Raw genomic sequence first — 144179 nt, 5'->3', positions numbered from 1 at the left:
CTGCTGTCATTAGGATCCAGCATTAACAGGCATTTCCGCATCAGCCAGCTCTCTGGCGCTCCCCTTCCCGCGGGACAAGGGCTTCTCCCCGCCGCAGAAGCGCTGCCCCATCGGCACCACGGGGCTGCCGGGCCGAGGCGGGACAGGCGACCTGAACTCACCCTGCTGCTGGGCAGGCTTTTTGGCTGACGCTCCAGGGTGGAGATGGCCGGTACTTAAAAGAAAATATCGGTGCATGCTGAGCAGGGAAGAGTCCCGCGGCAGGAGGGAGGTCTCCTGCGCGCCGTGTCTTGGCTGGAGCCGGGGAGCACGCGAGGGCAGGCTGCTCCGAGTCGCAGTGAAGTGCCTGGAAGGGGCAGAGCTGGGGGACGCGCGCCGGGAAGGAGCAGGACCGGCGGCAGCAGACGCGCTGCGCGGCTCCCCGGCCCCGTGCCCCGTTTAACCCGCTGACGAGGAGCCCGCACACCTCCCAGAGCTGCGGCTAATGGCCTTACCCCAGCGCTGCTGCAAGCTGCCACAAACCGCCCCACTGACTTCGGGGCACCAGAGACCAAGCATTAACACACTGCACACCGCTCGCTCGGGGAGTAACTCGTTACCCAAGATTTTGATAACGCTGCTGAGCATTAGAGGCAGGAGCACAATTATCCTCCAACAGGTATTTACCCAGCACTTTTGTCCCCTTGCCTAACTTTGAAGCATAATGAGCTCTAAAGGAGCACTTTCCTGTTTAAGATCATTGGTACCTTCTGGAGACAGAAAACACGAGGGCAAAGAAGAGTTCTTACCTTGTACTTCACCTACTGGGTCTTAGTTAATTTAACAGGTCCCTACATTCATACAACAAATTATCCCTCCAGAAAACCGAGCCGGTGCCAGGACATAACTGTTTCATTTAATATACCCACTGTGTAATGACAGCCTATCTCTTTATATGTGCTGTCTTGTACTTTACATTAACAGAAGTTCTTATGCATATCAGTGCTCTTTTTTCCTCCAAGTAATGTGTCATTCCAAGCAGACAGTTACGAAGAAAATACAAATGCAGCCTCAAAAAGTGCACTTTCATCTAGCGAAACGCTGTCTTCCCAGCCGGCTAAGGATAGCGGGAGTGCTCAGATTTACCACGGGGTCAGCTGGCGAGCAGCAGTGCCCCGCTCCCGGCTCCCCGCACCGAGGAGAGCTGCCGGCACCGGGCAGAGCGAGCGCGGGCACCGCTGCGGCCGCTGCCCCAGCTCCTGGGGCCCAGCCCCACTGCAGCAGGGCCCCAGCAGAGCCCCGGGCTCCGCGGGGCCGGGCCAGGCGCGGGAGCCCCCTCGCTAGCCACGGCCAGCGGCTCGCAGAGCCCGGCCGGCCCTGGCCCCGCACCGCGGGATGCAGAGAGCAGAGCACCGCACAGCACCGGGCCCGCTGCAGCATCACCCCCCCCACCGAGATGTCCATCTGTCCGTCCCTCTGCCCCCCTCGCAGCCAGCAGCCCCCTCTCCCCAGCGGACTGTGGTGCCGGGCTGGGGCAGGGACCCCCCGGCACGCACCGCCCGGGCCGCGGCCCCTCCGCGCCCCCACCCTCTGAAAAGCCATCCCCACGCTGGCTTTAACCTTCCCAATTCCACCTGCTTTCAGGAATCAGTGCAGACCACCGAGCTGTGTCCAAGCAAAAAGCTCAGCCCTACTTTAATTTTTCTCTTTTGCATAATGCATTTAGGAGTGTATCTATTTTTTATTGCAGAATAATATGCCTAGTTTATATACTGGCATCTTTTGATTCTGTGCAAATTCACTGTTCATCACGGGGAAAGCCAAAAAAACAAATACCACCATGGCCCTATTCACAATCACAACTGTAATCTTTTCCAGGTACTACTTGCTTCATTATCTGAGTGAACAGCTTTATCTTGCCCACAAGGCAGACCTCCTGAATTCACAGTTGGGCAGATATAACCTTGGTTATTTAACTCAGGCTGAATGGTACTCTAACATTCCCCTTAACTGCTGCTCTTAAACAGTTTCCCCCTATAGTTGTTAATCACATTAAAAGGTATCGGATATTTAATTTCCTTTAATTATGTGAAAATATTGGTTGCTTCCTTTCTTTGGAGCGTTATGTAGAGAACAGCAATGATTAATGCCAAGAGTTCCAGAAGGTAGTCAGAGAAAGCTCATAATTGTTGATTCATGCCTTAATTGGAAGACACCTGCCTTCTTCTTCCCCTTTTGATTTTTACTTTCCGTTTGAGTCCGAAATTATTCTGCATGTGTCATCATTACATTAATCAATACATGTTTTGTCTTCCACAAATCTGCCTAATTGCTTTTCTCATTTAGACAACCCTGGAGTCATTTGCTAATGAACATCGTCACGCACTAATATGGCATGGAGGATTTACACGTGGCACTGTAAGCAGATTTAGGAGGAGAAGGGGGAGACATCGAGCTCATCGTGACAGGTACTGGCACCTTCCTGAGCCGCTGGTGCGCAAGAGCCGTCGGGTCGGCTCCAACCCTCTCCTGCGAGCAGCCTTGCTGCTTCCCACGCGCCCACGCCAGGCCCCCCTTACGCGAGGGTTTGGACACCCGGCAACATTCCCCAAACCACAGCTCGGAGCCACGGGTCCAGCGTGAACACTTCTCACCTCCTGCTCATCTCCAGCCTCGCGCTCGGAGAGACGAACGCTTTCAGCTTATCGACGTTTAACGCGGCAAGCCCAGCTCTGACAGAAGAGCCGGGGACGGGCGGCGCACGGAGCTGGAGCACCAGATGTCCCGGCAGCGGCTGCCAGCGACTGAGGGAAAGCTGGTGCTGCACGAGTGGGATCTGCTCCCCCCTCTCCACTGGCAGCAGGGGAAGCAGACGTGTTTCCTTGGGCTCTGAGCCCAAAAGGAGCGCGGCTCGGTGCCGCGCACGGGAGGACAATGCGGGGCTGTGCCACGGGGAGCAGCAACAGGGGAAACGTCCCCTCCGTCACGGGACAGAGGGCTTGCCCGGGAGGGGACAGAGCACGGGCCCGTCCCATCCTGGGGCTGGCTCTGGGAGCAGGCACGGCAGGTGAAGAGCTGCCTGCGGTGCCCGTGACACCCGCCGTGCCCCTGGCTCCTGTGGTGCCTGTGACACCCACCGTGCCCATGACACCCGCCGTGCCCGTGACACCCACTGTGCCCGTGACACCCGCCGTGCCCGTGACACCCACCGTGCCCGTGACACCCGCTGTGCCTGTGACACCCGCCGTGCCCGTGACACCCGCCGTGCCCGTGACACCCGCCGTGCCCGTGACACCCACTGTGCCCGTGGTTCCTGCGGTGCCTGTGACACCCGCTGTGCCTGTGACAACCCACCGTGCCCGTGACACCTGCCGTGCCTGTGACACCCACCGTGCCCGTGACACCTGCCGTGCCCCTGGCTCCTGTGGTGCCCGTGACACCCACCGTGCCTGTGACACCCGCCGTGCCCGTGACACCCACTGTGCCCGTGGCTCCTGCGGTGCCTGTGACACCCGCTGTGCCTGTGACACCCACCGTGCCCGTGACACCCACTGTGCCCGTGGCTCCTGTGGTGCCTGTGACACCCGCTGTGCCTGTGACACCCACCGTGCCCGTGACACCCACCGTGCCCCCGGCTCCTGCGGCCGCAGCCGAGGCCCGTCCGCGGCACCGTGAGCTCTCCTCCCGCCCGCACGCCCACGGGGCAGGGGGCAGAAGGGACAAAGCTCTGCCTCCGCCAAATCAACCTTTTTTGAGAGAAGATGAAAGTTGAGAATATTTAATCTCCCTCTGACTCTGGGCTTCTGTTCTCATATTGTCACAGCATATTTAAAACTCTGCCAATCCTCAAGAATTTGCAAATATTCCACGTCTTTCCTTCACACCAGCAGGTCCCTCCGAGATCACTGCAACACATGTCAACCTCTACTAATAGTTGGCACGAAATATACAGTATAAAAGATTTCACACCAAAATACCACCGATTCTGTTGGAAACTGAAATGCTTTCTGACTCCAAGCAGGGCACTCACTCTGCCCACGTTCACGTCCAGCTGACAAGCTGAATTCAGGGGACCTTTGACTGAGAAAATACCACCGGCTACAAGGCAGGGGCTCATTCAAACCCACACGCCAGAAGGGCGACACAAGGATCCGGAGAGATGCGACAAATAACTGAGACTCTCTAACAATTTCCTCTGATTTCCCCGCATTGCCTTCCCCACCAGCCTGCAGCAAAGGTAAAAGAGGGCGGAAAAACCTGAGTGCTGTCCCCAGGGCAGCCCAGGCTCTCACAGCCGCCTTGCTGTGAGCCCTCCGGCAACCCAGATCCTGCCCCGGGAGATAAACACAATGGGCAAAACCCAAATTTGTAGTGTGGTCAGAAAAAAAAGAAAACAAAGTGGTTCAAAAATACATAATCTTAAATACAGAGTTGAGATTTTCTGCACCCAATACATAAACATGTGCTTGTGCTTTCCCACCATGGCTCCAGAGTCCTTATTTTTTTTGGAGGCCACAAATGTTACTGAGCCTTATAAGATACTGTAATAGGAAGAGCCTGAAATGACAAATTAAGAGAAAGAGTGTTTGTGACAGTGATAAAGGGAAAGTTTAAGGCTTGTATTTAGATAAATTGGCTGGAAAATTTGATCCACACAGTCTTTCAAATACGATTATACAAACATAATTTGCATAAATATTATAATTAAAATTCTGCCTATGGCATAATAAAAAAGGGAAAATAGTATTAAATGATCAAGGCATTCGAATGTTTGAAATATCACTGTGTGATGTTTCATGCTATCCATTAAATAAGTAATTTATTGCAAAACCTATCAAAGCAAAGGGAAATTAAGTCAGATAAGGCTGGCTTTTTATTTTGCAGGTTTTTTTTGGCAGAGGATGCCGTTACTTTCAGAGCACGTTTGATTTTTCCAAGGCACTACCTCTGAGTAATTAGCAGACTGGATCTGCTTTCCAGCCGCGACCCTCCGGGCGCAGCTGACGAGCAGCTCTGGCCCGTGGCCGGCGACCGCTGTCCCGGGGCAGCAGCCCCGTCCCGGAGCCCCCGTCCCGCCGCGGCCGCACGGAGCCGGGCGCGTTCCCCGCGGGCGGGGGGCACAGCCCGGCAGCTGAGCTCGCTCATCGCTCATCGCTCATCGCTGGGGGGGCCCTGCCGCCCCTCCGCGTCCCCTCGCAACCAAAGCTGGTGTAACCACCCCGGCTTACACCACTGCTGCCTATGGCCCGCTTGGCATCACCGCCAGCTTTCTGCAGCTGTGAAAGATCACGAGAACGGATCAGGCCGTGGAGCCAGCTCCGACTACCGTTAGCCCCTCCAAAGCCCTTCAGCCGAACCCGACACAGAGCCATGGGCCGTACTCATTTCTCCACTGTGTTTCGATTTACCCTGGCCATAAACGGCACTCCTCTTCACGGGTGACACATCCTCGTCCCGCGAGGCCCCCGCCACGGACCGGCGAGAGCACGAGCCGTCCCGGACCGGCACAGACACCGCCAGCCCCGCAGGGAGAGGTCTCTCAGCAGCCAGACCGCGGGATGCTGGGGCTCGGGGGGATCTCCGTCCCGCGCTGGGCACAGACCGACACCTCAAAGGCGCTGGGTTTGGCAGGGTCAGCCTGGCTTCCGATGGAGCGGGGAAATGGCACGCTTCCACTGAAACACAGACGGCTCTATGCCACTGGGAGTTGTCTATCTGAGCTAGGTATTCTTCCTTGTGCTTGGGTCAAAAAAAAAAGAAAGAAAAAGATCAAAAAATCTCAGAGGAACATGGAGAGGCAGCATCTGCAGAACACCAACAGGACATGGTGCCCTGTCCCAGAGGGCTGGCTGCGACGTGCATGGTGTGCAGACCCGGGGAGAGCTTGTGCAAGGTGCCAGCACCCTTTCTCACCAGATGTTTCTCCGTGCTGGAGCACTGTTATTTTTCAAGTGCCTTTTTCAGGCAGGCTCTCCCACCCTGCCTTACACTCACACATTTTTATACAAACAACAGATTGCACTGCTGCTAAGCTTTTCTGGAATTGGAAGAAACAGACAGAGGCTGCTGCATCTCTCTTTTCAGTCGCTGTTTTCTTCTGCCCACACTGACTCCCACTGCCCCCCGCTACCTCCACTTTCCTTCCCAGTGCTCCCCGTGAGCGCCCTGGGCACGATCCTCCCTTTGCTCTTGGCAGCAGCCTCTTCACACTGCCGTGCTCCGCGCTGCAGGCTCTCGTTACCGGAGGTTAACGAGGGCTGGGCAGGCGATGGCGGCTCATCTGTGCGACAGACAGGGGTGTGCTGTGCTCTAGGCAGCGACGTGGCTCGCAGGCAGGACGGCTCTCGGCACCACACCGAGCGGGTGGGCTACGCGGCAACTGACGGGCAGCGTAAGGCGCTGGACAAGCGTGTGCTTCTTGTTCACTCCCCATCTGCTCCCAGAGCGTTGCAGAGACCGGGCAGCGCGAGCGGGGCCCGTCCCCTGGGGCAGCCCGCGTGTGCCGCAGCGGTGGCGCGGCCGAGGCTCCGAGCGTCGCCTGGGGAAGCGGGTGGTCCGGGAGGGTCCTTCACCACAGCACCCTCCGCAGGTGCCTCCTCGGGCACGCTCCTGATTACACCCCCGTCCTCCCACGGGTGCCCCCCCGAAACGCACTCAAACGGCCCCCCAAAAGCAGGGGAGCACCCTGGCCCCCCGCGCAGGCTCAGCCCCGAGCATGTCCCGGCACCTGGGGCGAGGGGGGCCCGGACCCCTGGCAGCCGCCCCATGGCCTCTGCCAGGGACGGGGACCCGCGCTCATGGCACGAACCCTCCCTTCTGGGTTTTGCTGGTTATTTATTCGGTCTGTTTCCTCAACCTCACAGAGGCCGAAGGATGAAAGGGCGAGTAGAAAACGCACTTGGAGATGCACTGGGAAACAACCTTACCAGCCACTGTTTTGCGCCTGCCTCTGCAAAGACCTCTTTAAGTAAACCAGAAAGAAAAATAAGATAATAAAGGAAAGAAAACTTAGGAACAGTTTACTGAAGCATTTAGACTAAACTGCTGCAAGGTATGTTGACCCTTTGATAAAGCAGCCCCAATAAATCCTTTGCCTTTTCCACCTCAGGCCTACAAACAATGCAGGCTCGCTCCTAATGTCGCTTCCACTGCAGAAAATTTGTGACATCAATAAAATCCTGGTTTGTCAGTACAAATGGAATTTTAAATTGAATTCTTATCAAATTAGCCTTTCATCAAGGTCATGCAATATTGTGTGAATAACCTTTTCAGAAGCTGTGTACATGGCTGCTGCCGGAGGTGAAAACGAGACAAATTCTAATGAGATTACTCAGCTGGAGCACTCAATAACATGCGATGGAGTAGACGGGGTGACATTAGGTTTAGCGATAATTTAAGTAAATGGATATACCGATGCTCGAAGCACAATGCTTCACCCCCCTCCACTCGGGTACGAACACGTGCACTCGCAGCACCTATCTCATGGTTATTCAGCACCCAGCGAGAACCGTCACGTCTCCAGCAAGCCAGACCCTATAACATATTTTCTGGAGGGAACTGGGATGAATTGTAAATGTATCCCCTCTGCTGGCTCCCGGTTGCAATAAAATTTCTCTTAATTTCAGGCAAGTAGTGTTTTGCAACATTAGCAGCTGGAGGGATTTTCCATCAGCCTTGTACCTAATCACCAAACTTGTGGGAGAAAACTGCATTTCAGCATTATCAGCTGTGCCACCAGGGGCTGAGCACTAGCTCAGAGGGGTTTAAGACATACGCACGCGCTTTGAAGCAAGGGCAGCCCCACTCACTAATCACGGGCCTGACTCTAAGCAGAGCCCCAGGACCCGTGTGGGGCCCCGCACCCCGCAGGGCAGAGCCCCAGGACCTGCACAGGACCCTGCACCCCGCGTCACCCAGCCCACAGGGACGAGCAGAACACCGGGAGGGAGGAAATGCCACCCCCGGGAGCCAGGCAGCGCCGGTCTGTAGGAGCCATCTGAGGAATCTGCTCTTGCCATAATGGAATAATCCTAATAAACAAGCGTGAGCTGCTGCTGCTGCTATCCTTTCGGATAACATCATCTTGCAATCAAATACGTAGATCAAATTACATGATCGAGAAACAAAATATACAGCTGTCTAAAGACTCCTTCCCAAATAACAAAATAGATGCATATTTGACAACTCCAAAAAATATTTCAGCAAACATAATAGAGAAGATAATGATAATTAGACTAGCATTTTATGCCATAATGCTCTTGAATGCCTACAAAAATACAATATTTTCAGCAAAAGATAATTGAAAAGATTATTTGGCTTATCTAAAATAAGTTTTCCCAAGCCTCAGCACATCTGTTACAAGAATTCATGCAGACATATGGCATAATGCTGTAGGCTCAACGTACTCTTTATTACTTTGAGAAGGAGGTAGGTAATAATACAGAGGTTTTTGGTTGTGACAGGGTCCCTTTGGCAGGAAATGGACATAATCACTTTTTATCAGACCCATGGAAAAGTGGAACCGACTGAACGAGTCCAGGAAAACAGCAGCCACCAAAGTTCCAGGCACTGGAGGCTCACGGGCCGCAGGAGACAGCCCACGCCGGCCGCGGGCGCGGGCGGGCAGGAGGGCCCAGCTGGGCAGACCGGGGTATCTGCTCACACAGGTACGAGCTGATCGGAAGACCGAGCTCTGACATCCCACTGCAAACCCTCGCAATTTGCTCTTTGTTGCTAAGTTACATGTTTATCTGGCTCCTGGGGGGATGCCTCCAACAAGTACGTTAGGGCATTTTTTGCAGTCAGGTACAGACTTCTGTATTCGCTTTCAGTGACTACTCAAGATGAGCATTTCTTTTCAGTACGCGTTCTTGCTATTAAGATCTGTGGATTGAACCTTTGCAAGGAAGACAGGTCTAATTGAAAACCACTTTGTCTGCAGTGGGTGTTTGTAGGGAAATTCCAGGCTTGGTCACAACAGCAATACGGATGCTGAGTGAGCCTGTGGTACCCACGGGCTGTGGACACCGCCGAGGGAAAGGCAACATTTCTGAGAATATTCTGAGATTTCAAAATCGAGCATTTCAAATCAGAATGAAATCTGAAGGTCCACGAATTCCCTGTCTTTACCCTTCCCTGCTTGTGCCCCTCCCCACGTGCTCCAGCTCCGGGCAGACCGAGCGGCACCTTTTGCTTTCCACTGGGTCTGTGCCGTGCTATGGTGCTTACACCCGGGGTCCCTCCAGCTGACAAGGGAGAGGGAGAACCAGCCTCACGCCGTGTTTGGGGGTGCCTCGGTTCTCTCTCTCCTGGGGATGTGTCCTACCACCCCAGCCATCTGGGCTGCACTCACCTCACCCAGGCTCCTCCTGGTGACCGCCCTTGGCTTCCAGGGACCTACTGTGCTTCTCTTAAAGCTGCTTTGTGAGGCAGGGGGTTTTTAATTCTCAGTATTTCTAAAAATATTTACTCCCGTTCAACCAGTAATTGCAGCTGATTGAGTAGAATCTGGAAAATGAAAGGGCTTTACACTGGCCCTCGGTACATTTAATCTGTGTTGTTGCTGTAAGAGACAGCTGTTTACAAACCAGAAGGGCTGTTAATATTTGCTTTATAAGGCATATGAGCATAGACCACACAAAGTCAAAATGTCCAGTACTGCAACTCTTCTTCACATGCAAAGTGAAGCAGCATCTTATTATTCAAATGCAGAAGCCTAGAGCTGCATTTCCTCGGCAGAATTTCACCCAGAAGCTGCTCTGCTGGTAGCAACGGGAGTTCTGGCATGAACCAGGTTCATCCAGTGTGCTGAAGGGCCCGTCCTTTGGGTTCAATATTCAAAACACACTAAGCACAATGTCTGTGAAAAGTGTCAAATGCAATAATATATCCTTGTGTTTAACTTCAGGCTACCCCCTCACCAACCACGCCGAAAAGTGTTAGAATTGGACAAGATTTCCCAGGAGTAAAAGAAATCCATGTTCATATGCTTATAAAGGCTGACAGGTGAACAAACTCTTCTACAGGGACTGCAGCTGCTCTAAGTGACATTTTAAATTCTTAAGATTTTTCCATTTGTGGATAAAAGTTGCCTTGCAAAATTACAAGCAAACCAAGCAGACTTCCCAGAAACTGGCAATTTCTGTTGTCTTTTGTTTTATTTTCCATGAGAGAAAAAAATGATCAGTGGTCAGGGGAAAAAAAGCCCTTTCAGAAATGGATTTTTGCATCTATCCCTTTTTAATCATTTATGGAGGAAGAGTAATAGGCCAGATACAGCACTAATTTTTTTTGTAAACTATTCTGGGAACATATTTTGCTCAGAGCCATTAGCAGAGAAAGCAGATTAACTGGAAAAGCTAATGGTATAGTGCAGTACAAATATTTACATAAACGTTTGGCTAAATCCTTTGTTAACAGGTCAAATTTTCTCCACATTTTTCACCTTTCGTTATGAGATTTTTAATGGGTTGACACCTTTCCAGGGTGTAAAACCTCCCCGAGGGCGGAGGAGGTGGCCCCCCCAGGGTCCCGGCTCTCGCTGCTGTGCCGTTTCCATCACGTTGGCATTTACGAGGGAGAACCCCCCAACTCCCGTGCCCCCGAGCGGGTCGGCAGTGCCTGGGGGGGCGAGAGCTGCCGCCCCGGCTGCCCCCGGCGGGGAGGGGCAGGACGCGGTGCCGCTGCCCACCCCGGTCGGTCGCCGGCACAGCACCGGAGCTTGCGGCAGGCGCCGGGCTCTCACCACGACCATCGCTCTTCTCTTCTGGCAGGGCCAACACACCCACTTCTCCCTCCTCCCTTTTGAGCCTCACTTCTCCCCCTACATAATTCTGAGGTTAATAATGGTCATTAAACACACCGAAGATCAATACCTTCCAAAAATGTCTGAAAACATCAGTTTTAGTTCAAGAAACTGGAGGTTGCTCTGGGGTTCTATTATAGTTTTACAGCCGTGAATTTACTGGCGAGGATTTCAAGTCAAACTATGCACTCAGACATTAGAGAATGAAGGTCTGGGCAAACGCAATACATCAACTATATTGTCAAGTGGATCTAGCATTCTGCGCAGAAGCAGGCTTAAAAAAATGTGGTTTAGACTCAATTTTCCATTCCGTCCATCCAGTAAAAAAGTAACAATTTCCCGTCATCTTCTCTTACAGGTCACTTATGAATTTCCCATTTAACACAGCTTTGATTAACATCCCAGACCCTCCTGGTGTCACGACTAATGCAGCCAAACCCGCCGGCCACACTGGCACCCGATTAGCGCCGTGGGCAGGGGGACCACGGGCTGCCAGAGCCACGGCAAGAGCGGGGCCAGCCCCCCCCGAGCCACCAGCCCCCCCCGAGCCACCAGCTCCTCCCTGAGCCACCAGCCCCCCCGAGCCACCAGCCCCCCCCCGAGCCACCAGCCCCCCCCGAGCCACCAGCTCCCCCCTGAGCCACCAGCCCCCCCGAGCCACCAGCCCCCCCCCGAGCCACCAGCCCCCCCTGAGCCACCAGCCCCCCCCGAGCCACCAGCCCCCCCTGAGCCACCAGCCCCCCCGAGCCACCAGCCCCCCCTGAGACACCAGCCCCCCTGAGCCACCAGCCCCCCCCACATCACAGGTAGGAGTTTGTTTGGTTGTTTTTTTTTTTTTTTTGTAGGGGTTTCCTGGTGTGGTCAGCTGGTCTTCTGAGAATGACACTTTACGTGCACATAAATACAGACAGACGGACGGACAGACGGACGGACAGACAGACGCTTCTCTCCCCCAGCCGTTACCTCAAAGACCGATCTGAGTTACGAGCACTGGGACTGACTATTCATTACTCCACGTTGGTGCATTTCACTGCTGCTCCTTAAGAAAAACCTCAGATTATCGTTCGTAAGAAAGGATTTCTGAGCCACTCTGTCCTCACCTCCACAAACAAGTATCTCACATTTAGTGAAAAAAGCTCTGTGTTTCTGCTCATTGAAGGCACCAACTCTGCCAGCCTCCTGCAACCAAAGTGGCAGTCCTGCTCAAGCATGAGGCGGTCTAACAAGCTTCCAAGGGCGGCAACGTGAAATGAAGAAAGAAAATGGCAGTCAGGACAAAAAAAGGGCACAAAAAGTGTCCCACGTCCCTCCAAAAGGAGGATTTTTAAATGGCTTTATCTGATGCTTGAGCCGCCGGCGCTGCTGCCGGAGCAGGCAGTAGACACACGAAAGGACAGCAGAGTGCCGGCCCTGCGTGAAGAAACTGCGCAGTGAAAATAAGAGGAAACAGTAAAAACCCTGTAGCACCCACCAGCACCATCGCCACGGTCAGAGCAGGACAGCCTGCGAGCTGCTGCACCACAGCCCGCCTCGCGGGGTAAGCACGAGGGGCGTTCTTCAGGTCACACATTTTTGCTGTGTTTTGCCACACATTCACCACTTCGACCAGCTGCTTGTTTTGTATGTATGCATCATGAAAAAGAAGTTTGAAAGTGTTTTAAAAAAAGAAAAAAATCATGAAACTATTACAAGAAGCTACAATGAATTTTCTAATTCTAATATTCATTTTACAAATTACCCATTCTTACATCCTATGAAGGAAAAAAATTCCTTACATTGTTCCTTGCTGGATAATCATTAATTCTGCCTGATGCTAAAAGAGGTCTTTGATATTTCATTCATGCCGGGATGATAATAGGTTAGGACTCAAACTCATTTGAAGGTCAGCAAGATGATGACTAGTGTTGAGATCTGGTTTATCTCCATCAGGGGATTTTTACCCTCCATAATACCAATTTGCTAAGCTAATATAACAATGTCTATCTTTCTGATTAACTAAATTACAGTTGGTCATAATGCATACATTTTTGATGGGAACCTTAATGTCTACAAATCAATCACACACACACGAACGAGATTAGTAAGTCACACAGATTTAGTTCCCCAGAAGATGAGTAAGCAAGCTAAACCCCTAAATATTAATTTTATAAAAGAAAAAAGGTGAAGCATAAACTACGGCAGAAGTATGGAGTATGGCAAAGTCTATCTGCAGCGAGGCAAGAGGGCTGGGTTTTGCCTTGAAGAACGGGAGGGAGGTAGCCAGCACACCTCGTCCAGGAAGGGAGCTGGGGCAAACGCCCTCCTCAGCACCGCCAGCGACGCTCCGCGGGCGGCTCCCACCCCCCCGCTGCCCGCATCCTTCCCGAGGCTGAGGAGGTGCTGCTCCTCCACCCAGAGCAGGGCAGCGACGCTGGCTCGCCCCAGCTACAGCTCCTACCCTGCAAATGCTGAAAGAGCCTATCTCATGGTTCTCCAGTCATGCAGATAATTTTGCTCTTAATTAAACAAATGCCACAATGACAGCTGGGAATTAGCAGCTGTAGTTCGACCAACTAAGTATGATACCTCCTTTAATTAAAAGAAAAACCCTCAAAATTTCCCTAATGAAATTTCCACTCTGATAAGATGGAACAGTCGTGAATTTGCAAAGCAAGAAATAACTGAGAAGCACAGCAATTCAGTCAATGTAATTTTCTTGCAGAAAAATACTTAAACTAACAAGAAAAGAAAAAAAGCAGTAGAAGTTGCAAAAGGTCAACTTCCCAATTGATTTTCAGCTTGACTTTGTAGAGCATCATTCCTAAGTAATGAGTAGGAAAATGTATAGCATCCAAATTACATACAGGAGCATGACACTAGAGGTATTGAACTTAGATTTAACTGTGATAGCTTTAAGTATATTACACAATGTATTTTATTTCATAAGGAGGCAGAGACCTCAAAAGAGGATATGAAGCAGCCAGAGATTCAAATCTTTGGCTTTTTAAAAATACCGTCTCTTTTGCCAGCCTCAGAGCTACCCAGCATATCAAAGTTATTTACATATTCTTACACATCAGACTTTCTCTCTTGATACATAAAATATGTAATGCTATTTAAAGATGGAGAATCTCTCTCTGGATTTTTTTCCTAAATAACATCAGATATGTAACGAGACACCCACTGGAATAAGATCTGCTCTTTCTCATTTGACTCTTAACGTCACTCCTCCGGACCCAGCCGCCGAAACGCCGTTCGTGCTGGGCCAGGGAGCATCGTGGGCTGGGCTCCCGCCTCTCCTGAGCCGGATCTGCCCGCTGTGGCCGTGGGACAGGGGCAGGACTGGGGCACCACGTACCTGGCACAGCACGGCACCGCCAGCCCGCGCGCCACGCGCCGAGCGCAAACGGAAGCGTCTCCTCCGGTTTTTCCCCTGCAAACTAACAACGCGATCAGACATGCCGCGACTATTAGCAAGCGATTCAGAAAAACTACAGGAGCAGAAACCATTAGGAGCTCATGCAAAGAGTAGCCAAAGAAAGCAATTATTTCAGAGTCGAGGTTGCTGCCGTCGGAAACAGGGATTTGCTCAGCATTTCGTAGTCTTTGTGGAAATTATCATTTGCCTCCAGACAATCATTTCACGACGAATTTGGGAGAGGATATGCACCATCTTTGATGTCTTGTGGACTCTGGGTTTTGCCATAGGGAGAAAACACACAGAGAGTGGAAACTAGGTCAGGTCACTAAGGGCTAGTCCAAAAACACAAGACAAATGTACAAGGACAAACCCACAAAAGCCAAGAAACCAGGGGAGATATATTAACAGCAGAAATCCAGGCTAACCAAATCTTTCCATTGTACCCTTACCAAGAGAAAGCCTGGATGGCTGAATTTATACCTGCAAAAAGGGGACAACTGCCCCGTCAAAAAAAAAGGCGCAGGGGGGACGGGGTCTCTGGGGAGCTTCTCCAAGAAATCCGCCCGAGGCCAGCTCAGAGCCGCGCTCGCAGCGGCGTCGGGGAAGGAGGTGCCAGCCTGGCCGTGGGCACCCCCGGGGCTGCTCCGAGGGGTGCCGCCAGCGGGGAAACCAGGCAGTCTGTTGAAATGGGTTTTCTGCAGAAAACAGACTCTGCAGAAAATAACCTGCAACAGATTATGACCTTCATTTTATTTTAGATGAGCAGTGTATATTCAACGGCAATTATTTGGTTTCTGGCAGTAGCACAATCACGTAACATTTCTTCAACAGAAAGTCTATTAGCCTGTATTTGCCTAGACAAAAAGCCAGTGGGTCAGATAGTCAGCTGGTACGAACTGATTTTGTTCCATGAACTCTGAGCACCACAAATCACTGCAAAAGCAATGAATATAATGGCAAAACTCCCAGCCCTTGCTGGTATGGCAGACAGCTTCATGTGACAAACACAGGACAATGACTGTCCAGAGTATATCGCATTTATAGGTGTTTCCAAGAAGAGGGACCACAGACGTTTCCAGAAGCAGGGACGTATGGTCCTCTGTTCACTGCACATACCTATGTATTAATGGTACCTGGGTTCTGCCTGGAAGAATAACTCTTTTTTGTAACAGCATATTACTCGCCAGTCCAGAAGGTATTTCCGTGCATTTGCAGCGTGGACGCCCTCAGTGCCCCGTTTCGCCTCGGGTCTGCATTGTGGTTTTCCACATTAATCCGGCTCCCCGAGCCTCTGCTCTGAGGCACCGCGCATGTTCCTGTCCTCTTTACAAAGCACTTGGAGGTCCAGGGTAGCAAAGTGCTGTTTGATAACAGAATTGCCTTTTGATCATCAAAGCATACATTAAAAAAAAGATCAGTAGGATTACTGCATGGGCAAAATGAGAACTCCCCAGCGCTCGGCATCCTGGCTCCAGGATATAATCCTCTGCCCTTTTGTCTTCTCACCAAAGGCAAGGATAGAAAAAGAGAACCCACAATCAAGCCTGCTCCGCTGCAGAAAACGTCAGCCTTCCCCACTGCTGTGCTCTGAAAGGCTCCGGCTGGTGCCCCCCGTGCCCCCCCTTTGTACTGAAAGGAGGGCAGTCCCATTTAACGGGAATATCTCTTTTGCTAAAGCAAACCGTTCTGGCATCAGTCTTTTCCAACAAATGACAAGGTTTGCCCTGCAATAACAAACTCTGGGGTCGAGGACTGGGTTGCACTTGTCTGACTGTGATTTGCTGGTAAACAATAAATCAGCTAAGTATTTTCTGGGGAAGCACAGGACTTAGCTATGAGCATAAGAGGAGGTGGACTCCCTGAAAGATCATTTGCAACAGCCCGTTTTCTTCCGAATTCCCTGGCTCAACACAAGCACCCGCTCCCTGGGAACAGCGGGGCCCTCCGCCCGCCGCGGCAGGGCCCCAGGACTGGCGTCTGTTCGGCCAGGACCGGATAAAACGGACGGGATTGTCCTAATGCCATCTCCTTTTTCTTTTCTCTTTCCTTAGTTTATTTGTTTGTCGTTTCAGTGGTTTGTTGCTTCAAAATGACCTACTTTTCCTCACGGAGGAGCTGTGGTTGGACTCCCCTCTAATGCTATTTTCCTCCTTCCCTCACATCTGAGTTGACTGAACCCATGACCACGGGCTCGCTCAGGGCTTAGCTTTTGTTATTTACTTTTGCGGTGATTGGTACAACGGGGCTGTGAGACCTGACGAGGCTTTTTCCAATTTTACTGAGGCAAAAGTAAAAGGAAGGAGTTTTGTCTCCTAAAGCAAACGGCAGTGCCGGCAGTGCCCAGGACCCAGCAGATTCAGCTGGGCTGGGGCCTGAACCTAGAACTCAGGGGGGGCCAGGGGGGGCCAGGGGGGGTCAGGGGGGGCCAGGGGGGGCGCCCCGCTCCGAGCTGTGCCCGCGCGGTGCCATCAGCCGGCCCTAAAGTCCAGGGGCAGCTCCCCGGGGGTGAGGACCAAACTTCACTACCATAATTAATAAGCTGTGGTGGATTTCTGCATTGCTCTCCACGGCGTATACAGGCTCAAAGTGATGTATTATTTATGAGAAATAAATATTAATCAATATCAATAAATACTTATGCATGCACAACAAGAGAACAGCAACAGATAATGGGCAGTGAGTGGTAGTGTATGTCCTTGCACTCGGGGAACTTGGCAAACGGTATAAATACATCAACCAGACATACAAATATAATCTGTCTCTGGGGCCCAAATATAATACCAAGTGTAAACATTCAGTGTTAATATCAGCTACATAACAACGTTTTTTTTCAGAACCACAGCAGAATAAAGCCTAGAGATTCGGGCAGCCGTTGAGCCCAATGCGGTATCAAACCACCTCTTACCCCTAAGGGGGACTGGGCTTAGGGGACGCTGCTGACCAAACACCAGAGAAACACCCTCTGGAGCGGGACTGTCCGTCAGTCCGGCCGCGCTCGCCCGCCCAAGGGCTGCGGGGCACCCCTGGGCCACTGCCCTCAGGGTGGGTTTTGGCCAGAGTTTGCAAGAGACCCGCAGTGCAATTCCTCATGTGCTTTTGCCTGCTGTTGCCTTCCTATGGAAAATATTTACTTGTGTATAACCTCCTGGTCTTTGTTTGCCGCAATTCAAAATTAGCTAAGCAGCTGGAGCCCCAGAGGAGCTGCCTCTAGCCATCACTGCCCAATTATTGAGGACTGGTGCAAGTTCAGGGGGTTCAGAGCACCCTCTTTGCACAACGTGGTGCCCCAGTTTGGGCAGGACAGCACCCAGAATAACCCAGCTAAACCTGGCTGAAGCCTCTGGACCATTAACAGAGCAGCAACACAACACTTGCTCCTGCACTGGAGGAATCCAATCCATTGATGGGACTTTTTTCTTACTAATTGCTGAGGAGTTCTGTTAGACTTGCACGGCACAGCATCAAGATAAAATGCCACGGGGAACAAGGAACAGTACATTAAAATTTTGTCCACCTCTACAAAAATCAATCAGCTAAATGAGTCCAGCCCTTTTGAACTGAGTTATAAACAATGGAATTTTTGGCCTCTTTACCAGCACGGAGGAATGATTTCTGAGGCTCAAACAGTCCAAACTTTGCCCTCCAGAGCTGCCAGGCGCTGCTGGCCGTGCCCCCGGGAGCAGTCAGTCCACTGCCCTCTTGTCTGGCCAGAGCAGCAGAGCCCCCAGCAGCCCCCGCAGCCGGACGCTGCTCTGGGCCCCCGTCCCCATCCCCGTCCCCTCCCCAGCCAGACCCCCAGCACCCCCCCCCCCCCGTCGGCCGCTCGAAGGCAGAGCCACCTACCAGCAGCACGGCAGCCCCTTCGCCCGCCGCAGGCACCGCGCCATCTCTCGTCAAACTCCCGGGCAGGGTGATATAAAAATCGCTTTTGAACACTTCCAGACTTGCTCTTGGTGGGGAAAGCAGCAGTTTCGGTCCTTGCTTGACAGGAGCAGCCAGTGCTGCTGCTGGGGAGAGGGGGTGCGTGCCACCCGTCCCAAAACACCGCGGCGCGGCACGGCACGCGGGAGGTGGACAGGGTGGCACAGCCACCCCAGCGCCTGGAGTCAGTCACCGTGTAAACAACAACTAAAAACGTACTCAGTAAATTCCCAGAATATTGTTAATACTTCCAGCAATAATGACAGCATGCCCAGTCACTAGTCAAACGCTGACCCAGCTGGGCCAGGAGGAATGCATGCAGACCGTGCGCGGTGGTCTCTGCTGAAATATCTTCTGTATTCTTCTGAAGCAAATAAATCACCCTCCACCTCATATAAGCACTTTTACTCATCATGGCTGTTACTTAAAGCTACGTTCAAGGGTTGCTTTCACCTTTCCTTTCCTTGCTCTCAAAGTAATGTCCAAGGGCACCAGCCCTCCTCCACACTGCTGGCGATAATCTCACTAAGAAGTTCACCTTTTGCACTTTCAATTCACCAAACCTCCAACTTTAAGGTTTTTTTCATCACAATTTCTCTATCCTTGAATACCTTTCAGTTCCTTGCTTCTGCAAAGCCCCTGTGCATTGTGGAGAAGGCAGTAATCTGAACCTACTCCCCACACCTCCCATTGCCTCCCATGACCTGCTCCTCATCTCACAAATAAGCATGGACACAAGAAAGAAGTCATCTCCATGCCGCTCATATTTCCTCCAAGTGCAGCACTTCTTAGGCTATAAAAATAGAAAAAAACCCCAAACCTTATTGAGTGAAAACATTGAGAAAGGTGGATGGGAAACAACAGGCAACAGTCTTTATTTATGCAATGTCATGTTGATTCCCTGTCAGAAGAGATTTACTAAAGGAAGGGGTGATAACCAACCAAGTTGAGAATACTTAGAAAAGCTGAAAGTCAAAGAAAAATTAGGGCTCAACCGCAGTAGGAGCTGTTGGTAATCAGTATGTGCCACCATATGCTTTAATAATTTCAGATTTCTCGCATGTCTCAAGGGAACCTCAGAGGGGTTTTCATGCTCTTCACTCAGTTTTCAAACTTATGGCTGTTCTCATCAATAAAAGATTTGGTTTACTCACTGTGGCAACCGTATAATGAAAACCAGGTGCAGCTATGTAATATTTCTCTTTAATTACTATTTGTGGAGCGAAAAAGAAGAATTAATTATTTTGCATTGTTAGAAGAGGATGAACCACCTACTAATTACAATCTTGATTTTAATTCAGGTGATGTTGCACAACACTCTATTAGTTCAAGTAAATACTAACACTAGTTTTAATAATTTTTTTTCTTCCTCCCTGCATGAAACATCTACCTGATAGGGACAGACACACGTAAGAGTTATGGCTTTTTCCTTACAAACATCCAGTCCAGAAACATAAAACATAGGGTTTTTTTCCTTATAATGAAAGAAGAGTTGCCTTCTCCCCCGAGCTATTTTCTCTAGCATCAAGTTTGTTTTTATGACTTATGGGTGAATAGTGTGAATTCAAGGAAAACTTAGTCTTTCATTATTTATTCATACTATCCTTCAGAGTCAACCCACTCAAGAATTCACAAACATTTCTTTATTTTAAATGTGTGCATGTATGAATAGATGCATCTGTTAAACGTTAGTCCTCCTAACAAGCTTCCTGACGGCCAATTTTTAATTCCTTGCAGGGGTCTGATGTCCAAATCTTAGCAAAAAAGAAGAAACGCACAGAAACCTCTATCCACAAAGGACTTGTGTTAGCACTTACTGAATGCAAGTTTGTGATGAGACGTGCAGAAGGCTCCAGCTTTACTAAATTATGCATGGTTGTGCACTCCGCAGATCCTTTGCTTTATGTGCAAGAGTTTCACTTGCCAGAGCACTCTAGGGAAGGAGGGGAGGCTCTTGTCAGAACGAATACCGTCAACCACAGAGAGAGGCTTTCACCAATTAATGATAAACTTTCCTTATTCTTCCCTTCCTGCTCTTTCTCCCTGCTCCCCAGCCCCTGTCGCGCCGGGCTGCGGGGCAGCCGGCTGGGTTTGCGGCAGCGATGCCGTTCACCGGGGGAAGCGCGGGGCCGTACGTCCCCTCCTCGGCGGTTGGCACCCGCAGCACCGATGAGACGCGTGTGTCCGCGGTGCCCCCGCGGCCCCGGGAGGAGCCCGCCCGGGCCTCCTCTGCCCCGCGCCCCAGAGCTCCAGCCTCTGCCCACCACACCACGGCGCTGGGGCTGGGGGCGCGCCAGGCATCGCTGCCACGCGCCGCCACGGGCACGGGCACAGCCACAGCCACAGGCACAGCCACAGCCACGGGCACAGCCACGGGCACAGCCACGGGCACGGCCACAGGCACGGCCACGGGCACGGCCACGGCCACGGGCACAGCCACAGCCACGGCCACGGGCACGGCCACGGGCACGGCCACGGGCACGGCCACGGCCACGGGCACGGCCACGGGCACGGGCACAGCCACAGCCACGGGCACGGGCACAGCCACGGCCACGGGCACGGCCACGGCCACGGGCACGGCCACGGGCACGGCCACGGGCACGGCCACGGCCGCCTCGGCACGCGGCACCGGGGCCAGCGCTGCCCGGCTCCAGGCTGCCGATGGAGCCGGCGCCGGAGGAGGCAAGCTACAGCTGATTGCAAGCATGCAAAGCAATGCTTTTCTGCTGGAAAAGGATGCCTTCTGGAAACAAAACTCTCTGCTGCCCGGGCTAGTGCTGATTAAAAAAAATGCGTTTTGGAAAAAGCCCTGGAAATACAGTACCTTGAATCTGTCAAATTGTTCTGCTTTGACTTTACTGGAGAGAAGAACTGGAGGGGGCTGGCTTTGAAACAGTTTCTTATTTTGAAGTCAATTGTGCTGTTAGTTATTAAAATCATTAGAGAACACAAGATGGTACAAAATAATACTATGTGCTGTACAGATATCAATATTCATGTAAAATACAATTGAATGAAGCACTGATTTACTTGAACAGTTGCACCAAAGCAAAATCATTTAAAAACATTAATAGCTCATTAAATCTGGGGGGTTTTTGTTGTTTTGTTCCAGACTGGCACAAAATTTCAAGGCTACTAAGCTCCCACAAAACCAACTCTGTTTAAGCTGTTTGTTTAAACATTTTTCAAAAGTTAATTGAGTTCCCAGTCACATCCTGAAATTACTGTCAATCAATCCAGTCACTCCAGCATATTCATCAGCTATATGGGATACTAATCCAGGCTGTTCAAGGAAATAACTAGCTGTTAAAAATCATTTAGAAACCTCTCCACAGTCCTAAACTAATCTTCCTGATTATTAAGAATAGAGTCATAACCTGGCTGCCTCTTTTTGACATCGTTAGACTTGAAAGAGCAAAAAAAACCAACCTATTTGACCGACCCAGAAGCGCTGCAGAGGGCAGTTAGAAACCAAAGCTTTATCTTCCTTTCCTCGCCCCGCACCAGCACCAGCAGGCAGGATGGTGCTGGCCGTGCCCCAGCCCAGCACAGCTCCCCGCGGTGCTGCCCGTGCCAGCGCTGGCAGCCGCGGTGCCGCCGGGCGCGGGGGCTTTCTCGCACGCCCTCCCGAGAGCAAGGAGCTGCCGGCAGGGCCCAGAGGGTCTCTCGAGATGTTAGCAGGCAACAAAATGTCAGGCCGCTGCCTGGGTGGTTTTTGATGCCTACAGCGTTTTAAAAAAAAAAAAAAAATTCCCAGACCTGGGGTAGGTGGGAATACGCAGACCTCCCCAAGGAGCAGGGAAGCGCGTCTCCTCTCCCAGCTCTGCCCAGCACAGGCAGAAAAGCCAAGTCTCCCCGATTTTCACTTCCCATCTATTCACCTTCCAGTTTCAGCTGCTCTGCCTCCCTTCAAAGCAGGCACTGTTGTTTCAGGCTGCGTGTTCCCCGGGATCTCGGCCAGGGGTGATCCTAGTGCCCCAGGTTCACACCTCGCAGCAGGATTCTTAGTTTTTCTCTCCCAGTTCCACATTCCAATCCCATTTCATGGGCAGCCCTACGTGACTTGCTGTGCTCCATCTCCTCCCGCCACACAGGTATTAGGGCTCCAGTTTCTCAGCAGCCATCAGCGGTTCATAACACCCTGCTTTTTTTGATCCGAATGTGGTAAATCTTGAATGGACTTTCCTGGGGCTCCAAGCCCGTCTCACACGGAACCCGGCAACTCCCTTGCCAGCCCTGAAGGTCCCTTCCCAAAGTCAGGCTCCTGCGTGTCAGCCAGGGCTCCCGACTCAGCCCCCAGGGTCCCCTGCACCCCAGCCCACGGGGCGGGCGGCCGCCGGCACAGACGGAGCTGAGCTGGATCCAGTTCAGCCGCCCGCCCTCCCCGCGCCTGGCAGACGCGGTTCGTTACGGCTGACTAAGATAAATGCCCAGAGTCGTGGAAGTCTCCTAAGCACGGTACCCACGGCAGCGCCGACCAGATAAGATGCTTGTACACGATGCATTACAGCGTGTCCTGTCGGCTCTGCCAGCCCCTCGCCGGCGATTCAGAAGACTGAGCTGAAAACAATTAAAAATGTAATGGCACGGCTCTCTTACCTGGGAATTGACCCAGAAAGGAGATTAGAATAAGGCAATGGGAGAAAGCCCGCGGTAGTTTACAGCTTCAGTGTTCTCCATCTGAACGAAGCGTGCAAGGAATAGGTGATAAGCCTCAGCCCGATCGCGCTCCTACCACTGTAAAGCACCAGTGAGTCGCCAAAGCCAACAGAGCAAAATCCCTTGGGTGCAGGGCTTTTTTGCCTTTTTTTTTTTTATTTTATTTTTTTTATTAAATAAAGACAGAAAGAAAATCACCAGCAAGGGAATTCAACTAACTTTCATTTCATAACAAGATTTATGAAACCCTTTGACAGCAACAGGTCAGGGGTTGGTTTTTAGGGTGGTTTTTTGTTGTGTCAGGTTTTTTGGTTTTTTTTTTGTTTGTTTGTTTGTTTTTCTTTTAAAAACACACACACACATGCTCTACGCTGCACGGAAGCGGCTAACCCGTAGTGACCAATCCTACCGGCCTTGCCTGCTCTACCATGACTATTCTTGAAACAAGTGACCTGACTTTGGCCTCAAAGTCAGCTCATCCTGCGTAGCACAGCTGTGTGGAAACAGATGGAAGAAAGGGGAAGCCACCAGTTATTTCTTTGCCATTGCTTCTTTCCTTTGCCTCGATTCCTAGTACAGATGTTTACGTACAAGGAACTCTAAGAAATACCAATAAAGTAGGGGGAAAACCCAAGTGCTCACTCTGATGGTTTGAAGCACAGTATAGATTAATTGCAGCTCTCCAGTGCTGGAAACTCTAACCTATGAATACATAATCATCATAGATAACTGCTGAACAAAACAGCTGTTCAGGCACCCCATTACATATATTTATAGTGGTGGCAATTTAGAAAAAAAGATACTGCTTTACAGAGAGAGTTAAAAAGTGATGCAATTTGCAACACATGCACATGCATTAAACAACCATAAAGCTCCCCCACTGCACTGGCACAGTATTGTAATATATGTTGGCATTATGTCAGGAAAAGCAGTTCCCTAGATTCAGCCACATTAATGTTCATCCTAATGAAGTCTCTGGAGAAACTGTCATAAATGACAGAATATCATAAAAGAGCTTTGCTTCCAATAAAGGCCAGAGATAGCATACACTGTGATTATATTCAAGGGACGAGCCCTGATCTGTGATGTTTCGAGGCAGGGCAGTGATATTTCTGGTTTATCAGTTATTCATTGGGTTAAGCTTGTTCCTTTCATCTCTGCGGTAGCATTTGAAGTAGGATTCGTGGAAAAGAACTTTAAAGATGTCCTCCGAAGTTATTAGAGATAATAATTGAAATAGTTCTTTTGGCTGACAATAAAGTCAATGGCTAAAATTACTCAAGCTTTTAAAAATCAGATAATAAACTAAGTTTCTTCCTACTGATAGTCAGCTCATTTGGTTGCAAAGATCTTCTTAATAAATATAGCTTGATTAAATCCAGTCTAGTTACAGAAGGTTATTCAGTGCTGTGTTGTTTATTTTTGGTGGGTTTTCTGTTGTTTGGTTGGGTTTTTTAATTGTATAGGGACTAGAGAGGAGGAAGAGTCCTGGGACCACGTTTTCGTCTGCGGGCAGCTGGCATGCCTGCTTTGAATTCAGTTAGGCGTTCCTAAATCGCTAGAACGAAGGAAATGGGAGAGGAAGGTTGTCGCCCCTCTGGCTTCCTCCGGCAGCGAGTTGCTGCGAACGATTTTGCTGAGAGACAACAACATCTCGGGGGAGCAGGAGAGGCCAGAGCGGGGCCCCCCTGCCCGAGGCCGTCCCGGGTGTCCCCGCACGCCCAAGCGAGGGGCGAGGCCCGGCCCGGCCCGGGGGGTCCCTCCACAGGAGCCACCGCTGCTCCCCCCCGGGCACGGGGGCTGGGGCGAGCCGCGTCTGCTGGGAGAGAACTGCAGGTAACTCGTCTGGAAACCGCGCCGGATTCAAGGAAACAACACGGGGAAGGTTCGGCGCACACCGAGCCTGAGCTGCTTTTATCTGGGTGACAAGACCATCCACCGAGGCACCGCGCTCTCGCGCGCCCCTGCTCAGCCCGGCCCGGCACATCCCGAGCGCCAGCAGTTTACCCGCGCGGGAAGCCTGAGCTGCGCCCTGCTGACCCACGGCTCGTGCGGAGTGACACTGGAAAGAGAGACCATGCCTTCTGAAGAGGGCATTACCAAGGAATGGCACACCTTTGGGAAAAGCAGCGTTTCTCAGCTCTGTGGGAGTGACTGCTGGGCTAATTACATCCGCAGAGTATTACAGCAGTGTGGATTTACCTCGACATGGAACATTTCTCTCTGTTCAGTCGCTACTATTACGCCACTCAGGGAAGTTCACTCACAAGAAAGCATTTACCTTACAAAATGCAGACAGATCTCAGGAGCAGTGACCATCCCTAAGTGAATGGTCTGCAAAGCAACTCTTGCCTGGTGACAGAAGAAGTTTCTCTCTTCCAGCACGCCTTTTCTACACGCTAGCACTGCAATCGTGCCTTACATGTTTACAAGCAAATTACATCTCTTACTACAATCCTTTGTGCGGTGACATCCAACAGGATAACTTAATTCAGCAAGCACCTAATAAACGTAACAAACCACCAATAGCTCACAGACTACTTCCTACCTCATTTTGGGAATGTAGGTGTACGCCTTCCCATTCACAATGAATGTTATCTGAGGACAGCTGCATTTACCATCTTGGTTGCTCCTCACACAGATCTCTCCCCTTCTCCTGTTTTGCTTCACTCCTTTTTCAGTGCCTTCCTACCTAATTTCTGCTCCTTTTGATATTTTCTGCCTCCTTCCCCTTCTACCTCCCCAGCTGATAACAAATGGAGTACATGGGATTTCAAGTCACGGTATCACACCAAAGATATTTGAACGACTCTGTAATTCGTCCAAACCAGTTCCATCATTTCTTTTTGAAAAGAACAATTTTGTATAAATTGCAACTGCAACCTACTTTCCAGAGAAACACATACTCAAGTTTAGGATCCAAATTCCAGCCCCCATGCTGCAGCCCTCTTCTCCCTTGGTGCAGGATGTAAGCCCACATAAAAGAGTACAGGAGAAAGCAGCCTGACACAGAATAACTTCTTCATCATTCCATGGCCAGCAAGGGATAAGACACCAGATGTGTCGTGCCACACACACACCAAAGCTACTAACAATCCTCTGGAACCAGCGTGTGCTGGGATCAATTAAATCCACCTCCTGCCTCCTCTCTGACCAGCACTGTGCCAGCAGCGCGGGCAAAGCGAGGTGCGATTCCCACCTTCCTTCCCGGGCTCTGCCACAGCTTTTCAGGAAAACAATGATGCATTTTTAAAGTTCCCCTCCATGCTCTTTGTTTCTTTGCTTTCTCCTCTAAACCCTACAAATGGGTGGCCAATATGAGCTAATACAGCCTCCTGTGAGATTAAAGCAATTTAGCAAGTAGAAGACGTCCTCATTTAATAACCTCACCATCTCCATCATCTCGACAGCATGTCTTCAGCAAGCCATTAAAGTCTAAAATTTAGTGGGGAAAGGAGAGAGGAAGGCCTGTCACACTCACCAGTGAGCTGGTTCCACAGCTTACTTGTCAGCTGCAATCAAGCGTCAAGAAACTCCTCTGCTGCAGGTTTAAAAAAAAAAAAAAAAAAAAAAATCAATCACCATCATCCTGATGTGAGAAAATCCCCAGTGCTCCAGACATGCCAGGTAACTCATCACTTCCTCATAACATATATCAGTCCCTTGCTTCTAATCAAAAATAAAACAACCAAGAATTGAACATATGGAAGGCAGTCCTGCCTCTGTGGAGCACTTCCAACCCCTTTACCCCCACTCCCCCCCCCAGAAACCCCGAATAATAGCTATTATAAAGCAGTCCACCCCAGGGAGTCAAGTATGTTTCAGTCTTTAAAAGAATATAAGCTGGAGCGATAACATAGTCATTAAAGCAAGTCTCCTCCTGGGGTTAGGAGCAAGAAAGCTCTGGAGACAGCCCAGAGCTGAGTCTTCAGAAGCGCTGTAAATGGTGCCAGCCCAGCCCACCCCCTCCCACCCCCCCACCATGAAGCAGAGCCCCTGCATCCAGAGAGAAGCCAGTTTTCAGTTGCAGTTACCCAAATCTCTCACGTGGGCTCAGCCAGCTGCAGAAACTCAGGACCCGCGTGGACAGAGGCTGAGGGCGAGTCACCTCCCTGCCCCTCTGCACCCACCCCCGGGGTGACGAGCCCACCCGAGCCGAGCCTGGCTCTTCCTCTGCCACGCAAGGAGCCCAAGCCACGGCGTGAGCACCTGGCTGCCTTCGGGGCCGAGGGCCCGTGGGAGGAACCCCCAGAAGGATGCACTGGCAGGGGGGCTCAGATCCACAGCAGGATACACATCAGATCCCAGACCACATCAGCTGCACCTGTGCTGCACTGCAGGCTCATTAAATCACCCTATCGGCACCTGTAATTGAGAAGCAGAGCTGGGTCTCCAATTTTGAAAAGCAGGCTTTTATTTTCCCAGGCTCCCTAAACAGCAGAAATACAAATTCAGGCAAAGAAAACGTAAACACTGCCCTGCCTTCCTCATGGCTTGTTTCAAAAAAATAAACCAAAGATTCCTTTAAAACTGTGTCCTGAATCCATGTGTTTCTAGCTTCTACTCACTGCTTGAACAAATGCCATCCTCCCAGAATACCCTCCCATCTGCTAAATACTTGCAGGAATGTTGGTTTGCTTTTCATTTACCATCTTAATGAATTGCCCTGAAGCTTACCTTTCACTTCTCACCTTTTACTTGTTTATCAACTCTTTCTTGCCACATTTGCTAATTATTGCAGGCATTTTTGTTTAAGGAAGATTTGCTCCTTTCCTGCCAATCTTCCCTTTCTACTTGATCCTGCAGTAAAGTTGCTTATCAAAGTAAACACAATCTGCCTGGTTTGCATATGTAAGAACAAAGACAGTAAGTAGGAAACCAATGGGCAATGTTACAATAGATGGTGTTCCTGCTCTGCAAGTTCTCCACCTCTACCTTACTAGGAGGAAGGAGTATTTTGTTAGAGGAGAGCACAAAGTACGCTCCCTGCCTCCTCAGCTGCCCCACGTTGCACATAATTAATGACTTGGATAGGGGACACCATTATGTAAAGAAGCAGAGGTGGAATAAGAGCACTGTTTATTTAAAGCAGCAGATGGTGGAATTACATAATCTGAAATGTTATATATGTGTACATATATTATTTATGTATCAATTCCACTGAGGCTATAGGAAATTACATCTCAGGGACAATGCCTATTGCTAGCCGTGGTGTGGGTCTATAACTGTGTAAGAAATTGAATGTATTTTTGGCTGCTATGTCTCAAGAACAAAAAATTTAGGTGCAGATTTCCATCTCAAACCTTACCCCAGCGGAAACAAAAAGGAAAGAATCTGTGCTAAAACCCATCAGTGAGAAAGTAAAGAAATGATCCTCACTTGGTTTCACAAAGTGTTGGCCAGGTCGATATCCTGCAGCCACGGCTCCAGCCTCCTGCCTCACCGCGACTTGCCCGGGAAGGGCCCCCCAGGCCCGGGGCCCCCCGCTCCGGAGGGGTTTGGGACGGGTGCAGGGGGGCCCTCGCTGCCGCAGAGCTTTGCTCGCCCGCCGTCGCATCCCCTTGCCTTTCCCCGGGTCTGCACGAGCCGACCGGGGCTGTAACCGGCCAGCAAACCCGGCGGCGCGGAGAGCCGGCGTGCCGCACGGTTAATTCCCCACTGCTGGAGGGGACGGCAGAATTACAGCAGAGAGTGGCCCCGGAGTACACCAAGGCAATTCTCCTCAGCTGCTCCTGTGCTCTTAAAGGGTCTCCGTAGCGCTGGAGCCACAAACCATACGAGAGCAAAACTTCCCAGCACTGACTCCGCTGTTGATATAAAAGTCTGTAACACAGCTGGTTAAGTCTAAATGCCACTCAAAGGAATTAATGTGAAGAAATGCTTTGTCTGACCTTCCTTTTTAGAGAACTTCAGGCTTTCAAAGCAGCACGGGAAGAGAAGTTGCCCCTGCCTCTCCTCCCTGCCACCAAGACTAAGAGGAGAAATTCTGCCTGGCCTGGATGCAGACAGCTATTCACAATATATAAATAAAGCTTACACAGGAAGGGATCTCGAAGGCACTTAGGATAATCCTAGTGGTAAGTACCAAACTGTCTGCTGAGTGTTTGCCAGACTGGGCTTTAAAATAGCATTTGTTTAATTTGTAAGTGTATAGCATGCTTTGATGAGTAACTGTCTGGGGTCAGACATAAGGAGCAGCTGCTGAGTTCAGCTCCCATGAAAGCAGCGATATAAATAGACAAATCTGTAAAAGAACATGAAATACCAGGTATGCGCTGCATGCTGAAATCCTTTGAAAATCTGGCCAAATCTGATGAATGCTGACGACGCTCTGAAAACCCAGCGTGGCAATGCACCACTGCTGTCTCGGTAAGAGCCCACGACCTGTTGGCTATGGCCGGGACATGAGATACGCGCTGCCCGAGGACTGCTGCTGCTGCTCTGTGCCCTCGCCGCACCGTGCCGGATCCGTGCCGGCTCCGTGCCCTCGCTGTGCCCTCGCCGTGCCGGTGCCGTGCCATCTCTGTGCCCTTGCTGTGCTGGTGCCGTGCCGGCTCCGTGCCCTCGCCATGCCCTCACCATGCCGGTGCCGTGCCAGCTCTGTGCCCTCGCCGTGCCGGTGCTGTGCCAGCTCCGTGCCCTCGCCGTGCCGGTGCTGTGCCGGCTCTGTGCCCTCGCCGTGCCGGTGCTGTGCCCTTGCTGTGCCGGTGCTGTGCCAGCTCTGTGCCCTCGCCGTGCCGGTGCTGTGCCAGCTCCGTGCCCTCGCCATGCCGGCGCTGTGCCAGCTCCGTGCCCTCGCCGTGCCGGCTCCGTGCCGGCTCCGTGCCCTCGCCGTGCCGGTGCTGTGCCAGCTCTGTGCCCTTGCCATGCCCTCACCATGCCGGTGCCGTGCCAGCTCTGTGCCCTCGCCGTGCCAGTGCTGTGCCGGCTCCGTGCCCTCGCTGTGCCCTCGCCGTGCCGGTGCCGTGCCATCTCTGTGCCCTTGCTGTGCTGGTGCCGTGCCGGCTCCGTGCCCTCGCTGTGCCCTCGCCGTGCCGGTGCCGTGCCATCTCTGTGCCCTTGCTGTGCTGGTGCCGTGCCGGCTCCGTGCCCTCGCCATGCCCTCACCATGCCGGTGCCGTGCCAACTCTGTGCCCTCGCCGTGCCGGTGCTGTGCCCTTGCTGTGCAGGTGCTGTGCCAGCTCTGTGCCCTCGCTGTGACGGTGCTGTGCCAGCTCCGTGCCCTCGCCGTGCCGGTGCTGTGCCGGCTCTGTGCCCTCGCCGTGCCGGTGCTGTGCCCTTGCTGTGCCGGTGCTGTGCCGGCTCCGTGCCCTCGCCGTGCCGGTGCTGTGCCAGCTCTGTGCCCTTGCCATGCCCTCACCATGCCGGTGCCGTGCCAGCTCTGTGCCCTCGCCGTGCCGGTGCCGTGCCAGCTCTGTGCCCTCGCCGTGCCGGTGCTGTGCCGGGCCCTCGCCACGGACGCAGCTCCGGGCGTCCCTTGTCGCTCGCTGCTGGCACGCAGGAGCGATACAAGGCTGTGCGAATCCCAGGCGTCCGTGTGGAAACGGCCGTGGCACGCAGGGCTCCCCGCTGGAAGCAACTGCCTTCACCCACACAGAAGAACAAAACATGTTGAGCCACATTTTCAGAAAAACGGCACGCTTCTAATGCTGATGTTTGACCCGTCCCCCTAAACAGAGCAAGCGGAACATCTCCACCAAAGTCCCTACATTGCAATGCCCGTAATAGCTGAAGATTTGCTGAAGAGCTGGACCACGTTCCTCCAAAGCCACAGTCCCAGGGGCTCCCCAGCCCCCCGCGGCTGCAGCCACGGGCCTCTTGCGACGTTTCGCTCCCTTCGCGGTACGGTTAGCGTTCTCCGGCTCAGCGGGGCGGTGTGCCGCAGGGCTGGCCGCTCCCCGTCCCGGGGAGGGCAGCCACCCCGCGACACCGGGGTGCGCGGGGTCCCGCACGGCCCGCCCGCGGGCGCGGGAGCTGGGCCGGCGCCTTGCCTCGCATCGCCGGCACCGCCAGCGCCGCGCTGCCCGGCCGCCCCGGCGCGCCAGCAGCCGCCACCACCCGCCGCCCGGCGCTAAGTCCCCATTTCGAGGGAGGGTGGTAGGGACGCCGGCTCTGGAAGCTGGCACCGTGCTGGAAAACGGCTGTTGGCCTTTGAATGCAGAAAGAAACAAGAGCAGGCTGTGAGCGCACATTAATTTAAAATGTAATTTTCATCCCCTGCCTAGGACTCATGTGGGATTTATGCTATTAAATATTAAATACCAAGACCTTTATGCAATGAGGCAGCTTTATTGAATAAAATTATATCAAACAGTGAAATCACAAGCTTTGCCGTTATTAACCATATAATAGGCTTCAGAAGGTATTTCAGGGTACGGACCCAGAGGAGAAGCAGCGTCGTTCAGCCAGTGACTCACCTGGAGGACGCGGGGCCGGGGGCGAGCAGCCCGGGCCGGGGGCTCGGTGCGGCCGCCACCCTGCGCCGGTGCCTACCGCTCTCCAGGCAGGCGAGACTTTCACACTGAGTACAACAAGATGTTTCTGAAGTTCAGCTCATTTTTCAATTTCTGTCAAGTCCAACGGCAAATGACAATTTCTTTTTTTTTCTTTCTTTTTAATTATTTCTTTTTTTTTTCTTTCTTATTTTTTCTTTCTTTTTTTCCTTTCTTTTTTTTTTATTTTTTTTTTTCTTACATTGCACTCTAGGGAATTATTTTGTATATTCTGCATGAGAATAGTGACTACTTCATTGAGACTGGCTGTCGGAGTGACATGGTGCTGATTTCATTCCATGTCTGGATGGGAATACAAGCACTTCTTGAGCAATTACCAAAATTGACTTCTAATTAACACTGGTGCCACTAAATCTCAATTCTCCAGGGCTTGCAAATAAACAAGCACAACAGAGCCCCAAATATAGACAAGATAAATATGCTAGACTAAACAAATATTCACCAATTTTATTACGTTTATAATCTTTGGGAGGGAAGACAAAATGCTTTCCAAGTCTTGGTGGCTTCACTTCAAGGAATTTAGTTTTCCTTCTCCTTGGTCTTGGTCCTGGCCCCTCAGCTTCTCAAAACCTAGGCATTTCCAAATTCAGATTGCAGAGGACTATACAGCAGAACACCATCGAATTAAAAAAAAAAAGGGAGGAGAGGGGCAGACAGCCTCACTCTGTTTATGATGCCATTCTGCATTTGATTTTGTCACATTCGAGAATAATCTAAATAACAGATGTAAATTATAATTTTGATATATTTAAAATATTTTATATGCTTTTTGAAGTAAACAATCTTCTTAAGTAATTTATATTTCAGTAAAAACTTCCAGTTTTGATAAATGTCAAAAACTGCTTTTGAAAACACTCTGTTAAGAAAATTATGATTGCTATTATTATTTTAGATAACAAAGAGTTTAAGTGTAAGTAACCAAAATTCCTCCGCACTCCAGTACCATCGATGGAAAGGCGTTACTTTGATGAAAATCCTTGACGGTTACAAGCATTTTGGCTGCTCCACCATACGATTGATAACATTGACCTTTCTTTTCACGCAAAGCAGCACTCGACCGCTTCTGCCAGTCGCGTCAGCCTGCCTCGCCCGGGATGCCAGTGCCGCTCCGAGGCGCTTCCCCCCGCTGCGCCCGAGGCAGAGGCGCCTTCGGTATTTCCTGCAGAGACACTGAGGCCTTTCTGGTGCGAGAGCAGCAGCAGTGCCAGGATGCCTCGCTTTGCTCTCCTGCTGCAAATCCCTTTCCCTCGCCTGGCCCTCCTGGAACTGCCTCACCACCCCGACCTCCCGCCCTTCCAGCTGGCGAGGAAATGGGAAAAGGCGCGCAGCGTGGGAAGTCATTATTAATGGACTTTTCCAAAACAATCTCAGAACAATCAGGTAGTGAAAATAATCTCTCTGACATTAGTTCTTGCTCTCCAGTTGATGGGAAGGAGAGAGCTGATAACGATAAGGTTCGCTCTTCAATCTTAAATGTTCGTTATTGATTCTATGGTACACTTTTTCACTTGAAGTTTCCCAAATTTAATGGATATTCAGTAATGTGTTTTACCCTTAGCTCCTCTCAGGGCTTAAAACAGTGGAATGTAATGGTTATTATCCTACTTCACAGCCTGACTGATACCCAAACGTAATACCAGTTAACTCACCCCTACAGCTACAGAAGATCCAGGGACTAGTAATGCTGATGAAAAGAACTTCATTGATTTAAATGGACCATATCTGATCTGTTAGCCTTGGTTTCAGAAAACCTGCTTAAATGTAGTCTGGAATACAGTTCAGCATAGGCACAGGTTAAGTAGCTCCCCAAGATGAGGCACTTCTCACTACATCTGAGGTTCATGTATTTAAATATTTTCCTAACCCAGAACATTCAAGTTTCCTGTTACAGGAGCAAGTTTCCAAATCACAAACTGGGAGCAGGTAAAAGCACCTTGCTATTAGAGCAGAAGAGGCTGGTCCTATTTTTGACCAATTCGCTGGGGTTTTCTTAGCGGAGAGAGGTTTGGGAAAGCTCTTTACTGAACACACTCATCTTACAAAAATAGAACAAGAGGGAAAAAACTCCCAAGTTCTCAAAATGGACTCAGTGTTCAGAGAGAAATTTTTAGAAAGGAAGACTAATGTGATGAAAAGTAATTGGAAACCTGTTAGAACCGCTTTAAAAAGATCGTCTTGGGGGAAAACATCCATTTAAGAGGAAATAAAGAAGCGTAGGAGCCTGGGGGCTAAGCAACCTTCCACGAAGCGTCCGGCTGGCTTCCGCCGCCCCGGCAGCGCCCGTGCCACGGCGCGGGCTCCGACTGCCCGGTTCGTCGCGACACGGCCATTCTCCCACCTCGGGAGAGACGCTGCCTGTTTATTTCAGGGCTGCACAAGCCTGGGTGCTCGGTGGCACCCCACACGAGGCTTTCCGTGCTGTATTTGCAGACAAAACTTGCAGGGTTGGTAATGCTCCAAGGCCATCCTCTCTACAGTGATTGGGTAGTCATTTACACACAATTTTAATACTGCTGACACTTCTACTACTACACATGCTCAGGAGAAGGGTCTTCGCCTGGGCAAGGGTTTTTTGACCTGTAGGCATGATTTTTAGTATTATAATGAGGGTAGTTCAGCTAAGGATACAAGGACCTTGAGTTTGCTTGCCAAGCTGGCAATGTACCCCCTTCAAGGTCTAATGGCTCCAGGATGTTCTTGCTCAAAGGTTATCTACATGTTCTGCTGATTAGGGTTGCCCTTGGCTTTAACGTACACAAAGAACATCTTTCTTGACCTAAGCATAATACTGTTCCAAAAGTTTAACCTTCAGCAGTAGTGCTCCCACCCTCCCGCTCCAGCCCAGCCTTCTGCTCACACACGGGAATACCCCGTCCATCCCGGATACCCTGAAAGAATCCCACTGAGAAGCTCAGGCAGCAGAAACGCCAGTACCATGCAAAGCCATAAACACAGACATTTGTACCATTTCTGTTAGAACAAGTGGCCGGAGGAATTTCTGTGGTACCACTTGCAGTTCCAAGTTTAACCTACGTCAGAAGAAGGAGATTTCAAAGCACCAGTGTTCCCACGTGCCGCGGAAGAACGCTGTGTACCTTTGGGATTAGCTGCCCCCACCTTTTCTGTCGCATGCGCTTACAGCCCAGCAACCTGCAAAGGAGACAGCTCGCCAAAGCAGCAATAAAAATAATTTACAAGGTCAAAGGAGTGCATCATGCTTCGGGCATTAGAAGTCTCAGCTTTGCTCTAAGCTGCGTTGATAATTGTCACCAGAGACAGCAGGGAGGGCTTTACATCATGGTGTTACGCTGCTCTGTGTCCATATGGCTCAGTGATACTTTGCTCGTTTTTATTTCACAGTTGGAGAGATCGGAGTTTTCCTTGAAGAGCTGGCTGGCAGAGCAGACAAAATCCCCGCCGGATTCTCCTGTTCTGGCCGCTGGCTGCAGGGATTGTCCCCGAAGGGCTCTGGCGGGGGAGAGCGCTCTGGAGCAGCCGCGACGGGCCGGGACGCAGAGCTCGTGTGCGGGGCTCCGAGCAAACTCCTCGAGGAACTGCTGGGCTAGCGGGCAGGAATCTCGCCGGAGAGCCAGCCCTGGGAACCGGAGCCCGGCAAAACGTCCCCGGCAAACTCGTCTGCGCCCGTCCCTGCAGAGCGGCACCCGCGCCAGCGCCGACGGCGAGAGGGGCCGATCCGGTGCCTCAAACACAAGCGAGGGTCCCTCCGAATGCCAGGGGGGACGTGCCGCCAGGCCTCTGGCACAGGGGATTAGAACACACATCATTTCCCAGATTAGTTTATTCATTACTGGCTCCCTCCTGGTACTTTATGAGCACCATTTCTGAAACCAGATTTAAAAAAAAAAAAAAAAAAAAAAAAAAAAGCAGGCTTAGACATTTTGAAAGCTTGGCATTCTCCTGGGCACTGAGCCACCCTGCGAGCATGACCCAGATCGCAGGGCCCTGAAAAGCCATGCCTTACAGCCTGGTCAAATGTATAATTATGCACTTCTTCAGCAACTATGTTTAATAGTGACTGTTTGAGGAGGACGATCATTTTACAAGCGCTTTTTAAGAGAAGTTAAAAGTCAAAACCATTTGATTGCTCAGTATAAATGACTTTCCCATCCTTCTATCCCCATGTTTCATTGTCTGCAGACCTCTAAAGTGAAGAATTACAGCAATTTTCTGAAAGGAATAACAAAGCAACATTTTAAAGGCAACAAAATAGCTTGAAACAGATCAGAATGAAATCCCGAACACAGAGATGTTTCCAAAGGAGCCCCTGGAGAGGCGCCGTGCAGGCGGGTTCAGTCGGAGAGAAGGCAGGAGGGCCGGGTTTGGGGGGGCCCTGCGCGAGCCCCGGCCAGGTCCCCAGGAGCGCCGGCGCACAGGAGGGTCCCGCCGCGGCACCCCCGCTCGGGCGAGATCCCCCTCCCGGGGCGGGAGACGGGGGGAAGAGAGCTGCCACCCTCCTCCCCTCCCACCCCGGATCATTGCGCAGTAATTGCACTCCGGGTTGTTAGGATGGAAATGGCTTGTGCTTTCAGGTGAGTTGCAGAAGGCCTTTGCTTTTTAATACGACCACGAACAACTACCTAAAACTTTGGTGACGCTGCGTTGTAGGCATGCCTCTGTTAGAGAAAATAATGGTATCAAAGCAATTTCCTCCTCGGTTGATAGACAGTGTTAGCTGTCTTCCATGGAAGTCACTTATGACAATCACCATGTCGGCCTTGCTTTAATATAACGATTGCACAGACAGAGGCGTCGCTGTGAGCAGCACCAGCAGCGCCGGAGCGATTCCACAAGCAGCGGCGGCAGCACCGGGGCCGCCGGTTAAACGGCGCACACGGGGACTTTGTGTCTCGTGCAGTCACTGTACGTGAGGAGAATCGTTTGCCGCACCTTGCAAAGGCCTGAACACGTTTTTCTCCCCACCTGTACTCCCTGCAGGGGCTCTAAGAACTGCCGGCGGGCTGGAAGGTGGCAGGTGCCGCGGGAGGTGAATCCACGGGGCCGCAGGGCCGGGACAGCCCCGCGGCGGGGCGCGACCCCCCGCTTCCCAGCGGCTGCTCTGCTCTACAGCCAAACGCCGGGGTTCCCCCCGCCCCCGCCAGACCCGGCAGGGCCACCGCGCCGCCGGGGCTGACGGACAGACGGACAAAGCACCGCGGCCCCGGTGGAACGCGGGAGGCCTCGTCCAGGCCGTCACCCCCGGGCAGCGCGGAGCGGGCGCCGGCTGTGCCGGTGCTTCCGAGGGCCTCGGGAGAGGACGAACGGGTGATGAAATTGCAGCCTCTTTTCCCTCAGAACTACAGCTGGGCCCCAGACTTGCTACTTTTCCCCCCAGCTCCCCTATTTCTGATACCTCTGCCCACACCTCCTTCGCACACTGATTATACAGAAAAATATTTTTTTCAGATGTTTGCCTTGTCCTCAGCGAAAAGGAGTGGTTGAGCAGACAGACAAGGCGTCTTGGAAAACCCCGGAAAACCTCACGTCCCCAAAGCTGCGTGAGGGTATCGGGGAGGTTCGGATTGACGCTCGCCTCTCCCGGGGCTGCCCCGGCAGCGGCACGGCGGGACCGGCGCTGCATCCTGCAGAAATCACTGCGTGACCGTCGCCACCTCTCTGCCTCGGCATCTCGTTCTGATACCACTTCCAAACGCACACAAACCTCTTAACACCAAGAGAAGCCAGCAAGGTAGATGTGGCCTGGGGAGCATTAGGATACATAGAGAAGATGTACAAGTAAATACTGTCACATAAATAATGACAGCTTGACACTATGGCTACTATTTTTCTATCGATATTTTGATGTTTTTACTTATGGTCATTATAAATTACTTATTCCTCTCCCTAAACACCAATCTGAGACGCCATTAGTAATACTCTGAACACAGGCAGGTGCAATAAAATTGATCAAGTTGTTGACACTTAAAGACACACGTGAATGAACATGATAAACTGCCATGAATCATGAGCAAGAAACACAGTGTTCTTTCTTTGTAAAATCGCACTTGGCAGGGATGGTTATTTTGACTTTGTGTTTGTGTAGACAATAGCTTTCCAAATAACCCAGGAAAACCACTTGGCCTCTCACAGCAGAACGGGTCACAAAATGGAGATGCATGTGGGCTCAAGGGGTATATATCCAGCTGTCCCAAATTAATAAACGCATGTGCCGCTCCTAGTAAAATCCTCTCCACATCTCCCTCCCGCCCATTTGTATTTCAGTTTTAACTAAACTGTGTATTATATGTCAACAAGATTATTGTGTTTGTATACCTAGTCAATATGAAAGAACCGACAGATATTTCCAAGTTCATTTCCCAGTCATTAACTCAGAGTACTGCAAAGAGGGTCTGTAAAATCATGGATCCCTCCCTGTTCTTTTTTTCCTTACAGCAGCCGCGGGTTCCGCAGGTTCCTCTGCAGCTGTGGGCCCTCCTCCCAGGGCTCCCACAGTCGCCTCGCCTCGCTTCCCTGGATGGGGTCGAGCAACGGGGCGAGGCAGTGCCTCGACGGGGAGAGCAGCCGGGGGGGCACCGTCCCCCGAACCCGGGAACATGCAGTGGGCTCCTGGGGACATCACTCAAGTCTTTGCAGTGCTGTAATGCCTCTGTGCGGGTGAAGCCTGCGTTCGGTGAGGTGAACGGCTTCGGGCGGGTTCATGTTCACGCCCCGGCTGCCGCCGCTCCGTTTTCGGAGGGGCCGGGCGTCACACCAGCCGGGGCCAGGCTGCGGACGGGGGACCCCCAGCACACGACCTGGAGCACACACAGCCGTCTGGCCCCTGAAATCCCACTGCTTCGCTCCACATCCACCTGGAGCTGAAAGCTTCATGACGTGCCACGTATTGCGGCTAAATCTCAGCCCCCCCAGCCTCGAGGAGACACAGAAGTTGCACTTTCCTCTCGGCCCGGCCAGACGGGGAGGCGTGCAGCAGCCACATCCCCTCTTCTCCATCAGGAGCACCTGGAGGACTGCGAGCAACAGTCCCTGCCCCACTTTGTTTTAGTGGAGGATAATTAGTTTTCCCTCCCTTCTAGCTTTTGTTTTACAACATCCACACCTGCCAAATAAAATATGTATATTATTTTAAGCTTCTGCTACTTAAAAAATAAACAAATAGAGAGCAGTAGAATGAAAGCATCACTGTGCAGGAACAAACCCAGGAAGCACAACAGACACACGGGGCCCCGAAGCCAGCGAAGGGTGTTCCCCAAATACACTTTGGGAAGAGGAGGGAGACGCGCCGCGTTAAACCGCGCAGGATTTTGTAACGCCTGCCTTTCCCTCGGTGGAGCTGGAGGCCCCCGGCTCGGGCTGGCGGGAAGGCTCCCGAGCCCGCAGAGGGGAGCGCGGGGGCCACAGGCCGGGGCTCGGGGCCACCGGCCACCTCCCCCCCCGCCCCGGCTCCCTGCTCGTCTCCGGAGACAGCACGGCGGCGTGCCTCACCCCGGCTGAGGGGGTCACAGGGCTGCGGAGGCGGTGGTCTCCTGGTCCTTTCTCTGTTTTATAGAGAGCTCCCACCTCTCAGGGCAGCCTTAGCTTTGCACTACGGGAAATGAGGAAGGAGCTGTTGCCGAGTAACATTTTTCCTATCAAGCCAGTGTGGCAAATTCTCCGGAGAAGTGAAAAATTCTAATGGGCAGTGCAGAATAATGGATTACACCAAGAGAGGTGGCTTGACAGCAACTGTTTGATTTGAATTCAAAGAGAAAAAAAAAAAAAATGCCTGGGCCTAAACAAGACTGTTGACCATGAAGTAGACTTCGCTGTAACTGAAGTGAAAAGGCTAATTCATCAAGCTGTAATGAGAATCTCATTGTCATTCATCTTTTATGTGAACATTTGCAGGTAGGAGTCTGGATGTCAGGGGAAAGCCCCGTAATTAATTTATCTCTGTTGTGTAAAAGGTAACAGATCTGAACGATGGGTTCTGTCCCAGCACAGCTGCCTCACATAAAAATCAAGCAGATCATTTAGGTCTGATTTCTACTTTCTTTCAAAGGAAAAATAAATAGCTTCAGAAGAATCAGGACCATGAAAAGTACATCGTTTGGAAGAAGGAAAGAAGCAGAAGTCTACCTCCAAGAAATCACATCGGCAAGAATGACTGAAACCCTCAGGGGAGAAGGAAAAAACATTTCATTTGTTTGCAATGGGAGAATTTTATCACCTAGCCTAAGGCATCGAGTTAGGATTAAGACCAAATAACAGAGGCAGTGATCAAAGTAACTTGCATGGATAATTTGCCCTCAACATATTCAGAAGACAATGTCAAGGCTCCCTACAATTACCAAGTCCTGGGTCACTCTCTGTTGTCATTGCGTTAATCAAGGTCCTTAATATTTTTGAAAGCACAAGAGGCACTGGAGGGCCTGACACCCACTGAAAGTCAGCAAAATCTGTGCGCTTAACCGCAACTTCTCCTCGCAGGCCAGCCCCTCCCCGGGCTCCCGCACCAAGGCACGAGCTCGTGCTGAAGCCGCTCCCGCGGCGCTTACAAGGGGGGACCCCCGCGGCATTCGGGGACCCCCCACCTCCCGCTGCCGCGGGGCAGCCACCAGCAGACATCCCGCGGGACGGAGCCGGGGGGCGAGCTGAGCTGAGGGGGGGCCGCAGGAACAGCCCCCACGGCCCACGCGGAGCCTCCTGCCCCCCCGTCCCGCGCCCCGCTGCAGCTCTGCGCCGGCCGCCGGCTGCGTGTGCTTTGGTGGGTTGGGGGAGTGTTCAGCAGTATCTTGGGCTGCTGCAGGATCAAAACCATGCAGACACCTTTTAGAAAATGTGGTGGACTGCAGAACTGCATTATATAGTTACAACTACCTCCTATGGCAGACCAACCAGATGGATCAGTTCTAAGCACAGACAGCACACTGAGGGATGCAATACTGATAGGGATGCCCAGGCAATGGCGCTCTCCCGTAAGACAAAGATACCTCCAATTAACAAGGACGGTACAGTGCACTCCATATATCCTACATCAGTGAAATGGAAGAGCCCTTTGGAGAACTGCTGTTAAGAAATGTCAACAACACTCTCGGGAAAGCCAGAAGACACAGAGGGAAGAAAAAAGTCTACTTTCTGGTAAAGGTTAGTGATGTCTCTGCTGTGTCACATTCGTGCAGGCCTCCTCAACTCCCACAGACACTCGAGGTCTGATCTGGGACAGCTTTGCCAGCGCTGGGGAGGAAGAAACCCCTCACCCGTGCAGATCAGCGTGGGCTGGAAGACAGGGTTAACAGAGACTTGACCTTCTCACTGCCCGAGCATCAACCCCGACTGTCAGCTCAGCGTTGAAAGCAACAGCTCGTTTAGCTCCACTAAACACCACTTTCACTCCCTCCTCTTGTGCATTTGTGATTACTTTCTCCTTTCACCTTTGAAGAAGCAGAACAAGGGGAGCTGGGTATCTAACTCCAGGCTCCTTTGAAACCCCAGACTAATGGTTTCTCTGGCGAGAATTGTGTCCATACTCTAAGAGAAACCCAGCGATACAAAGCCCAGTGTTGCCTCCCCTCTGCGAAGCCCCGGAGGCGGCAGGTTTCCCTTCCTGGGGTGCCCCGTCCTGCAAGGGCAGAGGGCCCCCCTGAAACGCCGGCGCGGCACCGCTCCACCCCAGCGCCAGCCACACGAACCTCCCGACGCGGCAGCGCCCAAGAGGTCAGGATTCCCCGGTTACCTCGACGGGAGTGTGGGGGGCACTTTGCTGGGGGCACTGTCCCTGCTTGCCCATCGCGGCTCAGCGGCAGGCAGCACCCTGGACAGGAGTGGAGGTGACTGGAGCATGCTGGTGCTGTTGCGTCTGTGCAGAGACCTCTCAACTTGCCGTTAGCTACGCTTACCAGCAGAAAGCAAAAGTCAGATGCGCCCATTATTATTTATCATGCGGCATTTCATCACGTTTGTTCACCAAGGCTGTATTTCAAGGTAAAGCAGCCCTAGCAAGCGAGACCCTGCAGTCCCAGCTCGCAGCAGGGCTCCAGCTCTGCCTGGCACGGGGAGGCACGCCGGCGCCGCGGGCACCCATTTTCCCTGGAAGGGGACCCTGGGAATCCCAAAGGCTTACACACCCCCCCTTCACCGGGGGGGCTGCACGCCGCTGTTTCTTAAAGCAGTGCCCTGTGGCTTAAGGAACTCCTCCCTGCTCGCCCGGGGCTCGCCGCAGACAGAGCACTGCAGCTCACTTTATCATCATTTATCACCGCAAGACAAACGCAGCCATCGGAGGATTAACAAGTCACATTAGGCTCAGTGAGTTAAACTGCTCACCCGGCAGGACGGTGAGCCTTTCCTTTCGGATAACACCAGATACTCTCCTGCAAGCAGACGTACGAGATGTTCAGCTCTGGTGATGAAGCAGGAGTGGTGGGCTGGTGCCTGCTTCAGCATCACCGATTTCAGCAGTTACTCCTCTTTGACCGGGAGAAGGATCCGTCCCTCTGCCTAAACAACTGCACTCCACACACAGGCTCTTCAAAACCCCTCCATGCCAGGCAAGACAATTCCTCCCCCAGCTATCGAGCAGGACACGCACACTACAGCAGCCCTGTTCTGTATTCCAGCCCCATGTAACCCACATTTGCCTCAAGGGTATCATAATGCTGTGGCTGAAGTCAACAGCAAAATTTTCATTCACTTCAGTGCTCCTGGACAATTGCCATGAAAGAAAACTGTCCAAATAAAGTGAAATAAAAATGAAAAAATAAACTTCCCAGAGTTAGTGAATTTAAACATGAATTTAAGAATTTAATACATGAAAATAAAATTAAAAAAAAAAAAATCTAATAAATTTCTGCAAGCTTTTCTCACTTCTTCACACCCGGTTTTACAAACAGGATTAGGATTTGCAGTTAAGTACCATCACGCAGCCGAGATCAGGTACTACAGCGGCCAGGCACCTGAGGGTGACAGTGGGCTTGGAGTGCCTTGTGCCTGCAGTGATAAAATACGCACCACGTGTTTAAGGAAAAATGTAGATTAGACCTAGCAAATGAGACCTGTGGTCTCCAGTTGTGGCAGAGCCGTGGAGACACAAAATCAGAGCAGAACAGGTAAACATCTGGGGAGCAAGGAGGTAATTAAGCAGAGCCTACGAGGGTTGTGTGGAGGGAGAACATCCCTGAGAACAGCCTATGGGAAAAAGGCCTCCGGGCTCTCGCTCAGTGGTGGGTTCACACGTTCTGTGGGTTCACACGTTCTGACCTGGGAGGTGACACGGAGCACCTCTGCCAACATCTGCACGGTGTGAGGAGGCCAGCAACACTCAGAGGAATTCACGTGACATCTGCTGATGATTAGCACAAACCAGACTGCCTTAAACTGGTAGCTGCCCATAAAGAGAATCAACTACACGGTGGCACGAGAGAGACAGACAAGAGTTCGACATGATTTCATTTGTTTGCAGTGGCAATAAATCTGAGTGCAAATTGCTGAGTGCCTGCTGATCGCCACATCCAGGCAGGGTCAAGGCTTCCCAAGAAACAACTAAATAATGATCATTTAATAGCAATCCTGCAGGAGCACCAGAAGACTCGGAAGAGTGACAGAGACTTGACTGAACCACCTTTTGTACAAATTAATGCCACAGACACAGTTCTTGCCCTTAGGCAACTTCTGATCCAGAGATGTACTCGTATGGGGTCTAGGTCCAGCCCAACATGTATTTTGTGGCGAGCACGGGAAGGTAGCCCTGCTGTCAGAGGGCTTCCCATCTGCAGTACCGAACCTCAGGTGGATAAACAAGCAAGTGAGTAGAAAGGCAAGGGAGCAGGACAGCTGGGTCTGCATAAATTAGTAGTCAGAGCGTTTTCAATATGTGAAAAGAAGAAAGAGCAGACTGGGTCGCTGTTTGCAGCCAATGCATTAGGTGAGCTAATTAAAGAGACAAGAAGGAAATTACAGTCAGTGGAAAATGAGGTAGCTGATGTCTGGAAAATGAAAAAACATCCTGCTGACCGTGACAGACCTGCCAGGCAGCTCTCCGTGGCCACTGCTGTGCTCTGCACGGGGATCACCCGCGGCCAAGAGGCAGAACCGTGTTTTAGAAGGAAGAAAGCACAGCCAGGCAGACAGAAAAGGCAGAGAAACACTGATGAGCTCTGAAAAACAAAAATAGGAGCAATTTGGGTATGTTCCTACAGTTGGGAATCTTACTTTTTTTCTACTTCACATCATCATGAAACTCTTCAGACTAAAACCACCAGAGCGCTAGCCAATACTCTGATATAATCCATGAAGATGTAGGTCTCTAGTAATTTCTTTTTATTTTTTTTTTTTTCCCCTCCATTTGCTGGTGTGTTTGGAAGTCAGCCTGTAAGGATGTTCTTGCCAGCTGGGAAATCCCAGAGGACGTGTTCCTTCCTCTGTTTTGCTGGCAACCATGAAGAAAAATTATAATGAATGACCTCTTCTCTTTTTTCTTTCTGCACCAGCTGGCTCCGATACTCTTTCCCAACCTCCACTTGCATCATCTACCAAAACAGAATCTCATTTCCTAGATAAACAGCCTTCTTTGGGCTTCTCAAGATAATGCTTAATGAAAAAAATAGTACAATGGATGGGCTTCCCTCTTTTAAATGCACTCACTTTTTTTACTTGGAGAGCTATTGGAATAAGTAATTTTCCTCTCTTCTGTTAATCCCAGCTCTCCACACATCAAGACACATCTTTCTAAACTGGCCACACTGAAATTCATTAGATAACCTTCAAATGGCAGAAATGGAGCTCTCTGGGATTTCTCTGACAGAATAGTTTGCCAGAAGAAAAACACTGAATTGGTCGTCTTCAAAAGTGTGCAGAAAACATAAAAAAAAAAAAAAAAAAAAAAGAAAGAAAATAAGATTATTTTTTCTTTAACTATTTCTTCGTGATTCTTTATTCCAAGAGAATTTCAACGGCGCGGAACACGGCCCTTCCTGCCAGCGCTGGGGCGGCGAGATGAGCGCGGTGGCTGCGGAGTGGCCCCAGCTCAGCCCTGCACCGGGCACCGCGCGGTCCGGGCCACCTCCGGGCCACCTCCGGGCCACCTTCGGGCCACCTCCGGGCCACCTCCGGGCCACCAAGCCCACGGGCCAGCACCCGGGGCTGGCAGGAACACGCCGGCCCTCGGCCGGGAGATCCGGCGGCTGCGGGGGCCGAAGCCGAGCGCTCGGAGGTGGCACCACCGCGGCGGTGGCTGAACGTTCCTGACGTGAAAACTGCCTGAACTGAGAAATTGGTTTGACCTCTTGAGACTCAGGCTCTTACCGACTCACACTGCAAGCAGAAAAGCCTTGGAGGTGTCACCCATGCAGCACAATGAACTTCACGGGTTACACCGGCTTCGTTTTTCTTTATGACGATTACCTTGTGAATAGCGAGTGGCAGGAGATTGGAATACAACACACAGCCAACAAACAGCTCTGCTACAAATCTCGCCCGTGAGCCCTCTGCAGCAGCGCTGCCCACGATTCGCACCCGGCACAGAGAAGGAGAGGCTCACGTCTCGGGCAGGAGAGCTTAGAACTGGAGACCAGACAGAAAGGGAACATTTTAAAAAGGAAGATCTCAGCCTTCAGCTGAGCTGAGAGGATGGTTCTGCAGAAACTGGTAGTTGTCTGACATTTCCCCCCCCCCCCTTAATATTTCCTTTTTCACTTTAAGTTTTCTCCACTTTCAGTAGTTCTGGTTCGAGTCCAGTTTGCTCTGTGGGGATGATAGGTTACTTAGCAACTGAAATTAAAGTTCGATTATTGTATTAATATTGATGCTATCACTGCATGAATCATGATTCCAAGTAGGAGGAATAATTTAAGTTTCTTTAAAATATTGATTTTGGAAAGATGCCGAAGTACAGGCATGTGGGGCTGAATTCCTGCTGTCACAGCAGCTCAAGGATGAGCATCACTGGCCACGCTAGGGTGGGACGGAAATCTGAGAAAGCAGAGGGAAATTCCAGGCTAGCATCTTACTAGAGCTACCCTCAGCTCAGTGCACAAATTCAGAAGAGCACAAATATGTTTTCACATTTGAAGGAGTTGATGTTCTCCTCGTGTACAGGAATATTTGACGACAGAGACCTATCAAGCTGTCACTTGCATATATCACCGTAACTCACTCAATAAACAGGCTCACCTTTCAACCTTGCGAATGTTTTCAAAGGTAAATTCAGGAAATTAAGTCCCAGAATTCTCTTTTTTTCCACCTTTTTCTTCCTTTGCTAAAGTGTCACACATTTAAAAGTTAAAATGTTTCAAATCAACTTCTCAACTTTCACAAGAGTTTCACAAACTCGTTCATTTAGCTAAAAAATAACATAAAAGCTCTCCACCAACCAAACTAATTTTTTATCAGCTCTTCATTGCCACTAAGCATGCTGACCTCTTTCTTGGAGCTTTCTGGGCTTCACTGGGACCAATTCTGGAGACACAAGCTCCCAGCATGTATCAGGCAATGAAAATGTAATTTTTCTGTTATTGCGGAACTTGAGCACAGGCTAATGGGCCAAAGTGGCCCCTGTCAGGCAAGTAACACTAGTGACAGCACCTGGCCAGAACTGCTGAGTTAAAAATCTGAAATTAGAGACAAGGAAATCTGCCTGTTTTCACATATTCATCTCCCAGTAGGGCTCTACACATCATCCATCTTCTGCCCGAGAGAGACAGCAATTCAGTGTGTACTCAAACACGCACTCTACTTAAAAACTCGCAAGAAACTATGATGGAGTTGCATCTTTTTTCAAAGTTCAAATGCCTGTAGCTGGGCACATACTTAATAATACTAATAACCTCCCTGAACATTAACCACAGCCGTTGCCTTTTGATAACCTGCAGTTGTTCCCCTGTAAAAGCAATGGAAAATACACGGCAACTCTTCTAGAAGACCCCTGCAAGGCACATGTGGCAGATCACTGCTAGAGACGAGAGACGGAGCATGCCTTCAAAACTGGGGGGCACGGTGGCGTTCAGTCGCAGGGGTGACATACCCACTACCACTGAGTGTCAAAGGACAACCAAAGGGGGTCTGCGTCCTGTCTGCACTGAGAACGAATGACTTTGGGATTTCAACTAGCTGTGTCTGCTGCCATGCTGGTTTAGCAGCACGGAGATCCTGCTTCCCAGGAGATGGACGCAAAACTTCACTTGTACTAAGCCAAACGCAGCCCAGCTTTACAGGCCAACGTGAAGAACGCTCCCAGGTCAAGTCAGGTGGGTCTGCAGGGGCTCAGCACGGTCAGCAGCTCGGATATCCGTCCCCTTCCACATTTAGAAACAGTGAATTCCCTTAGGAAAATACTCCCAACCCCATGCCCAGCTCCTGCAGCATCTCCATTCCCAGGTTCCCACCTCGTTAGTGTTTCTACAAGCAAGCCCTTAGTTCTTGTGCAGTACATACCACTAGACCTCCAGATGGCCATCCTCCTCCCTTCTTTCTCATACACTTCCCAGCCAGCCCCCTGCTACACTGGAGGCGTTTTCTTACGGGCCTGTGACCTCCAAGCCATGCTTCTTTAGGAGTCACCCCACACGTGTATTTTTAATGTAATGGGTGCTCTAATGGGACCCCTCTCAAAGAGCTGTCTAACCCTTCCCATGGGAATTTAATATCCCCTTCTGTGTTTATAGTTGGCACTTGCAGCTTTTTTTAAAATTTAGTTTTAAATTATACAAGAGAGGTTTCATTTTTTCCCTTGGCAAAATAATGCTGTACATCCTCACATAAAAATTGTCCAACGCTTGCTCCTCGGAGGTGCGCAGCAGTTTAGGTGAGTCCATCTCACCTGGAGGCCAACTCAACCACACCGCAGGGACCGCCGGGGAGATTTCCAAGCCTATGAATACGAGTGCTGGAAACCTTACCTGGACTTTCTAGAATAAGGTCCGAAACAGAAAGTAGTCATGAATGTGGATTTCTGTTAAGACTCACAATACTTGCCACATAAACCATAAAAAACGGGTTATATAAATAACATTATGTGAAAAAGTCTTTAACGGTTGTGCTTTGACACATCTTTAAGATCATAAACTTCACTCTTTTTAATGTTTTTGGTAAGACTTGTAACGAGCAAAGACAATTCTGAAGTCCTGACATTAATAAGTCTATTGTAAAAAGGTCACCTTCCCCTAAGAATGTTTTATTATCAGTGGAGCTGAATAGCTCTGAATATGTAATGACTTTTATCTGATGATTGCCCTGTATTTTTTTCTAAAGAAAGAAGGCTTCAGACGTTGATAATTTACCTATAAGCGTTGAAGTGTTTGACAGCAGAAAAACAAACTGGTTCAGAGAAATTAATTATAAAGCAGCTATGGAAGAGGCATGAAAATTAACTTCCAATCTTCGTGTGTCAAAAAGCACCACAGGACTGACTGTCCGCTGGGACACTACTGTACATCATTTAGCTGAAGTAAAACACACGCAGTGGAGACTCACTTTCTGTATAAATCATTGTAAAGACTGTTTCTAGTTTGCATTTGGATTTTCAAACTTTGGTGTAGAAACTCCACCACTTGCATTTAGCAAGGCGTAAAGGATTAGGAGGTGCACAGAGAGGATCTGTATTAATGTCAGCGACAACGGGAGCTCAGGTTAACAAATAGCACCAAGAAACAAAGGTGCCTGAAGGTCACTGTCCCCAGTAACCTCACAGAACAGGGAAGACAAATGTGGAAGGGCATGGTCGGGACCAACCCGACGCAGACGGGCCAGGAGAGCCTGTCCAGCCCCGGGGGGCTGCGAGCACAGCACGAGGGGGGTTTGCATGGCGGGGGGACAGCACCAGCTCCGCACGGAGCAGAAACGCCCGGGCAGCCCAGAGCCGCTCCGCCCGCCCGGCACGGCACGGCAGAGAGGCAACGCCTGGCAGCCGTGCATGGTTTGCACTCATGTCAAATTAGAAGGTTTCCCCAGGAGAACTGCACGTTCACAAATAGCGATGCCAAAGCTTGCTTGTTGTTTTGAGTCATTAAATTACATTGCACTTAATTACTCCCAATCTACCACCAGCTAAGGTTTTGCAACAAAAGCTGCATCCGTTAAGAAACCATTTTTATATACTAATGATCTTATCTCAAGCATGCTCTTCAAAGAGCATTTAAACAACATCACGCTCCATTTGCCAGGGGGACACACAGTGGAAAGTAAGTATAATTTTAAAATCATTTTTTCAAGAAAAAATGTTTTTCTAAGACTGCTATCTAGGACAAAGGTTCTGCCTTACTGGGAAGGCCATTTATCTGGGGACCAATTAGCTGCTGAACTTCATCCGTGAGACAACACTGTGCCAATTCATCAGTATTTCAAAGGAAAGGCCATGGCTACATTAACAGAGGACGGTACTTTGCTGAAAGCCAATGGCTCCTGACTCCACATTAAGAATCATTTCGTGATTCTGCAGGGGGACGGGAACACAGGTATGGTTGGATTTTGGAGGGTTTGCTTCCTTTCATCCCAGCACCTGGAAATAACCAATGTACAGTTAGCAGTACCAGCTTAAGGACATATCCCCTGCACATTTCTGTTTATCCCAGGAATATGCATTTCCAACCTGGCTCAAAGATTAAGAGCCCAGCAATGCAATTCTTTGCTGAGGGAGGTTATAGCATCTCCAAAAATCAGGTCCTTCAGGAAAGTTAATACAAGCATCCAGAAAGAAACATCTTTAAGTGGCCTGGCATAAGGAGAAGGGCACGGCACGCTTTGGATGCCCATGAGTTTTCAGCAGTGTGCCACCTCTCGTAACAGCGTCGAGTTCTTTCCACGTGCCAGGACGAACAGAAACACTTTTGAGGGATAAGTGAGAGACTGAGAAAGGAGAGGGAGAATCAGAGGAGTGAGGGCAGGACAGGCAGCAATGAAGATTGTCCATTTTATCAAGAAGCTGGTGAGATCTGAACTGGAAGTGGGACTTGGCTAAACAAGGGGAAGCAAGGACAAAGACAATTTAGCCTGCACTAAAAGCGTGAGGATATGTGACCCTCCCGCAGTTCTCTGTGAGTCAGATCAGCTGAAGTTAAACTCGTGAGGTGCTCCCAAGCATGTCCTGTGTCATTTGCACCAATTACAGGGCTGCCGTCCAGCCTGCCCTCCAGTTTGGAGCTTAATGTGAAACAGGAGGAGCCTTAATATCTCTGTATCAGGAAATGAGTATTTAACCTAATTTTTCCAAATCCTAATTGCATCCTTATTCTTCCTAATACTGAGCTAATAAATGAGGCATTTCAGATTTCTGCCTGGCATTTCAGCATGCCATTAAAAAAACAAAACAAAAAAAAACAAAACAAAACAAAAAAAAACAAACCAAACCAAACCAAAAAAACCAGCAAACCCACAACAGATTAAGCAACCATTAGATATATTGTTTTTTCTCAGCCAATGCAACTCAAATGTCACATTTCACAGATGTGTTTAGCAATTGATGTTCTGTGCGGGCAAGAGCAGCAGGGTGGGCTGATTAAACCAGAGTAACAACATAATTTGGGGATGCTTCTTCTGTTTTATTGTAATAAGTTTGAGTTAGTTTGAGCTTTCTCCCTTCTGACACTAATGCATCTCTTCAAAAGGAAGAAATCTCCTGTTACAGCACCTGCATCCCCAGAACAGAGTTAACTCGTGGGTGAAGCGCTGACATTTAAGGCCGTGAGCACTGGGGTGTTTGTGTTGAACTATGCTCTCTCATGTCACCATTAAAGAATGAACCACTGATAGATAAAAATATTTATGGTTTTCATAAAGCTTGCTTCATTTGTCATCCTGTCATGGATGAAACACTTTCTTAATGTCTTTTACATCAAATAAATAATTTCTTTATGTGGTATCATCCAATCTGCTTTCCATTCCCAATCTCCATTCCCTTAGAAAGCTGAACACTAATTGGTATTCAGTGAATAAATTGTCATTAGTTTTATTAATTATATCACATTGTCCAACACCCTAGATAAGGGAATTACTGTTCTCAATACCAGAGATGCTGTTCCTGTCAGGAAAGAGGCTGAGGGGAATAAGTAAACAAAGTCCAGAGGTAATGCTTCACCCGTTAAAGGTGCCTTTTGTAAGCACTTCTGAGCTCTGACCTCTGCTTCCCGCCCTGGCAATAAAAGAACACATTCCCACCAGGGGAAGTAAAGCCGCCTCCGCAGGAACCCCTCCTGAACTGACATTCCCCCGTTGTGTACCCACACACTCATCACTGCCACGTCAGCGCACACAGCGCTGCTTCCCCGTCTCTGAAGTCGCCACTGAGTTTTAAAAATTCACAGATAGGAGCTCACAAAGCTAAAGTTGATCTGGATGTTGGTGTCTGATTCGGGAAAGCTTCAGCTCATGCACAGGTGGAATTTATCCAAACCCAACTAGGAGTCGGCACAGCTACCCTGGCTGTAATCTTCAGACTAGAGCTAGCGTAGGAAAAGCAACAAGCCTAGGATGACACTTTGCTTTGCAAGGACTGCGATATCCCAGCCTCTCCCTGCAGATCTGGAAGCTCCAGCAGCTGCCGGGGAGCGTGAGAAACCCCAGCACGCGTAGGAGCAAAATGAAAACTAAACAGAACTGACCTCTCATTGCAGCTAATCACACTTCAGTTCCCACTACCCATTTCTAAAGAACCACTGAAAAATAGCCAATTTAATGAAGTCTGATCTACCTCTACTCGTTTGGTCCCCAAATATCACAGATTGTATAATCCACATAACTGTAAAGTGGCCTGGGACCTTCTCTGCAGCTACAGGAAGAAGTGGGGCAGAGATACCCACACCCTCACCCGGGCTGGAGGTTTGCATGTCGCAAGCATTGAGTTTGGGAGGGATGGCTAGCAGCAACACAGCCTGGAGACTGGAGAAAACTGAAGTGGGGGGGGAGAGAACTTGTGGGGTTCTTGGATCTTCTTTTTTTTCTTAAAAGGAGTAGACTTGGAGAAGGACATAAATGCACAGCCCAATTCCCAATTGCACATTTCAGTTTTGAGCCCAGAGATGAACAGGCTGCAATGGTGTGAATTGTTACAATAACATTAAAAATTCAGCAGAACTCATTATCCTAAATTTAATCGCTCCCTCTGAAATTCTGTCAGACTCATTATGTTGGTTCCCTTTTCGACATGGTTTAAGCTCCTCCAGAGAGCAGCTGTACAATAGCAATAATAATGATTAAATTGCTGTCTAAAGCTTCACTGGACATCAAAAATAAGTAGAATAAATTCACGCTTACAGCCACTTTTTAAAGAAAATTATCATCATACCGAAATGGTAGAGCTTATGATATGTCCTTATGGAGTTAGCCAAACACAAGCTCACAGAGAAAATGCAGTATGAGCCTTACTAATGCAGGCCTCTGCGGGGTCTGGGCCACATCACTGGTGGGAGGCTAGGCTACAGACATGAGCAAAACTTGTATTTTGACAAATATAAACCATCTGAAAAAGATGTTAAAGAAAAGCTGAACTATTCACAAATCCACACTAACGGCAGAAAGTATTTTTACTCCAAGAGATGAAGATGGGAGTGTTTTTTAAACAGTCATACAGCAGAGCAAGTGCACAAAGACTTGCAACCACGGCCCGCGCTGTCCGAGGGCACTCAGCACCCCAAGAGCGGTGTGCCGTCAGGTGAGAGTTTGTACAGTGCTCGGGAGTTACCTGGCTCTTCTCTCTCACAGGGAGCTTCTTCCCTGGGACCAGAAAGGCTGGAACCACTGCAATTGTCTTTCTGCATTTCTTGGTGCTGGGGAGGAAGAAGATTGAGGGAACTGACACAGACTGAGCAGACTGGTCCCAAGATGGATCCTCTCTGCTCTGTGAGACAACAGAGGCTTTCGCAGAGGAAAGAAAGTGCCCGACATTTTTTTCAGGAAAGCAGAAAGTTGACATTTCATTGAAAAGTGTTACAATCTCTGCAGGTTCCTGCCATGGCCGGGCTTGTGCCTCGGGGTGCCACGTGCCACCCAGGCACCCTGTGCCCGCTGGCCCCCGTGGCCACCCAGCTCCAGCCCCCCCGTTCTGCAGCACGGGTGAACCACACAGGGCTGCTCAGGGAGAGACCTGCTGCTCCCAGGAGGCTTTCCTGCACAGAGGGAGGCTTTTCAAGTCATTACATGTTTCAGACTAGGGGGAGTGGAATTCATTCACGTTTTTTGCAAGTCATATTTGACTAGGATTCTTGTATTTCTCAGAGGATTGTACTGTCAGGCAACGCACAAATGTTATGCATTTAAACAGTCTGCTTTGCAATAACATACCCATTCAAGTTGGCTTTATTACACTTCAATGCATTGTACGTATTCAGCTCGATTTTCTTCTCACGAGGTTTCATAAATACAGAACCCAATTATTGCAGATCTTATTCCTATTGCCCGAGCACTAGGTGGGAGCGGCCATCTAAGCAGAACTCCTCTGGTACAAACGTTTTCCTTACACAACAGCACGGAAAGCACGGCTCTGCACGACGAAGGCGCTGCCTTCACTGAGCCCCAGACCCAACGTGAAGGTGCAGGTCCCACTGCAGAGCAGATTTCTCAGGCAGGCACAGCCCATCGGCACCCCCAGCTCCACCAGCAAAGGCCCCTCCGTGCCCAGTTCTGCCCTTGTGCTCAGGTGTATCTGCCCCTACCCCTTCGGCACGTACCCGTCCCTCAGAGCCCGCGCCCCCCTGCCCCCGTCCCGTGGGTGGGAGCCGGTTACCTCCTGCGGCAGGACCCCGGAGCTCTGCCCGGGCACCGCAGGAGAGCTCGGAGCCCCTGACCCGAGGGTCCTGCTCCAGGGCCGGGACACAGGGACACACGCAGAGGGTCCCGCTCCAGGGGCTGGCTGTCCCCAGCCGGCACTGCTCACTGCCACTCCCCAGGTCCCTTTGGGAAACAGCATCTGCCATTGCCAAAGGTCTGACCGCCGCCAAGGTCTAAGCTGGGTTTCCAGAGAGCAAGGGGCTCTGTCCTCTCCCTGTCCCTCCTCTGCTGATACACCAGCCACAGCCAAGCCCGGCCTGCCCTCCCTGTACATCACATTTTGCCTCCCTGACTTGTGAGCCAACAGCCAACAAATAGCAGGTTGCAGAAAACACAGTGTTGTACCACCCCCCCCCCCCCCACATGCATTCTGATGGTTACCAGACTTCATTTTATCAAACAATGGCAATCCTGGACTTATTTCACCTTAGTATTACAAAAAACCAAACCAAACCAAAACAAAACAAAAACCCAGACATCTGAGGAAATACTTACATCGACCATTCACTGAGCCGCAGGACTGCTCTGTACAACTACTTTACCAGAACGCACTGACTCAGAAAGACCCTGTAGGTTGATGCGTTATTGAGAGGAAATCAGGCTCTGACCTGACAGGTGCCATTATCTTGAGGGGTTCCTGAGGAACTCCCCCCACGCCCAGGCCAGGGATACTGTGTGTGCATGAGCAACAGCCAGCAGGAAGGACATAAACCAGAAGTTTTACAACAAGCTGTCACTGTCTTCCACGAGGCGCCCCGATGCCATCAGCCAGGAGCAGGGACACAGCCCCCCGCCCTGCCCCAAGAGACCGCAGGGAATTTCCGTGCAAAGCATCAGCAGGAAGATGTAACCACCCCTATCGCTGCTGCGCCTCAAGGAAAACGCATCCCCACCTGGGAGACGAGGCAATAACGCAAGCCAAGGCTCCCCGCCCCGGGGCAGGGGCTCTGCAGCCACTGCGGCGAGCTCAGAGCCTTCTGCACGAGATGCAGCCCTGCCCCACGCCCCCGCCAGCCACCCCCCCACGGAGGGGCTGGCCCGGCCGCCCCCAGCCCCCTGCGCGTGGCCGGGGGTCCCTCCCGGGCCCCAGGTGCCCCCGCCTGGGAGCCAGAGGCCTCGGCAGTGGGACCGGGGAGAGGGTGCTTGAGCCCCGGCAGGCAAATGCAATTAGCTGGAAAGCCTCAGCAGAGCCTTCTCACAGCACCTAAAATGAAATTCCGTTGGGTGCATCCAAGGTCCTGCTTCAGCTCCGGAGGGACTGGAGCTCCCCAAAACCATCTGCATTTACCAGCTGTACCAGCAGGCCAAAAAGAAACCGGTTTCCCCCTTCCCCATGTTTCTGATCCGACACAGTTACTTCAAAAGCATCACTGTACATAGACAGTCACACTTAAAAATATACCTTAAAGCACATCTAAAGACAATACCTCTTTCATTAAAGGACCCCACGGAGATCAGTAAGATTTAATCATGCACTCTAAATTAAAACACAGGTCAGAGTTTTCGTGAGAACAAGTAGTGTAAGCACATGCTTACATTTTGGAGGGGAGAGGTTTAAATAAAACTAGATATAGGTCAACATCGTCAACAAAACTTGTAATTAATTCCAGCAACCCATTAACTGTAGGAGTGAAATCACCGGAGCTTCACTAGTTTATGAGATCTACGGATGTGTGTCCATTTATTTACTGAAGTCTGTAAATCATGCCATGGTTTTATTAGGTAGTATAATGACTAACGTAGAGACACTGTCCCTCAGAATTGCAAAGAACCAGAACAGCATTTTAAGTGAAATTCCAGTTTAGTACCCAGGAGTTAAGTGGGACAGGAACAATAAATAAACCTTGTGCTAATTTCTCCTTAATTTATCAATATTTCCACTGAGAACCAGTAAAACTGCCCTTCAGCTGCCCTGGTAAGTCACAGTTAAAAGTCTACTGAACCTGAGCTACGTCTGGTCCATGCAGTGCACTTGGCGCTTTGAAGCATGCTGGTTATGTCCCAGCGTGCATCACTAAATAAACCAAAACCAAACCGAAAAGTTACTTTGAATTATTATTAACAAGCACTACTCTATTTTAATTGGCCCCCTGATGAATACTGGCCTAAAAACCGGGACAATAAATTGCCTTGCTGTGTGAAATTTCTCTTTTGAATCCAACAGTAAAAAAAAGCCCCCCAAAATCACAAAACCCACCAAAATGCGTAATATCCTCTCAGAGCACGTGTGGAGAGCTGACAGCAGCAGGTCTGTCAAGAGCTCTTCAGACGCCTGCCAGCCACACCGATGCCAAACTCGGGCAGCCTGCACAGCTCACAGAGTGAAATGAAGTCTTTCATCCTTTTCCATTTGAAAGGAAGAGTTTGATGAGCAAGGTGTAATTAATTCAAGTGTTTCTGAGAGCCTCCGTTTAGATGAAGATGTTCAGCTTCAAATTTCACCAAAAAAAAACCCAAACCAAACCAAACCAAAACCCCCTCTAATGCTGTCTAACTTCTGTGCCACCACCACAGCCGCGTTTACTTTCTGGCCCGGGTGAGCCGGAGGGGGCTGATCCACGCCGGCAGCGCTGCCTGTCCTCCCGCGCGTCCCGGCACTCGGAGCAGGCGCTGAGCTGCACCAGAACCCGGCCACCCGCGCTCTGCACCGCAATCACACCCGCGTCAGCCGAGCACGTCCTGCTACTGGGAGGCAAAAAGGCTGTTTGCCAGCGTCGCCCTCGGGTGTCCAGGGGCAGGGAAGAGGGGCAAGGGGAGAGTATTGGGGTGGCTTCCAGGACAGAGTGGCGTGAATCCACGTCACGCACCCGGGCCACCGGCTTGGCAAAACGCTGCCTGAAATCCGCAGATAAGGAACATCGGCAACAGAAGAAACTGAATCAAAACCATCAGGGACTAAGTTGGCGAGAGATGTGTGAATGCAGCGATACTGGGAGTCTGCTGCAGTAAGAGCCGTACTGGAAGGCAGAGAGAGAGCAAGAGCCACAATGCTATTAAAGGAAAAAAATGCTATTGGAAATTGTATAATTCCAAGAGACAAAATCTCTGATCCTGACTGCTAAAATGCTACCGGTAGGTGTACAGCCAAGTATCCCTGGATGCAGTGGGTAGCTGGAGCTGAATCGGGATGAGGAGATGCTGTCCTCGAGTCAGTTTTTGAGGTCACTAAACTGGCTTTGACAAAATTGAGTTTCGGGCTGAAAGAACTATTTGACCAAAGGAGACTGAATTCTGGCTGGTTCAGTTTCCGGATTAGGTTAGAAAACAGAAGAAAACATTTTTTGTAGTTGATCCCAAATATTCCTATCCCAGATTTGATCTGCAACAAACGCTAATTCATATTTTGGAACTGAAAGAAAGCTCGGCTTTGCATACAAGTCATTAACACGCCGGTTAGGGACTGTCTGAGTTTTGTCAGCTCTCTGAATACACAGCCTCATGCAGGCAACTCTGCTGCATTGCCCTTACGGCTATTTTAAACGTTGGGAACGTTTCCCCAGCAGTAACTGGAGTCCAGGCTGTGTCCTGGTGCGGCACCAAGACCCGGGCATTAACCAAACCCGGTTTGTTTATGCTGCAGTGTGAGTTTTCCCCACTGGTAGCTGTACTAACCCCTTTGTGGTTACCAGACGGCTGCAGTCACGCCCTGCTCAAGCAAAAGCTGCTCACAGAAGTGCTCAGGCCAAGCACAGGACAGCCCTGGCCCCAGTCTCACTTATTCTTCTTGGGTCTCCAACTTAACCATGCTTGCAGCACCTGGCCTTAGGGTCGATCCACATTCTGCACTCCCTGCTGCACTCACCCAACAAACTGCACTTAAGAAGAAGCTGTAACTGAAGAAGATTGAAATTTATCTAGATCAAAGTTCATAGGCATCACCTAAACATAGAAACCCCAACAGAACCTAAGCGAATTGTTCTTAGAGTGTAAAAACTGTAGGAAAATAAATGCTGCTGAATTATTTACTTTTCAACTGTGGTCCACATAGCTGCCAATCTATGCTCTACTCAGCTGCCACTGCGTTCCAGCACTGCTAACTAAACTCATGAGTCTGAGGTATCAGTGAAGTGAATGCCATCAAAATGTGTGATACTGCGATAACAGCGTAATTCCATCAAAGGTGCTTAATCTACACCAAAATCCGCCGTCTGCTGATGGCGGTTCTGTGGCAGTGCCATGGATGATGAATCAGCCTGCACAGCGGTGACTCAACTTGTGCTACAACAATCCATATCTGCAGGGCAGCTCCTCATTAAGAGTCAGAACATTATTATGACAAATCAATATTACTATTTTTGATCTCTGTAAGATTTTCGTCTCTTAAATTTTACATTAGCCCAGTTCTGCACACTAGTTCTAGATCTTCCTCGCACTTTTACTTCTGGAGCTGCATCCACTGAGCTGTAGAACTACCGTCCTCTTTACCCACATCAGCGTTCGAGAACAGGCACAGGACACGTGCCTCCTGTACGGCAGTAAAATATCCATGGGGAGGTCAAGTACCCCGAGGGGTACAGTCCCTACGGCGCTGCTGTGTGCCTCCCAGCCTTGCTAACGGAGGTGAGGCCGGCTGACGGGTCTCTGTAGTCCACAGCGGGGGTTCAGGACACAGACACAGTCTGACTTTTCACATGCAGGTATGTTAATACTTTCCTCTCTTACACCTTTTGCAGTGCTGGTGCAGTTACTGCAGGGTTGTATTTTCTATGCAATTTCATTCTTCTGATACGAGGCAGAACTCACCTTCCTCTGATCAGTGCGAAGGGGAGCTACCCTAGATCTGCCAGGAAAATCTGCACCACCTCCACAACTCAGAATTAACTTAAATCATTGAATATTTAGCAAAGGCATAGGGAAAATAGGATCCATCCTTTAAAGTCAACTGTGTGTCTAGATAGCACTGGTAACTGCCACACAGTGGTGAGCAGGCAATCCCAAGTGGCCTCAGCAGTCAAAAAAAGCAGTAGCATCAAGTATTTGAGCTGAAGACTAAAGTAGTCCAGTTGTTTTGTATCAGCAATTTTTGGAAACGACATTACTTTAACTCCTACAAAGGCCGTTTCTTTGCTGGCGGCAGGGTTAGAGCATCCTGCAGGAAAGCACCAGGCTGCTGCACGAGCCGCATGATGAGAGGATACGCGGCCAGCATGGACCAGCAGCAATCCACCCCAGCCAGCCAACGGCGCCGTGCCTGCTGATACCAGCAAAGGAACCAGCGCCGTAACTGCAACAAAAACTGAACTTCACTTGGTTGTGTAATAGCTCTTGCTTTCCCTCACTGACAACAGGGTCAAAACCTGTGCTGCAGCTACACAAAGGAACAGAGCCGTAAGTCACGTGAATACCCTCAGCAGCAAAAGGATGTTCAGTGTGTTTTTCATTTTAAGGACAAAGCACATTCCCAATTAGTGCTTAAAAGGAAGCTCGAGTCCTTGATTCATCAACTGAAACAAATTGGAGGACTTCTGAAGAAAAAAGCCACATCCTAGAATAACATAATACCCAGGGTTAAAAGTAGGGAGAGGGGAAAAAACAATAAAGGAAAATAGGGTAGAATAATACAGCACAGAGCAATTATGGTCCCAGTGGAACTGCATCTGTTGATAAAGTTAAGAATATACATAAAGATGTTCAGGAGGGTAATGAAGACACAGGACAGTCATATCCCAGGAGCCTAACACATGTAAGGACAACAAGATTAATTTCTTAATAAGGGCTTCTTTTTATTTGGGATTAGGAAATGGTTCTGCATAAGTCATTTATACTTTCAGATCATATTAATTTTCAAGGGGAAGACTTTTCAACTGCCTAATCACCATCTTGCTGTTCTAAGATGATACTGTAGTACTTTCTGTCTTTTTCCCCATTTTAATCCTTCTTTTATTCCCTATGTCCCTTAAACACATGGAACGAAATCCCCTGAGTTTTAAAATCCCCAGAATTCTGAAATAATCTTGTCTTAAAGTACGAGGATGCTTGCATGTCTATTCCATCCAGAACTGAATCATTCTGAGTTTCAGTTAATGCCTGTATTACCATGCTCAGCACTTTCACCTCACCGCCAGCTGTGGCTCCGGAGAGATCCCCCCGGGAGGGGCCCGGCCCCCCGGGTCACACACACACACGTGTGCTCGTGCCTCACCCCCGCGGAATCTCAGGTCGGGCGCCCTTCCCAGTACTGCCGCGCCAGGGGCTGCGGGGCTCCCAAAGCGGCCACAGCAGTGTGAACACTCAGGCTCCCCTTCTGTTTCGTTCCGGTTTGCTTTGGTTTGGAACAACACGTTGTTGCCCTACGTCGGGCGCTAATCTCAGCTCTGGGGCCTCCAGCTGCCTGCAGGGAAGGGCTGGGACACGGGGGGCACGAGCTGCTGCTCGGGGGTCTCCCCTGCGCTGGAACCAGCCCGCTGCCCCACGGAGCAGCTGCTCGGGGGTCTCCCCTGCGCAGGAACCAGCCCGCTGCCCCACGGAGCTGCTGCTCGGGGGTCTCCCCTGCGCAGGAACCAGCCCGCTGCCCCACGGAGCTGCTGCTCGGGGGTCTCCCCTGCGCTGGAACCAGCCCGCTGCCCCACGGAGCTGCTGCTCGGGGGTCTCCCCTGCGCTGGAACCAGCCCGCTGCCCCACGGAGCTGCTGCTCGGGGGTCTCCCCTGCGCAGGAACCAGCCCGCTGCCCCATAGAGCTGCTGCTCGGGGGTCTCCCCTGCGCTGGAACCAGCCCGCTGCCCCACGGAGCAGCTGCTCGGGGGTCTCCCCTGCGCAGGAACCAGCCCGCTGCCCCACGGAGCTGCTGCTCGGGGGTCTCCCCTGCGCTGGAACCAGCCCGCTGCCCCACGGAGCTGCTGCTCGGGGGTCTCCCCTGCGCTGGAACCAGCCCGCTGCCCCACGGAGCTGCTGCTCGGGGGTCTCCCCTGCGCTGGAACCAGCCCGCTGCCCCACGGAGCTGCTGCTCGGGGGTCTCCCCTGCGCTGGAACCAGCCCGCTGCCCCAGGGGCTCCAGGAGGTTCCTGGGGTCACATCCTGTCCACGTTGCCAAGTCCCTTTTCCTGGGGCAAATTACAGTTATAACTGATGGTCTTTTAACCTGACACCTGTCAGGTGCTTTGGCTACACGTACCCCCGTGCCTGCCCCACAAGCCATGCTCTAGAAATGACGGACTGCGAACTTCCACCACCGCTCTAGGCGTCCCTGGTCAGGATCAGAGTCCCAGCGGAATAACCAGCAGGCAAACAAGGCGGCTCTGATGGAGCAGAGCCAAGAGGTGGAGCGGCCTGCCCCGTGCCACCCCACGGGCAGGGAGGGGAGATGCTTCCTGCCGCAACATTTCCACCTTTTGCACAGAACTGGTCCTACACACACTGCACAAATTCTTCACATTTCAAATGTGGAAGCAAACCTCACCCAGGGCTGAAAACTGTGTTAAATTCTCATGACAGCTCTATTGTGATCCCTTCTTTTAATTAGTGGTCTGATGACAATAAAAATGCAGAAATGCTTTTGTCTAGAAAGGAAGTTTTTGTGTGTTACCATAGTTACTCTCAGGGTTATCACTGCCCATTGCATCATTTAAAATATTCAGGGTAGACAATAAATTTATTGTCACAATACCAGTATGTGCTATTCTATCTCTAGACATATTCAGACATGTTTTCGGTTTGTGTATTTATTTACAGCATACACTTGAGGGTATCTTTGCAGGCAGAGTTTGGTTTAAAAATAAACATATTTCACCTGGTCTCTTACAGTGTAGAAGAGCTTCTAAATTTTGGGCAGCACATAGGGGAGACATTTATCTCTTTGCAGAGAGCCAACAGAAGATCTCATTACCCCTTTAAATCCATGTCTTCCCTAAACAGAGGGTTTCAGGTATATACATGGCCTCGGGGAATTGTTCTGTATCACCATGGCTTTGGGAATTCTGCCTTGGAAAATCAAGCTTACAGGTCTCCAAATAATGTATTATCTTTTAGAATTCGTCCTAAGTTGCAGCCTTTTTTCTTTGTTAGGAGAGGTGGTTACAGCTGAAGTAGCCAACTGCACATGGAACAGTTCTTTCCAGCTCTTTCCTCCTGCAACATGACTTACTTATTATGAATTCCTGTTAGCTGGTACGTCAGTATTATTTCATTCAGGTAAGGAAGAGCAAATAGTTCATCGGTTCCCATTGCCCTGCTAAATACTTCAGAATCGTCAAGCCAAGCAAAATTCCAGTCATCTCAACCTTGCTGGTAATCAACATCTGAGAAAGGGGTCTCACAGCCGTACTGGGGTCCAACCCAGATTACTTGTATGAAAGCATTTGCCAGGTATAACCTGTGACTCAGGGCTTCCACGTTACAGAAGGCATGAAATTTTTTGGTATCATAAATCAGTCTAAACGTACACTGAAACCAAAGATTTGTTAATTTGTTGTGTGCTGATTCTTGCCTTAGAACTGAGGTTATGTACCGCCATTCTTGGATGAAAATTACCTTTTTTCCTCACTCCTTTGGGACAAAGACCTCTCTTTACATCAAGCATATTCAAGCAGTGCTTCTTCCCAAATACCTGGTTATAGGAGACTAGTTGGAGGAGAGCCTATGCCAAGGAGAAGTACTGACTGGATGCACTCAGTCTGAGACTCCTGGGGGATTCTGCAGAGCCCCACTCGATGTACTGCACCTTCTGCTCCATCTGGGTTTTCCAGCATCACTTGGAAGTCAATGCAGCACAAAAAAAGTCAAGTCCTCCCAAATAAAGCAATAATGGAGCCAAACCAACCTCCAAGTAAGCTCCATCAGTGCTGTTGCCACCCCCTATTCATCAGAAACAATGAGTGCAGGCATTGAGATTCCATGCTGGTTTTATAAACAGAGTGCTGCCTTTTTAGTATGTCACATTTAGGCAGGAGAACAGATTCTGGCTGTAAAAAAGTACCCTTGGAACCTGCTTTTATAGTTCTTACTTGAAATATTTCTAAACAGTCCTCTCATCACATGCATTTAAACAACTCCAGCCTCAGGAGCATAAGAACCTGTAGCAGATACACTGACTTTCCCAGAGCATAAATGCAAGTCTGACATGCAGGTCACAATGTAATGAGTTCACAGACAACAAAGCCCCCGTATGAAAGGGGAATCAATGCTAATTATGATGGGGAATCCCAGTGTCTCTAGGGCATCTGTAGCGATACTCACCTCCAACCACCAACTTTTCACATATTGATTTTAAGGTTAGCATCAGTCACGGCGCCTCGACATGAAATGTGTCCTGAAGCCCTCAGATTTGCACTGACAGAGATGAGACAGCCAATAATTGGGAGGGGGGGGAAACATCCCAGACTCCCCATGCACAACTGGAACAAAAGAAAAAACAGATTCATGAATATTTAGCAAGTTTTCACACTCTTATTCATAACAGATGTATCTCATTTAAAAGAATGTCAAAACCATTCACTGCAACTCTCTTGTGCAATTAGAGCAGTCCCTTTCCTAGGAGCAGTCAGTTTTGTGGCTCCATCCCACGCCCACTTCCTGAGGATTAGTTTGGGGTTGGAACTGTTCAGAGAGGAAGATGGTATCCAAACAGACATCTTTTATTTAGACACTTTTCAATTACATTTATCCTTGGTCTTTGAGGTTGTTTACATCTGCTAGATATATGTCACGAGTTCAAGTATTTCTTAAACACTGCTCCCGTTACTTCTTTAAAGGAACTACCAAGACAAAAGAATTGTATGCAACCAAAACCACCACCTAAGGAAGAAGAATATCAGTTTCTGTGACCAGAGAGTTCCAGCCCAGGCCGAGCCCTGCTGGCATCCAGCCCAGGCTGGCTATGGAAGGAGCGTGGAGCGGCACGGCACGCTGCCCTGTGCCACAGCTAGACACGCGACCCACGGGCACACAAGGCGGGGAGTGCCTGGCTTGCCAACACGGGGGGGTCGGGACCCTCGGCCCCCAATGTCCCGGCACCTCGGCTCTGCCAGCAGCAAGTGCCGAGGTGTCCCCGGCCGGGAGGGAGCCAGCCAGGGGCTCGTCCCCTTCCCCACAGGGCTGCGTGGAGCAGGAGGGTCCCAGGTGGAACAAGAGGGTCCTGAGTGGAGCAAGAGGGTCCTGGGCAGAGCAGGAGGGTCCCAGGTGGAACAGGAGGGTCCCGGGCAGAGCAGGAGGGTCCTGGGAAGAGCAGGAGGGTCCCAGGTGGAACAGGAGGGTCCCAGGTGGAACAGGAGGGTCCCAGGCAGAGCAGGAGGGTCCTGGGCAGAGCAGGAGGGTCCCAGGTGGAACAAGAGGGTCCCAGGTGGAACAGGAGGGTCCCGGGCGGAGCAGGAGGGTCCCAAGTGGAACAGGAGAGTCCTGGGAGGAACAGGAGGGTCCCAGGTGGAACAGGAGGGTCCCAAGTGGAACAGGAGGGTCCCGGGCAGAGCAGGAGAGTCCCGGGAGGAACAGGAGGGTCCTGGGTGGAACAGGAGGGTCCCAGGTGGAACAAGAGGGTCCTGAGTGGAGCAAGAGGGTCCCGGGCAGAGCAGGAGGGTCCCGGGTGGAGCAGGAGGGTCCCGGGCAGAGCAGGAGGGTCCCGGGCAGAACAAGAGTGTGTGGGCTCTGTCCCCCGGCCGCCCGGGCTGCCCGTGGCACAAGGCACCCCCCGCAGGGAAGGGGCTCTCGGGGCAGCCCCCCTCGCGGGGGAGCCCGCCTTCACCCCTCACGGGGGGACACGCGGCTGGAGCCGCCGCAAGAGCCCTGCAAGGGACAGAGGCATATAAAATGCTCCGTTAGTGAATTTAATGCCTAGTGATAAAACGTTTTATCCATTCTGGAGGACAATATTTAAACAGATGCTATTAGCGGTTGTATTTCAAAAGTCAATGGGGCTAAATAAATCTAACATTTACTTCTACTAAAAATGTTATGAGGCCATGCTCTTTTTTTTCTTTAGGTGTTCAATTAAGCAAAAATACATAGATCTCCCGCAGAATTTAAGACTGCCATGAACAGGAAAGCTTTTTGGTTAAGCTTTCATCTCCTCATGTAAAGACCTAAATTGATGATTTTTAAATAATTTACATCCCAGAAGTAGTATTAAAAAAATGTCCCAAATGGAGCTAAAAGCATCGTAAATATAATTTTCTGTCAGATTATGTGAAATACTCTGATGAATGAACAGTTCCTAAAAGGACACTAAGTGTGGACTTGCAAGATCAGACTCTGGTTTTCTGAAAATGACGGCTTTGAGTAGTGTGCCATTTGACTTCATTTTTCCTTGCCTTGAGCAAGCCCTCTAAGACACACGAGTGTGCACCTTTTTTTTTCTTTTTCCTTTCTTTCTCTGATTTATTACATCAATGCTTGTGTTTTGAAGAGCCTTATCTACCTGAGAAGCAAAGGGAAACAAGTCAGCAACCCAGAACTTGGGGAAGGGTAGGGAATCATGACTGTTTACAGGAGGGATAAATATCCTTTCGAGCACATCACTAGCCTGGCAATGAATGCAAATGTCTTTTTTTCCTTCAGTGTGAGTGTGTGTGGGAGGGGGAGGAGACAGAGGAGGAGTCAGTGTTATCTCTGCTGTTATAATGCTGAATTAAGACAACCACGTGCCCATCAACTACTTCTAAATCCTTTTTGCTTTTCAAAGATGACTGACATTTCACAGCCTCCTGTTGCTCATCTCACTAAAATGTTAATGCATCCAAGGGGTCAGATGGCTGCAGCCATCCAGAACAGAGAATCGGAAATTAAAAGCAAACAGGCAGAACAAAACCTGGTAATGAACGCTTGGTTCTGAACTTGCCGTTAAGAGGAGGGGAGCATGCATCCAGCTTGAGATGTGAGTGATCCTTTTTTGTTATTAATGCAATATTTATTAGCACTGACTCCTCTTCATGTGATTTCTGCCAGCTCTGTTTTCACACCGTGTTCATCATCACAGATTTCGGTCCCTGTGCACAGCCACCGCAGTGCCCAGCCAGCCCAGCTTGCCCAGCCACCTCTCTACTCTTTCTGCGCCATGTCCTCTCACTGTGTAAACAGCCTGCTTCTCTGGAAGTTTTTAATTGCTAGTCCGAAAATAAGATGGGCAATTTTCTTGTCTCATTCTTCTTAAACATGCTGAATATTTGGTTGCCTTGACTGAGGACGCCGGCAATACGTGACTAATACAGACTAAGATTTTTCCTTCCATACCCAACAGACCATGGTTAATATTTATATGAACAAAAGGTAACCACAAAGTGTGAACTATGAGCAGATGCCCTGAATACCTGCTCTGGAAGAGATGTTAATTGGTGTGAAAATATGACTCAGTAATGGTGCCAAGGGTACAGAGATCTTCAATTCTTTTGTCCTATGGTTGTGGTTTAACCCCAGCTGGCAACTAAGCACCACACAGCTGCTCACTCACTCCCCCCAGCCAGTGGGATGGGGAAGAGAATCAAAAAAAAAGTAAAACTTGTGGGCTGAAATAATAGATCAGAAAAGGAAGAAAATAATGACTATAATTTGACAATTATAATAATAATAAAATAATTAGAATATACAAAACATCAGCGTGTTATCAACATTATTCTCATATTAAATCCAAAACACAGCGCTGTACCAGCTACCGGGGAGAGAATTAACTCTGTCCCAGCCAAAACCAGGACACCCATCCTGTAGCATAAAACCAAGTGAGGGTACCTAAATGATAATAATGATCACGATTATTATCAAGAATAATAATCTCATGGATGGGTGTGGTGCTGCCTGGGGCATAAATAAAGACCACCTCTGCCTCAGGAATCATGGCCCAGCCGGGTCTGACGGAGAGCCACCGAGGGCCGGTGCCGCAGGGGCGCGGGGACTTCAGCGGGAGCTGAAGGGGAGGCAGGAGAACAGTCGCAGATGAAGAAACATCTGGTAGGTCTACAGGGTGTTAATCGCAGGTCCTGGCACCGGGGGAGACCGAGTGAGTACTCCTTCCTCCAGCCCAATTCCCACCACAGCATTACAGCACAAGATGGTATTTGCTATAAGCATTTTTTTTTTTTTTTTTTTAATATACACAGTTGTGAAAATTAGGATAAATGGATAAATCCAGTAAAGAGATTGTGCTGGATGTCACCTTCCCTTGACTCAGGAAATAATTCTGACATATGTTTATAAATGTGGAAGTAGTGCTTACTTCTGTAATGCGGCACTACCTTCTGAAAGAATATTGATGTTGCTCAAATTATACCTGTTTTTAATTGTGTTATGGAACAGTGTTCTTGTTCTATGTATTGGCATTTTTTTGATGCATAGAGACTCTTTATAGATTTGTTGTTCATCACAGTGAAAATTAAAAAAAAAAAAAAGAAACTACCAAGGAAGGAAATGTTTATTGTCCTACAACTTATTCTAGAAAATCTCTTTTCTCTCATTCCACTTCACCTTCTTTAAGAGTTTGAGGCGGATTTCACGAGCAAATGCATTAGGAAAGCATCTCCTCTGAGGGGAACAGGGCAAAGGAAAGGCAATAAACAGAAAATAGGTTACTGCCCACTAACTCTACAGAAACCTGATCTACCACGATTCAGCCAAATACCAGAGCGCTGCGCCTGGCACTTCCAAAGGGAGGCCACAATCCTGCAGAACAGCGGGGTCAGGGCGCGCTCTCTCACCCCTCACCCCTGAAATGGTCCCCACAGGGCCAGGACAGCTCCGGGCACCTGGAGGAGCCCACGGGCAGTCCCGAGCCATGACAGACATCCTTCGGGACCTGCCCCGGCGCTCAGACCCAGAAGGCACAGAGCCCCTGAAGTCGGCCCTCTCCCCGGTTCCAGCAGCGGGCTGAACCCACAAAGCGAGGCATCCCTGGCTCCAGCGCCAAATTCGTCTTGGTGCCCAGCCTGTTGCATTTGCTATGGCACCACAAATGTGGGATGTGGCTCAGAGGTGCGTTCCCTGCACTGCTGGCCTCCTCTGCTTTTGCAGCTGTGTGCGTTTCTAGGTGCTGGGACAGCAGTGGTGAAATAAAAGGTGACAGTCCGCGTCAAGTGTTGTTAAGACACTGTCATTTCAATTTTTGATTAGACGGAGCTGGCGCGAATTGAATGGAGCTCCTCAGACGCACAAAACAGCTTTAGCACGATTGGTGGAACTGACCTCTGAGCCCCGGGAGCAGCTCTGCTGTTTAAAACACAAGGGATGGCCCACGGCTTCAGAGCACGGCCGCTGCCAGTCAGTCGGCGAGCCGGGCACGGCCGGAAAGGCGCCGTGCGGCTGCGCTCAGGAGCCCTCTCAGATGCACAGCACCGGCACCGGGGCCGCTGCTGCTCGCACATCCCGGCAAGGTGCTTGGGCCTGCAGACAAGGAATGACCTCGGGCTCTTCCACCAGCCTCTTCAGATCACCAGTCACCCGCCACCGGATCTGCATGAAGAACCCGACCTGTCCCCACCCCTACCTGGGCTCAGTCACTGATGTTGAAGAGTCTACAGCAACAAAGACCAAGGCAAAACTGTCCTGATGTCCTACACCACACGACTGCACAGCGAATACCTTCATCACAGAGTACTGCAACAACCTGCAGGTCAGCAGGATGCTTACAACCTGCTCTGTCTCTCTCTCGATTTGGCCATGATAATTAAACATAATTCTGCTAGCGGCATAGAAATATACCTCACTGCTGCTTTCTTTTGCTGCTGTTGAGGCTGGCCTTCTCATCTGCTGCTCTGTGACACCCTGTTCTAGAGGCTGGACTGAAATTCAAAACAACAGCAATGGCGTTTGATGTTTTCAGAGGTAGGAAGAGTGCCATTTGGACAGCCAAGGAACATTACAGCTTGTGGAACTATCATTAAAACCTGAAAAACCTGCCTTGGCATGAAAGTACCAAGCAGACCTTCTCACTGCTCTCATGATAAAGACTTGCGTTTCATTACACCGGTGAACTCTGATTATTTTGCAGAGCCACTTCTCCATCCCCAGCAATTTAATGGGTGTGAGAATTTGCGCCCTTGTGTGTACGATTTGGAAAGTTTCTAATTGCTAATCAAGGGATCAGGATAGAGTGAACATCTTCCCGGTATTTATTACCAGCACTGTAAAAGTAATTACGTGGAAGATGTCCTGATATTGATGCCATACAGAAACTTAAGATCGGGTAGAAATAAATTACTGACAGCAGTTCTGTGCCGTGTCTGTGGGGCTAACTGCAGCGTGAGTGACGTACAGTGGCTGCTCGGCTCCCCACGAGGTCGAGGCACTCGCACCGTCCGTCACAGAGGTGCTGCCTGGGCAGGAACGCGGCGATCACGCCGGCCGGCCGCGCCCGCGGAGGCTCCCACGCCGTGCGGCTGGCACCGGCACCGGCACCGGCACCGGCACCGCGGCGGCGGCGGAGGAACGGCAGCCGTCCCGCTTCAGCGCCCGGGAGGAACACCCAGCAAAGCAGGACGAGAGCCGAGCACAGGCACTGAACGCCCCGACGGCGCCGGTCCCACCCGCCACACCGACCCACCGCCCAAGGAGGGCGAAATAAATAATCTCTGAAGAGGAAAACTGTGCTCAGTGAAGAGTAGACGCAAGACAAATGCGGACGTTATGGGAAGCACTTGCAGTTCCCTTCCTCTCAGACTGAAATTCAGAAATGGCAACGGCTGAACCCTGAGGAGAGGAGGATGAAAGGGCTTCGCTCCCGGCCATGTGACTCTGCTCCCCTTTGTGGGACCAGATGCGAGGGAAGAAGAGCAGAGAAGAAAAGCAAAGCTGGAGCTGAAAGACTCTTCCCCCCCAACCCCCCCCCCCCTTTTTTTTTTTTTAAAGAAAGAACAAAATGAAAATGATCCTGAAAGAACAACCGTTCCTTTCAAAGCCATTAGTTTGGGAAGCTGGCTGTAAAAGGGTACATTTTTGAAATGTGGCTGCGGTTACCAAGCAACAGCTGAGCCCCTGCTCCGCTGCCAGCATCGCCTCCGAATTCGGGGTGGGGAGGGCAGGGGCAGAGCCCACAGCGGTGCCCCCCGTGCTGGGCAGGGCGCCAGGGCAGCCGGAGAGCCGGGGTGCTCCACGGGCAGCGGCGGCCCCCGCCCCAGGAACAAACCGCGCGGCCGAAGCCGTGGGGATGGAAACCCGACTGCTGCGTTTCACTTGACAGGGGCTGACGGAGGAACAGGGAGAAGAGGAGAATCTGAAATGAACCCAGCAACTGCGGCAGAGGAGCTCTAGTTTTATGTGGGTGTAACTATAAGCATTATCGGGTGTATGTTACTAAAACTAAGGGGAACAGCAGACAAAACTCTAAATTAAAGTTAGCAGTTCTCACACACGCTAGGCATCTTGAAGTGTTTTGCAGGATTTTGTATGGCTCAGGGATCTAGCAATGGAAAGAAGAAAACAAATCCTCCTGGGACCTAACGTTCCAAGGTGGTTCTGTGAGCAGCTGAAAATCCACAACTCTGGCTGGGTCCAGAGCTCCACAGTGTTTCATCCCAGGAACTCCAGACAAGGATATCGTTACACATATATAATCCATGAGCTGTTTTGTTACCTCTATTACTGGCCTAAATGAGAATTAGGCACAACATGTGCTTAATTTAGGCTACGAGTTGAGCTGGCAAAAATCTAAGCTTGTATCGAAGCTGTACAAAGAACCGAGGGGTTTTATTTCCATCCATTTGTTGAAGAGAACTGGCCCCGAAACTTCACAGCCTCACACGGTCTCAAACACCTCCCCGGCAGCATGCATCCCCAAGCACCCGAGCTGCCTGGACCCGAGGTCCAGGTTCAAACGTCTCAACTTGAAACATCAGCAGAAGGGCAGAGATTAAATGTCGCTCGAGATGGCTGAGGATGCCAATACCAGAAAGGTCCATCTACATCTCCTCTGTTCATCCTGTGAAAAATTAGGTCTGGGAACATAAACCAGTTGTCCACACAATTCAGCATCCCGTCACTGATGCTGACTACCTGAACATACTTTGTGAGTGCACAGGAAAATTGTTTTGTGGATAACTGAGAAAAGAAAGGGTTTGCCGTACTCCTCTATTTCATCCTGTTAACAATCACTAATAGGACTGCTATCAGTTCCTTACATAAATATACCTCACTCTCTTTGCATGCCGCCAGGCAACTTGTGCAGTTTTTTAAGTCTTGAAACTCACTCTGAGCGTTGCTGAACATCTACTTGTTCCGCTGTTACAAGAGAAATGAACTTAGCACCTCCAGTTCACTATTTCCTTATCATTCATCTTCCTATATTTCCTTGTCATGTTGTCCTTCTCCTTCCTTTGTGATCCCTGACTCTTTGGATGCACCTCTGACGGTTTCAGGGTTTGCCATGTTTGTTTTTTGTGATGCACTTAAAACTGGAGGGAGGGGGCAGCTTTAGCCATAGAAAACCTAATTGGCCAACTTGATAGTGCTGCCAGACAATAACCTAATTCATGGGCACTGGAAGACAGCAGACTAATTGCCATGACTCAACTATTTCTCCTTTCAAAGCTGGGAAAAGGTGGTGAATGTTAACTGCAAGGCCAGCTTGCAGAGAGCGCTGTATCCTGACTCATTTAAACCCTGAATCGGTGAGATCTTTGCTGTGCTGGGTGTTCAGGGCTCGCTAATTGCTGCTGAGATGAATGAATGAGCCAGCATGGGCCAAACCCCCTGATTCCATGCTCTAACAACCTCACTTTTCTTGACAGAATCTGACAGGGAGGCTGTGAAGGTTTCTGAGAGGTACTGGTCCTGCTATTTTATGAAACGGGCAGACGTTGGAGACATTCAAATGTTTATGGCTCAGGTGACTTACTATCTACTCAGGTTTCTTATGGTCCACTAGAAATAAAGAACAAGACATTACCTGCACTTGTCAAAAGACCAAGCCTTCAAGCAGAAAACAAAAGCAGACTTATTTCATTGAAGCCTTTAGCTGGTGTTGCATTGTGGTCATTGCAGTGCAAGGTCTTCACACAGTCTGGCTGAGCAGCTCCAAAAAAGTCCCCTTTGAAATCCAGCTCTGGATCCGAACGGGAGAGGGGGGGGCAACATCTCAAGAGTTTGGTGTGGTGCAGGACCCGCTGCACACCTAACTAAGACAGCACTGACACAGGTGCTGGTGAAACTGCTGGTACATTGGCCTTTCTTCTCTCCAACACACAGCTGCATTTAAAAGATAGTACCAGTCAAGAACATCAAAAGGCACCACTCAGAAAAATACCAGTACTTCAAGCTAAATGTGTTTTCTGAGGCTGAAAAACACTCGAATGGGAAGGACAAAGATAGGAAGCTGCTTTGGCCAAGGCCTGTCCATCTCCCTGGAGCTCAGCACACAGGGATCCCACAGTCAGACACACCACACCGGGAAGCACTCCCCACTCGCGTTGCGGCTGCGGGCACTCGAACGACAGGGAGCGCGTTACTTCGTGCGGCGTGACTGCAAAGGCGCTGCTGTCTCCTCGCCGGCGTGCCGTCACAGCCCCCCGCGCTCAGGCCCCCGAGAGCAGGATGCTCCGCGTGCTGCCGCTGCTCCCTGGCTCCGCCGCGGGGCCGGCCGGGGGGACGCGCACGGCCGGGCCAGGCACGCACGGCGGGGCAGCGGCGCGTCCCGCGGGGCTCGGGCACGGCCGGCGCGGCGGGAGAAACGTCCCCGAACAAAGCGGGCGCACCCCCAGCTCCCCGACACGTGGCCATCCCTTAGGGTAAAGTGCTGCTCCCGGGGCAAAGGAAGGCGGACATCACGAGCCAGCAGAAACACGTGGGCGAACAGGGAGGGCTACAGGGGACGCGACCACAAGTGTTGCACAGCTCTTGAGGCCAAGAAGGATGAAGACCACTTACTCCAGCTTCCTACAGAATACAGACCATTACAGGCCCAGTAAATTGCCTCTACACCGGAGACCACCTCTTATGCCTAAGGTTGTTAGTCCCCAGATCATAATCATATCACCTCAAGGATTACAAGTATATAAATCCACTTTTTGCACACATATTGCAATATGCTGCAACACATTACCGATGAGAAGAACTACTGTGTTCTTTGGGTCTGAATCTTTGAGTGGTGCTTTTAGCAAATTTACCTTTAACAGCCACTTAGAAACAATTTCTTTGCAACACCATCATTTCTTAACGGTCAGGTCAAATGACACCCTCAATTTAGTTGCTTGTGCATGAAGTTGCAAGCACAAAGACCAGCAGATCAGCAAAACGTCCTTTTTTACTGCAAAACTAACAATAAATTCTGCCCCAGAACTCATGTTCAAATCCTTATCTATTCTGCTCAGTGCCTGCAGCTGACTCCCTTGAATCCTATTCAGTCCACTGACAACACCTAGCCCTCTGATTCCTTGTCAACAGTACAGAAAAGCCATGTCGTCATCCAATTTTTGTTCCACCAGTTGCACTTCTTTTCCCAGGGATGCTAACCACACCACCAATACTTTCATGTGCAGCACTATGTGCAATTGCCATCTGTGTAGTTGGCTCTTCTTCAAAAAATATTTAAATATCTGTGGAACTTATAAGAGTGTAAATTAAACATGACAAAAACCGTAACACACATAATGTATGCCTGAAGTAAGGGAGCATCAACAAGTTCACAGTGTTTGAAATGGGAAAAAAACCCACAAGTGCTACACAAGCCCCCTCTCCCACCAGCTTGCTAGAACCCCCCTCCACACCCACTCGCTTCAAAGCAAGCCTGTTCCCAAAATACGTACACGGTAGCTACTTTACACAAACCTTTTTCATTTTCAGTTGAATCAAACCGGTCCCACATTTCTGTGCTAGCTAGGTGATGATTACTGAAGCAGTAAGGAGCTGCACACCTTAATTACATGCGGTGCAAAGAGCAGCCAGCACTTTTTGTTATTTTGAAGCTTCCTCTCACCATTTTATGTGATGCTATGTTAAAGGTGAGAAAGAAAATCTTAATGACCTCTAGGCCAGCAACATCCTGACCAAAACTCATCATATTTACCTGTTCCTTTTTCACAGTATCCTTCAGTCGTTAATAAACTGGAAGTTGAGTAATAGGAACATAACCAGTTACAGCAATCCTTATTTATGCTGAAAGTCTACCTTCACCTTTCAAATCCCTCCTGAATTTGGAAATTAACTTGGCTTTCCTTTATCACATCTCTTATATTTTTGAATGCTATTTCACCTCCACTGAGACACTAGGAATGTGCTTGAGACCCTCATCTATGTTATCCTTTTTGCTTTGTTCATTTATCTTTTAAGGTGCTGTTTCTTCAAGCACTCGTTATGGGAACAGCATCTACCCTTTCGTGCAAAATGGTATCAGCTGCTTCCAAAACGATGACCCACCTTAGCAGCAATGTTAGTGGGAAAGAGGAAACTGGAACTGGGGGGCTCCAGACCCAGATGGGCTGATTTGTGCTGCACCTTCCAGCACCTCTTCCCACCGTTCTGAACCATCTCCATCGTATCTGAATCAGACGCAGCAGCGTAATGCCCGGTGCTGCAGCGTCACTTGTCATGAATCGCACACTGTTGCTACACAGATTAGCACCACTTGAGCATTTGCCTTTCTTTCCACAGCTGAAGCAAATTCTGAGAAATGTCTTAGGAATGTAAGATTCTTCACTGATCTGCACAATCTTCAACAAATGCTCTGTGCGTGGCATTTGACATATTGGGTACTCTGAAATCATTGGGAGTTTTGTCAAGAATTGTATTAGACCTGATAGTTCTCCCTACATTACGCAGAATATGGCGTTCGTGTTATGAAACCAGTCATTCTGGAAAAAGAATGACGTTGTCAACCACTGCACTAAACAGCTGTTTTGCTCAGTCATTTCATGAAATAACTGAAAATTGTAGGTAGGCATTACATGGAATGCCTAATCCCTGAGTATTTAGGATGATTAAATAAAAAGGACCAGAAAACTATTTGCTACATTACATCCATTTATGAAACCACACAGTCTTTCAGATGTTTCTTCTTGAAACCACACTAGCAAAACCTGTCACTTTTCTCAACTGATACTTACTTTTACAATTGAGCCTATTTTCTGAAGTGACTGAAAGTTTGAGTCATTTAGCACAAGAACTGCTCCCACAACAGGATTCTAAAAGTAATGCCACTCATTTCATAATTTTTGTGCTGTATTTTGTGCAACAACCAAGCAGAACCATCAAGCAGAGAAAAAACATGCTTAGGATTTTACTCAGATGCAGAATGCTTCCAGCTGCCACTCATTCCATCAAATGCCTGATTTTACAACATGACCATAATGCATACATGCTTTATTTTCCTAGTTCTGCCCTTTTTCTCTTAATGTCATTAGGTATAATTTTTCCTTGTCTGCAACCTGCTCAGCTTTTTACCTAGTTTTCCTTTTCTTTGCTCATTCTTACACTACTTTTGCCATGGAAAACATCAGATCATCCTTTGCACTTACAATCTGATCCATTTCCCTCTTAATTTAATGGGAACTGCAACGGGCACTTCCACGGGTCTTGTCGAGGTCCCACTTCTCTGCAGACAGTGGGATGACAAAGACGAGAAAACAGAGCAAGTAAAACAAGAACAGTGTCCTATAGGTCTGAGTCTGAAAACGTGTGAAACAATCTCACACATCATTCTTCATAATCAACACCACTCGTGCCTCTTCCCATACAGCGCATCATACTTTTAACTTCTTCCAAAGAGCAGGACCCCTCAGCAGCCCCATCTGAGGGAGCGGAAGGTGGTGGCACAAAGGCTGATGCAGATGGATGCTGAAGGCCCATTATTCACAATCACCTTAAAGCTTTTCGGGTAGACTTTTCAGCACTTGCCCTCTGGAGTGATGACTTTGCCTCGCCATACTCAAGACTGTGTTAGCACTTCAAACAGAGAACAGATATTTCTCTTTAAGGCACTTAAACTGCAACTGTGAACAAAATATTAAAACAACCACCCCCTCTAGTCAGGCTGGATTAAACAGAGGTGATCATCCCACAGCTTTGAGGCAGAGTGCACATTGCAAGATCAACCTCTGCTCCTTGCCAGGGATGGAAAAAATATGTAGGGAATGGGAGAAAAATAGCATTATTAACCAGACAGAAAATTAGGGAGCAGAGAGATTATGCCTGGGACTGTGAAGGGTATTTAGGCTTCCATCTCTCTTTGAAATCTGTAAAAGGCACCAGAAGTCTCCCTGCCAAGGCTTTTAGACCTCCCCATATCTTAAGATCACATGGTGAGTGGATGGCAAAGCTAGGAACTCAGCCCAGGTCCCTCAAGTTACTGGCCACCGTCTTAGACAAAATGCCGCATTTCTCTTTTTCATCCACATTTGAGAGTAGAATTTGGCACAACCAACAACAGGGACGGGCCCTACCTCAGTCAGCTGCCTTGTCAAAATTCAAATGTTTTTCCTTTCTACAGTTATTTTTCTCTGGTCAGAGCTCTGTTCCCAGTCCTAGAAAGTCCTCTTTTATTTTTTATTGAAGTCATATAAAATAAAGTATTAGACTAGGTATGCTGGCAAGATGCTAAAAACAGTACTGCTTCTTAGGATTTACCTGAAATCCAGATGTTGGTGAATTGGTATAATGGCATAATCTTGGATTAGAACAAACAAGGTGCTGTTGATAAGCATTTGCAAAAGACCTTTGGATTCCTACAACCACCCCCACTTTTCACCTCACAGTTTCCATACAGAGGTTGATTATTTCAGCTGTCTTTCCATTTATCAAAAAATGCAGCATTTTCACAGAAGCCCAGCCCCACGTGGTATTTTGTACACAAAACCCTGGAAACAAGCTGGTGTTAAAGAGGGCTCTGTGCAGCGGGGCTGACGTTCTCTAAAACCCGCTGTTCATCTGGGCTTTGCCTGAATTCAGAGATCAAGGCAGAGCAGCTGCAAGACCCCCGAATGATAGCGGTGGTTTCCATGTCAAACCCATGAAAACAGAGAGTACGCCAAAGCGACAGCACGTCCCCGGGACACCCCCCCTGTGCCACACGGGCCTCGCCGGCGCCTCCAGCAGCGTGCCAGGGCTGCGCAGACCCACGCAGGCGCCCAGCCTCGCCGCCAAGGTCCCGCGGGGCCATCGCCACCCGTGGGCCCCCCCAGACCCACCCCTGGGACCCCCAGAAACCTGCACCGGTGCCCAGCCTCGCCGCCAAGGTCCCGCGGGGCCATCGCCACCCGTGGGCCCCCCCAGACCCACCCCTGGGACCCCCAGAAACCTGCACCGGTGCCCAGCCTCGCCGCCAAGGTCCCGCGGGGCCATCGCCACCCGTGGGCCCCCCAGACCCACCCCTGGGACCCCCCGAGCGCACTTCCCAGCGCAGCCCCGGCCCCGCCAGCCCCCCCGCCCGGTGTCCCCCCGGGGACCGGGCTTCGCTTTCGCGGCTCCGGCGCCGAACCACGCAACGGCACGGCTGCACGTGGCGCGCTGCTCGCACGTGGTCGTGCAAATTGGGACTTTGGTACATTTTCAGCATCATCTTTCTCGCTGATAATGCTGAACTTCATTTCCTGCCTCTGCTTCACCTGGGCAGATTCCTGTAATTCTATTGATTTAGGCCCCAACCCAGCATAACGTTTAAAAATGTCATTACATTAAACATCTGATTAATTTAACTTCAGTAAAATTAAATTAATTTCAAACTTTTGCAGCCTTAAAGCTGTACACACACACAAAGGTTGGACGGGTTGCAATCTAACAGATGCACAACTTCTCGGGGTGAGAACACATTTCCAGACATCAGTATTCTAAAATTTCAACATTACATTGCTGAGTCTCAGGGTTCTCCGATAATCGAAATTCACAAAATCACTGAACAATCGCAGCCCTATCAATACATTAAATCCCAGAAAACATTTGGTAAGATCAAAAACATTTTAGCTGTTCATTTTCACATCTTACCAAGACTGAAGTATCGTCAGAATTATCTGAATGCTGTAACAGCTTGAAACTCTTTATAATTCCTTCCTGGTTTTCTGTACATGAAAACTATTTGCAACTATTGCAAAATTGTTCATAGAAGGATCTTCTGCCAGCAACCGCAATTTTTTTCTCATAGACAACGATATCTTGTGGCTAAATGGATTTGCAGTTGTCACTATGATTTCATATTTTTAAGTTCTACCACGAGACCCAAAGGACGAGCTCGCAGCACTGCGGCGCGGTTGGATGCAGCAAGGGAGGCAAAGAGCAGGCTGAGGCGCAGGGGGCTGGAGGCTCGGAGCTTGCCCACGGCCGCGGGCACCCCGGGGGCAGAGCTGGAAGGAGACCCCCCCCGTCCCCCCGCGCCCTCTGCGGAGGCACGGCACCCAGGCTGGCCGCCGCGGCAAGGGGCTCTGCCGCCCACCCAAAGCTGCTGCAAGAGAGTTCTGGGGAGCTCGAGCATCTGGCCCTTGGCTGACAGTGAGCAGAAGTGCAAAGTCCTTTTTGGTCTCCCATGACTGCAAATTAATTCCCACGTTCTAGCCAAAAACCAGGAGTTCCTGCATTTCTTTGCTTTTAAAGCAAAACACAAAAACAAAATAACCTTTAAAAAAGGGAAGAAGGAAACTGACAATCTCCAGTAGCCAGGCACAGCACCATTTGCTTACTTAGCTCTAAAACAAGAAATACACATGTCATGAACGCAATGCAAACACAGAAGTGGCAAAATTCATCCCTTGATGCTGGTGCCAACTGAAAACCGAACCTTTCCAGCATCACTGCGCTATTCTTTGCAAGTTGGTGAACAAGTGAGATAAGTCTATTGCTCCCATCTTTGCCGTCTATAGCTCCTGTCTTTGGGTGCATTTCTAATCCAGGTCTGCTTCACACCTACAGAATTTTGAAATTAGCTGGCATGTCTGCAGAGATTTGAAACAAACAACCAGGTTCCTCTTCTCCTAAACTGTTCAGAGAGGGGAAAGCTAAGTATATCATAGAATAGAATCACAGGCAGGTTTGGGTGGGAAGGGACCTCGAAGCTCCCCCAGTGCCCCCCCCTGCCCCGGGCAGGGCCCCCTTCCCCCAGCCCAGGGGGCTCCCAGCCCCGTCCAACCTGGCCTTGAACCCTTCCAGGGAGGGGGCACCCACAGCTGCTCTGGGCACCCCGGGCCAGCGCCTCACCCCCCGCACAGGGAACAATTTCTGCCTTAGATCTCACCTAAACCTCCCCTCTGTCAGTTTAAAACTGTTACCCCTCGTCCTACCCCCACCCCCTGACCCAGAGTCCCCCCCCCTCCTTTCCTGCCCCCCCTTTAAGCCCTGGGAGGCCGCTCTCAGGGTCCCCCCGGAGCCTTCTCTTCTCCAGGCTGAACCCCCCCAACTCTCTCAGCCCGGCCCCCCAGGGGAGCTGCTCCAGCCCCCCCAGCATCTCCGTGGCCTCCTCTGGCCCCGCTCGAGCAGCTCCGGGTCCTTCTGCTGTTGGGGGCCCCCGAGCTGGCCCCAGCACTGCAGGGGGGTCTCCCCAGAGCGGAGCAGAGGGGGACAATCCCCTCCCTGGCCCTGCTGCCCCCCCTGCTCTGGCTGCAGCCCAGGGCACGGGTGGGTTCTGGGCTGCGAGCGCACGGGGCTGCCTCACGGGCAGTTTTCCCCCCACCAACCCCCCCAGCCCCTCTCCTCAGGGCTGCTCTCCAGCCACCCCTCGAGGGCCCAGCCTGGGTTTGTGCTGGGGGTTGCCCCGACCCACGGGCAGGACCTTGCCCTTGGCCGTGTTGAACCCCACGAGGTTTGCATGTGCAATTTAAGTAGTGTTAGCATAACACTGGCAGGTTCGGATCCCATTCGTAGGGCATGCTGTACGGAGAGAGATCCACACGTGCAGCATCACTGAAACCCGCAGGGCCGGTCAGAGTGGGAAGTACTGTGCAGCACAGAGAAGGGAAACAGGATCAGTCCCCACGTGGCATCCAAATTCCCTCTTTCAGATCCCAGAAAAGCCCCGAGTGCTGCTTTCTCACAGCCAGACAGGTGTTGGGTCTGACGTTAATGACCCGCACCCCTCAGCACAGGGAGTAAATGAGGGTCCCCATAACTGCAACTGATTTTGGCTCCAAGAGACTAATCTCCATGTTTCATTTAAATATGCAAAGACTGTGGTGTGCTTCAAAACCACATGCAGTTACAAGTGTGCAGCCTACTCCCATTTAAACACAGATGCGTTAAGAATAATTATAATTTTATCAATCTCCATGTGAACCAGTAGCAGAGAGGCGTCTGTATGTGCAGTGAAGCCAGCAGAGCGGAGCAGGCAGTCCTAAGGACAGGGAGCAAACTGCCTTTCAGCTCTCACATGTATAAATAATTTACTTCTATCCACCTGTGCCCAGAATAACAATTTGCTGCCTGAAATCTCAGAGCTGGTGCTGGGAGGCTGCCAGGGACTCGCTTTCCCGGGACCCCCTGGACCTGTTGGGAAGGGGTCTGGGTCTCCAGAGGGATCTGCCCCTAGTGGGAAGAGGCTCCGCGAAGCAAACACAGGAGCATCCGTTCGGCTGATCGCATTAGGTCCTCACGCTGCCGCCGCCGCCACTTCGATATCTGCCTATGCAGCCATCCGTGCGTTTGGACAACCTATAGACAGGGAGAGTGCATGGGTAGGTCTGGAAACGTCTGTAGCTGCGGAAGGCTGCAGAGCTCCTCTGTGAAGCAGCCGTAGAGGAGAGGCTCTGTCTCCCCGAGCAGGGGGAGCGTTACGAAACACGAGTGGACCGGCTGGGGCTGAGGACCTCGGCCAGCAGCACCGAGGCTGCTGCCAGCCTGCCCGGCGGTGCGGGAGGCCATGGAGCGTTTGCCTCCCGCCAGCCCCTGCCCGGCGCAGGACCCCGGCCCCCCGGCCCCGTGAGCCGCAGGGACCCCGGCGAGCAGGGAGCGAGGGCTGGGCGGCCGGGTGAGCCGCCGGCAGAAGGAGCCGGAGCAGCGGGCACCGCGGCCGGAGGCAGAGCGCGGAGGGTGCGCGGGAGGATTACGGCCGGAGTGGGCAGCAGGAGGAGGATTAGTGGGGAGGGCAGAGGGAGCAGGATTTACCAGCTTTTCAGATAGGCGTTACGGCTTTTTACAGTATTTCACTGGATTGTCCAGGACTTTGCCTGCCTACAACAGGAGTTCCTCAACCATAAAAGAAAGGTGAGCTTTTTTTCCTCTTTTTCTTATACAGTTGTCATTATCTGCTTCTGCAGGCTGTTTGTCAGCTGGCCTTGACACAAGTAATAACCAGACAACTTTTTGCAGAGGCTGAGATATTAACATTCATTGCAGTCTGAAGGGCTGTTTGATTTATTAAATTTATCCATGGCATCTAAGTACATGAGGCTCAGCTGCATTATTTATAAAGATTGCAGTTTTCTCTCGAGATGCCCTTCTCCGAGCATCCACAAAACATTATACTTGAAAAGTAGGCATGGATAATGTGAGTGTGTGTTTGTCTCACACAGCCTGGTGAGGCAGACTAGAATGCTCGGCTTCTCTAAACAGTTTCTGAAGCATCATTGTGCTAAATAAATAGACTCCAATAATTTCTAGTAGGTGGGTGTTGCAGGAATTTTGATATTGAGGGGTTTATGAAAGACACTTTTTAAATACCTATGATTAAGGGACAGATCTGCATGGTATTTTAATTCCAGTAGATTTCCTTGCAGACAGGAAAAGATCTCATCTCTAGCAACTGTGGGCTGAGGCAAAAATCAATGTATGGTACATTTTTTACAACAATCTCTTGCAAAACTTCAGCCTAGAGCCAAAGAACCATATTGGGGTTTTTTGAAATTGCAGACAAAGAATCATTTGCTGTGTGTTTGAGTTCCTACTATCAAAGGGGATGTACATTATGCATGAATGGCTTATTATTGATCAAAACACTTTCTAGGTTCAAGAATACTGTCTGCCGAGAGGTCTGTTTGTCAGTGACTGGTGACAGCAGATTGCATGTTATCTTTTGAGTACACATCCCTCTACGTACACACATATGTACGTATGTGTGTACATAGAAAATGTAGGTATGTATATGTCTGCATCTATTCCATACTGGCACGGAATCAGCCCTCCCGATTATAACTTTATCACCAAGCTGGGCAGAAAGTACGGGATTAATGGCACAACCACCCTCTGGCCATGGTGTGCTTTCTGCTCCAAGCTGCCACGGGCACATTTCCCAAGCCAGCGCTCGGTCTCACAACCAGCCTCCCTGGCCCAGCTCCTCCTGCAGGCTCGTCCGCATCCCTCGCCATACCAACAGCGTTACTGCCTAGATTTGCACCTATCTATGCTAGAAAATTGGTCTCCAAAAAGTGGAATATCTAGGGAAAGAGCTGCTGTGACCAAATTTGCACAAGTTAGTGCTAACTCTCTAGCCGCAGGCTGTAGCTCTGTTCTGTGACATTGCTTTTCACTTCCAAAGCTGAATTATCTGTCAACTGTAAAACACCTCCCATATTGCATACAGTGGATATCATGTATATTTTTAACTCATGTATTTTCAACTTGCTTTGACTATTTTAGGGACTATAGAGTTTTTCTTCATCTTTCTGTTACCTCCGCAGAAGGATTTATTTTCTGCTTTATCACAGTTCATCATTATTTAACAGTTTTAACATAATATCAGCATCAAAGATAACTTTGCAATCTGATTACATCTTGGAGCAAGCACGCTTGCAGCAAGCGATGGTAAACTTGCTAGAAAGCTCTCAAGCTGCAACGTTCGCCACTAGAGCATGTGGAGGAATTGTGATGCTTCTACCTCATTTCTGGTTTGTTGGCAGACCTTACGTTGTGCTTAAAGTAACACTCGAAGCAGCACTGTGTCAGGAAAGAGTTGCTCAGGAGGGGGCATGTGCGTGGAGTCAGCACAGATCCATCCTCTAGCAAGGAAAACTTTGTAAGTTGGAAGAAGTGCTTATTGCTTCTGAAAGCCCAGAGAGCAAAGGCCAGCTCTGCTGGTAGGGAAGCTGGTGTGGCACACCGGAGCTTCGGTGCTCAGGACAGGCCGAAGGTCCCCTCGCTTATGTCCCATCGGTCACCTCATGACTTGACTGAAAATCCCTAGGTGATAAGCTTCATTTTGATGGGAAAGGGGTGGGAGAGTTAGTTTCTAGAAACATTTAAAAGCCAGATTATTCTCCAAATCAAACAATTAGAGGTGACTCGGGAAGGGATGGGGAAGAAACCCTTTTATTGTATTTAAACACAAATCCTCAGCAAGTTCTGCAACGGCAGAACTGAATGACGTGCCGTGTTTCACACGGCGGGTGATGCAGAATGTGCACGGGCAAAGCACAGGCGCTCATCATCCCCGGCCTCGCCTGCCCGAGCGAGGCATCCTGCCTGGGGAGCTGGAAGGGAAGCCCCTCGGGTTTCCCACTCGCCTTGCGGGAAGGGCAGAGGCTCGAGCCGTGCGCCCGCGCTGCCGGGACGGCGCAAAGGCCTCGCCGGCGGGGCTGTCGGGGGAGCGTGGGGCACGCCGGCCCGGGGGCAGCGTGGGGGGTGAGCCTCTCCCTCCGAGGCCGGGTGCGTGGGGAAGGCCGGGTTGGTGGGTCCTCGGTGGGTCCTGCCCGAGCACTGCCTTGTGACTGCCAGAGAAGTCAGCCATCAGGTTACATGCCACAGACATTATCTCACAGAAAACTGCACGTTCAGGCTGGTGAAGGAAATGAATATTATAGCAACTCTTCATGAGAGATTTCCTTTCTTTCTGGTGGAGGAGAATCCTAGGAAAGGTAACGGAATTGCAAAATAATCTTTTTCTTTCCTTTGCATAAATTCCTAAATTACATTGTTAAGTTAGTGAGATGATTCCACATGATGCTTTCCTAAGGAGCTAGAAAAAGTAACAATGGACCTGAGCCAAAACCCATCAGCATCAAACTATATCTTGATGTGAGTGAATTTTGGCCTGAGACAGTAGAGTAACAGGATGTTTCTTCTAAGCTTTACTTTCAGCATGTGCTGCTTTCCACGCAAATGTGATCCGTGGTTTCCTTTTTCTCTTTTTTCCTATGATTTAGAAACTGGGATCACGTGGAATTTCTCTGTAGATCCCCCTCAAGGTATGAGGGGAGAACTCAGACAGCTCACCTTTCTCATCTTTTTAAACCCCTTCAAAACTCAAGAGATGGCTCTGGCCACGTATGAAAGCACGGCTGCGAGAAGCACTTGCTGTCGGCCGTCTCGGGACTGGCACCGGCAGACACTCTGGGTTACTCAGGGTACTTTTAGCTATCAGAATAAAGAGAACTGCAAATCTTTGACAGGATCCCAACATTGAAATTGTGGCTTCTCAAGAGTTTTTCTTCCTATGGGCATTCATGCAGTATGATGTTGGCCTTGACTTTCCAAACAGCCTCAAGGAAATGGCAGCGTGTATCCAAATGAAAGACTGCCAGACAAATCCTTCAGTTAGGTCCTAACTGACTACATTTGTCCTCAAAGAAAGCTGACAAGAGAGAGGAGAAATGTGGAAGAGGGATGGATTTTTCTAAAAATAGTGTTCATGAGCCCAATCCCCTTCAGTTTACAATAGAAAACAGCCTTGCTTCTGTGCCAAGAACTCTGAATTTGCAAAATCCTGCTGGTCTTTAGACAAGATCAACTATTGATGAGCTGCAGCCCTCGATGCAGTATTGACCTAAGTTTCCGCACTGAAGAACCTATTGAAGGACAGCTCTCAACTGAGCAACTCTTAACCTGCAAGTCTGGGGTTGTTCTTCAGTGTCTTAAGCCTTTGCCAGCTCTCACAGCATCACTAAAATTATTCAGTTGTCCCTTAAAAATTCTGTAACTGTTCCTTTAGCCAGGAGAGTAGAATTGACAAGAACTTTACAATTTTTTCTTCTATTTCTCTTTACAAATATACTAATGCAGCTGCCTACTGTGACATCTTCTGTCACACTTTGTGAGATCGTTTCGGAAGCAAGGTATTGACCTGCTTTTCCTTATAGCAACTTTTTAATGGCAGAAAAATAAGGATTAAAAGAAAACCAGCACTTAAAATTAGAAATGCCTCGGGTCTGGTGCTTGGCCCCATCAGCACACCCTGAGATGCAACGTGCTGAGTTCACAGTCTGTGCTCTGGCATTTCCCAACACTGTGCATAACCTCGCAGCGTTGCAAAGACACCAGGGGACGGCTACATTCCCAGTGTGGCCTGAAACGATCAGCACACGCAGACAACTCCCTTCTCTGCCTCCTTCCAAAAAGAGCTCCCTACAGTCCTGTCAGTGGTGCAGGTGTTCCCTTACCTGCTAACTACATCGTTCTCATGACATACTGATAGAGCTCTAGAGAGATGCATCGCCCTTCACCCGGCACAGTGGCTGCTCCCAGCGTCTGCAGTGAGTCCAAGGTGGGGGCTCACATCCCCTGGGGAGGACACGCTCAGAGGAGCTGGGCGCTGCGTGGCTGCCAGAGGGCATTTCTGGGGTACCACCAAAGTCCCCTCGAGGGCTGCTGCCTCTGCCGCCCCACTCTTCTGGGCAACGGCAAGACCCCACCGGCGCAGGCTCTGAGCAATGCAGCCTGCAGGAAGGTTGCAGAAGAGAAAACCAGCCTCTCTGCGGGTGCTTGTCCCAGGATTGCAGATTCGTGCGAACCTCTGGGAGAGCATCTCTTCCAGCTGGCACCCAGCACCCCGTGCTCGGAAGCCTGACGGCACCTGAATAAACAAATAACCCACAACAGCGCTCGGGAGGATTCCCCGGCACGGGGACAGTGGTCTGAACACTTGGCCACCAGCCAGCAAATCCACTGGTGACCAAGCCATGCCCCAGATTCAGAGGGATTTTTCTTTTAAAATGTTGCCTTCCCAGGGACAGTGAGAAGAACAGCAGCATTGCCCAATTTAGGAAACAGATCAGAACAGATTCATATTCTGATTCTGAGATTTCAGGTAAGATGCATTTTTCAGCTCTGCATTCAGTCCTGCTGGTATATATAGAGGTCCTATAGAAAAAAAAACAAAACAAAACAAAAACAAAAACAAACTATTTCTTCTAATGACATTTCCAGACAAAAAAATTCAGGCACCGACAGAAAAAAATGCTGTTCAAACAACTGACAGGTTATCTGAGTTCTGAACAGTTGAAAATTCACCTGTCACTAGCAAAGTGAATAAATTCGTATTTTATAAAATAAGATCAACTCAATGCTTTTCTGAACCCCATCAAACTCTTGCCTCAGTAACCAGATAATTACCTATTTTATAAAAACACAGCCACCAGACACACCACTTTTTTAATGGTGTGAGAGATCCTTTCCTCGCTGAAGACCTAGCACCCAGCGGATCTTCTGTGCTAGCACTCACCATCTCCAAAGCTGATCCTGGCCAGTGCTAATTATCTTCCTTTTTTTTGTTGCAGTGTTAACCCTTTGATTGTTCTCTTCACCTAGAGGTCTTCTCTGCTGTTTAACCGTTCTCATTGCCCATCTCAAAGTCCTTTCCATTATTGTTTTATGATTTCACTAACTCAACTCTCAAATAATACTGTCCTAAAACACCTTTGGCTCTAAGAACTGATAAATAGGAACGGAAGACTCTACTTTTATTCCATTTCACTTCATTCATTTTAAGTGAAACATGTACGAAAAAGAAAAATTATACATTTTCTATTACCAGATACTAGTTCATATCCTCCTTACTCTTTCCTTTTTAATATCATCATCAAAAGTGATGCACTTCAATTCTTTTAGGCATACTTTGATGATATTGCAATATGCAGTTTATGGAAAAATCAAATGACATTTTTTTATGTCAGCAGCAGTCTCTGCTGTTTCCCCACTAAAAAGCAACATTTAATTTTTGAGTCGCACATTTGCAGCAGTTGCTGTGGGCGGAGAGTCTGCTTATTTATTTGGTTGCTTTTTACTACAATGTACTGTCATGGCAACTGTACCGAGGGCGAGTGCATCTGGAGGTAATTTATATACGTCGTATTGACTGCAGTAGAATCGGCTTGCACCATTTAAACTTTTTCAACCACTGGGCAAAGGCAACGTTAGCCTTCGGAGGCCCAGCAGCAGCTCCTCCTTAGCGACGAATAACGCGGGCAAAGCGCCGTTTCTTGGCGTTCGGGCGCAGGGCTTGCTGCGCCCTCGCGCTGGGTGCGGGAGCCTGGGCCGGGGCCTCGGCTCTGCGGGCGCACAGCGGGAGCCCCCCCGCGCCGTCGCCCCTGGCAGGGGGGCATCGCCGGGCGCTGCCCAGGCCGGGCTGAGCCCCCCGCCGCGGGGGTGCCGCGGCACAGCCGCTGCGCTGTCAGTCGCCGCCAACATGGAGAGACTGGGCTGGCGCCTGCTGAAAGGTGCGGCGCGCAGCGGCGCTGGAAGGGGCAGGCCCGGGCCGGCGGTGCGCGGCCGAGCACCCCTCGGCCGGCCGCAGCCCCCCGGCCTGGGGGTCCCGCTCGGCCGGCACTGCCCTCCCGGCGCGCGGCACTCGGGCCGGGGCGTTTCCTGGTGCTGCAACTCGATCGCTCCGGGAGCAAAGCGGGAGAGCTGTGAAAGCCCGAGTGACGGCTGGGCAACGATGACTGCCAGTCTGACAAATTCATCTAGCCTCACCATGCTGCCAGGGAGACACAAAAAAACCCAAAACAAAACAATAATAATCTCAAAGCTTCTGAATACCTGTGTGATGGCAGCCGTTGCCGCCTCACCAACGAGGCCCGCAGCAGCAGTGTCTGAAGGCCCGTCCCTTTGCCGTATCGGTGGCGGTTGGAGCCGCGTGCTGCCTGCTCAGCCCCCAGCACCGCGGGGCGCGGCGGCCAAGCCTCACCCAAAGCACGCTGTGCCGCGAGGGGCACGGCAGGTTCCCACTCAGGATCCCCAACGGCTAATACACGCACACGGCTTGCTTCCAGATCAGAGACAGCCTCTCCTGGGAACAGCTCAAGTTTCCAGCAGCCCTATGTTAGGAACAACTAGTGAATCAGATCGTACCTATACTGATAGACAGTATTTCTTCAGATAAATTAGCACAGTAACAATCTGCGGTATCTAATTATGGCTAATTTCCTCTTCATCTGTCTAGGTACTTCTGACCCTTTTACTGTAATTCTTGAGCACTCACAACATTGATCAGAGATTTTCGATAATTTAACTTTAAGGGTCAGCTCTTTAGCTGGTGTAAATCAATGCATCCTCTTTGGTTTTGGAGCTGACGAGAAGGGAGGTGTGTTAAATTTTACAGTGGAGAAAGCGGCCTTAATTTACAAGATCATGCTACAGCCTTGTAGCCCTTTGCACCTGCTTGCTCTCCCAAGTTCTTGGAGAAAGTATAAACACATAGAATATTTTTGGATATTACTCAGCCCTCCACAATGGAGACCAGCATGTATGAACTTTAACAAAAAAAAAAATAAATATTAAAAAGAGCACCTAAATCAGGTCCTCAAGAGCACCCGACTTTTAAAATTTGAAGACAGGAACTCCTGCCTTGAACCAACCCTATTTGGCGATCGCGGCCAAATGAATTCAGGCTCAACTAGCAAAATTTTGGCCAAGAAGTTTCTGAGCTTTGCTTTTGGTTGCTGCTTAGGATAGAAAGAAGTTGCACCACTGAATGAAAAAAGGAATGGGTGGAGACTTAATTGGTAGCATCTATTTAAGAAAGAGGCCTAAGTGAACATCCACAAAACTTTAAATCAGATACTGAAACAAGAAATACAGTGAACAGATGTTTCTTTGCCAGGACTGTGGATTTCAAGAGTGTGTCCCAATTGCAAGTTAAGCAAAAGCCATAATATTTTCTTTTCTGGAAGACACTTCATGTTTTCTCAGTGCTTGCCTGGCTCCACAGAGAAGTGAATGACTGGGAAAACGGGAACTTATGGGGAGATGCCAGCTTTTATTTGCTACAGGAGGTTAAAGGTTCCCTAGAGCACAAAGGAGCTTTTCTTGCCCAGACAATCCCATCACGGTATACATCAGCACAACTAAAGCCTACAAATCTCAGACGCAGTCAAGAGATATCTGGTGAAATTTAGAATTATTTTTTTTTCAAACATTCACTAGTTTTTATGCATGCATATCCACACATCAATATTTGGCAATAGAAATCTACTAATAAAATAGCAGGATCTCTGCTTTCCTTTAAAGCGACATGCACAGCAGCTCACGGTGCTTTGTCTGTAAGTACAGAATCCCCACGTACCCTTCCAGCATAAAGCCTGACTTTATTGTGCTGCAAAGAGATTAATAATTATTATCTATTGTGAGTTGATGCAATTTCTTTTTTTGCCCCACACACCCACACTGCTGTTTCCTTCTGATCTGCATCTGTAGCTTAGCTACTGTTTAGCTGAAAGCAAGGAATTTGATAATACCTTCCTAAAAAGATGCCTGTACCGTGGCTGCCTGTTCCAGCCAGTGACAAAGAATGGAGATGTTGGCCACTGACAAAAGAAAATTAAGAACTTTTTTTCCAAACATGCCAAGAGAAATAACCTCATCCTAAAGGTATTTCTTGTGCATTCCAAGTTAAAAGAAAGAAGGAAAAGAAAAAAAGTAAGGCTGGAGATCTGAAAGTAGTTTCTGCTTAATCAATCATTCTCACCGGCTTAGAGTTTTTAAAGTGCTTAATTATAAACAACAGATGGAGAAATGCTCAACCAGGGAAAAAAAAAAAAAAAAAAAAAAAGCGGTGTGTGGGGGAAAGTCACCCTGCTGACGGGTATTTTGTGTTCGGGTGCCAACCTTCCCCCCTTGGTATTGCAGGTGTCGGCGCTGGCTGCGGGCAGCGCCTGCGGGTGGCAGCGCCCCGGGGGCGCGCGGAGCCCCGGGGGCGCGCGGAGCCCCGCGCCCGCCCCGCCAGGAGGCACCGAAGGGATGGGCTGAACCCACGGGAGGAACCAGCGCCCCGCCAGACAGAGATTCGGGGGCCCGTCGGGAGGCGTGAAGGGCCCAGCTTCAGTAAGGGCATGGCCAAAGCTTTCTTCAGGCTGCAGAAGTTTCTCCGCCGGACCCAGTTCCTGCTCTTCTTCCTCACAGCAGCTTACCTGATGGCTGGCAGCCTCCTGCTGCTACAGCGGACGCGCCTGGTTATCCAGCAAGGCTCGCACGGGACCTCCGCTACCCAGGCCCTGCCGGGGCCGGGCGGCGAGGCCGGGGCTGGGATGGCAGAGCCCGGGGCGCTGCACAGCCCCCGGCCCGGCCCCGGGCTGCCGGCCGGCCGGGACGCGCTGCAGGAGCCGGCGCTGGGCCAGGCGCACGGCCCGCGGTGGCTGGCGTCCCGCAACTCCGAGCTCAGGCAGCTGCGGAGGAGGTGGCTTCACAGGTTCGTCAGCGACCAGGAGCCCGTGCGAGCAGCGGGATTCAGAGCGATGAAGCACGCCGCTGAGCACAAAGGTAAGGGACATACCCCCCTGCCCCCCTGCAACCCACAAACTGCACCGCCTGCTGGGACTGTCCCAGCCAGAGACTGGCGAGCACCGAAGTGTCCCTGCAGAAGTGCCTTCCTCCTGGCTCATCGCCACTTTCAAACCAGTTTGCAAGCGCATGTTCAGGCCAAAGTACGATCCTGACATCCCTGGTCATGCTGAAGTGCAACTCGCTCCAACAAAGTATTCTTATTTATTGAATGGAAGTCCAGATAGGGAAATATGCTTCCCTCATTTAAGTTATTTTCTCTTCAAGCAGGCAGAGATGAATACTGTTTAATTCATTTTCTTTCTCAGAACAGGGGATGCTTTAAAAGTGGGTTTTATGAAATTAACTATCCAAAACCACACAGTACCTCAGGTCTAGAAGTGCCTCTTTGCTGCTAAAGCTGTCTAGCATATACTAAATCCTGCTTTGGAAACACGTTCAGTGATCCTGACCTGCCCTCTGTGAACATCTCCGCACTGTCCTTAGGGGGACAGATGTGGGCCATACAACCCTCCTGAATCGGAGGCAGACTCCTGGTGCTTTGTGAGTTTGCTGGCAATTTGCAACAGGCTAAAGGGAACGCAAGGGGGAATCCACACTGCTGCGTGGGTGCAGTGCATCAGCGACCGGAGCACAGGGTACAAAGCTATATATTTTCCAATCCAAATGGAGAGCCATTCAGGTTTGACAGAAATGTGAGTTCCCTTCACTGTGAGCCTGATCCTGCTGCTCTAAGTGCTGCTGATAAGTACAGGCATGGGCTGCTTTGGTTTGTTCAGTAGGAAAGCTTTTAGGAAACTATTATCCAGAGCAAGCAAAGCAGGAGTCCCTAGATGTCCATGCTTCCTGCGGGGTTGACACCCTTACGACCCGCCCCAGGGAGTTCAGCACAGCACCCCCTCGCCGGCCCGCGAGGCGCTGCGGGGCGCTGCACGAGGCTGGTGCCCACGGCCTGGGGCTGTTACAGGGCTGAGCTGCACCCCCAACTCCGCGGTCACTTCCGTGGGCTGAGCGTCCCCAGGGAGCAGACAACCCCCCTCGAGGGGCCCAGCACAGAAAAAGCATCAGCACTCGGGCTGGGTGACTGACCGTGCTCTCCACACTGCAGCGTCAAATCAGGCGTTTGCAATCTTTGGTCCATTGCCTTTTAGAAGAGCTAGCCGTTCTTGGAGATGTTTCACTGGTAATAGAAAAAGGAATGGGATCTGGATGGCTAGACACCACATTACTAAACACCACATTACTAAACTGCTCTTTAGTTTGTTGAATACATTTACCCAAACAAAGGGGCACCTTCTGCAAAAATCCCACAAAAAGGGTGCCACCTCCTGACTCCTACTGAGTGAATTGTCAGAAATGGGAACAGGAAGGTGACAGTGATGGTGTATGGGAGATGAGTCACACAGCATGAATCAGGTAAACTGTAACCGCTGGAGTTACCTGAAGCACCAAGCTGGAGCTTCCAAGAGTGCTCCACAGTCACTTTGTAACACCTTCCCATTAGCAAGTTTTGGTGGCAGAGAAGAGAGGCTGCAAAGCATGGGTGTCTTCCAGAGAACCCCACCGCGTTTTTTGATGTGACCCAAGCATATAGCCCAGGTGCTCAGAGCCTAAAGACAACCCCCGGGCTAGCATGAAACATGAGGTTGCAACTCCACCATCCCACACACTGGGATGAAGCCTGGTGGAGGGGAGCAGAAAGCTCTGGGGAGGTGCCCTGTCCCCGTTGGGAAGGGCTGGACGCAGACACCACTGACTCTCGGAGGGAGGAAGACACACCTTCACCTTCAGCAAATACATCTTTTGCTGACTTCGATCACCACCTACTTTAATAAGCTTTTTGTGGACAGATGCAGAAAAGAACCACGTGAGCCTCCAGGCTACCACTTTTGTACCTGCACCTCATAAAACCAGTATTGAATATTCACAAAGTGTTACTTTTTCACTCTTCTGCAAGCAGCAGACACCCTGGTCTCAGCTGCTCAGTAGAAGCTGGGAATTTAACAAGGAGGGGCTCAGGCATGGTGCTGCCTGGGCAGGCTTGCTGCTCCACGCCGGGGGATCCCAGGGGCCGGGGCAGGAGAGAAAGCAATACAATAAGATTTGTTCCCTTGCTCCAGATGCCCTGTGGTTTATACCTCCACACTGCACGTGCTCTGGCAGCGTGGGTATTTTCGGTGGGTTCAGTGATGTGAGCCTGGCTTGCTGGATCCAGCGAGTGCCCACGAGTCCTTTGGCTTTGCTGGTCCCGGCTGTGCTCAGACAGCACACGCCAGGGTCTCCCTTCACGGTCTGTACCTGCTTGGGCTGCTCCAGTCCCCCTTGTGTTTGGCAATTTTTTTTCCGCCCGATGAACAAAAGAATAAATAAAAAGTAGAGGCACATGGTGAGTCTTTATGAGCTACTCTAATACCAGTCAGAGTACGAACCTGTTCTTTAAAAACTTTAATTAAAACAAAAAATGTTAGCTTTGAAAACCATCCATAAAGTTAGTTAAGGTTAGTGCCTGTATCAGCCATTAAGTTAGTGCCTCGATCGGGTTCTAACTGTTGACTGAGAGGAGCCAGAAGGACTATTTAGTGCTACATCCCACTGAACTATGTTGATTCCAACACGCATCATTTGAATATCTGACTGAACATGAAGTGATATTATTAACAACAGTATTGGTAACAAGCCTTGGAAATTATGAATTAAAAACATAACTACCTATGTAGAGAGCATGATATCTCCCCCACCCCGTGGCCCCCCCGTTTAGTAAACTTCCAGGCCTGTTATTTCATATGGATCCCTTCCACGATATGGTGAACTCCTCCGTGGTTATAATGCTTACTGAAGTTCGGGCGGCGCGGTGCCTGGCCGCGGTGTTTGCGCGCTCCTCCGCAGTGCCGCCCCGAGAGCGCCCGAGCCCCGCCGCTCTGCCCCTGCGCGCGGGGGGATGCCAGCCAGCCCTCCGCGGGCAGACCCCGAGCCCCAGCCAAAAACGACGGCAGCTGCTCCAGCACGGCGTGAGCGCCCCGGGCTCAACCTGCCTTGCTCTGTGTCCACCCGGCACCACGCGGCCTTGGGCGAGAAAATTCAAGTCCTTTTTTTTTTTTCTCCACGTCAAGCTATCTTGCATGCTTGCACTGCGAGAGGCTCAGGGTAGGAACCACACCTTATCCTGCCAGGGAGACTGGCAAATAGTATTAGAGCAACAAATAAAACCAGGAATTTGTTAGGTAAAAAATGAAAATTTTCTGCTACAAACACTTCCAGCGGACGGGGTGTTTCACACCGTCTCCCCTGGCCTGGCGGTGCCGTTGCCCAGGTGCAGAGGTGACAGGGACCAGCTCACTGATGTGACGTTCTGCTCGAGGCGCGCGGAGTCTCCCCGTGCCCCGGTCGGACACGAAGGGGCCGGTGCTGCCGGGCTGCAGGAGGGAGGTGGGGGCCTGCCCGTGCCTCCCCACTCCGGACCTTTGGTCCCACATGTGGAGTTTTCTGCTGCTACTGGTTTGAATCGAAGCACTCAAACCATAAGTCTATAGTAAAATGTAGAACATCCTTATTGCAGGTGTGTGACTCCCGTCTCGTTAACAGTGTACTGTGGGTGTCCATTCACAGCTTGTGAATTTCCTAATTGCATGCTTGCAAATTACCAGTGTGCAGGTCTTTGAATCTACTGTTGTAATATTTAAATGTTTGATTTATTATTCCTAGCTCGAAAATCTCTGTTAGAGTGGCTTGAACTTTCTTTTTCTTGCGGATTATTTTATTGTTAATATAACACTTTTTAGTTTCGCTTTTCATCATATATTCTCTTCCTGTCCACAGCTCATGTTATTTAATTTCCCTGTGTTATCATCTCAATAGTGCTACTTCCAAAATCAAATTTCATTTTTTCCTTTGTATTTTAATGATAAAATGTACTTATGTACACACAATTGATGCATAATAGTGGGACTCCACATCATCCTTCCAATCATATATTAAAAAATGGGCTGGATTTTTATAGTATTTTGTTCATGACAACAAAAGAGGCTTAACATAGGACACAGTCTAAGAGAAATATTTATCTTTCATATGCTAAGTAAAGCAAGACATATTTTAAGAGATTCATTTGCACCAGAGATAGTTCGACTCGATAGCTAGACAGTGCTGCCTAGTTAAGGCTGAATTTATCTTTCCATTATAGCTTTAATATAACTCTATGTACCCAAAGAAAATTGATTTTCTTAATATTTCTCTTGTACCATCTTATCAACCAGAGATTTTCAAGAAAACTCGGGAGAAATCCAACAAGATTTCCCAAAGTTTATGCCATTTTGATGACTACCTTCTCCTTTACTTTAGAAGTTTGCCATGCTCTGCCACCGCCGGGAGGGAAGGGGGCAGGCAGCAGCTGCCCGTGGGAGCCGTGGCTCCGGGGCGGTCGCAGACGCCGGGTCTGCAAAGGCAGGCCTGTTGGAGGTAACCTGGGTCAGGGAAAAGTCTAATTTCCCTTCTGCTCCTGTCCTTCAGACTTGCAAGCTTACCCCTTCAGTAGCACCTGCAAAGGTTCGGTACCAGCAGACAAGTCTGCAGAGCAGGATGCTGGACAGGTTGGCGCTCGCTCGAATACAGCCCTGCTTGCAACGTGCGGCGCTGGGTCGCTGCTGGCTGCCTCCCCCTTCTCCCCCATCTCCGTTCCGGGCACTCTGCCTAACTCTGGTCTTGCATGCACACAGGCACCTACATGGGATGCTTCAGCGATGATTCGAGGGAGAGGACACTGAAGGGAGCTGTGTTTTACGATTTAAGGAAAATGACAGTATCGCACTGTCAGGAAGCTTGTGCTGAGAGGTTAGTGGTATTTTTTCACTGCAAATTTTCTCTTTTCTGACAATAAGCGGAACTGAATTTGAAATGGGAAAAGCACGCATGTGTTAAACATATAGCATCTGTGAAAACTGATTATCTGATATCTTCAGGCATGGCATCGCTCTGCTACATTACTCAAAGTAGATTATTTCACTGCTGCCTATTCTCTTTATTATAGCATGGCTACTTACAATATGTTTTCTGTTGTCCTGGTCAAAAATTACTGTTTCGCTAGATAGTCTTTGTTAGATATTTGTTAGATATTGCCCTCTAGCCCAAATCTTTGATCTAAAATATTAAAAAAAAAAAAAAGCTATGAACAAACTAGCACCCCCAAAAAAGGGAGAGATCGAGACAAGCGGGTGTGTGGCAGGGAGCAGGGCGTTCCCAGTGCCGCCCGGGGAGCTGCCGGTCACCTGGGAGCAGGCAGGGATGGGCTCCTGCCACCGCTCTGCCTGCCCTGCTCAGCCAAGGCAGGGCGCGGGCTGGGGATGACGCACCTGGGGCAGGACTGTGTGAAAACATTCACGGAAAAGACTTCTCGTTGCTCCCAAGCACGAGAGAAAGCAGAAGACCAATGCAATCTTAGAGCTATTCCTGCCAACCTTTCTGCCCTTGGTCTGTAGGGCGACGCAGCGCACGTGGTGTCTGAGCTGCAGCTTAACCTCATCCTGCTGGCGTTCAGTCCCCGGTCCCAGCCCAGTCCCCCCGCAGCCACGCAAAGACGCTCCGCTCCAGGCAGGGCTGTCCCTCGGGCGAAGGAGACCGCTCTTCTCTCGGAGGGACAGGCTGTCAGGCCCCGGCAGATGCGTTTTGGAGGCCATGGAGCCGGGCCCCGGCTGGGCGCTGCCAGCGGAGGGACCTTCACCTGCCCCACGGGAGCGCCTCGCCTGCAAGGGGGACCCGGGGGCGCGGGCACCTCGGAGAGGCAGCCAGCCTCGGGCCTGCCGTTGGAGCAACGGCCTCGCCCTGGGCTGAGCGCCTGAACACAGCCCGGCTGGATCCCAAACGCTCAGCTTTAAATGCCAGTTAACAGAACCTCCGAAAGGGGCTTTTCTCCCCTGTCACTCCGAACCCTCCCAAACGTTTCTGCTCAACACCTGCCGTGGCAGCTCTGGGCGGGGGCGGCGTCACCCCCAGCCACGGGGCCGTCACGTCCGCAGCGCAGGGTGGGAGCGGGGCCAGCCGTGCTCCCACGGGGACGACACAAGCACGGCCGTGCAGCTGGACACGAGGCCGCGGCTCAGACCCCCACACCAGAGGCAAAGCCCACCTCGTCCTCCCGGGACCCCGCCGGGCCCAGGCAGGCCGTGCCGGGCGGCCGCCCCGGCCCCTGCCATCGCCGCGCTGGTCCCGGGGCCGGCTGCATCTCCGGAGCAGGGCAGCAGAAGCGTACACCGTACCCGGGGCCAGGCTCCTGCCTGCATTACATACTGACTCGGGAACAGACGGGGTGCCTGTCCCAACAGCACCTGGTTTTGCTCCCCACAGGGCTTACACCTACGCAGGCCTGGCGTACGGAGCAGAGTGCTACTGCGGGAACAAGCTCCCTGCCACCGCCTCGAAGCCCGAGGAGTGCAACAGCGAGTGCAAGGGGGAGAAGGGCTCTGCCTGCGGAGGGGTGAACCGGCTCTCTGTCTACAGGGTGGAGGAGCTGCGGGCAGGAGCGAGGCGACGTAAGTGGATGCGCGACCGGGGAGAGGAGGCCGCTGCCCCCAGGAGCGACGCTCACCCCACGGGGGGAGACGCCGGGGCCAGGCCGAGCACGCGGGCTGGCCCCAGTGCTCATCTTGCTGCGTTTGTCACCACAGCCAAGGACGAAGCTGCCCGTGGGGCACAGTGTCCATTTGCTGCTGGTCTGGTCCTGGGCTCCCTCCCCAAAACGGCAGCGCTGCTCGCTGCCGCGGAGCGGTGAGATGCCCCTGGCGCAGCTGCCTCGGGACTGCCACGTAGGACGTTAGTGTCACCAGGGAAGAAACAGAATGCAGAGCAGAGCAATTGCAACAGCAGCAGAATTTCAGCTGAAAAACTACTCCCTTTTGCGTCCATTGCAGAGCAACAAACCCACACGTGTTTAAGAAACAACCTTGGAAGTGGGTGCCTTATAATGGAAGGGCAGAAGAGCACTTGTATCAATGCCACCCTAGGCTCAGAAATGATCCTAAACAAAGTAAGTGCTATGTGACCGCAGCAGGAGAATGAGTAGAGGCCAGAGAGGCACAGCAATCTCTTTCCTAAGTGAGAGAAATGAGACCACAGAGTTTTGCTCTTCCAAGGACTTCTGTTCTAGCAGTGGTTGGGATTTTTATTTCATCTTCAGATGACAACACTTACTCTACTTGTCATTCAATTAGCTACCATGGGAGATAAAATAGATAAAGCTTTGGGCCAACACAAAGCACATAAAATATCTAAACAGCTGAGCAGTCTTTACTTCTGGCAAGCTCACAAAACCTTACAGATGTTATTTGCTGAGAAGAAGCACCAAGACCTTAGGTTGTGCCGCTATTGATGGTACTTCATTTCTTCTTAAAGACAAGTCAAGGTTTGTACAATAACCCACCCAGCTACATATAAATTATATATCAAAGGTACATAGACCTAAATTGCTAGTGTCAGGCTGACAGGCACATTGGCAGGTTTCCCAGGACATGCATCAGTGTTTAAATTTTCAGCATAAAATATATATACATATTTCACAGGAAAAGGCAGCAGGGTTTTTTTCTTAGGTATTAATGAATTAGTCATCAAATTAGTCTAGCCTGGAGCTGGATTTGTATTTTTTCTTGCCCTTAGTAATACCTGATATTCGACTGTGTGAAGAATCCCACTGACACAAACTAGCTGAGGGGCCAACAGAAGTATTAATCATGATGAACGAGTATATTGGAAAGTAACTCTGAAATGGTAACAGCATCCGTGATTTACACTATGCAATATAGAGAACAGACCTTGCATAAGGCTTCTACTTCGGCAGAGCAGACCCAGTGGCATCTCTCTTTAAGCCTTCCCAGCCCTGGGGTTTGCTGGGTCCCCTCTCTGTCCCTCGCCTCCCTGGGCACCACGATGCTGTGCAGCTCCTGCGCCGCAGGACTCGTGCCCCCACATCACGTTCAATGCAATGAAGCTCAAAGTCTGCAGCTATTGCAGGCCGGGGATCGCTGTGGCACAGAGCGCCGTCCCCCTTCCCCAGAGGGCAGGCAGGCAGTGTAAATACAGCACAGCACGTTCCCAGTGTGACCCGTGGGTTCTCTGCAAACCCTGCTCCCTCCCCGGCGCCCGTGTGGGCAGTTCCAGTTTTCTTCCTGACCCACTGAGACAACTCTAAACATGTTCACAAACATTTCGTTTCAGGATTTAAATATTAGTGTGAGATTTAGTAGAAAGTCTTTCAAGAGCATGGTGAGAAGCCAAACAACTTCTGTTCCTTTATTCTTTGGTGCCGTGCTTGCAGTGATCTCAGGGAGACTCCTGTTTCCCCCCAAGCTACACTGAGTACTTTTATTTTCCCATCTCCTGAGTGATCCCAAAGATATTGCATTCTAGTAACTGGTTTGAACAATTATTAGAACAATATTTAAGCAGCTTCTCCATAGACTACTCTTGGCTCATGCAAACCATATTTTCCCTTCAGAACTGCACTGCATCTCTCCCGTCATCCGACACATTTCCCACATCTCTTCTGGTGACTATTGCTTAAGGTAGCCAGTGGGTGTGGACCAGGACTCAAGACCCAAATTAATTCCCAAATCCACCTTCCTGCCTGTTGAGTCATGCTAGGCAAATTCTGTCAAGAGAGTTAGTACAGAGCAATGAAGTAAAGGCATTAGTAAAGCCCACAAAATCCTGTGATTATAGGAGTGTCATACAACATGCAGACGTGTTTGTTTTTTTTTTTTTTTAAACCAGCCACACAACGTTATTCACTTCGTTACCATTAGTTCATCTGTGCAAATGCATGGCCTCACCCAGAGTAGTGAGTATCCATGGCAGCTTTGGGTTTTCATTTGGTTCTGTCAGTGGACATTTCTCTCTTAAGCAGGAGGGAAAACTGTATTGCTGCTTGTAACAAGTATTGGGGCCAAATGCTGATTTCAATCAGTGGTGCAAAAAAATGGAGCAATTCTGCCAAGTTCTGTGGCATTGATAGAGGAGCAGGTGAGATCAGAGGCTGATACTAAAGACTTGAAGAAAGCTGTTCTCCCTGAGCAGCTTACAAAAGCCTAGTTTAGATTTTGAAGGCTGCAGCAAACTCCCTTGGCCTGAAAAGAAAGCGAGGGGGAAGAGGAGAGGAATAGCTCAGCAGCTGAGCAGATGTGCAGGAAGGTGGGTCCCTGTGGGGGCTTTCAGGACTCATTTAAATTCCTTTCCTTTTCTGGTGCAGATCATGGGAAGCTTTGTAGATTTTTATCGGGGCTTTTAAGTCTTTCAGGGGAAAGCCTGTCTTCAAAAGAAAACTGGGACTTGCAAACAATAGCAATGCCCTCCACTGGTGGAATTTAATTTAAACCCTTTGCTGCAGCCCTACTTTCACTGGTTTGTACAAAGCTAAAAGCATGTGCTCCTTTCAATACTACAGGATTTGCAACACATTTTTCTAGGTTATATCATGGTTTCTCTTATTTCTACAGCATTTGCAATATAAAATTTATTTTATTATTTTTAGCTTCTGAACCTAATATTGTTCTTTGTGAAAGAGGCAGGATACTACGGACATTGTTTTCTCAAGAGAAACCTATTTCATATCCCTGCAGGGAGGAATGTTATCTATCGAGGATGTTTTAGAGCTCCAGAAAATTTAACAGACACCTTTCCAGCCTCTTTGATACAGCCCAATTTGACGGTGGAGATGTGCTCTGAATTTTGCTCCAAGAAAGTAAGAACAGTTCTCATTTCACATCCTTTCTTCTTTTCTGTTATTTTAAATTTTAATCTACTAAGGGAATAGCAGAGATTAGTGCCTTAGAGCTTTGAATTTGTAAATGAGTTTCCAAAGGACAGAACTCATCAGAGTAAATACCCAGTGATGCATCTGGTCCGAGTGCTCTCTCAAGTGGGGACAGCGGGAGGGAAAGCCATCGGAATGATGCCACTAAATACGATGCAGAGGAAAGCTGCTCCAAGTGACGGGGCACTGACCGTGGGGGAAGGGATAACCGCCTCCGTGTCCCGTTCAAACCAAGCCCAGAGCCGGATCCCACCCCTGGGGAAGGGCTCGGTGCCTGCGGCTCATGGGTGGCTGCGGGCTGGCAGCCCCCGCAACGCGGCTCCAGCTCCCGGCGGGGACACGGTCCCTGCGGGGCTCGGGGGGAGCCGGTCCCTGCGGGGCTCGGGGGGAGCCGGTCCCTGCGGGGCTCCGGGGCTCCGGGGGAGCCGGTCCCTGCGGGGCTCGGGGGGAGCCGGTCCCTGCGGGGCTTCGGGGCTCGGGGGGAGCCGGTCCCTGCGGGGCTCGGGGGGAGCCGGTCCCTGCGGGGCTCCGGGGCTCCGGGGCAGCCGGTCCCTGCGGGGCTTCGGGGCTCCGGGGGAGCCGGTCCCTGCGGGGCTCCGGGGGAGCCGGTCCCTGCGGGGCTCGGGGGGAGCCGGTCCCTGCGGGGCTCCGGGGGAGCCGGGGGAGCCGGTCCCTGCGGGGCTCGGGGGGACCCCCAGCGCCCTCCCCCTTGCCAGCCCTGCGTGCTCCCCTCGGCGGCGCAGCAGCACGCACTGCCACCGCCAAAGAGCTTTAACGCAGAGGTATCTACACACAACTTCTACACCAGCGTATAACTGTGTGTGCCAGGAACGTGATACAATCTTAAATGTAAAAAAAAAGAAAAAGCTGCCAGAGAAAAATTTCAGCAGATAAGCACACTGGAAGCAGGTGAACTTTCCTGGTACTTACATACAAGCGTGTCTCTCTCCACACCAGAAGAATTTATACCACTTTCACAGTAACCTCTAATTTAAATCTAAATTTAAATTTATTATTAATAATTAATATTTAATAAATAATAATAATTATATTATTTTAAAATAGAATCATTGTATAAATTTGTGACGATATCTAAGACTACAGGAAAGGTCAGTTGTGTGCTTATTGGGTTTTGGACAGAAGGTGAGAAGGGACATGCTAACGTCTGCCGTCCTTGTGCACACTCTTGGCCTGAAGCATCACCTTTGCTCATCCTCCACACTCATTGCAGAGTAAGACCATGGATGTAAGAACTGAAGGAGCTGGACTTTGATGGACATGGGTATCCTCACGAGAGGGAACATTTGGCCCACGGCACCCTCTGCTTTAGCTTCAGTTGGTTCCTTTCCTTTCCTCCCCACTCGGATGGGACTTGGCTTTTCATACAGGAGGAGGGTTCACTGTCTGGTCAGATTTAGCCTAAAGCCACATTCATCCTCATGCACTAAACTGAACATTAAATTACTTTGTCTTCTAGCATCACAAAATTGATTAAAACTATTAAGGCATGAACAACAAATCTGCTTAATTACTAGGTAGAGTGGGAAAGCTTTCCCAGTCAACATATCCTCTATAACAGCTCATCAGTGTTTTAAGAATGTATCATGGAATTAATTCTGTGCAGCGAATTGCAGTGAATCACCCCTGTACCCTGTATATAGTACCCTACGAACACGCATACAAGCACACTATCACATCCTCTATGCATGTAAATGTTCAGTAAAGCAGGACTTCACAAGCAATTCTTTCCAAGCTCTGCCATTAATCTGTTGTTTAACAGTGGGAAAAAAATCTTGATCTTTCTGTGTCAGTTTATCCACATGTAACATCATTTTATTAATATTTACTGATGAAATGCAATTAATTATTGCTTCTCTATCTGAGACAATGGTATGAAATATCTGGAGAAGTTTTCAGATGTGCTCAGAGGTCAATGTTTTTAAAAATAGCCATACCATTCTGTTTCGGGAGATAGCTTTTCTAAATAAGTAGGTTTTTAGAAGCATTGTTCCTTCAAGGTTTTCTGGCCATGCAGCCAAAAAGTGGAAGTATCTGAGATTACTGATGACTGAGAAGGATAAGAAAAATACCAAAACCAAAACGTAACACATTAGCATGACATTTGAATGGGACTAGGATAGAGGAAAGCACCAGGATGGAGGAAACTGCCCATCTCTGCAGAACAGCTAGTGCCTTTCCAGAGTTTGAGTCCATGCATATTTGTTTGATGAAGCTTGTGTGAGAAAGCCAACAGCAAAACAGAGATTCTAACGGATTAGATAAACTGACTCCTTCTGCACAGAGGGCTGCAGAAATGATAACATTAAGAGGAAAAGGTACTGAAGGGAGGTGAAGAATAGGTTTAGTACCTCTGCTTTATTCTTTCCCTAAATTGGTACAGGTAACAACCTGCTTATCCTCCCTCCTTTAACTCTGCTTGGCCCCATGCCACCCTCTGAAAGGTGACAATATTTGCCTACAAAAAGACAGGCAAGGTCTCCCTCCACTTAAGAAGCAATTGCGTATCCACAAATCCAGTAGTTACACCACAATTTGTACTTTAACTATGAACCAAAACAAGCCCTATTATGACACTACAAACATTTGTCCTGACTTTGGTTCCTTTCCTTTCAAAGTCAAATGGACAACTTCTTAGTCAACAGCAACATACTTAGCCCTCCTGAAATCAGGAAGGCACTGTCATTTTAGTCCAGCCCGTTACGCTGAAAGGAATTACCCCACCGGTTTGTATGTATCCTCATAAAGCCAGTGGACTTTTAAATGGAACTACAGTTAGATGCTTAAACACATGAATAAGTCTTTTGCTCTTTGGGACTTAGAAGAAAAGCAAATTGAGGCGTACCATATTTATTTGCTAGCCCTGCAAATTGCTTCATGCAGCTGAAATGGTAGCTCCAGCCCTTGGAAGCATTCGAGGTAACAACTTCAGATGAAACCTGCTAAATACCCTTAATTATCAATTTCTTTCTTAATTAACACAGTGATGACATGACTTAATAGCAACCCATTATCACCCCATAACACAGATCCAGGAATGTGTTTGTGCTAGGTCCCTTGGCCAGAAGCCGTAATTTTCATATATGCTCTTTTATAAGCCAACCTGCATACTAAATGAGCCATCTCCATTTGAATTTATATTTTTAAATAAACAGTCCATTTACCACTCAGCTTCTCTATGCAGTTATAAATCTGGAAGAACACTAAGTCTTGAGGAGAGAACCCCAGTATCGAAATGCATCCAAAAGCCATGCTGGCAAGTTTTCACACTTGAATATTACCAAAACTAAGGTGTTTTTTCTGTTCCTTAAAAAGCAATATATAGAATACAGCAATCTTCTAATTTCAAGAACAAACCTGCTACTTCGGATTCCAGAGGTAGCTACGTGCCATCATTTACCCATAAACAAAAGACTCCTGTGATTTCGACCCAAATCCCGTTGTAGAATTCATACAGAGTATTTCCATAGTTTCATTTAGATATTTTTTTTAAAACACAATAATCCAAACATAAGTAGTCCAGAACCTGAACTGGCGCAGATAATCACAGCCCTGCTGACTTTATTGCAGCAGTGAGAGAGGAGTATTTCAAACCAGGGTCATATTGGGTGTAACAGCACACAGAGGAATTGTCCCCTGGCCTCAAAAGATCACAGAATAAAAAAAGCCAGAATTTTTATGCAAGGGTGTGATTGGCTTTATGGTATTTATTCTTTGCTCTTAGTATATCCAGTTCGATAAAAACTTGAATAATGACTTCTAGGTTTGCTGCAAAATCAACAAGTCCATTTTTAAATAAACCAAACCCATCATTTTTACTTGGGAGAGAAATTTCCTTCCATGATTAGCCCTCCATCTCTTATTCTTTTTTGCATATTGAGAGAAAAATTTTAACTGAGTCAGATAGGAGAGTTCGTACAGCAAGTTGGAAAATAAATTAATTTAGCAGAGTAATCAGGGTAGAACCAGACAAGTGTATTCTTATCTAGTCATAATTCTTCATTTGGATACAATCTAATAGAAAACAATCAGTGACTGAATCATCACATCATCTCTGTTGCTATTGGAGAATGATTGCTTTCCTTACAGCACTTAAACTACCTGTTAAGGCTTCATCTCACAAATTATTAGGTGAATAGTCCCACTGACATCAGCTCTCACTGAGTTACAGCTTGCAGGACACCTGAGCCTGTCGGCCCATGCTCTAAAACTCAATCCAGAAAAATGCGTATTCACAGACCCACTGATTTCTCTGGCAATCCACTTGTGTTTAACTGAAGTGAAGCACCGCAGGCTTGTCTGTGCTGAGCTTGAGGGCTAGTCCTGCACTTAAGTTACACGGTTGCTTAAAGCCATAACCACAGCTCTGGGCATACATACACACACAGGCGAGCAAAGTGCACGGCTGCTAGTTTTGACTAAATATGGATGGGAAGCCAAGATCGAATACCTTACTTTGCAGTCGCTTTGTGCACGGCATCAGGCAGACAGACAGTCGGAATGATCAGCCAGCTGGTTACAGGGCTTCGCACCCACGCTGGGGGTCCTGGAGCAATTCCCAGAACCACTGGCGCGCTGCTTTCGACGCTTGTGCCACCACCACTGAAACGCTGAACCCTTCGGTCCCTGCGCTGCCCCCTCCCCTCCGGGCCCTGGCTGCCCGAGCGGCTGGCAGGCTGCGGGGCCGAGGGTCGGCCCGGCCGCCCCGCGCTGCCGGCACCCCGAGCCCCGTGCCAGCGGCCGCGGGACAGCCCCACATCGACCAGCGCTTCTGCGGGTGCAGGAACTACGGGGCAGCACCCGCTTCGCCCTCTCCGCAAAACCCCCAGCGTCCAGGAAAGTCAATCGCTGGCAGGTGCCACTTGGCATGAGGTACAAGCTACGTTTTTGTTCAAGACTGTTTGAGAGCCAGGACACTTATTCATTTCTCAAATTGAGAAACACTGCTTCATTGTAAGGGAAAAATTTCTGTTTGCTGCAAAACCAGGACTATTTTGCCCTTGGGTCAAATCTGTAAATAGTTTTTGACAAGGGCCTATCTCATTCGCTAAGCAAATGTTGGCTGTTTGGGCACAGATGGCACATGTGTTGTATTTGACTCCTTATCAGAGGATGAACACGTGGGGAAGAGTAAAAGATAAGCTGCTCATCAGTCCTGTCACACACTCCCAGACTCCAAAAGACTCTTAAAAGGCAAAAAGTGTTGATACGGAATAGGAGGAGTTGAACACTCCGTGCTCCAATAAGCCCTGAGCTCCCTTCAGCCGTCCTGTGGCTGCACCAAGCCCATCCCCACACACCCGCGCCCCCGAGCCAGCGTCAGGGCGCTTCGGAAACCCGAGGGAAAACAACCCCAGGCTCCGGCCAAGGGGAGAAAAACTTCATTTTAGGGCCAGTTTTGGCAAAGCAGTAAGTGCACTTTTCCGACCGAGCACATGAGCAACCGCTAATTTCTTCAGCAAATAATTAGCACACATTTCCCTCAAACCTCTAAGTCTCATCCATATTAGCACAGCGGCCCAGCCTCACTGTGCTGCCACCACACAGCAACGCTGCTTTGCAGCCTGGTGCCTGTTTTGGGTAAGACTGGTACACCAAAACCTGAATTCATTTTCATCAAATCCATTGAAAAGAAGTTTCTTACAGCCAAATGTTTTCCTTGGGAATGATTCCCTTGGAATGAACACCACCTGTAACCCTTCTGTAGTTGCACACTCGCACTCTGCAGCGAGAGCGGCGTTTGCGGCGCGGTCTGGGTTCCAGGGGAGGTCTCCCCACCTCGAAGCGAGGCGACGCGACCGGGGAGGTGTCGTGGCTGCAGATGAGCCCCTGCCCCGCCGCGCGGCAGCGCCAGGCGCGGCTGCGGCCCCCCGACACCTCTGCCCTCCCGGAGCGGCCCCGCGCCCGCCCTCGGCGCAGGCCCTCTGAGCAGAGGTGCCAAAAATCACTTGCTGTCGTACTTCTAAGCAGTTTTTTCAAAAACACACACAGTAGCTTTCAAACCCTGTATCATGCGCATTCATTTTTTGCAAACTGTGAGGAAGTCAGACTAAGATGCATATTCTTTTTTGTGGCTTGACTTTTTTTCTTTCTATCTTTAAACAAGATTGCAGCAGTTAGTGGGTCTAAATTTCCTTCTTTGCTTAAATTCTTTAAGGGCAGGTTGCCTCCACACAATCTCCAGGAAAATCAACTGAGGCAAACTTTTTAAGAGCTGACTCAGTTTGGGGGAATATAAATGGAAGTTTTAAAGATGATCCAATTCAAAGCGCTCATTTTGGGGGTAAATAAGAATAACTTTTCCCACACTGATGTTTTTCAGGTGGAATTACATACTAGGTGCTGCAGGAATATTATAAAATTATTTTTATGAATAATGAAAAAATGCCAGAATATTGTGAATTTTCAAGCTTTACAAGGCTCGTGTCTGAAAACCAACTTTTAAGGAATTGCCATATGAAAGACAGTAATATATAAGAAGCATGAGCTTTACAGCGATATATCAAACGCTGCTTTGATCTTGACAGTGGCCTTGTGAAGATTTATTTTTCTTTGTATAGCAGCAGCATTCCCTGCAAGCTGTTGATGCTGAAGCATTTACGCACGGATCTATTTTCTCTTTTTCGTAGGAGTTTCCCTTGGCAGTCGTCCGAGGGCGGGAGTGTTACTGCGGCTACCCCACCGGGCGCTTCCCACTGCACGGCGGCGCGGACGGGCTGCCCTGCGGCGGGGCGCACAACGCCAGCAGCGCCGCCGGGGGAAAGTACTGCCTGGTCTACCAGACCCCGGTGCAAGGTAGGGGCTCCAGCCCCCTCGTGCCAGGGCCAGCCCCACCGCTGCGGGGAACGGCGCCTGCGCCCGTGCTGCCCTGGGTACAGGCGGTCGAGGTAACGGCCGTCTCGGCCACAGCGGTTGGTGTCACAAGACAGACAGGAACTTGAGGAACTCTCCTTACCCAAACCCCCCTTGCAACTGCACTCAGAAATACGCACCTTTCCATTCTCGCATTAGGCAGCACAGCCTCCTTGGGCCCTGGAAAAATACAATTATTTTGCAGATGGAGAGAACAAGCCGGAGCCTGGGAAGGCACACCCTGAGCGGTGCAGCACCCTGGGCAGCTGGGAACAAGGACCTCATAATCTGGTTCTACTCCTGTTCATCAAACACAGCCCAGCCCCCCTGTTACACAAACACCAAGGCACCTCTGCAGGCTCTCATTTTGTTCTACCCATCTTCCTCTAAAATACTAATCCACATACACGCTGCAAAGCTGGAAAATAAAGCAGAGGGCAAGGCTCCCATCCAGTAAACCATTTGGGCTGCACTAGCAACTTTATCCATGCAATGATTTATACTGAGTTCAGTGAAACTTCTGACAAGCTTAAAATGAAACAAAATTAAGTGCTTTTCTGGATTGCTGCTGGGCTTTTTTTAACCCAACACCTTTCCCCCCCCCCCCCCCCCCCCCCCACTCCATCTCCCAGTTCAGAGGTAGGCTGCAGACACCAGCACATTAAAAGATCATGCAGGAAGAACCCTTGCTTTCAAGAAATTGCTAGTACTTCCCACATCTGTGTAGATCAGTAGTAGTAGAAGACAGCATCCTCTGGGCTGTGCTAGAACTTTCTAGCCGTGGCTCCATCTAAATGCTGCTTTGAAGAATTAACAGAGTAATTTCTAATTTATTTCCTGGCTTCTTGTTGAATTATCACATAGGGTCAAGATTGGTTCCTATCCTACCTTTGCTTTTATTGGCACGCTAAGAAATAAAGTTAGGATTTATGAAAGCACGTATGGAAACCCGGTGTCTAGCCCCCGTGGGAGATTAATGCAATGTGAGTTCCCTCCCCACTGCTCTGGGCCCTTCCGAGAGGAAAGGCAACACTGAGCTTTACCTGAACGCCAGCTCCTTTCAGTAGGAGGGGTTTCTCCTGCGTTATAAAACTTGCAATTTCCAGATGTAATGGCACATTCAGGGTTTCACTGAAGAGCCAACCTGCCAGGCAAATAGCTGTTAACAAACAGGCATCAAGGGGCTTTTATCACAACTTGCTGGCAAGTACAATGGTTTGCCGCAGCTCTATCAAAAAAGTGTTGCCTAACACAAAACCCACAAAAACCTCTTTTGAGGGTAATCTCTTTGGTCTCTTATGGCTGAATTAATTTTGGGAAGTAGCTGACTCACAACTGGACTCAAATTGATATCCTATATTCGTAAGAGAGAGAAGAAAGAAGCAATAAACCCTGTAATCAAGAGCTGTCAGTGGAATTATTAAAAAGCCACAATACTAACAATGAACTATCTTCTGTACTCACAGACACCCGCTGCACGGACAGAAAATTCCTAACCACCAAATCCAAAGTGTTCGTTGCTTTGTCAAGCTTTCCCGGGGCTGGGAATACATGGGCTCGCCATTTGATAGAGCATGCCACGGGATACTACACGGGAAGCTATTACTTTGATGGAGCCCTCTACAACAAAGGTACTGTATCCAGAGAGCGGGGACACACAGAGCCCTTCCGAGGCACGAAGCTTTACTCGCTCTGCCTGGAGCCAAAGGCTGTCACAGTCTGCGCCTTCCCTAAAATGTACCCGTGTGCCTGGAACGAGCGGTCTCAGGGTGCAGACAGCCGCAGGGACAGCACCAGCAGCACGCCGAGCCAGACGGGCAGCTGCTTTCACAGGCAGCAGCCAGGCTCCTGATCGGCAAAACGTGCGTGTCACCTGCACTGGGGCTGCTGTGCACACGCGCGTGCACCGCTCCCATGTGAAAGACTAGTCCAAAAGACCAGCTGACGAAAAAACCAGTCGACTAAACCCTGAGGGTAAAACTCTTCAGTAGCGCGTGAAGCACAAGGGTTGAATTTTTAAGCGTTACTAATTACCCTGGGAGGACAGCATCCTGAAGGGGTACGGTGTTCAGCAAGCACCAGGCACAGGCCCTGTGAGAAACAGCCCTTTTGCAGCGAGGCGCTGAGGAAGCCCTCCCCAGCGGAGGGACGCCCGGCCCCCGGCACACCCCCCGCCAGGGCCGGGGGCCCCAGCCAGGGACAGGGTCCTGCTTAACGCTGGCACAGAGAAGCACACGGGAGGATGGTTCCCAGCCAAATAAAGTCAATAAGCCTCGCAGGTCAGCAGCAGGCCAGGAACAAAATTCAGCCCTGGTCTCAGGTCCTGGGTGATGGGTTTAATTGACTGGTACTTTCACAACAGCTTTACAGCACTGTAGGGAATGATTTAGAGTGTGAAAAGGCACAGAGGTATAATCAAGTGAAAAAGCCAACATTCCTGTCTTGTAAAACAGGTTTTAAAGGAGAAAAAGACCACTGGAGAAGTAGAAGGACCATCTGTGTGAAAACACACGAAAGCGGCAAGACGGAGATTGAAATGTTCGACTCGGCGATCCTGTTGATAAGGAACCCCTACAAGTCGCTGATGGCGGAGTTCAACAGGAAATACGCCGGGCACCTGGGCTACGCCACCGACCGCAACTGGAAGAGCAAAGGTAAGGCGCTGCGGCGGCGTGGGGAGGGGGAGCGCAGGGGGACCCGAGGCACCACTGCGGGCAAGCTCAGTGGGGCTGGAGTCCCACCCCAGCGGAGATCAGTCCCGAAAGCACTCAGACCCGAACTCTGGGAGCGGCTGTGCTCCGGCCGTACATCCACCGCCACCGAGAGGAGGGTAGTGCAACACCAACGCTGCGGCCAGCGCACTGCTTGGCAGAGAAAACACACCCAGGTACAACGCCCCTGTGTACAGCCCATTTGCCACGCTATGCGAGGTGAAGAAGATTTGCCCCTGCAGCATGTAATAACCGTGAGAAATCTAATTTAAGATTTGGAGGATTCAATGGCGCATGACATTTCCTGAAGGAAATTTTACAGCACTGCACAGGTGCTACTGCACTGCAGATAAATAAGGATAATAGCAATAAGAGGACTTGAGATTCAGTCTTTCTTGAACACGTGAAAAGGCTTCAGAATATGCCTGTCACATTTCATGCATTTGACTGGCAAGCTGGCTGGTGTGACTACCATTTCCCCACTGAATACACTGCTGCATTCAGGCTCTGCAGCAGAGCAGAGATTCAGCTTGCGTTTCTCCTTGTGCACATTGTAGGCATTACAGCTGTGGCTTGGCAAACCACGCAGCACAGGGCTGGGGGGGGCTGAGGACACGTGTCCTCTGTCACAGCAAATTTCTTTCCTAAGTTCATGTATCACCTCTCATCAGTCACAACCAAAGACCCATTCATCAAAAAACAGGCAAAATAGCCCTCAGAAAAAAGTCTGGAGGGCAAGGCTTTCCTGTACAGCAAACTATAAAATTGTTACGTTTTAGCCACAAATGCTTTGTCCAGCCTAAAAGCACTAGCTAGGACTAATCTCGACCCTTGGAAAATTAAATTATCACAAACAGCAAAGAGAGATTGATGTGTCATTAACGCCCAAGGCAAAGGTGTGAAAATAATTCAGTGAATTTTGTCCCAGTGATCCTAGCAGATGACCTTAGACCCTTTCCATGTGCCAGGAACAGAAGAACCTTCCGTACTAATCCTATTTCCTTATCCAGTCTCCCCATAAGCAGGCTGGTAAGCACGAAGGCAGATATGTCATTCGGCAGATTTGGAAGTCAGGAATACCTTGGGACCCTGCCAAAATCAGTGTCTCGATGATACATTTACATAACAGAAAGTCAATGTAATCACTATATATTATTTGCTTACATACATATATAAAAATGAACCTAGCTCTTTCTCAGTCTACATGTGAAATGGAGGTAAAAGGGTAGGAAAACTACAGAAAGGGGAGGATCTGCTTGAAGTTACATGACAAAGCACTGCTGAAGCCACCATCCGGGCAGGACCCGCTGCCTTCCCTGCTCACGCCCCTCCAGCAGCTTTCTGTCGAACTCCTGCCTTGGGGCGCTGCATCCCCCCAGCCCCAGGCGCAGCCGCCTGCTCGTGCACACAGGGCTGGTGGGCGCGGAGCTCAGCTCCTAGGAACAAGGCAGGTACAGGTGCAAAGCTGCAGCTCTGCCCGCCCGGTCCCTCCCCTGGGGCTGCCCGGGTGGGTGGGTGGGTGGGTGGCCCTGCCAGCCCCGCTGCGAGCTGCCGAGCCTGCGTGGCCCCCGTGGCGGGGGGGGCGCAGGGTTGAGCGTCACCAGAAGCTGCGAGGCCGAGGTGCCGTGCCCGACGGGCAGCGCGCCCGCCCAGCCCCATCGGGCCGTGCCGGGCAACGCCAGCGTTGGGGCGCGCGATGCCGTTTAGGAAAGCGTTGCAATGCAGCACGGCTAACGTCGCCTCCTTGTCCCGGTCATCTAGAGTGGCCCGACTTCGTGAGCAGCTACGCTTCCTGGTGGGCCTCCCACGTCCTGGACTGGCTGAAGTACGGGAAGCGCCTGCTCGTAGTCCACTACGAGGACCTGAAGCAGAGCCTCATCCCCAAGCTGAAGGAAATGGTGGAGTTTCTGAATATGACAGTGACAGAGGACCGACTGCTCTGTGTCGAGAACAACAGGGATGGGAATTTCAAGCGGTCTGGCGCTAAGCAAAAGGATTTTGAGCCATTCACCCAGGATATGAAAGATCTTATCAACAGATACATCCTGACAGTGGATGAAGCCCTGAGGGAAAGAAACTTCACAGGGCTGCCCAGAGAGTATGTGCCAAGATGATAGCCTGGTAGCACTCTGCTGTGTTTAAAAATAATCTTTTCTTAAAAAAAAAAAAAAAAAAAAAAAAGACCAGAGCTTTATAGTTAAAGCAAAGATGCTTGTGGAGTCTGCTGAGCAGTGCAAATTCTCTCCACTCTCGGGTGTTCTTCAGGGTACTAAGTGCTCCAGAAGACAAGCAATGAAGGATGGAAAGTGGGTTATAAACCAAGGCAAAAACCTGTTATTGTCTGCCTGCACGTGCCCCTCCCTGCAAAAGTGGCTCAGAACTTCACCGCAGAGAACCCCACCTTCTCTCCAGCACAGACCTGCCCCGGGCTGCTTGGGTTTTCACAGCAGTTGTGTTGGAGATGGATGCACATAAAGGGGGAGTGGGGGGTGGGCAGAAGTCTTAACACTGATCAACAATTTTCATCTAAGCATTTAAGGAAATCAGTTGCTTTCTTTTTAGTATAGCCCACTAGCTTCTTTCTCCTGGGTTTGCTGGCCAGGTCACCTGCCACAGCGGTATCAGGGGTGCAGGGGGAAGAAAGCACCAGCGGGAGAAGGTGCCCCAGCCCTTGCGCAGAGACGCTCCAGGACCGAGCCCAGGCAGCCCCGCACGAACGGCACAGCCCGGGGCCACGCCAGTGCTGCTGGGAGGTGGGCAGCCACAGCATCCCCCCACGGCAAGATGCATGGCTGGGGACCCGTAGGAGAACACAGAAATTCAGCACGGCCAGGGGTGGAAATCCCTTGGTGTCACCAGCCTCAAACAGCCCCCAGACCTGGCCTCAGGGGCATAGGGGAGGCCTCAGCGGCGTGGGAAAGAAGGAAGGGGCTGCCACCCATGCCAGGGGCTCAGCCCGGGTTTTTGTGCCTCCATCGCTGCACCTGGAGAGTCACGGTGGGTCCGGGGAGATGCCGAGGCCAAATGTCACTGCACCCAGCGCACATGGTGCTAGAAGTGGCTAGAAACTGCACTGATGTGAGCCCGGACCACCCGGGGAGCAGGGGCAAAGGGGATGAGCCCCAGCACAGGCAGGATCCCGCCTCCATTCCCACCAAGGCTGTCCAACCTGAAAAATGTGAAGCTGCTTATTGCTGCTCTCCGGAGCCACCCCCAGCAGCAGCGTGTGGTTTGTTTCTGACTCATTTCAGTTCCCTGTGGTTCCTCTCGTCCCGCACTGGGACGCGCGTGCGGTGCGGGGGCAGCCGGCCTCGGGGTCCTGCCCCAGCGCCTCGCAGGCAGTGAGACTGCACAGCCAAAGGGGCTGCCCTGCTGCAAGATGCTTTTCTTCACGTGAAATAAAGGGTTCCTTAAAAACTTGAGTGAAAATACTAGTTTTAATAAAACAAGAAGTTTATATGAAGGGAGCTGGACTTCTGCGTGTGTATCATTGGTGCTCTAAAAAAAAAAATACAGGACATGGAGCACACTTTGGCCCGAGTCTCCCCCTGCTTACACTCCACACACAGCTCGTCTTTGTGCTCAGGACCCCGGGGCTGGCGCGGGCTCTGGTGCCCCATCCCCAACCCCCCGCTCCTCCCGCCGCAGCGAAGGTCCCGGGGGGCCGCGGGGACGGGGGCAGGGCTGTGGTCGGCTCAGCTGGTTCACCAGGCAAGTGGAAATCTCCCTTTGTTTGCCCAACTGGCACAGCTTGCGGAAAAGCAACCAAGTTAGGAAGCTGTAAGTCCCAATGCAGGCAAGTGGGAAGAACTTTTTAAAAGTACCTTCTTGAAATAGCAAAAAAGGTAATTTTGAAAACAATACACACACCGCACGTTGCCTTCAAATCAGCAAATCCCAATTTCAGTGAGCTGGAAATCCCAGTGCTTGTTCTGCCTGGGACTGCTACCTCGCTGTGCACATTAGTCCGTTTTTAATATTCTCTCCACAGGTCCCCTACTAGTCTCAAAAGCAAATAATAGTGCTAGACAGATGTAGCAAACACCACAGATAGTATATAAACACACAGGTACAGAAACACATGCATGAAGTGGATAAATTAGGATGTTGCAAAACAGGACTATCATCATCTTTTTGTGACCTAATAAAGAGCAGATTCTTCTTGAAATTATGCATTAAAACACTTCAAAGGTCCATTTGGGGACCAGCTGCTGTTGATGGATGTGGGTCATGTCCCACGCAACTTGAGCACAGCCTACACAAGGTGCACAAATATTTCACAGAAAAAAGTTGTTCTCAGCCTTACCGAATCACATGCATGAGACCAGACCAGAATTTGGGTCCACCACAAAACATTAAGATTATGAGAGGCTACTATATAGCCTTTCTAGCCTGGCGTAGCTTTATAGGATCATTTACAAAATATTTTGATCATTTCAAACCTGTAAATGGTGAGAGTAAGGACAGTTTATGAACTCTCAAGAAGGCTATTTAATTATGTGCATGTCCTATAATGAAGGCTCTAGGTGGCTAAAATTAGAACTGGCAAAAATTATGAATATTCATTAGCTCTATGCATGCCAAAAATCAGCTCATTTAAAAAGAAATCGTAGCTAACCAATTCTTAATAGATGAGGTACAGGGACTGGCTCTAGTTATATATATGATGTATAAAAAAGATATACACACACTTTATATACATTATACATATATATGTATACACACACATACGTGCATATCAGCTTGCTGTATGTTCTGCAAGGGTTCATTTAAGACTGTAGGAATAGATGAGGACTTCTTGGGCCATTGCACACAACCCCTGCTACTGCCTGGATCACCACATGCAAGTTATTCACACAAATACACCGACTTCTGTCTTAAAAGAAGTTGCAGTATTTTTACCCCTTACTCTCCTAGTAAGAAGGTTGCAGAATCTTTTTCCTCTAAGGGTTAGAAACCATCTCCAAACCAACAGCCTGAACACACCTGTAGCTCATGCTGCCCTCCCCCCCTCCCCTTTTTTTTTTTTTTTTTGCCAGCATTAAATTTTAGCTTAACTAGCCCTTCTTATTTGCCTCCAGATGCTCTCAGACACTGATCATGTGAGCTCTCTCTGGCTCCATCTTGCAAGGGCAAATGATCTGTGTTGCTTTAGCCTTGCACTCTAAGTCAGCAGCTCAAGGTTATTTGGAAGGACCAAGCTCCTTGCCACAGCTAAGTGCTGCAGCAGGTTTGCACAGCAGACACTGCTGCTGGCATGCTGCACTGCAATTTTGCACAGCTATTATACCCATTTATGGAATATGAAAACAGGCATTTCTGACAAAACCAGCATGCAAGTTTCAATTCTGTCACTGCTAGTGCCCACACCCTGGTCAGATGCACGAAGGAAGGGGGAGCCGCCGTGTGCAGCTGGTGCTGTGCAGGTCAGAGAGGAAAGCTTTGGCCTGCTTTCCTCTCCTGGAAGGCCACCTCCCTCTGACCCCAGGGGACTTCTGGCAGATGAAGACCCACAGTACTTGACTTAAGTAGCTGTATTTGTCCCATTTTCCCTAGAACTCGGTTTAGAGATTGCTTATCCTTCCCACTCTCCATGAAGGTATCTCAAAATAGAGAATGTCCCAAAGTAGCAGACGGTTTTAGACCCTCATAGGTTGCAAGCTGCCCAGGTAAGCATCTCCATGTATGTGGGCAGGTGGAGCCATGGCCAGAGTCCAAAACCTGCCACCAGGATCAAGAGGACAGGAGCCTCTGGAGAGCAGATTGTTACATCCAGTACAGATTTTGGACCAGACTTTACTGGGACTCCTCTGCTTCATGCTAGGCCAGGGAGTGACACAATAGTTCTACTAAAATCAGCCAAATTAAGCTGCATTTGGGACTGTCATGCAGTAGAAGTCTATTGATGAATGTTAGGTTTTATTGAATTATTTCTCCCCCTGCATCCATTTTAATGAAACATAGGAGCAGGTGAAGAGAACTACTGAAAAAAAAATCCAAGCAATTTCCCTGCAAGGTAGGTTTTCCTACACTTAACAAGTTCTATACTTATCACACTGAGCTTTAATTAACCAGGATGGTTTAGTCAAAAAAAAAGCTATCATGCCATTAAAAGCCATGTTGATGTTCACTCCACATACATTTTCCTTCTTATTTTGTATTCAACAGTATCGTATTAGAATTAGAAACATGCATGTAATTCCCACAAGCTTTCAGTTTTCTTCAGGGAGTTAAGGCTATGACGAGTCACAAGTAGGCAACTAGAACAAAACAGAGATGCTACATTTGAAAGAAGAGTTCAACACTTGATTTTTTTCAAAGTGAACAACTGTCACAAGAAACAAGTCGGGATCAAGATTCTCCATTAAATTGCAGCTACATTTTGTCCTGCTGCACATCTGGATTCAGGTTACCACAATCTCTCTCCTATTTGATCCCAACTGCTCTCCGTTGTCTTGAGCTCAAAGCCAACCTCCAGCCACACCACCAAATTCAAGCAGCTTTTCTCTTATATTAGTTGCTTGTGCTTTGCATTTCTCCTCTTGTTCCAGAATAGCCACTGCCAGGACCTACAGGATGAAGCATTTGCAGACACCCTTCTCACCACTCTGCAGCCTATGCAAGGTCCACTGTATCAATGAGCAACGTTCCCTGGGTGCTCCCCTAACAAAAAGCCTGGTCTCTCAAGCTAAGATGCCCAAGGATGCCAGGCAGTATTGATGCAGGTGGACACATTACCTACAGACCAGGCCAGATACAAAACCACTGTATGCACGTAAACTTACTGTAGACACACACTGCAGTGGCACAAAACCAAGTTTGCCAGACTTGGCTTGAAAACAGGAACAGTGAGCCACCCCCCCTCCCTGTCAAAGCTGAGGTCCTGGAAAACTCTTACATGTAGGTGGGAGACAACTCTCTATAGAGAAAGACTGGGTCAGTGTCTCAGTTAGAGATCTACTTACTCCTCAAGTGCACGTACATGCTTCTGTAGATGGAGAGATGAGAGGGGAAAAAAAAAAAAAAAAAAAAAAAGAAAAAAAGGGAGGGAAACCTTACTAGGACCAGAGGACATAATAGGAGAGAAAATGGGTTTGCTTCCTGAAAAGCAACTGCAAAATAAAGCCTTTATAGCAATACTAAAAAAGCATGAACGTCATCACTAGCCTTCATATTCAATTCAGCCATTCAGCACTGCCTTATTAATTTTCCATTAAACTCATTTCTACTAAAACCTATTATTCACTGCTAAGATCAAGCTACTACTCTACTACAGCAACATTAACCTCCATAAAATAATTAAAGGATGGATTATCAGCATGAGACCTTACGTGTCACCTCTCTGGAACCTAATGTGTCTTTCAATGGCCTGGAATATAATGAGATGTTCAAATATAGAAAGTTGAGTTACTGCTTTTCTCAGTTGACATTTATTCAGCCAGAAAGATCCAACTTCTCAACTGCATTACTTATAATTTACTTTTGACCCTGGGTAGTTGAGAGTAATCTTTAAGGAAGCTATCCCTTTGAATCTCCTTTTTATATTAGCATTTAATTACTCTAACAAATTTCCAGATGTACAAATTATAATGGACTGTAAATCAGCTCTTGCCCTTTGAACCACAATATCCCATAGGAAGGCATTTTTTCTTCGTACTCCAACTAGCAAACATATCTATCAGCATTTGTTCTTGTTCTTTTCAGCATCTGTTTATCTTCAATTAATGGTTCTCGGGTCAGAAGTTTTTCCTGTTGCAGTACTCAGCCTAACACCCGAACACCATGGTCCAGTTTCAATCTGCAGGCCTCTCAACTGGCCTCATAATGCTACTTTTCTTACAAGTACAGCAACTCACATGTGTGTCCAAGAAAATGCATGAAACATCAGAAAATATTTAATCTCTACACACAGTGCATGGCCATCGTCAATGGACGGGTATTTCTGACCGGGCTATCTGTAAGAGCAGCAAAGAGAAGAATGGCTGCTCTTAGTCACACGAAACTGTCAAGCACTCCCATAAATTAAAAGATACAATTAAAGTGCATTATTAAAATGAAATGTTTTATGCAATAGTTAAGATGGCGTGATAGGCTCAAAGATTTTTAAATTGCATCAATTCTAATTAATGCTATCTCATCTCACCAAGCTGGTCCCCCCCCTCCCTTTACTGCAGAGCTGTGTCTTTCCCCCAGTTTTGGAGCCTGCCCGGGGGAGGTGCTCTGCAGCCACCAGTTTGGCTCCTGCCTCCTGCCCAACCTGGGGACACCAGGCAGGATTTTTCTGAGGCTCGAGGCTCACCAAAGCCTTGGCTAGAGCTCCTTCAGGTCCTGCCCGGGGGCAGCGAGGAACAGCTGGCTGCCCACCTGGTTAACGCTGCTGCCTTTCAGCAGTGCCAAACGCAAAGCACTGAGGTTTGCAGACAGGAGATGCTATGTAATTGCAAGCTTTTACAATTATTGAAAAGGAGAATAATTTTCTCATGTGGACCACAGTGGAGAGCTCTTTCAAGGTCAGCTCTGCACCCGTGAGGTGGGTCAGAAGAAATACTGCGTAGCTGGAGCCGTTCCTGCAGATACGCGTTGACTGGATTACAAGCAATTATCATAAAACCACTGCAGAGGCAGAACAAATGATCATAGCCTTTGGTTTTTTAAGATATGTCAAAAGTCTGCATTAACCTATAATGCTTCTAAAATAAAGCACTTAGCACTGCCTTAGCAGAATTATACAGCTCATTTCGTAGAAGAAAATTCATGTCACAATGGATAAAAAATACAGATAGGGAAATGATTTAAAGGAAACACCTTGCTAATGACAAGAACATTTCTTTGACGAGTAGGGTTATAAAGGAGCGGTCGGAAGTAAAACTGCATCCTTCATGAAGCATCAAATATGCTGGAAAATAAACCAAATCTTCCATGCTGACTTACCCTATTAAAATGGTGCTCTGGAAAATTGTCAAGTACGTGCACGTGCGAGCGCACGGGCAGCTGGTCCCACGTCCTTCGCGAAGGGACCAGGAGGCTCGTCCCCACCTCAGCCCCCCCCGAGCTGCCGCGCGGCCCTGGGGCGCGCGGCCGGGACCCCCGCCCCGAGCCGGGGAGGGCGCAGCGTCACCCGGAGCACCCGCCGCCACGGAGCACTGCTGTGGTTTAGCCACCGCGCCCCGATGGAGTATTTTTTGTTAAAAGACTGTGCAGAACATTTGTTTTCTTAGAAACTGTATTTCTTTCGCAGTCACTCATTTAAATGGATTCCACTGTGCCTGTTTTATGCCGCTCTTCATTCCAGCAGAGACTAAATTAAGCTTTGAAGTTTAGTGAGAAATCCCAATGGCGTAAGACTTCAATGCTATTTCCTGAATTGTGGGGAATTAAAGAAAGGGGGAGAGCAAGAAAAAAGAAACCACTCTTCTTTTTTATTGTTTTCTACAGCTTGATCCTGAAATGACTGACTTTGAAAATAACCTTAGTGCCTAACTCTATGCATTATTCATATGTACTAAACCATGTAAATATAGTTTTCAAAGGTTAAAATAAAACTCCTTTCCTATACAGGTTACAATTATTTAGTATTTTGACACAGCAACTTGCATTATTAATATTAAACAGCAGATAGGGGAAAAAAAGTGACCTAAAATGAGCATGTTCTTTTCTTCTGAGTATGGTAGATCTACACGTTGCTCAGAAAACTGGCAGACTACAAATGCGCATAAGGTTTTCCAAAAAGGAGGGAAGAATTAAGCATTTTAATTTTGCATAAAACCGTGTAGCTGCCAGTTTGCCATTGACTAAGTATGTAGTCTGTCAAAATGTCTATTTGAAAAGATTTTCCTGGCATAGCAATAGTCTGAGGGGATCGAGCAGTAGTATGATTTCAGCTTTCAGGAATAATAATGACAGTTGAGTCCCAATTAGAGGATAAATTAAGGGCTTGTATTTAATTACTACCACAATAAATAGGATGCACCTGGAGTGTACCTAGTACACTTGAGTCTGGACTAATTTAAGCCTGTGTCCTCCTATACTGCAGAACTTGCATACAACTATGTACCACAGGAAAACCCAGCAATTCTGTGAAGTTTAGACGAAATACTTGACTCAAGAAGCCGATCAGCCGATGGAGTAATCTTTTATAACGAGAGCTGATAACAATTAAAAAAAGGCCCACACATTTTGAGTCGTCTTCTGCCCTCCCCTCATGGAGAACCCCTCCGGTGTAGGCAGTGCCAGCCCAGCACACGGCACAGCCCCAGCACCACGCGAGGACTGGGAAGCCTGGGGGCTGCTCCGGGCCCAGGCACCCAGGGGTGCAGGGCTGCAGGGAGGGAGCCGCAGGGCCAGGCAGGGCTGGTGGGACGCCGGCCTGCCCGCACCCCCGGGGGGCCGGCGGCCCCGCAGCGCCCGGCCCGCTGGCGGGGGTCCCGGCCCCGCGCTGACGGACGGCTTCCACACAGCCCTTGTCACTGGAAACCTACGTCGTGCTGGAGGAAGCGTCGGAAATTGTGCTCCAGCAGCAGCAGCGGCGGCCGGAGGCGCAGGCACCAGGTCAGCATCCCCACTGTTTGCCGCAAGCGTGGTAACTGGGAGAGCAGCAACGCACATTATTCATTTGAAACAGATTATGCTACAAGCAGGGAGGGATGCAGCAAGCACAAACTTTCCCTGCATATAAAGAACAGTCTCCCCAAAAAAGGGACAGTATTAATTACTCACTTTAACGGCTGTTGGCTCATGTTGACTTTTCTGGTTTATGAGGAATGTTAAAAGCTAGGACCTGATTCTCTCTCTGCTCGTGCTTGGCAAACCAGCCTTACTGCAGAAGTCGGCTAAGTAACCCAAATGAAGAGAATGAGGGGACATCTCACCTTCCGACAGGCCCTCTCAAACGAGCGTGTCATTTAATCATCCTTTCAAGGCCATCACGTTCTTCAGACTAGAAGAGAGACTGTGAGCACTCTCTGCAGAACACCAGCAAGCTCAGACACACCACGGGAGACCCACTCTGCTTTCTGGAGTACAAAGTTTAGCGGGTTTTACACCAGGGACCGGTAACTGTTATAGTGATACTTGCATCATATTTTTAATCCACCCAGGGCATTACATATATTATTCCTGAAAAAAATATACGGATTGTAGATAGACTATTACATTACTTGTTTTATAGCACATTTGCTATCGAGAAGGTCAACCTCGTATAAATTAGAAAAAACTGCCTTTCCTAGTCAAAGTACTGGGAAAGTTAACTTTAAAGGATGAAATTCACTTTCAAACTAAACGGTAGCACCAGCCCTTTCATTTTCCAGTCCACTAAGGTCAATTTTGAATGTTTAAATTGAGCTGCGTTAGCTCAAAAGGGCAATAAAGATCAATTTACAAGACCGAGTTTGTCCCATAACATCAGGATCCTCAGCACAAGAGATCCTGTCCCACAGCACCTCAGCTGCAAGAGATATTTCAACAGCAGCTTAAATTATCCACGTCTACTGCTTCAGGGAAGAGGAGAAACACCATCACAAGTGGAGTTTAGTCTGCACACCACCTCAGATTTGGAAGTGAAACATCTCCTGAAACAAAGGGGCTTGCACATCTACTTTCCTTTCCCAGCCTCGCTATTTAAGGGAGAGGTGTACAGCACTTGCCTTGCTCCCTCACCTTTTCAGAGTAGCCTCTGTCTATCGCTTTTACCTTGAGGCAGCAAAAGCAAGTTCTTTGCAGGATTTGAGCTGCACAGCACCGCTCACAGCACCCTCCTGTGTCACCAAGCCCGGCCCATGGGCACTGACGCGCTCGGTACCGGGCAGGTCTGCTGCATGCACTCCTAGGGTGAGCAGGACACCCACCCTGACTACACAGATTCACTTCGCCCAGAGCCAGCTCCTCACCCTTCAGCCCCTCACCGTTAAGCCAGACGTCCCTGTAGCAACTCATGCAGCAGAAAACACCTTGGAGCCTCAGCAGTGTGACATGCACAGGAGGAGGTTTCTGTGGAGGTACTCACTCGTAATTGCCTCAGCTAGAAGAGTTTACCGTGAGATTACATTAAAATCAAGCATGACTGATTTTCAAGTTCCAGTATGAAATTTAATGGGCATTTTCTAACACATTTTGTCTGTAGAACCTGGTTCTCACCTGGCTGTCTCCAACACACATACAAAAAAAAAAGCAAGCAAAGCGTGCAAAAGAGGCAGAGACAGTAGCAGCTTGCTATTAAAGCCTTCATGGTCCGCAAGGGAGAATACGTATAAAAGTGCTGAGTGTGACAGTCCATGTTTTCTGCTATACACAAGCAAGCCAGGAGAAAGAGAGAGGAACCAAGTAATAACGACAGACTGCACAACTTGAGTTCCTAAAGACCCTGGCATGGATGTGGATGGAGCAATTCACAATGCTAAATAGCTATACAGCAGGGAAAAAGTCATCAAAATTTCATGGAAACCAAAACAAACCACATTTTCAAACGGGATTATAACAAATGAACCAAAAAGAGGAAAACTCATCAGGATAAACCAGTCCTCTTCATACCTTGAAATACCAACTAAAAACTATTCTAAACCCAAAATACCTCAGCAAATTCCATATTCTTTTGGCAATGTCAAAGATATATCACCCACCACTGTCATAATTAAGTTTCCTTCTTGAAGGATGAAACAGGCCTCAGCTTTTAGCATGCATTCATTTCTTCTAATGTTCGTTGAGAAAGGAGAGAGACAAGCACTTCTGCCTTTGACAACTCTTTACCAGCTGTGAACAGGATTAATCCTAATTGCCAGGGACAGAAATCCTGTTAGGCTACCCAGTCCAGCAATTTGATAGCACAGGATATTCCCCCAGGCTCCTAGGTTATTACCTAGTGCTTTGTTTAGTCTGTCTCTGAGTTTTGTGTTGATGCCCATAACTAGTACCTAAGCACCTCTCAAGTTAATTACATTGCTAAGAAAGATCAATAGATCCCGTGGACTCTTCAGTTCTCCAATTCAGGTCACTTAGGCACATGAGGGGACTGGAAAGGTACCAAATATTAGACGCTGACAAGAACATCCTGCATCCTCTTTCTGCTCTGTCAAAAACCGCTTATCGCAAATGGCTGTGTTCAAAGTGTCTCAGATTAAGAAAACAGACTTGGAAAAAACAATTGCAACTGCCAAAGCAGCGTTCATTGGAAAAGATTTGTTGTAGTTCAAAGTACATTAGCTTTACAATTTCAGTTTATGGTGGTTTGTTTTTTAAGCAATTGAAGGTGAAGCAACAATCTTTCTGGGCCTGTTTTCTTCCTCAGACTAATTACATTCATGCACACACAGATTGTCCATCTCTCATTTAAAGCAGCAGCAATATGAGAGAGTAAAGAGGGTAAATAAACTGAAATCTCAAATTTCTTCTGGGACAGGAAACAAAATCTTCTGCTCTTATCTACAGCAGCATTAAAATTAAGTTCGGAGCTTTTTTAAAATGGAGGTTTATTACAAACTCTTATACAACCTCTATCTACTCTCCACGTATAGTAGGCACAGCAAAATTGTTTTCAATGTACTTTCTGAATTATTTGACCATGGATTGTTAATGATGTTTTATTTACTATTGCTGTAAGTATATGGCCAGTGATAATTAGAACAGAAGTTGCAAACCACACACTGATGTTCTCTGGAGTTGCCTGAGAAAAACTCTTGGTTTATAAGGCAACCATAACGCAGAATCAATGCACTTTCCAGTTAGAAAAGCTAAAACGCTTCATTTTATCACACCCTGCAAGACATATGCTAAGCATAAATATAGCCAAGTTGGAAATTGCTAAATCATTAGCATATATGCAAAATACCTTTAATCAGAATCATGCAGAGTGGAACTTCCAAAACAACTTGTTTCCACAGCATTTTATGAAAACTGATGTTGCTATTTGTACGCAACTAAGTTCCAAAAATAAAAATAGGCCTGCATCAGTGATGAGAAATAAAAGATTTGTAGTATCAGAACATAAAACGCTGATCAATCCTGACAATTTTATCTGTACTAGGAGCACAATAAAACTTAAAAAAAGAGCAGAATGAAAAACGAGAATGGCTTTTATTTAACTAATCTCAGAATTAATTAAAATAAAGATTTGCCGTCAGTTGTGAGCATCAACAAACGAACACAACATTATTCTAATAATGGCTTTATTACATTATTTCTCTGCTAGAACGCAATATCGATTGGAAATCCTTGGGATAGAACAAATTGAATATTTGAGCAAATATAACAACTGTTTACTTACAAACGCAGACACTTACTGTTCAGTTTGAAGTGAGCCTATAGGCAAGTTCTAGACGCTGGCAAGGAGGGCCCCGTGCAACCCCAGGTCTAAGCGGTTGGACACGCGATTAGTCAGTGCCAGGCGGTTTTTCAGCGTGCCAAGGTGTGAGGTGGTCCAGCCCTCCCCACAGCACGCCGTGCCCTGCCGGGTGGTGGTGTGGTCATTATCCAGCCCCCCAGAGCCCAGGGGCCCAAACGCCGGGCTGGCACCGGGCGCACGGCCCCGCCGCCGCGGCCCTGGCCGGGACCCCCGCGGGGGCTCGCCCGAGGCGCCTCCCCCTCTGCAGCACCCCGGCAGCCGAGCAGAGACCAGAGCAGACCCAGACCTTGCTCTTTGCTTGCAACACCACCTCTGGTGTCGGGTAGTAAATGAGATTCACAAACGGCTCGTTATGCTGATCCACAGAGAGCTGTGGTGATGCCGAGCTGATAGCAAAGAAGCATACAGAAAGCATGACAATATCCAGATGATTAGTTGCCCTCCATTTGTGGCTACAGAATCCACTGCACCTTACACTTAAATTTCTGATTCCACAGCTACAACTTAGTAGGTGATAAGGTCTCAGGGCTATAAGCTTCTGATTATCCTAATTCAATAAAGCACTCTTCAAACCAGCTTGCTGAAAAAAAAAAACAAAACAAAAAAACAACAACAAAAAACAAAAAACAAAACACCACACACATCAAGAGAAAAAAATTCCACTTGCTTCTTAGTGTGCAACATGAAGCATTTCAGTCCTGACCCTGGAGAACCGTACTTTGCCGCAACAGCACGATTTGGTCTACATGTCTGCTTTGATCAGTATTACTAACAGCACTGAACAGCCTTCCCGCTACGAGTGGGGCTGCCTCCAGGTCTTAAAACAGCCAGTGCACATATTTAAATGAGAAACAATAGCACACACATGCTCTATAAATAATTTTCAACGTATCAGCAACATCAAGAAAGTTCAGGAGGCAGCTAAAGCCTCTGGTAGTGTCCATGTTCAAATCACTCCTGCTTTTTTAGGTTTCCATTTCTGTATTATTTAAGCTGATTTAAAATTTACTAATATTACCAAGCCAGATTGCAGACTTTTAAATTAAGCAAGCACCTGCAAGGTAGAAGGGGATGGAAATTAATCGAACAATATCACAAAACACTAAATTCGCTTATTCTACATGAGCAACATAAAATACGCATTTTGTTGCAAACACACCACAAAGACATTAAGACTAGCCTTTTTTTAACCCAAAGCAGACAAAAAACTTTCTCCCGATTTCAACCTAGCCATTAACTCTGGCGGCCACAGCAGCACCCAAGCCCTGCTCAGAACCGCAGCCCCGCCGTGCCCCCCCACGCCAGGCCAGCCCTGGCAGCCCCTCTGCCTGCTCAGGTCCCAGCTTGTAGCAGGTAACATGGCAAAGAGGAAGTCTGAGGAAAAGTGTCGAGAAGAGCCGGTGGGAGGGGGCCACAGCATCCACTTTCAAGTCACGGAAGAAAATATTAATGGGATCACAGCCACAAAGCTTAAATTCCCTTTTGTATCTTCTGTAGACAGGTTTAAAACCAGCAGGTCTGTTGTATTACTGAGTATTTGGTCTTAGAAAAAGTCAAGAAAAAAGAGCAAGGAGGTTTTTCGTAGTAATTTGTCTCAACAGAGGCTTTAAACCCTCAATTTATCTCTGTCATTGCCAACATTTAGCTTAATCTGTTGCTCTGTCTCTTTCTTACTGCTAAAAATCCCAGAAGGATAAGGAACTGATATACATAAAGAACTGATTTTCAATTAATGCAGGCTCTTGCTAATTTTTCAGCACATAACTAAAACATTTTAGCTCACTATTTTCTCATTGGTGAGCCTCTAGAGAAAACGCTTCTACATATTTATTTTTGCTGCAAGTCGGTATTTATCACCCACCGTGGCTGTGTCAATGCCACGAAGGTTTCCAAGTAATGCCTCTATCTTCCACCTTCCCAGAAGTAAATATTTCAATTAAAACGAGGAGCGATTTAAATATTAGCACGAGGTTTCCAAACATTTAAATAATGCCCCAGCTGCGCCCTGCTCGTTTGGTTCATTTTAAAAGCGAACATATAATATTAACCAAATACGTTTCACATTCCTTCGACACACCACCATTAACAGGACTAACACCAAACACACGTGAAAAGCACAGATGTTTCTGTGGAAGCAACACCTACGGCGTATTTAAGCAGAGCATTCTTCTAGCCACTAACACCAGAAGAGCTCCCAGGGAAGAGGCGGGCAGGAGGGGCTGCCAGGGACCCCTCTGCTCCTGCAAAGCCAGCGACACCGAGCTCATCGACACCATCAGCAAGGACCAGTGTCCTACCAACCCAGTGGCTACAGTCAACAGCCAAGAAATTGTCTGACACGGCGCGTGCAGTAACAGCTGCCCCCCCAAGACAGCTGAATTTCTAAGCACTAATTATTTTTTTGACAAAGTCATTGAAAGGTTACACTGCCCTAGCAAATCTGAGCCTCTGCTCTGGCTGAAAGCCTTCCCAGGGCTAAGCACCTCAGAAATAAGAACAGTTTACTTACAGAGTCAAGCAGAGACCTGAGAAACCCACGCAAGCCAGCAGTCCTGCAATTCTTCAGCCTTTCCCACTTGATCAGGAGTTTCCTTTGCCAGAACGCCCGCTGTCCCAGCCCAGGCAAGCAGAGTCTCCACACACAGCAAAAACACCGATCTGAGCCCCTGCCTGCCGGGGGGCAGGAACCAGCGGCTGCCACGGCAGCGTTCCCACGCCACAGCAAAGCCCATCAACAGCACCGAAACAACCGGAGCGGGGTCCCGGCTCCCCCAGGCCAGGAGCCGGGGGCCCTGGGCCGCAGCAGGACCCACCACCATCTCCTTCCACCCCCCAAGCACTGGGGCCAGCCCAGCCTCCTGGCAGCTGGGCAGAGTTAGCACCTTGTTTAGAAGGGGACCTGCCCGAGCTGGTCTCATTCTCACCTCAGAAAAACAGCTGGTGGGCCAGAAGACAGGTGAAGCATTTCTGAAGTGAGTAAATCAATTAACCTTGATGAGGAAGAGAGAGGGAAATACTCCCTCTCTGTGATGACTGATTAAAGGCAGGAGTGGGAACTTTTTGGCATGGTGTTACTAAGATCAACTCTTGCTGAGGCTGTGCCTTGTTAAGGCTGCGTGGCCCTTTTCAGGATTTAAGACCAAGCTTGGTCCTGGTCCTGAGGACTGTGAGACCCAAGGCCAAAGGCAAACCCATGGCAACAGCAAGCTTCCCTGAAAAAGCCCAGTGACCCAGTCTTACTGTCTCAGCAGAAAACCAAACCCCAGTAACGTCAGTGCAGGGCTGATTCCACAGTCTCTCGTGGTGGTTGTAGCTCAAGCACTTTTGTCACTCCATTTTGTTTTCTCGATCTACCTCCATAGCCATGATGTGTCCTGCCAAGGGGCAAGGGGGATGCTCTGGGATACGCGCCGGCGCCCACGGGACGGGGCACGTCAGGGGGGCCGGCTGCGGGGGAGCCGGTGGAAAAGAGGGAGGAACAGCTCCATGCTGGCGTGGGAGCTCACACGCAGTGAAAATCACCATGACCGTGCTGACCTGGGGACTGAACCCAAAATACAACTTCCAGTTTCAGCCTGTTTTAGCAGCAACGTAAACAAAATAGAGTCTCAGCCTCGGGAACGAAAACATATGAATTTAGTTAATTAGGCCAAGTAGAGATTTCTCATATTGCCGCATTTTCTTCCAAATTAAAAACAGCCTTTTGAATTTTTTTGTCACCGAACAATGTTTTCTTTCTAAGAAGTCAGTCTGGAAATAACTGCGCTGCTATCTAACAAGCTTAAAGATAAGGGACTGTTCAGTCTCTTTCTGGCATTGGTACATGCTTTGCATTTCTCCTTTGTGCTACTAATTCATTAATCCCCTATATCTGTGCTCCATTCAGATTTCCTCCCTGCTGTTTTCCACATAAAGTAGTGCTTTGTATATTCTGAGTGTCTGTTTATCACCTAAAATAAAGAAAACAAGGCTGTATAAAAAAGGCCATGCTTGTCCTCTTCAGCTTCAAAAATAATCATGTTTCTTTTTATCCTGAAACCATAATTCACTGCATAGTTGAGAAAGCCGCTTTAAATAAATAATATTTTTCCTTTGTGAAATCTTTATTTTTATACCTCTTAATTACTATGTCAATGTGAAAAGGGGTACAAATCATTCTCCGCATCAGTTAGCAGTTTTAGGACAATTTGGTACTTTCTTTCGGTAAGAATTGGGACCGAAGCCTGTGGGGGGGCTCGCTGCAGGAAGGGCTGTCACCATCGCAGGCTGCTGCCACAGGGGCTGCCAGCATGTGCTGTCCCTGGTCGCGCTGGCAGGGGAGAGGGAGGGGGGTTCTCTCCTAAGAAGAATCAGGGGATTTATATCTCCTTCACTTTCCCACTATGAACTGTTCACAGTGTGCGAGTTACACATATAAACCTTTGCCGAATGTTTTTCATTACCAAAGTGCCCAGTACTCCTTCTCTGTACAATGGTTAGACTTGGGGAAATACTGCCAGGAGCCATCCTGTCAACACCTGAATTAAATAACTTCTAACAGAGGCCATAAGTAGTTTTTAAAAGTCACGAGCATGTCTCCAGCAGGAGATGAAACAAGCTTGGTGTAACCATGGAGAAACTCCAAACCCAGGGGATGATGAGGGTGGATTCCGTACAAGTCAGGCACCTGCACTGTGGTCTGCAACCAGGCTCTGGGAAGAAGCCAGAAAGCTTACAAAAGGATAATTCTGTTAGTCCAAGGGTAACACAAAGGTGCTGTAGACTCCGTATTCACAGAGGTACGTGAAAGGGTGCAGCCAGTGACCATTAAGGGGTAAATGGGACATTTGGAAATATATTTGAAGAATACTCTTAAGAAAAACATCTCTAGCTTGAGAGCTGCTTGGAGACATTAATGGAACTAAACTAAACTAACAGCCATTATGAGGCAACATCAAAGAAGCAACGACAGAGCCTGACCTTCCTGGGACTGAAAATGGTCTTTTTGGTTTCCTCTGAATTTGATTTTAAACTAAAAGCCCATTGTTAGCTTCCCTTCAGCTTCTATAGGCCTTTTGTTCTCCAGATTCTGCATCTGTCAATTTTAAACTTTACTTGACTTTCACCTTACATCCTACTGCAGTTTTCACAATGAATCCTAACAGCAACTTCTGCAAAGGAACTTTTTATTACAGAAGTTGAATGACTGCGGAACCTGGGCTGGAGTCTTGCCCTGCAAGTCTATGGACAAGAGGAACAAAATCTTCCTCAGGATGCTATGCTTTTAAAGGATGCCACACAGGCGTGAATCACTGGGGTCACTGGGTCTGACTGCCTCCACCCCAGCTTGTGAACATCTGCCTGGCAGCAAGATGCTGCAGGACAAAACCAGGAGCAACTGGAGGTGCTGGGATTCTGCAAAGCAGGAAAAATGCGCCGGCTGGCACCGCACTGTGAGGATTCGCCAAGCTGACAGGGCTTTAGAAAGCCAGCCCCATAACTTTGCAATCAACGAAATAAAGGCGGTCTTTTCACCTACAAAATAAGGTTTTACGAACAGCCCTGACTGCTCTGTGGGCACCGGATGTTCCCCACGCAGTCCCTGGGACGGTGGGGGCTGTCACTGCTCCCTTCTCACCCGGTTCTGCCCTCTCCCCAGCAGTGCCCAGGAGCTCGGCGAGCACCCACCATGGGCACCACACAGGACAGACGACGGGGGGTAACGGAGAGGGGCTGCTCCCCCACACTGCCTTTGAGGACACCAGCCCCCAGGGGCTCCGGTCCCTGCACGGAGCGGAGGACAGGCTGCTGCTCCCAAAGCGGGGGCCAGGCTCAGGGCCACCGTGGCAGCTCTCGGGGTGCACCCTGCGCTGCCCGCACCCACCCTCTCCCGCAGCAGCTCTGCCCGCAGCTCTCCTTCGGGAAACTTGTGCCCAGTTGCCGGTGACGAGCAGGAGGGTCACCATAACCGTCAGACACAAGCAACCTTGGAGGCAGAAGTGCTCAGCAAGCATTTTACTCCCAGCCCCAGCTGGGCAGTAAGAGGGAGAAGGGCGGTGGAAGGGAATCCCATCCCATGCAACATGTCGTTGCTTTGGCAGCACTTTGCTTTCACTGCAAGGAGAGCTGTCGTCTCTGACACACAGGGGATCCCTGAAGGAGCAGACAGCATTAGGTCTTAATCAAAAATCTCTGCAGGCCAAAAAGATATTTTTTTTTAAATCTGTCTCTAGGAGTGAATCTCACAAACTGTGGTACAGTATCACCCACTAGGGAAGCAGATTACACAGCAAGTTTCTTAACCTTTGAAATGGGACAGTTTGTTCTGTGTTTCCATCCTTTTATTGTACTTTTACTTTATGGGCTTTGTAGCAAAAAGAGGTGAAAGGAAAGGGGGAAGGAAGCATCAATGCCGCTGCTGAGAACATCTCCTTAGAAAGCAGTAGTCCTGCCTGTAGTGCAGGGAAGGCTGTTATCCACACACATTCGTACCCACCACAAACGGTGCCAGTAAGGAGAAAACTACATTCATTACGGGAAAGATGAGTTGTGTTAAAAGTTAAAACTTCTGTTCCGTTTCTGTTGGGAAGATGCGTACGTCTGTGCCACAGAGCTCTCAATGACACCTTTTCCCAGAAAGTCCTCCTGTCATCCAGGCTATTGAATCCAAACCCCAAAAGGGACAGCAGAGCAACCTTTCAATCTGGGACAAGAGTAAAAAAATGGGTATTTAAATTGTCAGCAAATGCTGCTCAAAGAAACCAAATTTTAAAGAAGCAGCATGCCATGAAGTTTTGAGAGCTTTTGTTGCTTTCAAGACCAGATAAAAAGCATCTCATTCTCTGCTCTCACCCCCACTGAATTCACCTGAGTTTTGCCATAAAGTTATATGGCTCAGGAGTCAGTCATCCTGCTGTTCTAGTGCTGTCAAGGACCATTTCTTGAGCTGGTAAAAGTTAGCATCATTCTGTCGACTTCAAACACATTTCTTTTGGTTTATCAACTGCTGAGGATCATCTCCTTCAGCCATTTCAGGGTAATAAAAAGGTTGTTTAAAAAACCCATTACGACTGATAAACAGTCCATGCAAGGAAACATTAAAAAAGATTTCTAAGTGCAAGTTGTAAGTCTGAAGAGATGCCTCAATGATATTTTTATATTGCTATTTGTGCAATAAAACAGACAAGGGAGTCATGAAGTGACTTGGTTTTGGATACACAAAAGGGCAAATAGAGGGGAAAGTGCTGTACTGAGGTAACATAGATTTAAGAAGATTTTCATAGTGATGAGATTAGCAAGAGAAACACAGCATCACGGTCATTATAGTCACTACCTGTTCCAGGCAAGCCAAGCAGGAGGAACTGGAAGACCTACATGTTGGCTCTACGTGGAAATGAAATGAGAATTAAAAGGGCTGTATTAATTTAAATTATTATATATGCCAGATGCCACATATAATAATGTTATAGCAACGTAAACCAAATATTCATGGACATGACATGTGTTCATGTACTTTGTCCAATATCCCATCCAAACCCACCTCAGCAGTTAGACCCAAATGCCAGTCACTGATCAGAGGGACAGATGGTAATTTTCATTTTGCAAGGATTAGCGTATTGGCAGCGGGCAAGGTTCAAAGACACTGTTTTCCTCGAGCTTTAGAAAAATATCCAGAAGCAGTAACGTTAGACTGTTTTTTCTGCTTGTGGCTTTGCACCATGCAATAGCCAAGTTACTGCAAAACAAATAGGCAGTGTCCTGTGAGCTGAGTTTTGCATCAATTCAGAAGCTCCCCATGCTTCTGTTAAGGTTGTCTGTGGGTATGTCAAGGGACTGTATAGGATCAGCCCACCTTGTTCCTCTGCTATGGATGAACACAGTCCTGATTTTCTGCTAGCAGACATGGGCTGGGTTTGTCTGTCTGGACCAAGACATTTATAGCACAGGCGCTCACCTTTCATCCTCAGCAGCTACGTGCCCTTTGCGGTCAGTCAAGAGCAACTGCTGCACCATTCCTTTGATGCACGTTATACATCTACTTTAAGATAGCACTTACGCTTCTCCAAACTCTGTGTTTTGAAGTGACAGTTTTTCAGAGTAGATACTTGCTGTTCCCCTTCAGTTTACAACTTTATACCAACAAACTGCCCGAACCACTCACCCCTTGTGGCATGCAGTCAGAAGTCACCAAGTCAGAAACTGGCAGCAGTGATAGAATACCACTGAAAACATCTGGCTTTGTCCTTTTATGAAGATGTTGCCATACAGTAAGGTCCTCACAAGTGCTTAGCATTTGGTCTCGTAAATGCCAGTTCTCCCCAATCCAGAGTGCATACCTGCACCACATAACGCAGCTCTGTTACAGACACCAGCTTCTTTGGCACCGGACTCAGTAGGTGCTGTACTGTTAGCCTCACATTTGAACAGGGTTGGCAAAAGGTTGGCAAACACAGGGATGCAGTTGTACAAGAAAAACCCTCAAATGATAAAACTAAGGCCTATTAATATCCACAGGGTTCTATCTCTGTTGGGAGTAATAGTATAATAACTGCCAAAACTCCCAGACTTCAGGAAGAAGAAATTGTAACCACCTTGAAGGAGGAAGTCTCAGTAATTCTGCTGTTTTAATATTCAGCACAGACAAGGTCACCCTTATTTGTATTTTGGCCAGTCGCAGTGCTGGGAGTGAGAAGGTCTTGGCACCTGAAACAGTGAAACAGCTCAGCATCATCAGTAAGAGACAAGCTGGGCTTTCACAAGCAACAAAAAACCCACCAAACCCCACCAAAGGAAGTAAACAAATAATGCAATGATTTGGGCTGAGAATGAGCCCTGAGGATCTCTGAGCGAGAGGCAGGAGCGGCAGCATCTGTTAAAAAGCTCCACAGACACGTTGGTGTCGGCACCTTCCAGACAGCTCAGGCTGGCCAAGGTGATCCCAGGACATGGCAAATTCAAAGGCTGTCAAGAGATCTTACAGTCCCAAGGCAAACAAGATGCTCTGCTGGACTCGGCCAAATTCCCAGTTAATCTAGATCAGCCGCAGATTTGGCAGAAGCATGTGGGTTTCTGTGAGCCTCCTTGTACAGACGGTGACGGAGAGACCAAGCACATCGTCACTGAGCCCCAGGCTGGTTTTGGCCTGACCACGGCGAGGACAGGCCCGCGTGCTCTCCGGGCAGGGCTGCCCTCCTGCCCCCAGCGCAAGCACACCACGCTCCGTCCCACCACGCAGCTCCCCTGAGCCCCGTCGCCAGCCCTGCACCCCTCTTCTGATGCTGCCGAAGCAGACGGAGGCCGCCGGGCCAGGCCGAGGGGCCACCGGGCCAGGCCAGGCCGAGGGGCCGCCGGGCCAGGCCGAGGGGCCGCCGGGCCGGGCCAGGCCGAGGGGCCGCCGGGCCAGGCCGAGGGGCCACCGGGCCGGGCCAGGCCGAGGGGCCACCGGGCCAGGCCAGGCCGAGGGGCCGCCGGGCCAGGCCGAGGGGCCGCCGGGCCAGGCCAGGCCGAGGGGCCGCCGGGCCAGGCCGAGGGGCCGCCGCCGCTCCGCGGGCAAATCCCCGGCAGGGAGAGCGCGGCCTGCCCGCCTGCGGCAGCTGGGCTGTGGGCTTTGTCCTCACTGCGGTCCCATGAACCCGAGGCGAGCGGGCAGCCGCGGCTGTGGAGCCCGGTCGGGGGCTGCCCCAGGGCAAGAGCCCCCACGGCAGGAGCCCAGGGCTGCCACGGGAGACTCCGTGGCCGTGGGGCGACCGGCTGGGCATTCGGGAGCAGCCGCCCCGGCCCCGGCCCCGGCCCTGCCAGGGAGGAGGCCCGGCAGGTCAGCACCCGGCTCTGGGCGGGTGTCGCCGCCGGCTTTTCTGATCACTGCGGGGGTCACCCGGCCTGCCGGCACCTCTCTCAGAGCCGGGACAGCATCTTTGCGCAAGAGGTAGCAGGGCTCATCGAAAGAGCTTTAAACTAGATTTGAAGGAGAGATGGGCAAAACCAGGCTCGCTAGAGATAAGCCTGGGGACAGCAGAGCACTGTTTGAGGGACAGTGTGCTAGCGAGTCCTGCAGTCTGCTCCATGATGTGCCAAGTACGCTGGAGCGCAGTGAAATATCTTTATGCTAACGCGTACAGCATGGCAAAACACGGCCAGCATGCCCAGAGGAGGGGTAGGTGCCCCATCCCTGGAAACATTCAAGGCCAGGCTGGACTAGATCAGAAACCTGATCGAGTTGAAGATGTCCCGGCTCATTGCAAGGCGGTTGGGCTTTAAAGGTCATATTATTCCATGGTTCTGTGAGGAATAAACAAGAGGAGCAAGAAGGTTTGGGCCAGTCCCAGAGCTACAAGGACTAGGCAGGGCTGGCAAGGCTGGGGGCACTGGGTGGAAGGCAGGGCTTGGACTGTGTGGCACTTGCCGTTGGTAACAACGTGGTTGAGAGCCTCTGGCTAAGGATGAAGGGGGTCTTTATCCTTATGGGTCCCCTCCAACTCAAGATGTTCTACGTTCTATGGAATACACAGAAATAATACAAAGATTGTGACATTGAATTACAACCCCAGTTGAAGGCAGATTTGTTCTCTGATGCCACTGAAGAGAGATATTATCTCAAGTTGTGCTGGCTATGAAGCAGAAAGCTACCATTAAATAAGCTCTATAAATCGAAAGGTACAGAAAATTGTTGTGCAATTACTTAAATACAGAAGCTTTGCATTTTACTTTGTGGCCCGTTCTTTCAGCCACATGAAGTCTTTCCAGAAATAAGACCCATCTTTTTAAATGAAAACAAACCTTTTTTTTCTTAAAGTGCTCTCAGAAACCTTCCAAATGAAGCCCAGCTATATCCAGTACTGCAGACCAACAAAGCCTAAAATAATAATTCTGAAACAAACTAGTTCTATTAATCAGAAGAGCATGTTTACTTCACAATTAAATTATGACAATTTAAATATTGATATTAGCTGTTTTGCCTGTGCATTTGTCATCAATATATTAGATACAAATATAATATTAAAACTGTTAAGAGTTTTGTAACTCTAATAGAGTAAAAAAAGTAAAAAGTAAAAAAAAAAGTAAAAAGAGTGTCCTATTTTGTCAGGGAAAAATAAAAATATCTAAAACACTGAGATCCTGTAAAAAACACTAACACGATGTAATGTCACATCAGGGGTGACATATGCGATTCACTGGGTAAGAGGACAAACATCTCCAGAATCCACTTGGATGCCATACAAACTCCGATGGCAGGTGATTGATGCCCACTCCAAGCGCTGACTCATATTTAACGGCTCAGTTTTTCTTTAGCATACACATTTATAATCCTGTAGAGCTATTATGAGCATGTAAGTAGAATGGTGAAGGCGAAAGCAGCCACATTTGCCTTTAAAACCAAGACTTGCTTATGACTACTCTGCCTCTCCTGCACAGCTGACTCTCTGCTGGAGACTCAGCAATCAGCTCCTCGCTCCTCCAAGAGAGCATTCCTGCCCAGGAAACGGTCCCTTCGGGCCACAAACGACTGCAGATGGATTTTGCTGAGACATTAGTATCTAAAGAACCAAGCTTTATATAGTACACCAATAAAAACTCACATCTTAAACCAAAAGCAGCATATAAAAGTGAATTCTCTAATACCGTGCCAAAGTGCAATGCGTGGGTGTAAAGCACTCATTTCATCAGCACTTTTCACACGTTGGCTCTGGCGCCAGCAGCCGCGCCAGGTTGCCATGAGCCGGCTGCCCCTGCGAGGCCACTGCTTTGGGAGACTGCAGCGGGAGGGGGCACGCAGGGACCGTGGGCCGCGCGCCTGGTAGAGGGATGAACATGAGTTCTGGAGACCAGCACGGGGCCATCGACACCCCGGGTGCTGGAGGGGAAGCCATGGCGCTCAGGTTTGTGCATCTCACCTGCAGCCCAAGGGACAAAGCCACCAGTCACAGCCGTGTGGTCCGCAAACGTCCTTTATCCCAGGTCGAAGGGGGACTGTGGCCACTGAAGCACAGCACACCAGGGTCACTTCGCCACCCCCGTGATGCAGCATGTGAGGGTGGTGAGCAGACAAGCTCTCACACCCTTAAAACCCAAAGCTCGTTTATCTTTTTGGTCTTGGCATACATTAGAAAAATGACATTGGTCTCCATCTTTAAGGCACATAATAATCATGACCCAGAGCACCCCAAAGATTCTCTGAACTTCCCAGCAGCCACACACTTCCAGGTCAATACAAAGGTCCCACAGAAAGTAATTTTTATTTTTACCTTGCAAATGTCTTCAGGAGGTTTGACTAAGTCTCAGCATGCTCCTGGAGTATCTAAGTGGCACAGGAGCACCCACCACTCTGCCATGAAACACAAGCCATGAAGCAGTCCCAGGCTTGTCATCACTGGTTCATTTTAACTGTAGGAATAAACCACACAACAAATATTAATATCTCTGCGTAAGCATTGCCACTCTGAAGAATGCTAATAATTACTACGACTGACATAATGCTATAGTGCTGGAGAAAGCAAACAGCCAGACTCACCTTCCTCACCAGTTAACACCCAACTGATGTTTAACCCCCTACCCACTTACGTGGTAATTAGACACCCTGCGTTGATTGAAAAGTAGGGTTGAGCACTTTTTTCATTGTTACTAAGTCAAATGATAGTTTTCCAACTGGCAATAACAATCCTTGCATTTCAACCTTAATCAGCAAGCATGGGTGGTTTTGTGTATGTGTGTATATGTAAAGGGAAAAAACCCTATGAATAAGAACTAAATTTTCTCCATTTATTAATTTATTGCTTCATCCTATTATTTCTGCATTCCCAGGTTAATCTAAGAACCTACAAAACTTATGCCACATTTGCAAAAAATGAAACTCTTTCTTTGAACTCTATTTCCAAAGTTTTCCCAGGAACACTTGCGTTACCTGATTTTCAGTGTGCATCTAACAGTGAGATTTAGTCACGTTTTAATCCGTTGCTGAAGAGGATTATGTATAGCATCCAACAAAAGCGGTAGCACTCCTGGGCTGCACGCGGTGGGAGCCAGGGGACAGCAGCCTAAGCCTCAGTTTCCTGTTGGCACCGGTTTGGCCCATGGTCGTCGGGCAGCGCTGCCCAGCAGCCGCTGTGGTGCCCCCCGTACCCCCATACACACACCCGCTGGCTCCCAGCACAGCAGCCGAGCCTGCACGCTTGCTCCTGCTGCTCCAGCACAAAGCCAGGCCACAAGTCATGTACAGGAGCCATCATACAAATTAACTCAGATGTTCAGGGGAAATAGTTATGATGCGAGCCGACCTCCACTAAAAATTATTTGCTCAGCTTGGGTAAAAGACCAGAGTAGTATTTTTAATTTTGTTTCAGCTACAACAGATTTATCAACAGTTGTGTATTTTCTAAGACTCCAGAGTTCTTACTTTATTCAGAGACAATCCTTTCTGTAATCATTCTTTACAATTAATAGGTAGCATATAAGATTATCATTAATGGGAAAAAAAAACAGTACACATACAGTAGCTGATGTAGCAGGGTACACATACAATAGCTGATGTAGCATGTGCCCCATCAGGGCCATGGAATACTTTCAGTCACTGGAGATGCAGCCAAGTAGGCTTACCCTATATTCATTATCTCCATAATATCTGTATCAGATCAATTTAAGGCAAGAGAAGAATTAGCAAATATAACAGGGAATCAGTCAGAGTTAATAGCCCCTGGGGAATTGTCTTTCCAAATGGCTCCTAGTAGGAGTCAAGACTGGTGAGATATGGGGCAAACCACCAAGAGTGTCTCAGGGAAATGATTTTAAGGAGGGGCTTTGGGAACACGGAGCTAGCTTCCTTATGGACTGTTTTCTATTCTTGCATTTCCTAAGGTGAGAAGAAAGCGGGGGGAAGGTGTCCCCAGGTGGTCCTCCCGGGCAGCTCTAATAGGTCCCCATCCTCCCCAGACAGAGATACCTCTGCCGGTGTCTCTCCCCAGTCCTGCGCAGTATGCAGTTCTTTCCTCTCTTCTTTTCACAAGACCTGGAAGTTAAAATTATTGCTAGGAAGCATATGTAAATAAAAAACAGGTTTAGCTGTTAGGGCCTGAAGCATCGAAGAGCCAGACTAGAAGTCCTTCAGGTCCCAGCATGGGGCTTCGAGCCATTCTTGTCTCGGAGGAGGCGTGATCCGAGAGTGGCATCTTTTTCAGGGCACTCTGCATGTGCCTCCCACGCTCCAGCTGCCACAATACAGATGCTGTTGTTACAGGCAGAGTTCAATCTGATCCTGAAAGAGAAACACGAATAAATGCTCCACGTGCCATATTTAATAAGAATTTAATTATGTTAGTGTTTTTTACCAATTATACATGTATTCTTCAAAACCCCTGTGCTATATATAATTGATGAAACTGATTCAAGGCAAACAACATAAATAATTTTTTACTATTTAAAAGTCTATTTCACTTTTCATATTTCCAGAAGGATGAGAACATTCACTTCATAGGAAAAAATGGCTTGACACTGACATAGTAAAACACAAATTGAATTTTTACATAGACACAAAGGGCATGTTAGAAGAAAAATACACAGGTCAGAAGTAGGAATGAATAAAGAATATACTTATTGGGCTACACTGATCTCTTGTGATCACTCTGACCTTGCAGCCACATCAGGAGTCCTTTTCACCTGGTGAATTTGTTTTCTTGTCTGTGACCGAAGAAACCTGAAGGAAGCAAGGAAGAGGAAACTTCTTAGGAAACTGAACTATCAGGGATTTTCTGGATCCCTCATTTGTTCATCGGGCCACAGTTATTTGTCTTTTAATTCACCTTTGTACTGTGTCGGCGTTAGAGTCTCGGGTCGAAAGGGTGGAGTCTGCTCCTAAGCCAGGAGAGGTTGCTCTGCCCGGTGCACACCGGGACCAGCCGAGGTACCACGGGGTAGTGGAGAGCAGCGGCCAGTTCACCAGGACGTGCCAGGCAGCCAGTGGAGGTTTGAACTTAAATATTTTCCTGGGTCAGGCTGCAGAATAGGCAGGAAAATCACTCAAAGGGTTTTGACGCGTTGGCTTGTAGCCTGGAGCATCCACAGAAGCGATGCCTGGGGAGGAGCCGAGGGTCAGCCAGCTGCCATCCCCAGGGCACAGCTCACCCCTCTGTGCCCCCCAGGAGCCACAGCCTGCTGGCTCGTTTACACCGAGGCAACCTGCATCACCTCCACTGCAAGAAAGGGCCTTAAAGAGGACAGGAGTGACATTTGCAAACTCCCAAATGTCCCTTTGTATTTCCAGAACAGTCAAAGGCAACTGCAGTATAAACAAGAACAAAATCTTTGAGGCTGGAAGTAAAGAGCAAGAGAAATTATTTTACCTAAAACAATGAAATTCCTCTCAAATTCAGTCCTTTCTCAGGTCTGTAAATTACAATAATCAGAAGGGGGAAAAAAAGGTCAAAGCTATTAGAAAATTTATTTCAGTGAGTAACAGCTTCTGACTTCTTGCAGCCTGATAAAAAGAAGAAAAAAAGAAATTGGGCCTATTTTCACATTGCCGTCCCTAGGTATCATTCCTGTGCATGTTCTCCATTAACATTTCACATCACTACAACTCTCAGCTTACCTCCCTCAACATAAAACAACATTTCTGCTTTGTCAGGGAAGACTCAGAGCTGTTGTCCAGTAATCAGTCCAAAATCTCCTCTGCCATGTAAAGATACACATACCAGAGGGATACTCAAAAAGGTGAAGAGGCAGTGACCCTTTCAGAAAGAGTCAGGAATGCCACCAGCACTGGAAAAGCAACCAGTATCTATAATTTTACTCTTTGAGAATATTTTGCCGCCTTCTTCTTCCATACAATTAAATTTACTATGGTGAATTGGCATGCAAAATTGCCCTCTTCATATACATTGTTGTTAAATTATAATTAGTACTAACATATTGTACTTAGAGCATTTACTATGCTTGATGGTTCCATCAACATAACCTTATTGTAATCTATAGCAGTAAAGATAACAATTAAAATGGTATTACTCAATTTTAAACAGCCACTGACAAGTTCTACCCACATTTACAAGCATCGTTTCACTTATGTTTAGCCACATCCATAAACACTATTAATAATTCCATACAGGCTTTTTGTGCTGTTTTCTCTGTGCATAGAGAGAAGCAGGAGGAGCCTGCCCACACTTTGGGCAGGACCGGGAGGCAGAGGGTCCAGGGCCGTGAGGGGGTACCTGCCTCTCATGGAGCAAAGACAGGGGGCTGCTGAGAGCCCAGGAAAACTTCTGCCAACAGTTTCATCACCACTGGAAATGCCCCATATCACTCAATAGGATTTGGGATCCTAAGTCCTTTAGCCCCTCTGCAAATCCTGGTTTATTGCCCAGGAGGGATGTGCTGACCACACTGGCCGAGGTGGGGAACGAGCAGGACATTGTGGAGCTCGAGGGCAAACGCTACCAATTGCATGATGAGCAGCACCCCAAACATCTTGACGTTCGGGAAGGGAAGAGCCTGCTCCTACACCACCCTGCTCCACTGTGGCCAAGGACAACTACAGGGACCTGAAAGCTGAGCGCAAACACCAACTGCAGTGTTCTTTTTTCTTTAAGGAAACCATGCAGGCTATGCCCTATCTGCCAGTTTGAAAGCTGAATTTGACCACGGAGGCTTTGAAGGGAGCCGTTATACTTGGTAAGCCTATCAGCATTTAAAGCTCATCCCATTAAAACCCACCATAAAATAATTGTAATATTAGCATTTCCCAAGCTATTGGAAGCAGCAGCACAAAACATGCTTGTGCAGTGGTGAACAGCTGGCAAGCATGAGCTTTTATGTGGTACCTGGCCAGATTTATGTCAGGAGGGTGGAATAAATGACAGACAGGTTTTGATGAACAATAAAAACATGGGCTATGGTTTGCAAATGCATTTCTGTGGCATTCCTGCATTTCCAATGAAGCTAAGGTTGGTATTGAAATTTTTCAGGGAAAGACTGAAGCCTCCTTTAGCCAGAATGGAAACTAGGAGAGATGCTTTAGGGGTCACTGGGAGGACCATACTGTGCAACAAACAACTTGGACGAGAGCACAAGCCTGAGATGTAGAACTCCAAGGGTTGCCAGCAACTACCACGGCCAAAGAAGGATTTATCCACTGGGGTCAAGCTTCTAACTAAATTATTTTATGGCCCACGTTGTCTAAAATGAGGTTCAATTTCAGATCCCTTGGCTTTTGGGTGCCAAGCTGGAGACGCTGTACCAGGGACTGCTTGGTACTGCTCAACCTCTCAGTTCCCAAAGTCATCAGAAGTTAGGTACTCCCTGGGGCCCAAGAAAGAGAGAAGTAATTCCTATGTTGGAATTATATCCAGTCACATGGACCTATTCCCCCTACACCATCTTAGAACCAGGGCCAAGATTTAGCCCTTGGTTAGAAAGAATATTTATACATCTACTTCATACAAGCTGAGTGCAATACCCACTATAAATAGGTAGCTTAACACTAAAATTACTTTTAGAGATGAAGTCTTCCATTTTTCATATGGAAAAGGAAATCCATTTGAATACTAATAGCATTCATCTTTCCCTTACAAGCAGTGTGTCAGATCTATAGTCTGGTACGGAAGAGCAGCGTGAGGAGGAGGGGTAGAAGTGACCTCAATTCTGACAGTCACATAATTTTGCAGTTCAAAAGTTATTGGAACGTTTCAGAGCATAATGCCCAACAATTTGCATTCCAGATACCTTCCATACAAACTGAAGGATTGCTAAAGGTTGCATATTTCAGCTTTAATGCTTATGCCCTTTTCTTAAATTAGCGATACTGTCAAGCTCAGATGAGATCATATCTTTGACACAGAGCAAAATTACAGTAACATTCATGTGTGATCTTATCCAGTACAACTCCTATTTCCATGGGACTAGAAAAGGAAAGAAAGTCCCATTAAACTATATTAAAGAAGGTGATATTCACCCTGCAGCTACAGGAATATATTTGAGCACTACATATCATATCCTGTGAAAAGAAAGTAGAAAATGAAAATTCAAAAGCAGCAACAAGGATCTAAGCAATCATGTAATACAATCCCAGCCACAATTTAGTGCTGATTATAATTCTAGGTTTCTAGACATAAGTGAAGGAAACCAGATGAAGCTCGGGGGACTGTTTCCACATGTATAATTTAAAAGGGTGCCTATAGCAGCTGAGGATCTGGCCTTATTTATGATAGGCACGGTTTGGACAGCACATTTTGCCTATAATTTGGCAATGTCCAGAACACACTCGGATATCCTCCCACTTCCTTAAGGGGAAGGAAGATTAACAACAAAAAGAGGCACACTCTGCAGGGATGGCAAGCCTGCCTCTCCAGGGAGGGGGGAGCGGTGCAGGGCTCCCGCGCCTCGGCTCACCGGAGCAGCAGGTCGGGCGAGCCCCTGGGCAGCAGACCCCCAGCTCTCCGGGGGGGCTCGCGTGTCCCCGGCACAGGGCATGGCTGAAGGAGCAGCTGCCAACAGGCCAGTGGCAGCTCAAGGCCGGGCAGGGGCACACACCCCAGTGGGACAAAACCAGGATGAGCCCAAATCGCAAGGACTAGGGCATATACATTTTCCTGAACGACTCTGCTAACAGGCAGCATCAGGCCCTTCTTAGGAGTCTAAAAAAAGAAAACCAAGTTGATCCCTGCTGTAACCCCATTCTTCATTCTTGAAATCTAGTCCCAATCTCAGGAGAGGGCCAGGCTGTGCTGGCACAGCAACTCGGAGGTGTGTTACATTTAGGGGCACCCCAGGCTGCTACCACAGGGCTCCCGGCCAGCGCAGTAACCCATGGGTAACTTACCCATCCCAGCCATGGAGCCAAAACCAAATGGGAGTCCATCAGCCACTGCCTTCACCTGGGCTAATGCAGCTTCTGCACATGAAGCTCTCCACCTCAAGGGGTGTTGTAGGCTTGCTCAGGCTTTCAGCTCCCACTCATTAAACACAAGACCACCTGTTTAAATGCTACTGGAAACCAGCACCTATCTGCAGCGTTGCCTTGCACTTCAGAGAGGGTTTTCCTGACTCCTGCAGTAAGCACAGCGCCCTGCAGCCCTCCTGGGGGCTACTGCCACACACAGGGCTTAATGAAGCTGCTCTGCTGCCTAATGAGGCCACAGATGTAGGGCTTGGACCAAGGGGGGAGGAATAAAAGTACACAAGGATCATGCCACAGCTGAAGTGTGGTGTGTTAGACAGGCACTTAAATGCAATAAAACAGGCTGGGCTTTGTTCTGCTACCCACCCTGAGCCTAGAGCCATTTTGAGTTTTAAACACTCTGGATTGATATATGGGAAGACATACTCATGATCTGTGTCCTTCATAGCACAGTCATTACACAGGTCTAGCTTCTCCACCCCATTAATTTGGTTGCTTTCACAACAGTCAGTCTCTGTGAAAACAATAGGATTCCGCAGGACTCACACGTTCCTCCCAAAACACCTGGATGAGCGAGCAGCAGAGGTCCCCAAAGATTCTACAACTCTGTGCAACTGGTTAGAGACTGGGAAACCACCTCCAAGCTGGTGGGAAACATGCACTCACACAGCACACCTCCTGGCTAGCAGCTTTGACTTCTGTTTCAGACACTAAAAATTCATTGTAAATAAAAAGCAGGATGATAATCCAGCCAGAAGACCTTCAACAGCACATGACTGTAAGCACTGATAGCATAAAAACAGAAGTGACCTACTAAGTTGATCCTAGCCTTGAAAAGGAGGAGGCCAGGCCAGGTCCCAAGCTTTTCACAGCTGTACACATCAGCAGAGGTTGGCTCCTACTGAGTTTTATAACAGCCAGGCGCTGATCAGGCCAATCATTGATCTCTAATAGGCCTAAGATCCCTCTTTAAATGGCCATGCAACTGAAAAAAAAGGTACTGTTTTTAATCCTAGTTTCTGTAAAATAAGGTTGGAAATTTTTTACCTACTTCTGTACCTGTTTTGAAGATCTGTCAACAGATGTCTACACTTACGTTTTGAGAAACTCAGATGAAAGACAAGCAAATATAAACTTATTCTAAAGTATCCCAGGATGCAGCTAGGCCTGATCAACAAGCCTAAAGCCTATTGAAGATCTTAGAGTACCTGCAGGCAGCAGGAAAGCTAAGGAAAAATTTCTCATTTGATACCATGGGGCAAATTTTACCACAATTTCTCTGGGCAAATTCAGAGCACAATCACTTGGAGTAAATGCTGTAGCTTCTTCCTGAGAAGGTCTCTCTTGTCATAAACTAAACCACTTTGGTGTCTTCCCTCAACACAAAAACCTAGCTTCAGAAAACTTTCCTGAAGGAGATGGGGAAGTGCCAGGAAGTTCCTCATGGGGGATCATCTGTAACGGGGGCTGGCCTGAGTGACCAGAGCAAGGCCAGCATTTCAGTTTCAGTGTTTGGCAGGCAGTATGGTGCCACCGAAGCCGAGGGAGCTGTGCTGGGTTACATCGGGTGATCTGGATGCTGATCAGATTGGGGTGCTGCTGTCTGCTGGGGAGGTGGGTGAGCAACCCCTGCAGAGCAGCTGAGGTCGGGCTGTCTGATGGGAAACCAGCGCCGGCTCTCCGGCTCCTGTGGAAATCCCCAGCTGTGGTGAGTGCTGGAGAGCGAAAACGTTTGAATGATGGAAAGCTTCCCTCAAGACCTCCTAGTGAAACCGCTTGCCACTCAAAATTTTTGCAGTCAGAAAGCATGTAATTTCCCACTTCTTGTGCATAAAACTGGGAGGCAGGCTTTCCCAATCCCCTGCATCTTTGCATTAGCCTGCTGTTTTCACACAGCCCCTCTGCACACCAAATGATTCAGGCTGTGCATTCCCCATGCCCAGATCTTAACTGCCACAGAGTAATTGCAGGGTTGGAAATGAAAACATTACTCAGCTTACCATAACTGATGTCTCTCAACGAATGGAGAAAATGCAAGCCAAGCACCCTCAACTTGCACATGCAGATAAGTGGATGGTTTTGGTAAACAAGGTGATCTTGTCTTTGAAGAGCCTCACTGATGGCTAAAGTCAGCTGGTGCCTCTCCATGTTAATAATCTGCACAAAGTACCTGTGTATCCACAGTCTATGCTGTGCTTGCCGTCTCTTTTGGGTGTATTTAATCATTAGAGAAGAAACAAGATCATAATGAAAGTGCTGCAAATTGAATTTTTAGTTAGATATCAACAGATCAGTGGCATTTTGGTAGATCTTATTCCAAATATTCAAGTACATGATCAATATCCTGCATGCCCCTTTAAAAGCAATTAAATATCGTCTGAGGCAGAGTGGCAAGA

General features: G+C 49.1%; 1 protein-coding gene and 1 long non-coding RNA gene across 2 annotated transcripts; one reads left to right on the top strand and one right to left on the bottom strand.

Annotated features, from left to right (window-relative positions):
* Positions 1–26244: 26244 nt before the first annotated feature.
* LOC122153330 lies at positions 26245–135274 on the bottom strand. Its single transcript, XR_006165197.1, has 4 exons — positions 135149–135274; positions 62159–62316; positions 26973–27128; positions 26245–26304 (listed from the first exon to the last, which is right to left on the bottom strand). It is a non-coding gene; the product is annotated as an uncharacterized LOC122153330 (long non-coding RNA).
* Positions 79081–112062, top strand: WSCD1 (WSC domain containing 1). The gene is made up of 10 exons (XM_032982315.2): positions 79081–79473; positions 79938–80002; positions 88574–89203; positions 93934–94048; positions 95558–95742; positions 98821–98942; positions 105662–105827; positions 107351–107515; positions 108338–108538; positions 110357–112062. The coding sequence occupies exons 3-10, from the start codon at positions 88777–88779 to the stop codon at positions 110707–110709; spliced, it is 1734 nt and encodes a 577-aa protein (XP_032838206.2). The 5' UTR covers positions 79081–79473; positions 79938–80002; positions 88574–88776; the 3' UTR covers positions 110710–112062.
* Positions 135275–144179: the final 8905 nt, after the last annotated feature.

Source organism: Tyto alba, unplaced genomic scaffold (genome assembly GCF_018691265.1).
Source record: "Tyto alba isolate M040663 unplaced genomic scaffold, T.alba_DEE_v4.0 Super-Scaffold_19, whole genome shotgun sequence".
Classification (NCBI taxonomy): domain Eukaryota; kingdom Metazoa; phylum Chordata; class Aves; order Strigiformes; family Tytonidae; genus Tyto; species Tyto alba.
This window is presented reverse-complemented; position numbering and strand designations above follow the sequence as displayed.

What these genes read in the sequence shown, in the direction of transcription:
- WSCD1 (XM_032982315.2), top strand. Translation starts at nt 88,777, where the DNA reads ATGGCCAAAGCTTTCTTCAGGCTGCAGAAGTTTCTCCGCCGGACCCAG. An exon ending in CTGAATTTTGCTCCAAGAAA is followed by an intron (nt 98,943 to 105,661) that starts GTAAGAACAGTT and finishes TCTTTTTCGTAG; the next exon opens with GAGTTTCCCTTGGCAGTCGT. An exon ending in TGGAGCCCTCTACAACAAAG is followed by an intron (nt 107,516 to 108,337) that starts GTACTGTATCCA and finishes CTTGTAAAACAG; the next exon opens with GTTTTAAAGGAGAAAAAGAC.